Below are 144,179 nucleotides of genomic sequence, written 5' to 3' on the forward strand. Positions count from 1 at the left end.
TAATTGACCATAGGTGGCTGGGTCTACTTCGGGGCTCTCTTTCCTGTTCCATTGATCTATATTTCTGTTTTGTGCCAGTACCATGTTGTTTTCATGACTGTAACTTTGTAGTATGGTCTGAAGTCAGGAAGTCTGTTACCTCCAGCTCCGTTTTTCTTTCTTAAAGTTGGTGTGGCTAATAGGGGTCTTTGTGTTTTCATACAAATTAAAAAATTTGTTGTTCTAGTTCTGTGAAAAATGCCATTGGTCATTTGATAGGGATTGCGTCGAATCTGTGGATTGTCTTGGGTTATATGATCATTTTAACAATATTGATTCTTCCAGTCCAAGAACATGGTATATCATTCCAACTGTTTGTGTCATGTTTAATTTCTTTAATCAGCATCTTATGGTGTTCAGAGTACAGTTCTTTTGTCTCCTTAGGTAAGTTTGTTCTTAGGTATTTCATTTCTTTTGATGTGATGGTAAATAGGATTGTTTCCTTAATTTTTCTTTCTGATCTTTTGTTGGCTTTAAGTGGGCTTTAAGGCTTCAGTTCCCCCCTATACTCCTGGTCTAACCACACACCTGGGGGGGCCTTCAGGCAGATTTTTTTAAAGCTATTTGAATGTATATTCAAGGGCAGCAACAAATCTCTCATCCTTGGATTTAATACATCTTTTTATTGCATTATAGATGAATTTACTTTACAAGATAGTTACTTACCTTTGCTGTGATAGATTCACCAGTTCTTTTATAATAAGTTTGGTTCAGCTCAGCATCTAAATTCTACAAAATTAGTCTTGCTCATGTCCATTTAGATGAGCGCCTGATTAAAGTACAATGGCAGTCTGACTTCTTAATATAAACCTTTACATTTTTTTATAGGAAAGTTTTACACAGTTTAACACAATAAAATTTGATGCCATTCAAACACTATATATTTGTCTTAGTTTATGTTTTCATTATGATGTGCTTGAGTTCTAAGGTTTGTGTAAGTGTATAAAGATTTCTAGTAGCATTTTCCCCAGAATAGTATTTTAATTTTTATAAGGAACTTGAAAATTAATAGTTAGTATATGAGGAGAAACATGTGAAGAATAAAGAGGTGAATAAAGATGAAAAATTAAAAATTGAGGATAATAATGAGGATGTGAACTAAAACACTGGCTGCATTGTCTTCTATGAATAATTTTCCAGACTTTACTGAGTATATCCATGTTTTCTCATTCTTCTCAAACATTGGAAGGGCTTTCTTTCTTTTAAATCTCTCAGTAATTATTCTTGTTATCCTCTACTAGTGACTTATGAAAGAAATTTCTCCTGCCGTTACTTGATTTTCTCTGTTTCCTTAATCTCTTCCTGTGTATTGGATCATCACATCAACATTCAAATATGCTCTAGAATCTCTTACCTCAAATAGAAAAAAAAAAAAAAGACAGTAAAAATATTAGTTAGATCTCTGAAATAAATGTCTGGTCCAGAAAATAACTTAATGATATGAATTCTGGCACAGGCATCACCTTCTTAAGTCCAGGGAAATGTCTTTCTTTTATTTTTTCCTCCTCTAACACATTACTGTGCATTGTCTTATTGGGACAAGCTACTAAATCTCTCCAACCCTTCAACGTGTCATTGAATTCATATTCTGCAACTTCCTGTCCCAATAATGTTAATCTCACCATTTCTTTTATCCCTTGTTTGATTATCTAGAAAGTAAAGATAATATCTGTAGCAGACATAAGTGGTTGCCTACCTCACTTTCAATCTCCCTACTTGGTTATTTTGTTCATGTTTTTAATTCTCTCCCATAGGACTCACTGTTAAATCCTGCGTACTCTAAGCTGATCATTAAAATCTTATTCTCTTTGCCAGTGATAGATGTAGGGATGATTATGAAACTTTGATCCTACCCTAAAGATAAAAAATATATTTTAATCATGGTTAAATTTGTATTCATCTTCATTTACATTTGGAGAAGTCTGCTGGAAAGAGTCTGGGGAAAGTTTCCCCTTTAAAAAAGAAAACTCACGCAAGAAGAGTTACCCACATTTTCTACTACACGTTCTCATGCTTACACACAGAGTCATAACCATTTTACTCTCATGAAGGGAGGAAGGCTGAGAACAAAGGTGCTGAGGAGGGCAGGTCAGAAAATAACGAAAAGAGCTGGGTTCTTGATGACATCATTCAGCCATTGAATTAAACAACCCTGGGGGTGCCTGACCTTTAGAGTCTTTGCTATATGAGGTAATAAATTTTTCTTACTGAATTGGGATTTTCTATTTTTTTCAGGCAAAAGAATCTTATATAGTGCAGTACTTACCCACAAGTCTGGTGAGATGATTTAATAAGTTAATTCACATATACCACATAGCAGAGAGCTTGGGACATAAAATACTTAAAAATGGAAATTATTACAATTGAATTTTCCCCTCTTCCTCTCCTTCTTCTCCTTCTTCTTCTCATAGTATTAGTATTAGTAATAATTAGTACTGTTTTATTTTACGATTTCATGCGGTCTAAGTAAATTTAATTTCCCCAATAGCAGTACCATGCATCTTTATGAAAGAAAACAAGAAACACTATCAAGCAATTAGATAAACACATAACATTTTCTGTAGTTTAAGAATCATCTTTTGGCTTACAAGATTTTCAAATGTAGGGGATTTTAAATGCCTCCTCCGTTCTTCATTACCTGCTGAGTTATCCATGACCTAAATATATGCCTCATCCTTATATTTTTACCATTAGACTCATATGCCTCCTTCAGGGGTGATGCATTCTACTCAATAATGACAGATAATGATATAAAATTTAAGCAAATAGTAATGTTATAAATGGACCTTAATCATTTCAAATCTTATGTTTCTCACTCAGAAAGGACCAAGCTTTCCAAAATAGTAGTGGACCAGATGGAAGAAATGTAATATTCAAAGGCAAATCTATATACGTTACTTCAGATATATCAAGTAAAGGTAAAAATGGATATTTGTTTCTGAAGAGAGATGAAACACCTTGCTAATTTTCATTAAGTACTTAGTCTTAATGAATTTCACTTAAATCATACGTAATTTTTAAATAGATCTTTATTGGAGTATAATTGCTTCACAATACTGTGTTAGTTTCTGCTGTACAACAAAGTGAATCAGCCATATGCATACATATATCCCCATATCCCTCTTGAGCCTCCCTCCCATCCTCCCTATCCCACCCCTCTAGGTCATCGCAAAGCACCTAGCTGATCTCCCTGTGCTGTGCTGCTTCTTCCCACTAGCAAACTGTTTTACATTTGGTAGTGTATGTATGTCAATGCTACTCTCAGTTCGCCCCAGCTTTCCCTTCCACCCCAATATCCTCAAGTCCATTCTCTATGTCTACATCTTTATTCCTGCCCTGCCACTAGGTTCATCAGTACCATTTTTTTTTTTTTTTTAGATTGCATATATGGAATCTATTCCATATATGCGTTAGCATACGTATTTGTTTTTCTTTTTCTGACTTACTTCACTCTGTATGACAGACTCTAGGTCCATCCACCTCACTACAAATAACTCAGTTTCGTTTCTTTTTATGACTGAGTAATATTTCATTGTCTATAGGTGCCACATCTTCTTTATCCATCTAGGTTAGTTCTATGTCCTGGTTATTGTAAATAGTGCTGCAGTGAACACTGTGGTACATGTCTCTTTTTTGAATTATGCTTTTCTCAGGGTATATGCCCAGTAGTGGGATTGCTGGGTCATATGGTAGTTCTATTTTTAGTTTTTTAAGGAACCTCCACACTGTTCTCCATAGTTGTATCAACTTACATTCCCACCAACAGTGCAGGAGGGTTCCCTTTTCAGCACACCCTTTCCAGCATTTATTGTTTCTAGATTTTTTGATAATGGCCATTCTGACCGGTGTGAGGTATCACCTCACTGTAGTTTTGACTTGCATTTCTCTAATAATTAGTGATGTTGAGCATCTTTTCGTGTGCCTCTTGGCCATCTGTATGTCTTCTGGGACCTAATTAAACTTAAAAGCTTTTGCACAGCAAAGGAAACCATAAATAAGATGAAAAGACAACCCTCAGAATGGGAGAAAATATTTGCCAATGAAACAATAGATAAAGGATCAATCTCCTAAATATACAAACAGCCCGTGCAGCTCAATATCAAAAAAAACAAACAATCCAATTAAAAAATGGGCGGAAGACGTAAATAGACATTTCACCAAAGACATAAGTAATTTTTTGATTGACTTGAATGCCAGCTTTATATTCAGAGTGGTCAAGTTCAAATAATTTTTGGGAGAACTGAGCACACATGCAACAAAATGTGAGGACATTAATCGAAATTTAAGGACTATAAACTTTCCAAATAACTCTAACAGAAAATCAGTGAAAAAATTTAAGCAATATATAATAGTGACATAACTGTTGCTTCAGTCTTCTTGTAAATTAAATAGAAATAACACCGATAAGTAAATTTTCTTATATGGGTTTAATAAAAAATGGTTCTTGAAAACTAAAAAAGAGAAAAATTAAGTACATAATTACATTGGAGTCAAAGTACATTTTATTGTTGTTGTTGTGATAACAGTTGCTAATTTTCAACAATACAGGAATTGTTGCCTAACTATAGTTTTCTTTGTTCCAAATAGATTTTTCAAAGTAAAAATATGACATAAATTTTGCCCATAAGATGATTAGACAAAACTGGCATTGGGATGGAAAGTCATGTGTTTCAAGACCCTTCACACCAAGAGATATTTAGGCATTATTACTTAGATTAATTGAGCTTTTATTAAAGCTAATTTTCTAGTATTCACACTTCAAAATACAGATGGAAATAAAATATATAGTTCTCAATTTGGCAGGAGTGTACTATACAATTTATAATAAAGTTGATTTATATTAATTGCTAGAAAATTTATGGGCAACAGATTTATTTTAATGGAGTCATTTATGGTCCTAATTTGTTTTATTGATATTAGGATCCGGACATCTTGCTGTTTTAAAAAGATAGTCAAGCACAGGGAGATCAGCTCCGTGCTTTGTGACCACCTAGAGGGGTGGGATAGGGACGGGGGAAGGGAGAGGCAAGAGGGAGGGCATCTGGGGCTATATGTATATGTATAGCTGATTCACTTTGATATACAGCAGAAACTAACACAACACTGTAAAGGAATTATACTCCAATAAAGATGTTAAAAAAAAAAAGTTAACAAACAGCAAATTAAAAATGGATGATATTTTTAATCCATTTACAATTAATTAAATAGTACATTTTGTTTCCTTTTCTTTTTTCTCCTTATGATTGTTGTGTTTCATTGTCGCCCCTATGTCCTTATGCTAATAACTAAAGTTGGTTTCTGCTAAATACAGTATTGAAAATCAAGAAGGAAATACACTATTCTCTTATTCTCCTTTAATTTGAAAATATGTGTATTGGCACCACTATACTGCTTTCAGTTAACGTTAATTTGTGTGTACTTTACATTTTTTTATCAGTCTTGCTAAGGGTTTCTCTTAGTTTCCTGTTGCTGCTGTAACAAATTAACACAATCTTAGTGACTTAAAACACCACAAATTTATTATTTTACAGTTCTGGAGATCACAGTTCAAAATAGGTCTAACTAAGCTACAGTTAAAATGTTTACAGGACCCCATGCCTTCTGCACATTCTGGGAATCCAGTTTCTTGCCTTTCTCAGCTTCTAGAGGCTCTCCCCAATCCTCAGCTACTGGCCCCCTTCCATACTTACAGCCTGAAATGAAATCATTCTCACTTTGCTTCCACTGTCACATCTCCTTTTCTGACTCCGACACTTCTGCTTCCCTCGTCTACTCTTTTTCAAAATAAGGACCTTTGTGATTACACTGGCTCACCAGGGTAATTCAGGAAACGCTATGGAGATCCTGACTTAACTGCATCTGCAATGTCTCTTTGCCATGTAAGGGAACATATTCCCAGGTTCTGGGAAATAACACTTATACAGCTTGGGAGGGGGTATTATTCTACTACTACAGAGTTTATCAATTTTATTAAACTTTCAAAGATTAACGCTTATGGCTTTGTTATTTTTCTCTATTTTATATCTTTGATCTTTGTTCTCATCATTCTACTTTTTATCCTTCTTCTTCCTCTGGGTTTTAAATTTTCCCTTTTCCTTTTTAGAATCTTGAGATGGAGGCTTAGCTGATTGATTTTTTTAAACTTTCATATTTAAATGATAAAGTATATCCAAAGACTGTTTTGCCTCCATCATATAAGTTTTGATAAGGTACATTTCTATTTCCATACTGTCAATAATATATTTTAAATTCCCATTGCATTTTTTTAAACAAGTGTTCATTTAGACACGTACTGCTAATTCTCAAACACATAAGATTATCTCATTATTCTTCGTGAAAGCATTTATTCATTTATGTATGTTCACAGAACATATGATCCTTTGTGACTTATTGAGACTTGTTTTATAGCCCCAAAGACTATGTATTTTAGCTGCCAGATGTAGTATTCTATAAATTTCTGTTAGGTAAGTTAGATAATAATATAGTTTAAAACTTTTATATCTAGAAGAGATACAGCAGAGGAGAAGGGGTTGAGAGGTGGGCAAAATGGGTAAAAGGGATCGACTCTGTGGTGATGGATGATAACTACACTTTTGATGATGATCCCGTTGTGTATTGAATTACAGTGTTGCACACCGGAAACTTTTATAATGGTATACATCAATTTTACTTCAATAAAAAATAAAGCTTTTATAGCATTACTGATTTTTTTGTTTTTAATTATGAGAAAATCCTATTTGAAATAGCTGTGGTTCATTGTATATTTTTCTGTAACTCCTGTTAATTCTGTCAGTGTTTTAACTGTATGTTGCTTTGTGTTATTACTGGTTATTTTCTAAATTCAGCTTTTTAATCTTTAACTTTTCAAAGTGACTTAAATTATGCCAATTAGCCATTATTGTAAGTAAAATACCATGTATTGTTGTTTTGTCCTTTGTACTTTAGTTGTCACTCATTCTCCTTCTATTATGTGTTATGTATCCACAGTGTAGTTTTTTCTTTAAAGAGCCAGGGAAGGGAATGCTGTAACCTTGCCATGAGAGGAAAATGGGACCAGTCCCTCTCCCACACCATCCCACCCACCAGTCTTCCTTCCCACTCAGTGGGCCTTCGATATAAAGTGACAGGGAGGTCGTAGGACCCGTCCAGGTGGACTCCCCAGGATGTTTCCCGAGAAGCGGCGTTTGCATCCCAGCAGTAGCTTTCCCACCCCTGCCCCGCGGAGCACCAGCGGCTCTGCGCAGCCCGGGCTGGCGACCCAGAAGGCGCGGAGACCCCGCCCACCCTGCAAGGCCCGCCCGCTCGTCCCCGTCCCCGCCCCCGCCGCGGCCTCCCATTGGTGGCCCGGTGTGTCAGTTGACGAGCGGGCTCCCGGGGCGGGAGTGCAGGCTGCGGTCCCCTCCCGGCGCCTCTATCGCCCGCCAGCCGCAGGGAAGTGAGACCGGGCGGCGGCCGGCGGCCGCTGCCTCTGACAGACCCAGCGGTCGAGGCTCCGCGCCCATCAGCAGCCCGCGGCCGCCATGGCGGCGCGGAGGAGCCCCCCGCGGGAGCGGGAGCGGCAACGACCTCGCGACCCCGCCGCAGGTGGGCCCGGGGCCCGGTGGGGCGGGGCGGGGGCCGCGGGCGCCCGGGACGCGCTCGCCCCCGCCGGCCGTCGGCGCAGCCCTGGGTTGGAAGGTTCGGGGCCCGCCATCCCAGGGGTGGGAGGTCCGGGGCGCCCCTGCCCGGGGCGGGGAGGGGGACGGGCTGCAGGGTTTGGGGGGGCCGTCGGGGGCGGGGGTCGCCCCTAAGTGAGGAACTGCGCCGTCGGGCCGAGGCAGCGAGCGACCCTCCGAGGCAGAGCAGGCGGGTTCCTGGAAAGAGAAAGCGGGTCCTGCGGGCTGGGATGCGTTGCGGCGGGGTGGGGTGCCCCGGCAGCGGCTGGGGTCGGGCCCTGGCGCCCACGAGCGCCGGTGTCCCCTTCTCGGTGTCCCCTCCGAGCCCTTGATTGTTGTCGGAGGGAAGTTGACGGGTTTCGCGCTTTGCTGGCAGAGGATGTGGCCCACACCTTCGCAGCAGTCGAGACTCGATGAGCAACAGAGAAAACTCTGGCTTTTGAAACAAAAATCTCACCAGGGACAGGAGCGGCAGCCCAGTATGGCACAGGTGGCCGAGGTCGCCGCGTGCCACCTGTGTCGCGGCGTCTCTGCCCTCTGCGTGCGTAGCTGGGCCCTCACCGGACGAATGAAGGGTGCTTTCCTTGCCATGCTTCCAGCCCCAGGTCTGAGGAAGATGATCTGCTTCTCAGCTTGGAGCACATTCCCGATTGTGTATTTCCCTGGAGGCCACCCCGGGGGTGAGAGCCCACGAGTGAATTTGGGGAGCACGCCTGTTCCAGGTGCCGCAGCGTCAATGGGAAGTTACTGAGCAGTGCTTCTTAGTCCGGATTCTTGGTCCCAGCAGGAGCTTTTGATTCACACAGCAAAGTGTCGGGTGTGGTGAAAACAGCCCGGTTCTAGGAGACAAGACGTGAGTTCTAGACATCCTTTTGCCCAGGACTGCGGGCCTCGAAGCTTCTGGGTCCTGGTCCATAAAATGAGGGCACTAGGCTAGCTGATCCATAAAGCCCCTCCCAGTCTAGAATTCTGTGATTGACTTATATCCCACTCTCAGAAGTTTGGAGAATGAACTAATTTTCAACCTTTCTGCACCTTGGATTCTTATAGAATTAGCCAAATATTTCCTGGGGGTGTATCCATCTGAACTTTTTCATATGTGATTTTCTTCCCTTCTCCCTGTGTTGTTTCGGCAGAGCAAAGCTGGAAGCGGAGGTGGGGCACAGCTGGGAAAAGCTGGCTGGGGGGCGCCGAAGGGTATCTACTCTGGGCTTAATGTAATTGTCAGGAATTTTCCCTTCCAGTGCACCAAGTTCAAGGTGTGCCAGCACTGTGAGAGCAGAGAGAATTCTTTCCTCAGCTTCAGCCTAAAGGGAAACATTTTCCCTCCTTAAAAAGCAGTTTGAGGGCTTAGGAAAAGGAAAACCAACACTGCAATTGAAAACACATGCCCGCAACAGAGCCTACAAGAGAATGCTTACAACCAAGTGGTCCACAGTTGCTATTTTTTGCCAGCCTGTTTTGTCACTTTTATACTTCTACTCTTACGTTTCTGTGAGATGGATTAAATAGCAAATAAAGTGTAAATTTTGGCACCATGTGTTTTAGCTAAGTAGAAATTCTTGATTGGCACAATGACTGAATTTGAAAGTGACCTTTCACCTGGCTCCCCGGAGCGGGTGGGTGCTGTCCTATGTGTCTGCAGCCCCCAGCGTTGTCCCTGCCACAGTAACAGTGGGTACTGGAGCTCTCTTCACGGTGCTGGACACGGAGACACTGCCCATAGTCTTATGTAATCTCTACAACCACCGTCCTGTGATGCTCGGAATGGTCACGGAATTTCCTCAGAGTTTCCAGCTAGTAAGTGGTGCCGGGATTCAAGCCCTGGCAGCCCGGCTCCTCCCGCAGCATGTTCTTAACCATCGCCCGCTTCTGTCTCCTAAAACATTCAGGCTTATACCTGGGAGCACTCTAGGTTCCAAAGGTACCTCATCACAGTTAAGCTGTTCTAAAGCAAAGTTGGCTTATCAACTTAATACCATCGCTGTTGCTCAAGGGAACTCACAGGTCTGTGTGCGGGAGAAAAAGTCATCATTATCGAGTTAAAACTTCCTACACGTGTGTTTCTTTATACGTGGCTCTGAAGTCTTTATGTACCAGTTAAAGGAGTTAATGGACTATTGTATCTGACCTTTCTCTCCTGCCCACTTGAATCCTCTGGTCCATGTTCAGTTACTTAGGACAATCTGTTCTCAAGACGGAGGTTATATACACATTTATTGATTTGTAATTAATTGAATGGAAGAACACTTAAATGTCACGTTACAGTAAGTCAACAGGGAAAAGTTTTGGTTTATACACTCATTTTTCCAGTGATCTTTTGTTCTAGTCATACTCTATTTTTCTACTTTTTCATTTAATTGAGCCGGAATAGACAGAGGCCATCATGTTTAAAATAAGAGGATAATAAAATGTTTATGTTCATTTCTAAGGACCCTTGTCTGTTAGTACTGTTGCTGGGATTCCCAGGTAATAAACAACAATCCCAGAAACTGTAGCACGTAAGATGCTATGCTCAATAAACCTCTGAATTAAGAATTTAATAGTAAGTCTTTCATTGTTGATTTAACCAGGTGACTCTGACTTTGAGTTTATGTGGAACTGTTGGATGTTAGTTACATAGTAATTTAAAACACCGTATTAGCTCTTTCTCTGCTTGCCAGTGTTATTGATTTTTATTGACTATTAGTTAGGGTTAGTCTTCTGGCAGAGGGAGTAATAATGTATCGATAATTGGAAGTTAGCTTCTCAAGAGTCCTCTCCCAACTTAGAAGCAGAATCCCAGCCCTCTTCCCTGGGCACCAGCAGCTGCCCAGATACCTGGGTTTGGCCTCTTGGGTGGGGCCTGAGTGCCTGCGGCCCCCAGAGCCACAAGATGCCTTCCCGGCCTGGCCTGGCCTGTGGGGCACCCGTACTCCGGGTGGGCTCCGTGCCGTGGGCCCACCTCAGAGGTCAAGCTGGACGTCAGATGCTGAGGCCCAGGCGGCCAGAAGGGACCCAGAAGACCTGGGGGTACCGGTCTCGGCCTGTCAGACAGGCTGTCCTGGAGGCACTGCCCAGATCTGGGGGGGCCAGGAGCCCAGGACCACCCCTACCCCTTTTTGTAAATCTTGTTAAATGTAAATCAAATACAGCTGTCTTTTTCACTGAAAGAAAAAAAAGTATCCTGCCTTCTCATGTGCCCATTACAGTGGACCTGAGCTCCTGCTGCCCCCAGGCGTGGAGGACCTCGTGGGTACAGGCCAGTTCCCAAGTGGCTCAGGAGCGGAGGTGGGCAGGGGCGCGGGCTTTGAACCTTGTGTGTCTCTCCCCTCAGCCGGGGCAGAGAGGGTTCCCCGGAGCGTTGTGTCTCCCAAGCTGAAGTGGACTGAACTTCTTCCCTGTAAAGAGAGAACCTTTCCCTGGGTCTTAGAGTGAGTGACAGCAGGCACATCGTGGTTATATTTGTTGATCTGTGACAAGAAGACCTCAACTTTGCTGTGAGATCGCTAAAGTGACAGGAAAACTGAGTGCTCTGTGTCTTCCAAATCGCCTGCCAGGATAGGTTGAAATGCTGTGGAAGCAGCAGAATGGCTGAGAGGACAGGGGAAGTGGAAGAGATGGCCAGCCAGGCCGGCGTGGGCGAGGACAGTCAGTCACCACCCAGATGTGAAGGGCTGAGTGGCACTGAAGTCAGCGGACCCCATCAGCTCTGTGTCATTTTACTTGGTATTTAACAAATGAACTGGGAGTTCAGTTTGTAGCTAAGGCTGGCCTCGAACCGTGAAATGCAAACGTAGCCAATCGAATTATTAATATAAATGTTGGGTCCCTCAGTTTTGCACCTGAAGCAGTGCAAGACTCGGGTGCATCGATTCCTTCCTCTGAAATCTGAAATAAAGAGAAAAATCACTCAAACTGAGAGTTTATTAGATCAGTTTTATCCACGGTGTAGCCCTCTCTTGTTTCTTAAACATTTGTTAAACTCAGTTTGGGGTACTCAGCTGATTGTCATGACAGAGGACTGGTACGGCCACTGCTTATAGACCTACCTTGTACTGCACTGTTCCTCATGCTTGGATATTCCAGCATCTTCTCCCACATATACCTCACTGATTCATTCAAAGTTTGGAGCCTGTAACATGTGATGGTACAATTCTCCTTTCCCTTCCCGCTCCCCCAGGCTCCTCAACCTTCCTCTTTTATTTCTTGCTGTCATTTAGAAACTGGGGTCCCAGACAAGCCCTTGCGGAAAAGGCTCTTTATCAGAATTCTGCTTTCAGGTCAGCTGGTGTAATAGACCTGCAGATCTAAGCACGCATGTCTCGGGTGGAGTATTTGCTGGCATTTGTCAAGGTCTCATGTATCTTCTGTACACGCTCAGGCATCTTTCCTGTAGGGCAAGTTTTGAGTAATGTTTTGAGTTTAGTTGAACCTCAGTTGTTTCACAACTACTTAAAATCCTGTGCCTGTACCACAGCGTGACTATTCCACTAACATAACTCTGAAACATGTTAACATAAAGAGGCATTTGGAGGAGAACGGTGGTGAGTGGCCTGGCCTCCTTGTGTTTGTTTATAGGGGAGGAAGATGAGGTCCAAGTTGCTCGACTGTCTAGGACCAGACCTGGAGCTCAGTTCCTGACTCCCTGGGGCCTGCTCATTCCTCTACCCTGAAGCCATCCCACTAGGTGACCGCTTCACAGCCTCACTTCCTGCTTTATATTTACATGAGTGTATTTAAGGGAAGGGAAAACAGAGTGGTGGCTCACCATTTCTTTTTTTTCTTTTTTCTTTTCTTTATTGTTTTTTTGCCACACTGCATGGCTTATGGGATCTTAGTTTCCTGACCAGGGATTGAACCCGTGCCCCCTGCAGTGGGAGTGCGGAGTTCTAACCACTGGACCACCAGGGAATTCCCACACCATTTCTGACATGCATGTTAGAAGTCAGAAGGGACCAGCAAGAGAGAGGCTGTTAGGCAGGATTAGGTATGGTGGAGTAACAGAACAACCCCAAATAAGTGAATTAAGTTTATTTCTTTTATGGCAAAGCTCAGACATGGCTCCCCAGGGCTGGCATGGGCTCCATAGTGTCAGAGGCCCAGGCTCCTTCCACTTTGTTTCCACCCTGCAGGGGTTTCACGCCCACAGCTACCTCCTGATCCAAGATGGCTGCTGAATGTCAGTTATCACACCTACATTCCAGCTAGGAGGGAGGAGGGAGGGCAAGGAGTACACACCCCTTTCAATAGAACCTTTTGAAAACTGCACATAGCACTTCTTGGCCAGAATTCACTTACAGGGCTATACCCAGCACGTAGGGAAGGTGGAATGCCAGCCAAAGTCAGGATTGTATTCCTGTGGAAGAAGAGAGAAGAGATACTGGGGTTGGCTGGCAGTCTCTGTCGTGGAGACAGGTGGACTGGATTCTGACTACATCAGTTCATCTTCTTTATTCAACAAATATTTATTAACTGTCTACCGTGTTCCTAGGGACCGAGAAAGCAGAGAGAAAACAGACACAATCCCAGTCCTGAAGACATGCACCTACACAGGGAGACAGACACTAACCAAACACAAACACAGTTGTATAAACTGTGATGCGTGCTGTGAAGGAAGAGGACACCGTGTGCTGTGAGAGAGTGTAGCAGGGATGTGACCAAGCCTGGGGGTTGGGATCGGGTCAGAGAAGCTTGGCCCCAGGAAGTGACATTTGAGCTGAGAGCTGGAGAGTGAGTAAAGTGAAGAGTATTCCAGATGAGGGAAGAGCACGGGCAAAGGCAGGCCGGGAGGCAGGAGTGAGCCCTGATGGAGGAACTGAGGGCCGCCAGTCATCTTGGAGCAAGAGGAAGAGGTGGGAGAGTAGGGAAGAGTCAGGGTCAGACCAAGGGGGACCCTGGAGGCAGGGTGAGCACCTGTCCTGGTTTGCCTGAGACCAAGGATGTCCTCAGACGAGGAGCTTTTCAGCACTAAAACTGGGGGAGCCCCAGGCAAGCCAGGAGGAGTTGGTCAGCCTCCCCGGAGGTCACATTAGTAGTTGGGTTCCTTTATTATTAGTACTATTTTTTTTTTTAAATACCACAAACAGTGGTTTTTTAATTAACTTATTTATTTTATTATTTATTTTTGGCTGTGTTGGGTCTTTGTTTCTGTGCGAGGGCTTTCTCCAGTTGCGGCAAGCAGGGGCCTCTCTTCATCGCGGTGCGCGGGCCTCTCACTATCGCGGCCTCTCTTGTTGCGGAGCACAGGCTCCAGATGCGCAGGCTCAGTAGTTGTGGCTCACGGGCCTAGTTGCTCCACGGCATGTGGGATCTTCCCAGACCAGGGCTCGAACCCGTGTCCCCTGCATTAGCAGGCAGAGTCTCAACCACAGCACCACCAGGGAAGCCCTGGGTTCCTTTATTATTAATTTCAGCAAAATTCTTTTTTAGGTAGGCATAGATCCCAGCCTTGGAAAAATAGCAACTGACTAGTAAAAGTAGCCCCTCACCTTGGCCAAAGGGAAAGAGGCACAGAACACAGGCAGCACTTACTGGTAGTTGGATTACACGACCAGTGAGACTTTTCTTTATCTGTCACGATTTCCCCGAAGGGTAGTTTTGGAAATCAATAAACGTGTGATAGTATATTTGAGCTAACAGAAGCAGCCAAGGACGGAGGAAGCCCTGACTCCAGAGTAGTGCGTCTCATCGCCGGTGATACATTGGAATCACCTGGGAACTAAAGACAAGACTGGCGCCCAGCCAATAAATAGATTCTCCACAGGTGGAGCCAGGGCAAGCATGGTTCCGTCTCGGTGGCAGCGCCTCCCAGGCCTTGGTTGCGCTTGAATCGCTGGGGATCCTGTAGAACACAGATTCTGCTTCCATGGGGCCCGAGGGTCGTCCTTCTGAGAGCCCCGCTGGTCAGGATGTGGCGCATCCCTAGACTTCGAGTACGATGCTCTGTAATGTTTGGCCAGTTTGTTTTGAAGCCTCTGGTTTCTTTTCAGGAGAGCAGATCTGAAGGACTGCGTAAAGGTAGACAGGGCCGCGAGGGGTAGAGACTAGGGGAGGGGGACAGGGAGACCTCCGCCCTGGGCTCCCATCAGTGGTGGGCCCAGCCCGACCTCTCAGTTGGTTCCACCAGTGGCTGGGGTTACGTGGTGAGACCGGTTCCTGGTTATGGGAAGACCAGCTCTCCGAGGCCTCTGGCTGGGATGGTGCAATAGGCGATGCCCCATCACTCTCTCACTTGTTTAGAGGCCTTTCCAGATGACTCTACTGGCTGCCAGGATATGGGTCTTTCCTATAAGCAAGGAAAGCCAGAAAGATTTTTGCATAAGAGATGACACATCCATTGAATATAAAAAAAGATACAAAAAACAAACCAACAAAACACACACACCATTGGCTTCAGAGTGGAAAATGGCATTGGAGAAGGGAAGCCAATTAGAAGGATGAGTAACCAGTAGCGACAGAGGTCAAATGATTCTGGTTAACGGAAAAATCACTGTGTGGCGAAAGTGGCTTGTCTCAGGGTGTACCTTATTTCTCTCTTGGTCACGTGTTCATAAATGATCTATTTTGGGATGTGGAAGACAAGCTTAGTTTTTAAAGGTCTAAGAGTTGAGAGAGGGACCGAGCACCACGGAAGCCATGACAGGTCAGAGCAGTGAGCCAAGTCCAGTAACGTGAAATTTAGCAGGGATGTGTGTCAGCTCCTGGGTCTAAAATGCACAGAGCTTGCACACGCGATCTGGATAATCCCTTGCTTCCCTTCCCAGGTTCTGAACTAACTGAAAGGTACACACGGAAGTCAGGGAGTTTTTAAATATCGGCTCGGTGATAAAATCCCTGTGTCTTAGTCATATGGCCAGATGGGCTTGCAGGCAGTGCCTGAGCTGTACTCTCCCCTCAAAGGTCAGGCCTCTCCCCCAGAGAGACAGCAGCCCCAAGGGCACCTCTCGGCAGGCAGGCAGATCCTAGTGGAGAGGAGGGGGCTGAGCTGAGCAGAGGGTCTTACACCTGCCATCAGGTAAGTCTCCCTCCCTCAAGAAAGAGGGAGGGGAGAGGGTAGAGGGGTGGAGGCCAGTATCAGATCTCCAGGACAGTTCTTCCCCCTGGAGGTTTGAGGACAGTGGGATGAAAGCACCTTTTCTCTCTCCCCCTTCGGCAGATGGGGAGATGTGCTCCAGCAACAGGTCTAAACGGCTTTAGGTTGATGGCAGGCTGAATACTAATACAATCGCAGGCTGCATTAGTGTGAATGTATCATCTAGACAGAGTCTGGCCAACCACGGCCCACAGGCCAGATCTGTCCCACCCAGTTTTTATATGGCCTGTGACCTATGAATGGTTTTTACATTTTTTAATGGTTGGAAAAAAGATCAAAAGAAGAATACCATTTCCTGACATGTGAAACGTATATGAAATTCAAATTTCAGCGTCTTGTAAAAAAGTTTTCTTGGAACACCACCCCGCTGTGTACTGTCTGATGGCTGCTTCCCCTCTGTCGGGGACGATCTGAGTGGATGGGACGGAGACCAGATGGCTGGCAGTGCCTACAATACTCTCTGACCCTACACAGAAAACTTGCTGACTCCCGATGGAGCGTGAAGAAGTGGTCACGTGGTTGAATTCTCTCCCGCTTGGGTCACACTCAGGGCAGTGTGTTCTGACCTGCGGTCTCACTCTGAGTGTGGGGTGGGTCCCGAGAAGGGTGACCGGGATAATGAAGAGACTACCCCCCTGCCCCTCGCCACCAAATCATGTCGAGTGAGGCCTGGTGGAGAGAAGGGGGTGTGTCTGATCTAGAAGAGAAAAAGGCACAGTGGGAATGACAGCTGCCTTCTGAGTTCATGCTTGTTAATTGTTTTGCATTCTTGGAAGAGAATTACTCAGCAAGGGCAGTTGGGTAGTTAATTCAAAGGGCACTGACCTTGGGTCAGAACACGTGGGTTCAAGTTCAGGCTTCTGCTTGCTTTCTCTGGGCTTCAAAGATGAAGTGTGCGTGTGACATCTCATCAGGTGGCCAGGTCCGCAGTGAATGAAGCTTCAGCTTTCACCTCAGAAATGCTTTCCAGCCAGTGGGGGGCGCAGTCATGAATCCACTGAACCGGAACCCGCGTGCAGTGTGGACGGCGTGTGTGCGTGTGTGTGTGTGTGTGTGCGTGCGTGCAGGGGGGAACCGCGGGAGAGATTCATTCTGCTTGAGGGGCTGGTGTGACTCAGGCCTTGGAGAACCAGTGGGTTTCCAGCCCCTTCGGCCCAAGCATCCCGTGTTTCTGTCAAAGGTCTAAAAGGCTGTGGTGTGGAGGAAGAATCAGACACGTTCCTCGTGACCCCAAGCAGTAACGAGTCAAGTGGTGGTGACAGCTCTGGTCACACCAACCTCTTGCCTCTTTGTTGAGACAAAGTGATTCATCTGAGGTCCTGCAGCTGGAAAATGGCAGAATAAAGACTGGGTCCCAGGCTTGTTCCGCCAGCCCGCCGTCTCCACCAGACCAGGGACAGGGCGTCTGCCTGGCTGGGTACAGTGACCTGGAGTTCTGGGGTCCCCGGAGCCTATCCGCTTTTGTGCTTCTGTAGTTGGGTGGGTTTTAAACCTCTGCCACATGGTTAGAAAATTAAAGTGATGGGCGGAATTTTACACACCTAACGCTGTGCCCAGTACCTGAAAATACCCTGAGCTATGATGTTATTAAAAACACGCACCCAGTCCCCTCAGTGTTTGGCAAGGAGCATTTCCTCCTGTGTTTGCTGACTCTTGGTTGGCAGGAGCCTTGGGTGAAGCATGCCCAGTCCTATGGGATGTGGGATTGCGCGCGTAGCCTTGATAAGTTGGTTGCATGACAGGGCTACCCTTGTGTGTCTCGCTGGTCATGACTTTCGAGATAAAAACTTTCGCGTTGGTGGTTCTCTTCCTCAGTGATACTGATCTCGTAGTTGTTGGTTGTAGAACTCTACTAAGTGGGAGACCATGGTTTCTTAACTGAGCAGGATTAATACCTGAAGTTCAAAAGTGTAGAAAGTCTTTTGACCTCACCATTTCAAAGATTTATTAAGAGGATATTTGTCCTCTTTCCCACATAGGTGATACAAAAAAACCCCCAACTAACCTATGGTTTTGCATGAGCCAAGACCATTTAAACACAGCCTTTCACTCCACTGTGCTGACTTTTCTCTAGGAGTCTCCCATTTGCTCTAAATTATTCAGAAGCCTTGATGACCTAACAGGATTTGTTCTGTATGTTTATCGTTCTGTTTGCTTATTGCTTAGTTTATATGTTTGGACGAATGTACCGTATTTTGCTTTATTCTCGAGCCTCTGAGGTTCTCAGAACTCCGCTCTGAGAGAGATGACCCACCTGGGCATCCAGCATGAGGGCCTCGTGTTATTTTGTGTCTCGGCCGGACCCCGACACCAGGACGTGCTAACCTGTGGGCCTGGGCAAGCTGACCAGTAGCCTTTCCTGACAGCAGGGCATCTCCCACCAGACCAAGAGCTCCCTGGGGCCAGAGCATGTGTGTTTTCAGTTCACTGCCTGCCAGCGTGGCGCCCAGCCCAGGGTAGGAAGAAGTAGCATAACCGAAGGGCGAGGGGCAGGAGGGAGGGGGGCTTCCCGGGCCCCTCCCAGTCCACTGTGCCACGTGGCCTGTGTGTACTCCTCTCTGGGGCACCCCCCTCCCTTCACCACTCCTGCCACAGAGAAGGGGCACGGCCGTCCCGGGCCCTATTTGCTTCCCAACCCATCCATCTCTCTTGGCCACTCTTCCTACCATCTCCTGCTAATCAACCAGAATATGGCATTGAAGCTGATAGAAATATCTGTTGTATTTATTATATTAAATTTAGCATTTTTCACCTTAAAGTTTTTAACAAGGTGATTTTCCCATGTGATATGTCTCGCTGCCCCTGCTGTCTCCAATGTGGAAATTAGATCGCCTTTGCCGCCTGTTTAGCTCAGGCCTAGGCTCCGCCCCGCGAAGCCCGCTCGCTCGTAGCCCTTGATCCGCCTCCTCTGCCGCCGCCTCTGCTTCAGGAGAACGTCAGCGGGCCGGACCCGGGGGCAGAGGAGCCGAGCGTGGAGCGAGCTCCCTGTGCCGCTGCAGCCCCAGGGGCGGCCTGCGGGGAGGCGGGCGCGGCAGGGGCCGGGCTCCAGCCGGGGCACCACTGCAGGTGTCGCGGCGAGCCAGACCCCGGGGCTCTCCCTGCGAGCCAGCCTGAGGCTGGGGCACAGTGCTGTCAGCGTGATCACTCGGTTTCCGGCTCCTCTGGGTCTTTTAAGTTTTGTTTTCAGGTTTGTTTTTTTCTTTTTGGTTTCCTGTTTGAGTGTTTGAATTATTTCAGTTTTGGTACAGTTTAGAGAACGGAAAGAAAAAGGCTAAGTAGAGTTTTACCACAAAAAAACAGTGGCTTTTAATGTTTTCAGTTCCAGTCAGTGGTCTCATCTGCCACATGTAGTCTGAGTGATCACAGATCGGAGTTTAGTGTCGCATGGCCACACTGCTGGCTTCAGGAGGTTCTGGTGTCATTACCCAAAGGACATCGCAACTACCTAAGTGTTACCTCGGATTGTGTGGATTGAGGTCTCAGCAGGTGGCAATGGTGATGACTGGGGGGGTGTGTAAGACCTAGTTCATCCACTTTCCGCTGTCATAGGAATGCCTGGTGCCTCACGTATCACCTCATTTCAGCCACCACCCAAGCGGTCCAGCCCAAAAGGGTTAAAAAGAAATTTCGTTTTTATCTCTTGATGAGCATTCAAAAGGATCAAATCCATAATTCCTGGCAACGCTTGTTTTCCGCCTCTTCGTCGCCAAAGCCACCCCTCGTCCCCACTCCCCTTGTTTCTTGCCCTTGTTCTCGCTCCTCTGTTTATTATGTTGAAAGACTGACTCCATGGTGGTGGGACTTCTCTCTTTTCCTGTTAGTCCAGGGGGCGCCCCCCAAGGCCAGCTCCCCGTTAGGCAGGGCACCGGGTAGGGGAGGGGAAGTTGGGCGGGCTGGTGCTGACTTCTCCCTGGCCGGTTGGCCGAGGGGGACCCCGGGAAGATTCTGACATGGAAGATCTTATCCCGTCTCGGCTGCTTTGGGGGAAATGAGATTTGACTCAGGAGATCATCAAAGCTGTGATCATGATAGTATTTTGCTGGGTGCCTCATTTATGGCGTTCTCCTCCGTGTCTGTTGTTTTGAGTTGTAATCCAGTTATTGATACATGCAGGAGAGATTTTTTAAACTCTCTTTTTAAAGAGTCTGGATTCCACTTGCTGTAGCAGAGCTGGTTTGGGATTCACTCAGCTCCATCATTCAGAGGCAGGGTAGGCAAGTGGGACAGCGTCCAGCTTCCGCATCGCATTGCCCCGTGTGTTTGAATTCTAGCTCTGCGGCTTATTTCATCGTTCTCTCCCTCGCAGTGTCCTCAGGTGATAAAATAATAATGAACATGTTTTGGGTACTTGCCGTGTGCCCGGCCACGAGCTCGGCACTTTTCCCAACATTTCCTTAAACCATCCCGCAGCTCCAAGGGGGCCTCCGTGTTACCAGCGAGAGGAGCCCCTGAGCCGCCCTGCGTCCCCGGCGCTGGGCTGTCCTGCTGCCCTCGTTCCCGGGGTTAAGGGACAGGCACGTGGGGGCATGGAGTCACCCACCCCGTGTACTGCAGGACCAGGGCCTCCTTACGCCACTGCGTTTCTAGGAGCAAATGAGACAATTTCTGTAAAACGATTGCCACAGGGTATGGCACATAGCAAAAGCTCAAACTGTAGCTCTTTTGAACTGTCAAAGCCCCACTCCTGATAATATTTTCATACGAAGTTATGTGAACACCTCGGGGTTGTCTCTGAGCCGCAGCCCACTCCCCTGTGACCTCCTGAGTCCCGCCTCCAGGCCGCTCCCTGGTACCCACACCAGCCCCCATGATACGCTCCCTGGCCCTTCTTGGCTTGAGTCACTTGACCAGTACCTGTGGGTGCACTGAGTAGAGTGGATACAAGGAGTTTAGGCTCGTATTCTTGGTTTGCATGGGAAGGGGGTGTTGAGCCCTCACATGTTTTTTTCTGAGAAGTTGATCATATCGCCCTTTCTTGGGTTGGAGGTGGGTTTAATTTCAAGGATTAGGGCAGTAGGCTAGGGAAGTGCGTGTGTGTGTGTGTGTGTGTGTATGCGCGCGCGCGCGTGTGTAGGTGTGAGGAGAACATAATCTGCGGTGGGTCCCCATGGAGGCCCTGGCAGCTGTCGAGAGGCCTCACGCTCAGGAGAAGCCCCTATTTCAGGGGTCTCGAATCAAGTGCCCCGAGGGGCCGGGCAGTATCTTTTAAGAATGCAGCCCGTCGATTGGAGTCCGTGTGCGGCGGGTGAGAGCAGTGCCCCGTGGAGGGGCCAGCAGCCAGCCCCCAGCCCTCCAAGTGCACGCAAACACCAGGGTGAGCCGGTGGGGAGCAGGCAGATGCTCTAAAAGGCTCTTCACAGAGGAAGAGCTGTGAACGTGTTACTGCAGTGAGGAATCATAGCCGGTCCTGGGGTTTAGGGAAACGGAGGCTCGTACATGTGGCGGGAGTGTCAACTGTTTGAGGGGGGCACTTTGGCAACGTCTGTAACATCTGGAAATGTGCACACCCTTTGACCCAGAGTTTCCTCTTCTAGAAATTATCCTAAAAGATACCGTGAGTCCACGAGGACTGTTGGAGGAAAATGTTTGTAAAAGTGAAAAACTGGGAAACAATCCAAATGCTCGTCAACAAGGCAGTGATTATGTACACATATGATGCTCTCTCTTTATACTAAAATATTATACATTCTTTAAGAAGAATAATGTAGACTTTTTAATAAAAGTCTGAATTATAGATGCAAAGGCATTATAGCTTACGTTTTTAAGCAATTCATTAAAAACTTTGTACTAAATATCTAGTAGAAGTAAATACATAATTAACAGCTAATCAATTGTTTTAAACAGGTAAGTACCTGCTTTTGAAAATGTACTTTTCCAGTAAAGTGTACATGATGTCTCTCTGCCTCTTACAAGCTTATTTCTCAGAGCTGCATATGAATGTACAACAATCTAAAAATAAATAGTTTAATTGAATAATAAAAAAATGTACTTTTAAATAATTATAAACATGCATATTTTTATTTGTTGGTAACTTTATTTCTTTATTTGCTGGTAAATTCTTTCTTTATTGAGAGTATATATATTTCTTTATTGAGAATGTATAGCAACTTTACTGAGATACACATATCAAATATCCATACGATCAAAAATGCTAAAATTGTAGATTCCGAATCCAGGAGGCTTTTACTACAGTTAATCATTGGAATTTTACTAAACCAATGTGCCAGGGAGGGAACTGTTGCACAATGAACCCCAGGAGGTTTGGCCACCATTCAAAAGTTCTCTTCCTCATTTGTACTTCAGCATTTTACGTGTTCAAACATAATATAATTAGGAATCTGCTGCACATAGTAAAATATTGCAAGTACGTAGTTTGGGCTCTCCTGGCCTGTGAATTTTCTCTCCTGTCACATCAGGAATCGTAGTGTACCCTGTAAGCTGCACACCTAGCTCCATCCACGACTATTCTAAGTGGCCCACTTTCTGGAAACGATGTCTCTGTGCCTGCTGTCTGAGTCTCGTTCTGTGCGTTCAGATGATGGCATGTGTTACGGCCCGTAATGACCTAAGAGTATCGCCGTGGGCAAAAGTGGGTGGTGGCCACACGGCAGGAGACGCCCCTGGTGTGACTGACTCCTGTGGGCTCGGTGCTGAGCAGACTCCCTTGGTCATTCTTGGATTTAACAGATATTCTACACGGTGCAAGGCGCACTGTGCTGGTTCTTAAATGATTTCATTCCATCTTTCTCCAGCGAGGTCGGTATTTTCACTCCCATTTTACAGTCAAGAAAATTCAGGGTAAGAGAAATGAGGTGTCCCACAGTCAGACAGCTGAATAAGTAGGAGAAACGGGTTTTAAATTCAGGTCTGAGGGATTCCGAAACCCACGCTCTTTATGTGCCCTGTTCCTCTTGAATTCCGTAGAACAAAGATATCCTCATATGTGACACTGATTATAGGAGAACTAGGTGTTTCTTTAATTTTTAGATTGAATTTTCAAATGCTTTAAAAAATGTTTATATAAATCAATGATAGACTCTTTACAGGTAAAATTATCCAGTGTATCTTTTTTTCCCCCTTAAACAAAGCAGGCTTGTGTAATTGTGATGTATATTTATTTTATTTTTTATTGAAGTATAGTTGATTTACAATGTTAATTTCTGCCGTACAGCAAAGTGACTCAGTTAGACACATATATACATTCCTTTTTATATTCTTTTCCATTATGGTTTATCGAGTATATTAAATATAGTTCCCCATGCTATACAGTATTATTATTATTATTATTAAATTTTTGTAGGAAATGACCAAGTTCACTCCTGGACGCTCGTCACCAGCCAAGCCTTAGATGCCGCGTGGAGAGTAGCAAAGGGGTCAGTGACGTTGGCAGTTTCATTTCTGGTGGGCACCCTCTGCTACTTCAGAAGGCTACATTTATATTTAGGGAACTGGCTGAAAAGGTATGTGGCTATGTCATCTTTAATTTTCAAAAATGCCCTTGCTGTTTAAAATAGAATTTTGATATTATCGTTCCCTTATCTTTTAGGTGGATTGGATATCTGCAGAGGAGATTCAAAAGTCAATATTTTCATGCATATGTTTCCTTATTTTTAAAGTGCAGAGAGGGTTCAAGAAGGGAAAGGAAAGGGAAAATTCACCACCTTGTATCTTTGATTTGGTTCAGGGAACCTCAGCGTGGAGGCAGAAGTTGATATACTCAGTTATTGTGCAAGAGAATGGAAAGGAGAGACACCCCATGCCAAGCTGATGAGGAAGGTGTGTCTGTTTATACAGCTCGTGGTGGGTGGAGAATTTGTGTGTAAAAATCGGGAAACACGCATTCCATTCTGCTTTACCAAATGTGGCACCAGGAACAACCGTGGCTCTAATTAAAAGCCAAACAGCTGCTAGACATTGCGTTCAGGCCTTTCACCTAGAGCTAGTGCCTTCGAGGACTTAGGTAAATTAGGCCCGTAATTTCAGGACACTTGAGCGTTATACCCTTTTCAGCTCCCTCCTGGCCAGGCCTATGAACACATCTGCAAGGACTGTCCTTGAAGGGATTCAGGCACCTTGACATAAAACATTTTGAGGATTTTTAGAACTTTCCATCAGACCAATCTTGGTAAATATTCCCAGCAGTGCTGTCCAACCTTGTCACTAGCTAAAGCCAAAAAAAAAAAAAAGAGAGCGAGAGAGAGAAGGAAAAAGAAAAGTACATTTAAATGACACTTTAGCATGGGCTTAAAAGTATATATAGTATTTTTCACTGTGTTCAGGTTGTAGACATCATCTCCCCAGAATGACATTTCCCGGCTCTGGGCTTCCAGGAAGTTACCAGCTAAAATAGCACGACATGGACTCCATACACACAAAAGTCACTTGAAAATTACACGTGTTCGCATTCATAATTTATAATTGTTTTGTTTCTGTTGTCCGCTTTACTGGGGAGTAACACCTTGCTGAAGATGCAGTGGATTTGCTTTCTTTACTCTCTCGTCCAGTGGAATTAACGACAGCCTCTCCTCTCGTGCTCATAGGCTTACAAGGAGCTGTTTTGGCAGCGGCACATTAAATGTGTCCGACAAGTAAGGAGAGACAACTACGACGCACTAAGGTCGGTGCTCTTCCAAGTCTTCAGCCAGGGCCTCTCTTTCCCATCCTGGATGAAAGAGAAAGATATTGTGAAGGTACGTTCTCACACCGGAAGTTCGGGAAAGGCCGCACTGACGGGGACTGCAACACAGGTGCTCGGGGTCTTCTGTGGGTGGCTTTGTGCACAGGGCATCAGGAGACTGAAGGTCCTTTAGCCCAGTCCTCTGTCTCTCATGTCAGTTTGCAAACAAATCATCTCAGAAGGATAGTCGCACTCAACTGTGTTTGTTTTTAATGCCGGCATCTTTTCTTGAGAAGGGCATCTGTCCTTTATAAGTTAGGTGGTCTGCTAAAATTCACTTTTCTACTCTATGGTTATTTGAGTGTTGACAAGCACAGTGTGTAACCTCAACCCCAGAGAATCCCTCGTATCCCTTTTTGTCAGTCCTTCTCTCACCCCCAACCCCAGGCAACCACTGATATGTCTTCCATCCCTTTAGTTTTGCCTTTTCCAGAATGTCACATAAATGGAATTATTCGGTGTGTAGCCTTTTGAATCTGCCTCTTTCACTTAGCATAATGCATTTGTAGTTCATCCATGTTGTTCCATGGATTTGGAGTTCACTCCTTTTATTGCTGAATGGTGTTCCTTGATATGAATATAACATATTTTGTTTATGCATTCATGAGTTGAAGGACATCTGGATTGCTTCCAGTTTCTTTATTTATTTGGTTGCCCTGGGTCTTACTTGCGGCAGGCGGGCTCCTTAGTTGCAGCTCGCAGGCTTCTTAGTTGTGGCATGTGAACTCTTAGTTGTGGCACGCATGTGGAATCTAGTTCCCTGACCAGGGATCAAACCCGGGCCCGCTGCACTGGGAGCGCGGAGTCTTAACCACTGCGCCACCAGGGAGGTCCCCAGATTGCTTCCAGTTGTTGACAATTATGAATAAGGCTGTTATAAATATTCCCATACAGGATTCTGTATGAATGTAAGTTTTCATTCCTTTTGGGTAAATACCTAGGAGTGAGATAGCTGGGTCACATGATAGGTTTATGTTTAACTTTATAAGAACCTGGCAACTCTTTTCCAAACTGGCTCTGCCATTTTGCCACCAATAACGTATGAGTTCCAGTTGCTCCACGTTCTCAGGTTTATTGTTTTGTTTCTTAGCCATTCTAATAGGGGTGCATTTGTGTCATTGTTTTTTGTTTGCATTCCCCTAATGGGTAATGATATTGAGCATCTTTGCACGTGCTTATTTACCATCAACATTACCTCCTTGGAGAAGTCTCCATTCAGATCTTTTGCCCATTCTTTATTAGGTTGTTTGGGTTTTTTTAATATTGAGTTTTGAGAATTCTTTATATATTCTGAATACGAGTGCTTCATCAGCTATGTCATTTGCAAATATTTTCTCCCAGTCAGTACCTTGTTTTTTTTCATTTTCTTAACAGTGTAAAGCAGCACAGTCTTATGAATAACCTTAATTTTTATTTGAAAGTAGTATGCCTAACCACAGATGTACATTTAAGGATGGAGGAGCAAAGAAATATAAAGTATTTGCATATATGTAACTACACACGGTCTATTTCCTTAACATCTTCCGTTTGGAGCTGTTTTTATTGGTAGTTTGATTGCATCTAGCAGTTAAGTGTATGCTGTGTGCCAGCCCTGCTGCTAGTTGCTGAGGACAGAGAACTTAGCCGAGGCCCTGGGCTCCACAAGCTCGGCTGGGTGGGAAAATGTATCAGACACCCACAGTGGATCAGATTCCTACGTATTCTATAATCTTATTTAGTCCCAACAAGAGTCCTGCAAAATGGCTAGTACTTGCATTGATTTCTGACAAGCGTCATTGTCTCCATTACAGTGGAGATGAGGCTGAGAGGTTACATAACCAGTGCTGGTTGAGCAGTCTCTCAGCAGGCGAGTGACAGAGCCAGGTTTGAACCCCAAAGTGCATCCTTCTACAATCCACATTTCCCTGATGTACTGTGTCACTCTAACGGTGCTTGGTTAAAAATAATTTCTAAAGGGAGATACCTAGGAAGTTCGGGAAATGTTTTATCCAAAAAGATTGTTTCTGTAGACGTAATCTTCATTTAGGTTTTCATCAGTTGTGAAACTGTGAATTAAGATGATCCAAATCACTTAAATCCACAAATCTAAAACAAGACTATACGTTTTTACTTAACTGTTGTTACAGTCTTTTCAAATGAAGATTTCTGAATGAGATAAGATTATCTCCTGTGACATATTCCAAATTGTGTGTCAGACATGTTGAGATACTGATCACTGTTGGCATCTACTTCCTTTTCAAGCTTCCTGAAAAACTGCTCTTTTCACAAGGTTGTAATTGGATCCAGCAATACAGTTTTGGTCCTGAGAAGTATACAGGTTCGAATGTGTTTGGAAAATTACGTAAATGTGTGGAATTATTGAAAACACAGGTGAGTCTTTAGGGGGGAAAACTAGGAATGAAAGCATGCATCCCACACGCAGCCCCTTTTCTGCATGTCAGGCATGCCCCTTTATGTCCCGCAAGTAGGAAGTGCAGGCAGAAATAGTCTTCTAGTAACTGACCATTTCCTTTCCTGCTCTTCTTTCTCCTTCCAAGTGATGAACGAGAGCAGTGTTGTTCTACGTGATGATTAGACCTATTACGGGCTAAGAGGGCTTTTGTGGACTGGTCAGAAACCTTAACAATCACGTACCTTTGTTGTTTCCCCAGAAAAATGCGGTGCAAGGTCCAGACAAGGCACTGGGAAATGCCCTTCTGAAATGTGCCTATTAGTAACTTGGGGACTAATTTGACTAAGATTTTTTTCCCTGCACTTAATAAACACAGATTTTAGATCATTGAAATGAATCCTCCTTGGGAAATACCATTTTTGTGCCATGGTTTTCTGATCTGTAAAACTAAAATATGAATAGTCTCAACCCTGTACAGTTATTGTAAGGATTTAATGAGAGAATGCACGTAGATTGCTTTGTACCCCACCCTGGCACACAGTGAGTGGTAAAGAAAGAATACTAATTAGTACTGTTCTTCACTGGAATGTCCTTTGTGTAACCCAACACCCTTAGAGGCAGCTTTAGGAAACTGACTTGTTTAGTATTTTACCTAGTAGGTGGTGCTTTTTTGAAAAACTAGTTTAAATGAAATATTTTGTTATTGTAAAAGTAATAAGTACTTAGGGTTAAAAAAATCAGTGTCAAATGATATAAAATGAAAAGTTAAAGTTCGACTCCCCTCTATTAATCTCTGGTTTGTTTTATAAGTACTTTAAAAATTATGCAACAGTGTATGTATTCACCTTTGCCGTTTAAGTTTCACTTTACATCTGTGTTTGCTTTTAGTGGACTGAATTTAGTGGAATTAAAGATTATCACAAGCGAGGAAGCATGTGCAACGCCCTTTTTTCTGATGCTATCCTGGAGTGTAAACTTTACGAAGCTCTGAAGTTCATCATGCTCTATCAAGTCACTGAGGCTTATGAACAAATGAAGACCACAAATGTCATTCCCAGTCTTTTTCGACTCCTGTTTACCCGGGAAACCTCTTCCGACCCTTTGAGCTTCATGATGAATCACCTGAACTCTGTAGGTGACACGTGTGGACTAGAGCAGGTAAATGGGGCAGAAGAATCGTGTGTGTTTGATGAAGGACGGTGCTGGCAACACCTGAGCACATAGGTGTTTGTTTGTTTGTAGTTTGCTTTCAGCCATGATAAATCCAGCTGCAAAGAGGTGGCGGGTGGGTATGAGTGCCCTCAAATGAGGAAACGAAGAGTGATAAACCTTCCTGCCCGGTGCTGGCTGCTGCGTCTTTGCAGCCCTGTGGCTGGCGGGCGGCAGTGCTGGGAGCGTTCCTGACCTTCCCGCTGCCTCTCGGGCGGTAACAGGCTTTCCCACAACAGAGGTTACCCAGGAGCAAGTCCAGCTGCAAACTGAGGCAACATCTGGGAGAGCATTTGGCTACTTAGTGCAGACAAATAGAAGTTATTGAAATTTTAAAAGAAGTCCAGACAATGCTTTTATTTCCCCATAGAAAAGGGCTTTCGTTTTGCTTTGCTTTGCTTTCCTTTCCTTTCCTAGGAGGTGCTCAAAATCATCTGACATTTTAATAAAAATTGATTTAAAACGATAAAAAAAAAAAACCGTTCGAAAAACAAACAGTGTAACTTTTACTGTAAGCATTCCTTTATTAGTTTTTTTTTCCAGGCAGCTTTCCCTGTGATTTCTTCACGCTACTCCCCAGAGAGAGAAATTTCTCCGCTTGTCCCCTGCCCTCCGCACCGCGGACGTTCGTCCCCAGCCCCGTGCCCACTCCCTGGTCCATGTGTGGGTCTGTCAGCAAGTACATCGTCATCTCATGAGCTGCAGAAGAATACTCGCCCTCCGCTGGTGAGAGGTGGGAATTTGGAAATGTGTATCTGTGACCTCTCTTTCATCTCTTCCCCAGATTGATATGTTTGTACTTGGATACTCCCTGGAAGTAAAGATAAAAGTGTTCAGACTGTTCAGGTTTAACTCCAGAGACTTTGAAGTCTGCTACCCAGAGGAGTCGCTCAGGGAGTGGCCGGAGGTCTCCCTGCTGACTGAGAATGACCGCCACTATCACATTCCTGTCTTTTAAGTCTGCCTGGACCGGGCACCAGCTCTCGCCGGTGACAGTGGTCACACTTGCAAGTAATGTTTGTTTCTAGAAAAGCAAAGCTAGTATTGCTGCCACTGGAGGAATCGGGACCTCCCTTTCCAGGATTACAGGTACACTGGACGGAGACCCACGTGCCTTCCCTTTGTTTCCAGTGATTTCCTCCAGAGCCCCTGCACTAATGTATTTGTGGGTTGGTGGTTTGACCTTGTTTGTAAAGGCTCTGGTCATTTCACCCACAACAGAGCACAAGGACATTTAGTTTGGGAAGAACAACAACAGGAAGAAAGCGAGAAGAAAACAAGTAGGGGAAAAGGACTAAAGGGAAGGAATTTCTTTGTCTATAATCTTTATGTTCTTTGTTAAGAATCTTATCTTTGACTGATTTTGGATCTTCATAAACATGGCCTTATTTTATAAGCATTACCTTCCCAGGAATATCTATGGTATATTAATTTTCCAGAACCATTTGATTAACTTTAAAATTGTGTGTGTGTGTGTGTGTGTGTGTATTTACACTCACACACACATAAACATGTATAATTTTATATATATATATATCTAAACACATATGTACACATAGCCACTACTTTGTAATGTTGTACAATTTGTTTTACATCTTTTTTTTTTTTTTTACTATCGCATCTGGCTAGTTTAATATGTTTTATATAGATCAGAGATCAGTTCTGTAGATTAAGGCAGCTGAATGACAATCATTGTACTGTCACAAAAATATTAAACGGTGTATTTAATGTGTATTTACATGTGTATTTAATGTGTGTAGGGAGAATCCTGCCTCCTAATCCCCAGAACCTGTAAATATGTCGGGTCAAATGGCAAAGGAGAACAAGGCTGCAGGTGGAATTAAGGGACTAATCCACTGACCTTGAAATAGGGCGAGTAGTCTGGGTTCTGCAGGTGGGCCCAACATAATCACAAGGGTCCTTAAAGTGGAAGAGGGACTTGGGAGAGTGTCAGTCAGAGGGAAATGTGAGGTCTGGAAGGACAGTCAGAGACAGATGCAACACTGCTGGCGTTGGTTACTTACAGCAGATACAGGAAGGAAGTTACTGCAGTTTCAGGAAGGAGCCACAAGCCAAAGAATGTGGGTGGCCTCTGGAAGCTGGAAAAGGCGAGGGAACAGATTCTCCCCTAGAGCCTCCAGAGGGGAACGTGGCCCTGCCAACACTTTGATTGGAGCCCAGTGGAGCCCGTGTCAGGCCTCTAGCCTACAGACCTGTAAGACAATAGATGATATGCTGTTTAAGTCGCTAAGTTTCTGGTAATGTGTTACACAGCAGCAGTAGACAACTAATATACTCAGGCTAACTAGCTTTTGGTCATCTTTATTTTGGAAATACTTTTTCAGTTTATTTTGGTAATCTTTATTTTGGAGGTACTCTGCTCATCTGTTTTGAGTTTCAACAAATGTTGAATACAAAATAACCTTTAGAATCTTGGCTAATGATCCACTACTTCACGGTTACACACCCCTTCTAAGAACGTCTTAACGTGTTTGACGCTAACGTTTTCTCACATTTCCATATTTTACTGTAAATAAAAAAGAGGTATGTTAAATGCTGTGGTGTATGAAAATAACAATCAGATTCTTCTGTAATGGGGACGATCACCTGTATAAGCTGTACTGCATAAGCCAGTGCTGTGCCTGCCGTCGTTTTGTTCTCCGGGTGAAGAGCTGCAGAGTAGCGAGCTCAGCTCCAGGGGCTGTGCGTTACCTTGACAGGTGCGCGAAGCAGGAGTTCTCACGTGAGCTCTACAGCCCTTTCCTGCTTGGAGGCATCTATGGCTTTGCATCACCCCAGTCATTTAATTGACACTGTTGCAAGTTATCCCCTTGATGTGTTACTGTGACCAAGAAAAAATGAACTCTCCCCTCTGTGTTCACAAGCAGATATGATGACAGCCTGCAGCAGTTCTCCTGAGACTGACACACGTAGAATTGCTGCTCTGGACTCCTGGCTCCACCTGAGCCTGTCCAGGTATGTACCTGGCACGTGTGTGTTCCCACTGGCCTTGCATCTCCTTATCCAGTGCAATGATTTCCACATCAATCCAGGACTGAAAGGAAGAACTTTTTCACAGGGATGGGCAGCCTATAACTCTGTGACATATCAACCCATGATGTTTATCCTTAACTGTGTTGGGGGGATGGGGCAGGGTGGGAAAAGAATTCTTTAAAAAGAGGGGCAAGACCAGATTGTGAAGAACATTTTGATACAATGAAAGTAAAAAATAAAGATGACTTCTCAGTAATTGCTGTGTTTTGGGAAAGCATCAGAACAGAAGATTTTAAGGGAAGAGGTACTGGGTATTTTTATGTTTTTAATTCAGTTGTATAATCGAATGTAACAAACTAATTAAAAGGAACTGCATATAAATTAGCACCACTTTTAAATGCCAACAATAAATTGGAAGTGAATTTCCTGTGTGATGCCAACATTTAATGTCTCTCTAACCTTATAGGGTTCAAATGATGAGAGGAATTTTAGCAAAAATGAAAATGTATGCCCTTGTCCTTTTTTGATGTTAGCATAAGTTTCTCTCTTAAATTTTGGCCATGTGTGTCCACACTGAGGGGTTGTATGAATATTAGTACAAGACTGACTTTTTTATTGTGGTAAAATATACATAATATAAAATTTACCATTTTAACCATTTTTAAATGTTTAGTTCAGTGGCATTAAGTACATTCACATTGTGCAACTATTACCACCATCCATCCTTAGAACTTTTATCTTCAAGACTGACTTTTTTGATAAGCAAGTTTAATTCCCCTGCCTGGTACCTGGATTTCTTTTCCTTTTCACATTATCTTTCTATCGTGCCCTTCTAATCTCAGTATTTCCTCCAGCCTTAAAAGACCCTCAATGTAAAGTCCAACGTGAGGGAGGTTTAGGTGACCAAATGAGTCATGCAAATTATGTTTTGCTTTGTCTCCAAAGTAAAGAAATAACTACAGATGGCTTCTGGTTTCATCCTAGGAACACTATCATTTGAAAGGTCCCCAAGAAACTGTATTAGTTCAGGGCCACCTTAGTGACTTGAATTTCTTGGATGTGGGCCTTCACAGCCCTGAACCAAAGTCATTTCCACCCACGGGGGAGCCAGGGGAAAGCCCCAGGGCCTTCTCTGGTGTACGGGAGAGCCCCAGACAGAGCTAGCATAGGTTCAGCCCAGTCTCCAGGAGAGAAGAGCAGCTCAGATCAGGGGCATTCCTGTTAATTTTCCAGGGACTTTCTGCAGATGAATTTTGGATGGAAATATTTGTTTTTGTTATATATCAGATGATTTTCTCATATTTTAGTGAGATCTAAGAAAGACCATTTTAATTCTGTCCAGGCAGGCCTTGGGGAGGAAAAAAAAAATCTAATTTATGAGTACTCTGAAAATGTTGGGAATCCACATTAAAGAAGGTATATGTTTTTTAACTGATAACTGACTTGATATGTGAAAACCTATACAAATAGGAATAAAGGAATGACTAATTCAGAATTAGTTCTCTTAAATAGCAAGTTTCTAAAGCTGCATGATTCTTTGTATAAGAATGTGTTTCACACTGCTTAAGACTATGTAAATTGTTACTGTGTAAATTTTAAATATATATATTTTTATAGATCTAAAACTTTAATGGTCTATTGGGTTGCTTGTCATAAGTTGAATATTGTTTCATTACCTTAGTATTGACTATACTTAGGTATACTTTTCTCTATAGTCACTCAGTTTCCTTCAAATCCTGTTTGTCACAGTGTTTGTTTTATAGTCAGACACAAAATTAAGTGGGTCCAAATGGTACAATCACTTCTATATTATTTGCTGAAAACAGTTGAGTCGTCCCTCAATTCACTTTGGTTTTAATCCTGTCATACTCCTCTAGGCTAAGAAAATGAAAGCTTATCTGGACTACATTTATGCTTAATATCAACATGGTTTATAAGTGATAGAACAACTACTCACATATTCAATCAGCCCTGGACCAGAAGGCTGTGTAGAACCACCAGAAGTGCATGCTGTCTGTCTGCACTGGAAGACCATAGAATGCGCTTGAGGAAACAAGAGCTCAGCGTGGGATGAGTGTGATTCAAAGCCAGCGTGGATGAGTGGACCACATGTGGGACGATCAAGTTATATTCCTATCCGGTGTCTCTGGAGAAAATACCACTCTCTGTTTTAAAAACAAAAAAACCCAAGTTCTGAATATAATTGATCCATTGGTCCTCATAGTCAACGTCATCAGGTCTCAGATTATTTAAGTCATTTTGCTGCCACCAGTGTCACTTAGTCACTTGGAAAATTTAGTCAAGACAATTTCCTAAAATTTTTTTTAAATGCTCGCTTGAAGTATTTTCAACTTAGTCTAGATGGGTTGTAAAACCCATTTCTGTACAAGTAGTTTACTTAAATAAGGAATGTGTCCTAAGAAGCATTCCTGAGGTACAGAAATATTTTTTCCATTGAAATAGCCTATTCGTAAACAAAGAATATTTTCTTATTTCTAACTTATAAAACCTCAGACGGAACATCTAGACAGAACCATATAGAGGATGGTAGTTAAAACTATCAGCATAGCATTTTACTATTCTGTTTTACTCATCCTCGAGTTTGAAAAGGTGGGGTGAAGGTCAAATCAGTAATGCTAGAAGGCCTCATGGACAACGTATAACTTTACTCCATTGCTCCTTACCATACATCAGCACCTTTATAAGGACAAACACAAAAGCCTGAGACTTTCCTGGCCCCATGTCTTTTTATCACTGTCATCCCCAAAGACAGAATCTGGGAAACAACTTGGGATCTAGTTCACGTACCTTCAAGTCTCGGCTTTTGTCCACTGCTCAGTGTGTACATGGACTTCCTTTGGGTGCTGGCTTCTCTGTTGGACCGAGCTTCATGGGAAGGACACCAGGGCTAGGTGATGAGAAGCAGCTGGTGCAAACTGACAGTGGGGGCGAAGACCTGAAAAGCTGCATGAATGTTCTGGAACTTTCCGTATGTGATTCCAAGTAGACACATTTATGACTCCCTTAAATAAAAAAGGAGCAGAGATGAGGTGATAACCTGGTGAAAATGATGTTTATTATAAAATATTCGTATCATTATAGCTAAATAGGAAAGATAAATATATGTTTATATCTCTTATCAGAAGCTACCCTTAGCTATAATTAAGCATGCTGAATAGATTAAAAGAAAAACTCAGCACTGGTGTGTATTTGATCTATGTTTAAATTCATTAGTCAGAAAGTGGTAAATGAGAAATTAATTTTTCCACTTGGCTTATATTTCACAAGATAATAAGAGTGGACACTTCAGTCTGCTTGTGAGGCCAGTTGTATTACTGGTTGCATTTCAGCTGTCCCTCCTGTGTGTCTTTCAAGGTGCTAGCAGACTGGAAGATACTCCATATACTGTACAGGAAAAGGAAATGTCACAGGATTCTCTTTTTAAAGGAGGAAGTAGAGTGGCTTTTTCCCTTTGAAAACTGTGACAGAACAGTGCTTATAAAACTATCCGTGGTGAATCTGTGGTGATGGACCCGTTCTTAAAATTTCCAATTCTTTGCAGACTGGCACTTTTGTAAAATTAAATTAAAATGTTACACTGAGATCAAATTGCTGTAAAAGTTTCTAAACACTTGCTCTCAGTTTCTGTACACATTCTTGCAGATGGGCAGAAAGAGTTTGCTATGTGGCACTGGTCTGTAGAGCACCCTTTAGTAGCAGTGAAACATGAGTTTCAGGCAAGGATCAATAGCTTCTGTTGTTATCTGGGAGTTTGGGATTTTGCCCAGAATGGGAGGGCAGTGCTTTTGTTTTGTTGTTTTGCTATTGGTCCAACTTTTGTGTAGAATTGTCCAGTACGCGCCTTGCTCAGGGCACCTGACTGAGGAGGTGAATGGGGGCTGGGATCTCTCCTCTGAGTCGTACCCTCTGCTTGGCAGAGGTCCTTGGATCAGCCATCAGATAGTCCCAGTTACATTTGCTGCTTTTTTGAGACGCCTTCCATAGGTTTCTACATTCTCTTAGCGGAAATCAGCAAGAACCTCCTTTTGATTTCAGTTCGTTATGCTTAACAAAAATCTTCATCACATCTATTTCTTTACTGGATTTCAAGCTCCTGTGGGAAGGAGTGTGGGTCTTACATTGTTGTGACTAGAACAGTGCTCATACTAATATCAAATGAATTCCGAATCACAGGTTGATAGTGAAAGCCATGCTCAGCTGTTAACCTTCTTGAAGAAGCAAAGAATCTCATAGTGTGATGATTTTCTTCCTTCTTTTTTATTGATCCAGGACTTGAAGAGACCAAGTTTTTAGATGTAGTCCTGGGGAGAGAAGCTTCCTGAAGTTAATGATACCCCGACATATTCATCCAGTCAGAGAGACCTATGGAATGGCCACAATAGACATAAGAGGTCAAACCGAGTATTGTTAACATTTTATCTCTAGTGAGGTTAAAATTAACCAAGGACATTGAGTTCACCGAGAAACAGCTTCTTAAACAAATATAGCTCATGAAAAAACATTACTTATTGGGGTCACGGACTCCTAAGAATGAACAGAACCTTAATATGTCTGGGGAACACACGTGCCATGTTGCACTGCTGGTGGAAGAGGCCTGACCCCGGCCTGGACTCTGCAGAGCCTCCTGGCAGGTCGCAGGTAGGGTGTAGGGTGGGGCTGGTGTGGCAAACAGGGAAGCAAGGGCATAGCAGCCTGAGACCACCTCAAAGTCAGAAGCAGAAGGACACACCCCTTGGCGTGCGCAACTGACGTCAGGAAAAATGAAGGCCTGGAAGCTTATCACCAACACAGAGGAAATAACTTTGGTGGCAAATGGGACAGGAGAGAGTTCTTAAACAACAGGTGGCTTGTAATGGTCTCTTCTCCACCAGACGCATCCATCACGCCTTGGTTCCTGAGGGTCTTCACGCATCTGAAAGGCACACTGTGTTTGTTTGACCCTCACAGGCCGCGTCGATGGTGGCCTGAAGAGGGGGCACGGGCTCAACGTCTGTAATAAGGAAGAGTTTTGAGCAATTCCATGAATTCCAATTCTGTGTGGGATTTTAGTGTGAATGACAAATGTTTATGAGCCCAAGTTACTGTTTTATGATTAATATGAAATATTGCCTGAGCCTAAAAGCCAGTCTTGCCAGAAACGCAAGAAGTATGTTTCTAACATATTTTGGGTTCTGTTCAAGCAGTTAGTTTGTGAGGATAGAAAACCACTTAAGTCAGTTCCATAAGGAGCATCCCACAGACCGACAGGGCAGGAAGTACAGCCAGTCCTCCTGGAAGGCACCTGGGACCTAGAGAGCCAAGAAGTAAAGCTTCCAGCAGCATCTCTCATGATCCACAGAGAGATGGTCTCATCGCTCAAGATTTCCCCGCCTCACTCTGTACATGATCTCCCTTTCTTTCCCTTCCTCTCCTTGTCTCTCTCCACCTCCATCTCCCACTCTTCATCCTCTGGGCACACAAGGGTGCTCCTGCCACTGAAGGAAGCTGCATCTTAGTTCACCAGTCCGAAATCCTGAGAAGTAGAATCTGATTGGCTCAGCCGACCTACGGTCCTTGAACCACGTGCACAACTCTATCCAATCATCTGTGGCCAGGGCATGGGGCCCGGGTGCCTGCAGCACAGATTCAAAGTTTCTGGGAAGCAGGTGTGTTCAGGGCGTGCCTCAAACCATATCAAATACATGTGGAGTTTTCACAGCTCAGGTGCACACATGAGTGACCTTCAGCGAAGGAAGAAGAATCAGCGTAGTTCAGAGCACCTCGTAATTAAGGTTGGTAATCATCCAATTAGCATCCTCACCAATAGAAAATGTTAGAATTCATCAGAGAAGAACAAAGACAAATGCAGGTGACATCAGAGCTTTAGGGTAAGAGTCACACAAGGTTGCCCTCATGAGGCAGTTTTCTTAGTGGTCGGAGGGAAGATAGGAAGAAAAAAGAGTTACAGGTGTCCGGAGTAATTCCCTTCGTGTGCAGGTTTGTTGCTGTTGATCTGCTTAAATAGCCTAGAAGACACACATGTGCTGTTTCTAAAATGCAGACCGAAGTCCTGCGAGCTTTCCTGCAGCTTTTTGATGGAAAGGGGATTTACAGTTCTGTCCTCTAAACCTCAACTACGTGTGTTTTCAGCCCCATTTTTGGCCTGTGGTTGGCTAGCTCTGTAAAGTGCTCTGGCTCCAGTACTTGAACTTCATGTTGCAAAGGGTAAATTTGGCGTTATCTGCTTCCTCCAAGTTCCATGACGACTTCCTTAATTTGTTGTTCTCTTTGTGCCCTGGGTAGTAAATTCTTACCGACAGTGGAGATTGGCTCCTGCACTCTTAAGCCTAAGCACCAAGGTTGTCTGGAACCTTATGCACAGTATTCCCAACAGCTCTATCACAGGTTAGTTTAATGTTCACTGTAATGAGGTATTGTTTTCCCTATGCCTCTTATTCCTTCTACAGGATATTATATTTGTTGAGATACAGCCTGGAGCCAGGGAACAGAGCAGAGAACCCAGGCCCTTAGAAGGGTAAACCTGCTGGTTGTTCTCAGCCGTCAGGTTACATTTGTGGCTTTCTAGACACTAAGTAAATAAAAACAACGGGAAATCTTTGGAGAGCCTCATGGTGGATATCAGGAAAGATAGTTTGGTGTTGTATATGAATATTCACTAAATCTATTTCTGGGTCAGCCTGTGTTGGGGACATTAAAATTACCTACATTTCAAAGGTTAACAATGCAACTAAACTAAGCCAATGTAAGTTTAGGCTTAAACATACAGAGAAGAGGAACTATTTCCCACAAGCTAATGGTCGGCAAGACCTAATGGAATGAGTACATGTGTTGAACAATGCTGTAAAAATCACAATAACAAAAGCAGTCAGACTTAAAGCTTCATTTTACTAACCTCAGACACCAAGTTGAATATCCATGTGGGAAGAAGCAAACACCTTATAAATAGATATTGTTGGTGCTAAACCTATACTTACCCCAGCTCAGGGAAAAAGAAGTAAATAGATATGGTGAAATGATTTCAAATGGTTCCAAGCCATCTCCCTTACTTTACTCTTAAACCATCCCCAGATAATGAGATTTTCTAAGTCAGTTATTGTGTTGAACAAAGGACAGTGATGAAAAATAGTAACCAAAGGCATTTTCAAATGAGTGAAACAAGATATGCTTCTTCAAATATGAAGAAATCTCTCAACATAAAACCATTTAACAACTTTTATAAAGTTTAGGAATTAAGCAAAGACATGTGGTAAAGGACAACTGCTTCAAAATTGTAGCAATGCCTCAAAGTTCCTATTTGTAGGCTGATGGTCCTAAGGAGATACATTAGGACCTCGTAGATTAATGCAATCTTCAGTGCCATTTAATCCTAACAGGGACCAGGAAGTTTAGCATTATCTATGTAGCAGGCCAAAAAGCTGCCAAGTCCTTGTATACAGAGAGAATCAAGTATCACACTGAATTACTGACCTGGTAGTTAATGATCCACTATCCGCCAGCCACTTTTCTTTACAGGAGCATTCTAACTGTTTCTCAGCATCCACCCATACGTTTGGTCCCTCTATGCAACTGTAGGCAACCTCAATTCCATGTTCCCTCACAGCAACTCTTTGGTCTCAAGCTGTACCATGTGGAGAGAGGATTTTATGAATCTCTTGCCAAGGATCTTTCAGGTCAAGGTCAAGCCATGGATCTTTCACACTATGCCTTCAAGAGACCAGCATCCAAAGTGACTGTTCAAGAGACCCAGAGGGTCACACCTTAGTAGTAGAGCTAAACCAGCTCAGAATAGAGACTACTCCAGATATACCCTTAAACACTTCAAAAGAAGCCATGAAAGGATCAAACCAATCTGATCTTCCAGGACTTTAACTACCTTCCAGAACAAAACCAACATTCTTTAAAGGAGGATAGCTAAGTTCAGATACTCAATGACCTAACAACTCCATGTTCAGGATCCAAAAAAAATAACTAGACATGCCAAGAATCAGGAAATATGACCCATAACCAGGAGGAGAAAAAGAGTCAATAGAAAAAGACCCACCAATGACAGAGATGGTGGAATTAGTATTCAAAGACAATGAAATAGCTATTACAAACATGCTCAACATGTTTAAGGATCTTTAAATAATATGAATATAATCAGGAGAGATAGTGAAGACATAAAGAACCAATTGGAACTTCTAGAGATGAAAATTAAGATATCTGAAGTGAAAAAATACACTTGGTGGGACTAACTGCAGCTTAGACATGGAAAAAGACCAGTGAACCTGAAGATGTAGCAGTACAAACTATTCAATCTGAAACATTAACTAACTAACTAACTAAATCAGGCCTCAATGACCTGGGGATAATATAGAGTGGTTCATTATATGTTTGACTGGAGTCCCAGAAAAGTGTGTGTTGGCAGGAGGAGAGGAGAGGGAGACAGAAAGATATTTGAAGAAATAATGGCTGGAAAACTTCCAAATTTAATAAAAACTATGAACCCACAGATCTAAGAACCTTAAGGAACCTGAAGTAGCACAAATACACACACACACACACAGTAACATCAAAGCACATCAAAATCAAATTTCTGAAAGACAGTGATAAAGAGAAAATCTTAAAATCAGCCAGAGGAAAAAGGCACATGGTGAACAGAGGAATAAGGATAAGAATGAGGGCAGATTTCAGAAATGATGCAAGTCAGACGACAATGGACATCTTTAAATTGTAGAATGAAAAAAAAAATACTGTCAACATAGAATTCTATATCCAGCAAAAATCTTCTTTAAAATTTTTACCTTAAGGTGAAATAAACACTTATTAAGACAAACAAAAGCTGAGGGGCTTTGCCAGTTAAAATCACTATAAGTATTGTTAGAGGAAGTTCTTTAGATAGAAGAAAAATAAAACCAGATGGAAACTTGGATCTAACAAAGGAATGAGGAGTACAAGAAATGGTAAATATGTGGGTAAATATGAAAGTATTTTTTCATTTTTAAATTTCTTCTATGACTAATTAACTATACAAAGCAAAAATAACAAACATGTTGGGTTCATAACTTATGCAGAAATAAAATGTATGACAACAATAGCACAAAGGATGGAAGGGGAAAATGGAAGTATATTGTTATAAGGTTATTATACAATAGTCAAATATTATTATTTAAAGTAGACTTGGTAAGTTGAGGATATGTATTATAAACATTAGCACAACCACTAAAATCTAAAAGGTAGAGGTATAGCTAAGAAACCAATAGCAGGAAATAAAGGTAAAAAATAAACAGAGAACAGATGGGATAAATAGGGAACAAACATCCAGATGGTAGATTTAATCACAACCATTACATGTAAATGGTTACAAACACTCGAAATAAAAAGAATGAATTAGATCCAGCTGACTGGAGGGAATTCCTGATGCCCTGTGAAGTGGAAAAACAACATACAGAGTTGCTGTTAGCATTTGTTTATCTATGAGTAGTAGGAGGGAGAGGTGAGGGAAAAACAGAAGGAGACTGACAAAATGGAAACATATGCATGATAAAATAACAAGAAGTGTTAAATAGAATCTATGACAGTGTTGTTGATAATAAAAATGTGTTCTGAACATAGACCAGGACTAGAAGATGACACGAACAAGTGAAAACACTGAATTGACCTAGGATGTGATTGTGGTTAATTTCATTCTTAGATTCTCGACCTTCCGTATAGCTTTTATAACAAAATATTAAAATTTAAAAATAAATGTATGAAGTTTGAAGATACAGAAAATCATGACCCAAATTCCTTTTATAATGAGTGGTTCTTTGACTCTCTAGTTTCGTGGAAGGAAAGTGAGTGAAGACCTTTTGTGCAATAATTCTCCCAAGATAGTTCCAGCCCTGTAAATGCTTTAGCATCTTATCTGGTATTAGCACAGGGCACTGGCTGTTGTTGTAGGTAGTCATTAAACATGGCAAGAAACTCCACCTGAAGCGAGAGTCGGTCAGAGTTCTTTGGTTGCAGGAAGCAGGAACTGGCTTTGGCTGACTTAAAGAAAATCATTGGGAAGACCAGAAAATTAGTCTTGGAATTGAGGCAGCTCCAGAAGGAGGAAGCAGAATTCCAGGGACGGTACATAGCAGCCGCAGTCTGGTTGGGTTGCTTCCACTGGAACTAGTGAATTCCAGTCTTACTTCAAACTTACATCAGTGGCGCAAGTGTCAAAGTCCCAGAAAAAAGCACTGGACTCATCATGTGCTCACTCTCTAGATACACTAGGACCTACTAGGAGGTGCTCAGGACCCTTTAGGATCTTGGTAGCAGGAGGGCTGCTTCCTGTAATCACAGTTCTACCAAAATCACATGCACATAGAGAGGGAAGGCTGTTTCCCCAAAAGAATTCAGGGTGTTCTAAGGAAGGGCTCATGGACACTGGGTGACCAAAACATACCTTTCTTGGTACTGGAAAAAGGAAGAGGAATCATGGGGAAATTTTCACAGGGTTGAGCGTCATACCAAGAATGTGGAGTCTACCTGCAACACAAGATCCCACTGCATTCCTGAGTCTGGGGTCCAAACCGAGGAGGGCAAGGTTTGCAAATGCTTTTGTGCTATGAATCTGTGGGAATTGAATTTATGATCCAAAGCCCAATATAATAGACATGATAAGGCTTGCCTTTAGCCTGAAGGAATTTGATATAGTGGTTTGTGTTGGTGGCTTATTTATAAATATTATATGAATTTTTTCAATATAAATTTCAGTTTCAGTCTCCCATCTCAAGTGCTCCCATAAGTATGTATTAATTATTATGGGTTGGGTTTTTTTTCTGATGGGGCTCTAAAACTGACCGGAAAGAAACCACATTAATACATTTGGGGAAAAGATATTCTAAATATAATAAATGTTGCTGGGTGATATGAAATGATATGGCACGTTTAAATTAAACCTTGAAGAAGAGTATAGGCAGGTGGGCGAGTCAGGAAAATCATTAAGGAAACAAAGCAAACTGTTGAAATTCTGTGCACCACAAAAGAATAGCCATCTTGCAGATGGGCTTATAGTTGAAGAAAGCAATAAATAATCACTGAAGGAGAAAGTAAGGGTTAAATAAAGAATAAATGAAATGGAAATCGGAAATGTTTGCTTTTGAAAACATTTGGACTCAAGATCCATCCCCAGCTTCTCAGAATGATAGGGGCTCCTGTGTGTGCCTGCTCAGAGCGATGCACTTTTCCTCAGAAAGAGAAGTACTATTTACGACGTTTGTGTTAAGAAACTCCAGGGCTCCTACGGAAATGTACTCTGACCTCTTACACAACATTTTTACTTAAGCCAGAGCAAAGGAAATAATGGACGTTGAGAGATCAAATGACTGCCTTCCACTCTGTTCCCTTTAAAGATCAATAATTTTTATGAACTTCTTTTTCTTCTTAAGGAAGCAGCATCTGGCTTCATGGAATTTGGCAGAGTTAAGCATCCTGTTCTAGTTATGTTGATTTTTAAATACAAGTAAGATTGGTAAATGGCAGCTAAAGTTGAACCATCTGAGTAAGAATGAGAATAATGAAAGCCAGTGAGACTGAACCATACATTTTTAGTTAGGTCTTTGTAGGTCATCTTTTCCCTCTCCCACCCGCACTCATACAGATGAAAACATGACGTCACATGATTTGACACAATTTTTCTGTTCAAACATTTGTGGGACCTTTCCATATAATTTCATATTTTGAAGTGCTATTTTTTACACAATTCTTTTATAACAGTGTTGTATGAGGTTAGAATTAACATCTACCATACAGATAAAGTCTGTTATGACAGGACTGATCACATGCAAATATGTGTAGGGGACATGTAGCTGCAATTATGTGCTGAAGTTAATCTTTGGACTAAATTTAGAAAGGTGAAGGATTGGATACTTAGCTTTTAATCCTTTCCTCATCTTTAGAAAATGGGCCCATTTTGAGGCCAGGGCCAGGGTTATGTCTTAGAAATTTGCGCCCATGTGAAGCATGCTTAAGAAGATGATTCTTACCATGAAGGCTCTTAACAGAATTAATCTTAAGCCTGAGTATGACCCAGACATTAGTCTGGGCTTCTAGTGTCACAGGATATTACGTGCACCCAGAATAAAGTAAATTGCTTAATAATGCAATGGGATGATTTGCTCAACAATTCAGTAATAAAAATACCTTTCATGAATACAAGTCATATGACTTATTTCACAAATATTGTCTTAGTTTATCATTCATGTATAATTATTCACAAGGTTTAGATAAGAAAATGAAGCTAGTAGAGGCAAGTCACTTGTCTAAGATCTCATGCTGAGTGAGTGCCTGGCACATAATGATATATTTTGCTAAGTGGATTAATGTTGTAGCAGATCCTTTGTCTTCTGGTCAACTGCTTATGAAATGTACAAATGAAGGCAAGCATAGCTGCCATAATATACAGCAGTGTTGAAAAGAAGAAAAGCATAATAGAAATGTCACTTTTAGAAAAGTTTTGCAGGACTTTGGTAGCCTTTTGTAAGCTAGTTTTGAAAAGATGGCAGGCAGGGGAGCTGTCCTTGGTGCTGAACTTGCCATGAGGCGAATAGGTCAGAGGATGGCCTTAACCAGTTTTCCTACATATTTTCTTCTGGGCTTCTATTACCAATGACAATACTATCAATAAAAATTATATTTATAAAAAATTTTCCGTTTTAAATATTTTAAGGACTTTATAATATTTTTAATTATAGCTTTGTTGAGTTATTATTTAAAAAGGTAAATTTAATGCTATAATTCACTAGATTTTAGTATAGTCACAAAGTTGCGGAATTATCACCACTATGTAACTTCAGAATATTTTTATTACTGCCAAAAAAAAAAAAAAAAACCCACAGAAACCCCTCTCCTCAGCCTCTGGAACCAGGAATCTACTTCCTGTTTCTATAGATTTGCCTATTCTGGACTTTTCACATAAATGGAATCATACAATATGTGGCCATTTGTAACTTACTTCTTTCACATAGCATACTGTTTTTGAGGACTATCCATGTTGTGATATGTATCAATACTTCATTAAGTTTATTGACAAACAATAATCCATTGTATGAATATACCACATTCTATTCATCAGTTAATGAACATTTAAATTGCTTCTCCTTTTGGGCTATGCTGCTGTGAACATCTATGTACAAGTTTTTTTGTGTGGATATATGTTTTCAGTTCTCTTGTGTGTATACCTAGGAATGGAACTGCTGGGTTATATGATCATTTTAATATTTTGAGGATCTGTCAAACACTTTTCCAAAGCAGTTGCCACCAGCAATGTATGAGTATTCCAAATTTTCCACATCCTTATCAACAACTGTTATTGTCTGTTTTTTTAATATTAGTCATCCTAGTGGGTGTGAAATTGTATCTCATTGTGGTTGACTTGCATTTCTGTAATGACTAATGATGTTGAGCATCTTTTCATGTACTTATTGGACACCTGTCATCTTCTTTGGAGAAATGGCCATTCAAATCTTTTGCACATTTTTAAAAATTTGGGTGGTTTTTCTTTTTATTGTTAAGGTGAAAGAGTTTTTTATATATTCTGGATGCAAATCCTTTATCAAATATATCATTTAGAAATATTTTGCTCACACTGTGGGTTGTCTTTTCACTTTCTTGATAGTGTAAATGACTGTTTTCAACACAGTGATCCTTCTCTGATGAAATATTAGTCAGCCATAAAAAAGAATAAAATAATGCCATTTGTAGCAACATGGATGGACCTAGAGATTATCATACTAAGTGAAACAAGTCAGACAGAGAAAGACAAATATCATATGATGTCACTTATATGTGGAATCTAAAAAACAGTGCAAACAAACTTATTTACAAAACAGAAATGGACTCACTGACATAGAAAACAAACCTATGGTTACCAAAGGGGAAGGGGAGAGGGATAAATTGGGAGTACGGCATTTACAGATGCACACTACCACATATAAAATGGGTAAACAACAAGGATTTACTATATACAGGACAGGGAACTATATACAATATCTTGTAATAACCTATAATGGAAGAGAATTTTAAAAAAGGATATAGATATATATATACATATGTATAATCAAATCACTTTGCTGTACACCTGAAACTAATACAATATTATAAATCAACTATACTTCAATTTAAAAATTGTGGAAAAAGAACAACAGAAATACAAAAAAAAAAAAAAAGAAAAAAAAATTCCAGCATCTATGCTCTGAGTAGCTCATTATGAAGGAAGGAACTCATTTACAACATAATTGTTGGCAAATATTATATGAAAGAAAAATTTTAGTGGTTCTCTGGTAAAAGGCTTGCTTATAAAACTGGACGATGCAGAATGTGTGGCATCTGTTCCCTGCAGGAGAAGAGGTATGCCTTACTATAACACTGTACTTTTCTCATTGTGTGGAACCTACTCTCCTCTCAATAAAACAAACTCTGCTTGAAAATGATAGCCAGGGAAAAAAATAATGGAAGCATAGAACTGTTTTATATACTAATAAGTATTAAACTCCTGTTTTCAAATTTTATTCTTTGGCAATAAAATATATTCCTCTCACACAATCAGAGAAAGATTAAACTATTTTTTAATTAGAAAATATTTACATCGGCAAGAGCTTTTCCCCCTTATTGGAAAGCAGAATAAGAAAAAGAGTCTAGTGAGTTAACTGAGATCAATTTTATTCCTTTAAAAAGTTTCAAGGTTGAGAGATCAAGATGGTGTAATAGAAGGATGTAGGGCACACCTCCTCCCACAGACACATCAAAAATACATCTACATGTGGAACAATTCCCACAGAGTACCTACTGAATGCTGGCAGAAGATCTCATACAACTAAAACTACAAGAAAAATAACTATTTAACCAGATAGGGTGAAAGAAAAAAAAAAAAAGGAATTAGGATGGTACCTGTGCCCCTGGGAGGGAGCTGTGAAAGAAGGCTTCCCTCACCCTGGGAACTCCCTTCACCAGTTGGGAGATCATTTGGGACATATAGGGAGCTTCAGAGGCTCACAGGAGAGTGCAGCAACTGGCTTATGGCAGGCAGAACAGAGACAGACCAGGACAGACGGTCCTGGACACCTCACTGCTCTCCCCAGCCCGAGATGTGCATCTGCTGGTGTGTGCAGGATCTTGGTGCTGAAACTCAGGCTTCAGTGGACAGACCTGGGGAGAGGACTGGGGTTGGCTGCAGGGAGATGGCTCGAAGGAGCTGGAGTGTGGTCCAGGTCGCAACTGGGGGTGTGCTCAGGACAGAGCCCAGGTCTGCCATAGCAGCCCCATTGTTAACATGTGCAGGAAGTGAGGGGTAGGGCCCTGACAGAGCAGCCTCATTCTGTGTGTGCCTACAGCAGGCATGGCTCTGCCTATACAAGCTCTGGGAGCATGCAAGTGCCAGTGGGTTGCCAACACGCAGAGGTGGGGCTGAAGTCTGAGCTGATCCCTGGGTCCATGTGACTTTGAAGCAGGGCTAAAATCTGCAGAGCCATATCCCGACAGCTGTATGACATTGGTGATTTACACCGCCAGGGCCTTTGTAAACTTAGCACCTATTGGACATCCAAGTGGATTACTGGTGCTCCCATGGCTAGGGTGGGTCTAGTGTTAGCAGCTGCAGGCTTTGCAAGTCTAAGCATGCAGAGGTGCAGCTGGGGTATGGGCTGATTCCGTAGCACCAAGGGGTAGAACTATGGTGGGTTGCAGTGCCTGACCAACATATTTGTGCTGGTGGCTTTGTGAGCACGGAGCCTAAGGGACATCCAGGTTGGTTGCCAGAATTCCCACAGCTGAGGTGGGACCAAGGGCAGTATACTTTGTGAGCATGCATGGGTGATAGGCAACCCTAGAGAGCACACTTCCAGGTGGAAAGCTCTTATGAAGGAATACTCAGTGGCTCCTCTTGCAGTGGAAGTACTCCAGTACCACCGACCTCAAACTGCAGCTCAGAAACAGATCTGAGAGCTAATACTTCAACAAATAAGGAGCACACCCTGCCCCTGCTGTGACAACCACAGAGCAAAGAGGAGGCCCCACTCAACATCCAGTGCAGGCTGTCGTCACCACAACACCAATCAAGCCCCCTATGAAGGAGACAACACTCAGCACACACTGAGGAAAGATGTGGAAGGCATCCATACTAAAAACAGTCTTCACACCAAAAATATAAGACTCATGCAGGTTACACAGGGATGCTCCCACACCCTCAAGAACACAGTAGGTAAATTCAGAGTCAGAGAAATATAAGAAAAATGAAGAAGCAGAGGAACCAGTCTCAATTAAAAGAACAAGAGAAATCCCCAGAAAGAACAAACAGTGAAACAGACCTCTCCAGCCTACTGGATCACAAGTTCAAAATGGAGGTAATAAAAATACTGAAGGAATTAAGAAAGTCTATAGATAGAAATGCAGATCACGGTAACAAGGAGCTAGAAACTATAAAGAGGAGTCAAGAAAAATTAGAAAATTCATCTGCTGAGACAAAAGCCAAGCTAAAGGCAATAAATAGCAAACTAGATAATATAGAACAATGAATAAGTGATCTGGAAGATAAAATAATGGAAATCACCCAATGAGAACAGCTGACAGAAAGACAAATGAAAAAAAAAAATGAAAGCATTGTGAGACCTATGGGACAATATAAAGCAAGCCAATCTATGCATAATAGTGATCCCAGAAGGAGAAGAAAGAGAAAAGGGGATCAAAAATGTATTTGCAAAAATTATGGCTGAAAACTTCCCAAACCTAAAGAAGGAAACAGATATCCAGGTACAGGAAGCACAGAGGGTCCAAAACAAGATGAATCCAAACAAACCTACACCAAGACATATTATAATTAAAATGGCAAAAGTTGAAGGTAAAGAGAAGAGTCTAAAGGCAGCAAGAGAAAAACAAAGAGTTAGTCACAAGGGAATCCCCATAAGGCTATAAGCTGATTTCTCTACAGAACCATTGCAAGAGAGAAGTGGCAAGATATAGTCAAAGTCCTGAAAGGGAAAAACCTGCAACCTAGGATACTCTGCCCAGCAAGATTATCATTTAGAATAGAAGGAGAGATAAAGAATTTCTCAGACAAGCAAAAACTAAAAGAAGGGGAATGTAAAAAAACAATCCCTTTAAAAATCGTATCCAAAAAAATAAAATACTTATGAATAAGCCTGACTGAGGAGGTGAAAACTTATATGCTGAGAACTATAAAACATTAATAAAGGAAACTGAAGATGATTTAAAGAAATGGAAAGATATCCCATGCTCTTGGACTGGAAGAATTAAAATAGTTAAAATGACCATACTACCCAAAGCAATCTACAGATTTAATGCAATCCCTATCAAATTACCCATGACATTTTTCACAGAACTAGAACAAATAATCCTAAAATTTATATGGAACCATAAAAGACCCAGAATTGCCAAAGCAATCCTGAGGAAAAAGAATGAAGTAGGAGGCATAACCCTCCCAGACTTCAGACAATACTACAAAGCTCCAGTAATCAAAACACCATGTTACTGGCACAAAAACAGACATATGGATCAATGGAGCAGAATAGAGAGCCCAGAAATAAACCCACACACCTATGGTCAATTAATCTTCGATAAAGAAGGCAAGAATATACAGTGGAGAAAAGAGTCTCTTCAGTAAGTGGTGCTGGGAAAGCTGGACAGCCGCATGTAAATCAACGAAGTTAGAACACATCCTCACACCATAACAAAAATAAACTCAAAATGACTTAAAGACTTAAATATAAGACAGGGCACTATAAAACTCCTAGAAGAGAACATAGGCAAAACATTCTCTGACATAAATCATAGCAATGTTTTCTTGGTCAGTCTCCCAAGGCAACAGAAATAAAAGCAAAATTAAACAAATGGGACCTAATCAAACTTATAAGCTTTGCACAGCAAAGGAAACCATAAACAAAATGAAAAGTCAACCTACACACTGGCAGAAAATATATGCAAATGATGCAACTGACAAGGGATTAATTTCCAAACTATACAAGCAGATCATACAACTCAACAGAAAAACAAACAACGCAATCAAAAAATGGACAGAAGACCTAAACAGACATTTCTCCAAAGTAGACATATAGACGGCCAACAGCACATGAAAAGACGTTCAACATCACTAATTATTAGAGAAATGCAAATCAAAATTACGAGATCTTACCTCACACCAGTCAGAATGGCCATCATCTTAAAAGTCTACAAATAACAAATGCTGGAGAGGGTGTGGAGAAAAGGGAATCTTCCTACACTGTTGGTGGGAAAGTAAATTGGTGCAGCCACTATGGAGAACAGTATGGAGGTTCCTTAAAAAACTAAAAATAGAGTTACCATATGATCCAGCAATCCCACTACTAGGTATATATCCAGAAAAGATGAAAACACTAATGTGGAAAGATACACTCACCCCAGTGATCATAGCAGCACTATTTACAACAGCCAAGAAACGGAGGAAACGGAAGTGTCCACTGATGGATGAATGGATAAAGAAGATGTGGTATATATATATATATATATATATATATATATATATACACACATATATACACACACACATACACACACACACATACATACACACACACAGATACACAATGGAATATTACTCAGCCATTAAAAAGAATGAAATAATGCCATTTATAGCAACATGGATGGACCTAGAAATGATCATACTAAGTGAAGTAAGCCCAACAGAGAAATACAAATATCATATATCACTTATATGTGGAATCTAAAATATGATACAAATGAACTTATTTTCAAAACAGAAATGGACTCACTGACATAGAAAACAAACATATGGTTACCAAAGGGGAAAGGGGGTGGAAGAGGGATAAAGCAGGAGTTTGGGATTAGCAGATACAAACTACTATATATAAAATAGATAAACAACAAGGATTTATTGTATAGCACAGGGAACTATATCTTGTAATCACCTATAATGGAAAAGACTATGAAAAAGAATATATATATATATATATATATATATATATATATATATATATATATATATATATATATATATATATATATATATATATAACTGAATCACTTTGTTACACACCAGGAACTAACACAACATTGTAAATCAACTGTACATCATTAAAAATAAAATAAATTTAATTTTAAAAACTTTCAAATATAGCATTGATCCAATACCTACACTGAGTTGAAAAACATCTTCTACCTCTCATATCCCTGAGCTAAAAATATATTTTCCCTCCATGGGTAGTTTTCCATTATTTGTTTCAGTTAAGGGAATGTTCTTCCTCCTGCTAAAAATCAATATTTGCTATCAATATAATTGAAGAATCATTCAAACATTCAAAGTTTAATATGTTCATAAGGGTAAATGATATTTATTAATATTTATTTTTAAATGCTTATTTTGTTGGACAGAAATGAGAGTTATCTAATAGTTAAATTTACAAACATCTGAAATTCACTATTAATTTATTTAGCTTTCAAAGTGTTTTCCCCTAGTATCTTAAAGTCATTACAGGGCCATCTGAAGTACTTTTTACATTTTATCCAAATAATTCCTATGTACATTTACTTTAAAAAATAAATACATACTGGGAGTCAGAAGACCTGAGTTCTATTTTTGATGTCACTGTGATCTCTAGAAGATAGTAAACTGCTGGTTTAATTTTTCATCTTTTGAGGATGCTATATGAATGATTAAAATTGGCTTTGAACTTTTCTCTGCTGATGTCACCAGAATTACAGTAAAGCAAGAATTTTTTTTTTTTATTTTGCTTTGGGTTTTTTTGATTTTGGTTTTTGTCTTTAACCACTGTTCACTACTGGGTTATGGAGAAGACATAGTCTACAACAAAAATCCTCATATAAGAGTCTTCTCAGTCAAGTCACCACTTCAGTTATTACCCTGCCCTAGATAACGTCAGAAAGATGAGAGCTTTACAAAAACACGGGCTCTGTCAGCCTCCACCCTCTCCTTTGTCAAGAATTTCAGAGTGCATGCAGAACTGACAAGCTCACCTGGAGTTCACAAAGCTAAATTCTGGGAAGGACTCACTAGGAATTATTATGACACCTGGGGAACAAAATTTCCTATCACCTGGTGGTCTAGATAATATCACTCTGCTGGGATGTCTCCAAGGGCAACAGTTATAAAGCTCTGGATAATCAGGTAACAATTAGACACTCTGAAATTCTGCCAGAGCTAGCTTCTACTGGAAGAAGAAGAAAATTTAATTTCAATAGAAATTTTTTTTTGCACTTCAAACGAACCAAGCAAATATTTACTTGTTACTAACTCTGTGCCAGGAACCAGGCCAGGTGTGGGGACATAAAGAATGATGGTATAGTCTTTACCCAAAGGAGATCATATTATAATTGAGAGACTAATGGAAAACAAATATTGATAAAGCTGTTTTATTCCTATCTACATTTGGAACCAATATAGGTGGAGAAATTAATTCTCACAGGCAACTGAAGAGTGTAGATGTTATAGTTTAGAAGGTAGGATGGACCAAATCATGAAGAAAGTGGAACGTCACATCAATAATCGTCAATAGGAACAGTCATTTGAATTTTAAAAGAATGACTTGGATGGAAGCATGGAAAATGGAGTGAGATGGAGGAGAGACACCAGGGGCAGGGAGATCAATGGCAGGGCTTAATGACCAATTGGACACAGGAGGTGAAGAAGGGAGAGGAATTTAATAAAACTGGGACTTTTCTGATAACCTATATAAAATAGCATATTTTGTCATTCACTATCCCTTTACTCTGCTTTATTTTTTTTCCCATAGAGCTTGACACTAACACACACACATGCACACGTGCGTGCACACACACCCCCCTGTGTGTTTTACCTAGTGCCCATTTCACCAGTACAATATAAGATTCATAAGGAAAGGGATTTCGCTGTGTTTACTGTTATATCCCCAGTGCCGACCACCAAAACCTACTTATGAAAGGATGAATTAAATGGCTAACTTAAGAGAATAAGTGACTTGCAATATCATCAACTAGGATAGGAAATATAGAAGGAATGGCAGGTTTGTGAGACTTGTGACAGATTCAGTTTGAGGCATGATGATTTTGAGGTGGAACTTCGAGGTAGAATATATGGTCTGGAACTTGATAGAGAAGATGGGGCTACAGATTGATAGTTGGAGGTCATGGGTGCTCGGGTATCAGTAAAAGAACAAATTTCTAACTGAGGAGACGTGATGTACTGTGTGTGGATCTCAGAGTTTTGTGTGACTTCTGGCCGTCAGAACTATCATCTTAATTATCTGCCTCTGGTTCACAGAATTTGTAGGTATGCTTTACAGATGTTAAGGCCATTGGGAATGCTGTTCCTGTGGCCACACCTAACACATACCTGCCTGGCTATCCCTGTCTACTCTGTCATTGACTCCAGTTTACTTTGGAGGTGACAACTTATATATACATTTTCAATTCTTTGGACAGATTTAATATGGTTGGCTGAGCATGTCTGCTCTCTTCCCATAAGCCACTTGAAATAACTGCTCCATTCCCTAAACACAAAACACACACAAACACACACACATGCGTGTGATAAACCTAGAAACTAACAATGAATACAACAGGAATAAGTAATTTGAAAGCTCATAAAAGATGTAATGGCAATGAAGATGTTCTACAGTTCAGTATTTAAGACTATTTGGCAGGCAGTCATGACATTCCTTATTATTGAGTGTCAACTAGTAGAGGTCATATATTTTTGTTCTTTAAAACAGCAAGGGCATGATGGCCTGTAATAAGTATAACCCATGTCATCTCCCTTCTCATTTCCCAATGTCACTTTAATTAAAAATTACCTGGATGAGATAAGACAGCTCTCAATTTGACTGCCATTCTGCATGTATCTTGAGTTCTCACACTTTTCACAGCAATTTGATGTTTCACATGTTTCATGCGAAAAATAAACTATAGTATAATTTACTCCATTGGTTTTTAAGCAAATCTGAAGGATACAGTGTAGTAACAAGCATTAACAGTTGGATACAGAGTATATCAAATGTAATATTTGTTATAGGCTAAGACTCATCTGTCAAGGTTCAAATTGGATGAATTATATTATTCAGTTATTAAATACTTTCATTACATTTCATTTAAAATGTAATTATTGTTTCTATGACTTTCAAAATATACTTTCCCAATGACCTTCATTCAGGATTGTGCTCCTTTCAGGAAATGTTGTGACTTTAGGATAGCCACCTCTGTACTTAGATAGAACAGTAGTAGTTCTGAATCAGACACCTCTGACTGTCTTAACTGACTCCTTCCTTCAAAAGACATGGCTGAACTCCTAGACTGTGCCCCCTCCAGCACCACTTTTGCTGCATTTGTCAGACTGGCTGAAGTCTGGGTTAAAGGTCCAGGCTTGGAGTCTCACATGCTGTTTCCCTCCCTAACTTCTGGGTTTGGATGAAATGCTACACCATGCAGAATGGAATCTAGCCTCCTGAGTGGCCACTGAAAGGCTTGATGACACCACACGTGTAATATGGTGAGTTAGCTTTCCATGGGGGTGAACCTTGACTTACAGGAAATAGGAGGCGGGGATGGGGGGTGGCAAGTCAGGCAGGTAGCATCTTCCTACCATGGAATAGTCTGAGATGGAATTCTTTCTTGCAGCCCTTCTGGAAGAGTCCAATGTGCCAAGCAATGACCAGCCTTTTCTTTATCTTTTTTTGAAGTTTTGTATGAAGTGGTAGCCAGCCTGGTAACACATTATATCACTTTGCCTTGGTTATTTTTCCCCTCACACTCACTGTTTTCAATTTTCACCTCCTGTTATGTGCTGAATTGTGTCCCCTGCCCCAGTCTAAAATTCATAGGTTGAAGCCCTATGACCAATGTGACTGTATTTAGAGACAGGGCCTTTAGGGAGATAAGTAAGGTTAAATGAGATTATAAGGGTGGGTCCCTAATCCAATAAGGTTGGTGGCCTTTTATGATGAGGAAGAACAGAGCAGCCAAGATGGCAAAATAGAAAAACCCTGAGCTTACTTCCTCTCACAAGCACACAAAAATCACAACTATCTGCAGAACAATCATCGATGCAAAAGCCCACCAGAAAAGATCTTCTACAATTAAAGACATAAAGAAGGAACCACGGGACTTCCCTGGTGGTGCAGTGGTTAAGAATCCACCTGCCAGTGCAGGGGACACAGGTCCAAGCCCTGGTCCAGGAAGATCCCAGATGCCGTGGAGCAACTAAGCCCGTGCGCCACAACTACTGAGCCTGCGCTCTAGAGCCCATGAGCCACAACTACTGAAGCCCGCACACCTAGAGCCTGTGCTCCACAACAAGAGAAGCCACCGCAATGAGAAGCCCGCACACTGCAATGAAGAGTAGCCCCTGCTTGCTGTGACTAGAGGAAGCCCGTGCACAGCAACGAAGACCCAATGCAGCCAAAAATAAATACATAAAACAAAGAAATTTAAAAAAAAAGAAGAAGGAACCACAACGACACAGGTAGGAGGGGTGGACTCACGATATAATTAAATCTCATTCCCTCTGTGTGGGCAACTCACAAACTGGAGAATAATAATATTGCAGAGGTTCTTCAATGGAAGTGAGAGTTCTGAGCCCCATGTCAAGCTCCCCGTGTCAGGTTCAGCACCAGGAAGAGGAGCCCCCAGAGCATTTGGCTTTGAAGGCCAGGGGGGCTTAATTGCAGGAGCCCCACAGGACTGGGGGAAATAGAGACTTCACTCTTAAAGGGGGCATGCAAAATCCCATATGCACTGGGACCCTGGGCTAGGTAATTTGATAGAAGCCTGGGCCAGACCTACCTGCTGGTCTTGGAGAGTTTTCTAGAGAGGCAGGGAGCAGCTATGGCTCACCCTGGGGGCATAGACACTGGTGGCAGACATACTGGGGGACACTCAAACACCTGAACACTGCTGTTGGTGGCTACCATCTTGGTTCATTAATGCCAAGACCTGGCCCCACCCAACAGCCTATAGGCACAAGTGCTGGGACACCTCAGGCCAAATAACTAACTGGGTGGGGACACAGCACTAACCATCAGCAGATAGGCTGCCTAAAGACTTCCTGAGCCCACAGCCATCTCTAGAAATACCCTTAGACATGACCCTGCCCACCAGTGGGCCAAGATCCAACTCCACCCACCAGTGGGCAGGCACTGGCCTTCCTACCAGCAAGCCTGCACTAGCCTCTAGACCAGCTTCACTCAGAGGGCAGACACCAGCAGCAGAAAACTATGATCCCACAGCCTGCAGACTGAGCCTACCAGCAGCAAGCCAGAGCCTACCCTGGAACCAGCTGAACCCCGGCCCTGCCCATTAGCAGGTCAGTGCAATCTCTGGAACATCCTGGACCCCATACACAACTGTGTCAGGAAATTTCCCCCTCCCAACAATCTGAAACAAGCTCTGGGATCCCTAGGCCTGCAGCCAGATTCCAGGAACCAGATCTGCCTGCAAGTAGTTTGGCACTAACTGCAGGATCTGGCTTCACCTGCAAGTGGGTGGGCAACCACCCCAGTCTTTTGGACCCTGACTCTGCCCACCACTGAGCCAACACTAGCCCTGGGGCCACCTAGGGTTCTGCAACCAGCTGCCTTGTAACCAGGCACCACTAAACAGCAGCCAACAGCATCCACAGAAGGCAGGGCCTGGCAACCAACTGGACTAGGGGCCAACCAAACCTACCAGACCGCCCACATAGTCAGCCTAACACAACAGAAGGACCCATGCAGCCCTCTTAGGGGGAACCACCAAGCATATAGCTTGGGTAATGAGATGGGAGTGCACTGCTGGGATGCATAGGACATCTCCTATAAAAGGCCACTTCTCCAAGGTTGAGAAACGTGACTAATCTACCACATATATAAAATACAAATAGCAACTCAGAAAAAATGAGGTGACAGAGGACTATGTTTCAGACAAAGGAATAAGATAAAACCTCAGAAGAAGAACCAAGTGAAGTGGAGATAGGCAATCTACCTGAGAAAGAGTTCAGAGTAATGGGCCCACAGAGCCTACATAGGGAGCACTCCGAGAGCATATAGCTCTGGTGACCAGAGGGGAGTGCACTGCTGAAATGCATAGGACATCTCCTACAAATGGCCACTCATCAAGATTGGGAAAAGTAACCAACCTATAGAAATAAAAACAGAGAATTAGGCAAAATGAGGCAACAGAGAAATATGTTCCAAACAAAGGAATAAGATAAAACCCCAGAAGAAGAACTAAGAGAAATGGAGCTAGGTAATCAACACAATAAAAAGTTCAAAAGTACTGATCATAAAGATGTTCGAGGGACTTCCCTGGTGGTCCAGTGGTTAAAACTCCACACTTCCACTGCAAAGTGCGCATGTTCAATCCCTAGTCAGGGAACTAAGATCCCACATGCTGCATGGCATAGGCAAAAAAAAAAAAAAAAAAAAAAACAGAAAGATGCTCGAAGAACTTGGGAGAAGAATAAACAAATACAGTGAGAAGTTTAACAAAAAGGAAAAATAAAGAAAGATGAAATGGAGCTTAAGAATACAATAAGTGAAATAAAAACTACACTAGAAAGAATGAACAGTAGATTAGATGATACAGAGGAATGGATCAACAAACTAAAAGAGAGAGTAGTTGAAATCACTCGAACTGAACAGAAAAAAAGAAAAATGAATAAAAAGAGATGACGACAGCTTAAGAGACCTCTGGTACAATATCAGGCATACTAACATTCATATTATAGGGGTCCCAGAAGGAGAAGAGAGAGAAAGGGGCAGATAACATATTTGAAGACATAACAGCTGAAAACTTCCCTAACCTGGGAAAGGAAACAGACGTTCGGGTCCAGAAATCACAGAGTCCCAAACAGGATCAACTGACAGAGGACCATACTAAGATACATTGTAATTAAAACGGCAGAAATTAAAGAGAGAATATTAAAAATAGCAAGAGAAAAAACAACAAATTACATACAAGGGAACTCCCCTAAGACTATCAACTGACTTTTCAGCAGAAACTCTGCAGGCCAGAAGGGAGTGATATGATATATTTAAAGTGATGAAACAAAAAACCTATGACCAAGAATACGCTACCCCTCAAGGCTATCATTCAGATTTGAAAGGGAGATCAAAAGTTTTACAAACAAGCAAAAGCTAAAAGAGTTCATCACCTTGAAACAGCCTTACAAGAAATGTTAAAGGAACTTCTCTAAGCAGGAAAGAAAAGGCCACAACTAGAAACATGAAAATTATGAAAGGAAAAATCTCATTGGTAATGACAAATGTACAGTAGTGGTAGTAAATCAATTACTTATAAAGCTAGTAGGAACGTTAAAAGACAAAAGTAGTAAAATCATCTATATCCACAATAAGTAGTTAAGGAATACACAAAACAAAAGGATGTAAAACATGATGTCAAAAACAGTAAACATGAGGACTGGGAGTAAAAATCCCAGGTTTTAAAAATGTGTTTGAACTTGAGAGATTGGCAACTTAAAACAATCAGGTAAATATATAGATTGCTATATATAAACCTCATGGTAACCACAAATCAAAAATCTATAATAATACACACACCAAAAAAAGGGGAAGAAATCCAAACATAACTCTAAAGATAGTCATCAAATCACAAGGAAAGAGAGCAAAAGAAGAAGAAAGGAACAAAAAAGAACTACAAAAATAACCCCCGTACAATTAACAAAATTGCAATAAGTACATACCTATCAATAATCACTTTACATGTAAATGGACTAAATGCTCCAATCAAAAGACAGAGTGGGGCTTCCCTGGTGGCGCAGTGGTTGAGAATCTGCCTGCCAATGCAGGGGACACAGGTTCGAGCCCTGGTCTGGGAAGATCCCACATGCCGTGGAGCAACTAGGTCCATGAGCCACAATTACTGAGCCTGCGTGTCTGGAGCCTGTGCTCTGCAACAAGAGAGGCCGCGAAAGTGAGAGGCCTGCGCACCGCGATGAAGAGTGGCCCCCACTTGCCGTAACTAGAGAAAGCCCTCGCACAGAAACAAAGACCCAACACAGCCATAAATAAATAAATAAATTAATTAAATTTAAAAATAAAAGAGTGGCTGAATAGATACAAAACAAGACGCAAATATATGCTCTCTACAAGAGATCTAAAGACACACACGAACTGAAAGTGAGGGAATGAAAAAAGCTATTTCATGCAAATGGAAACAAAAAGGAAGCCAGGGTGTAGCAATACTTATTTCAGACAAGATAGATCATAACAAGAGACAAAGAAGGGCATTACAGAATGATAAGGGGATCAATCTAAGAAGAAAATATGATAATTTTAAATATATATGCACCCAACATAAGAGTACCTAAATACATAAACCAAATATTAACAGACATAAAAAGAGAAATTGACAATAACACAGTAATAATGGGGGAATTTAAAACCCTGCTTACATCAATGGACAGATCATCTAGATAAAAAATCAATAAGGAAACACTGACCTAAAACAGCACATTAGACAAAGTGAACTTAACAAGTATACATAGAACATTCCATCCAAAAGCAGCAGAATACACATTCTTTTCAAGTGTCCATGTAATGTTCTCCAGGATAGGTCATATTGTAGGCCACAAAACAAGTCTCAGTAAGTTTAAAAAGATTGACATCCTATCAAGCAACTTTTCTGACCACAACACTGTGAGACTAGAAATCAACTTCAAGAAAAAAGACTGCAAAAGACATAAACATGTGGAGGCTAAATAATACGCTACTAAACAACCAACTTGTCACTGAAGAAACTGAAGATGACACAAACTGATGGAAAGATATATCATGCTCATGGATTGGGAGAATTAATATTGTTAAAAATGACCATACTACCCAAGGCAATCTACAGATTCAATGCAATCCCTATCAAAATACTAATGGCATTTTTCACAGAACTAGAACAAATAATTTAAAAAAATTTCTGGAAACACAAAAGACTCCAAATAGCCAAAACAATATTGAGAAAGAAGAACAAAGCTGGAGAGATCACAATCTCTGGTTTTAAACTACACTACAAAGCTCCAGTAATCCAAACAGCATGGTACTGGCACAAAAACAGACATATAAATTAGTAGAAAAGAAAAGACAGCCCAGAAATGAACCCACAGTTATATGGGCAATTAATCTACAACAAAGGAGGAAAGAATATACAATGGGGAAAAGACAGTTTCTTCAATAAATGGTGTTGGGAAAATTGGTCAGTTACATGCAAAAGAAGCAAACTGGACAACTCACACCATGCACAAAAATAAACTCAAATGCATTAAAGATATAAATGTAAGACCTGTAACCATAAAACTTCTAAAAGTGGGCTTCCCTGGTGGCGCAGTGGTTGAGAGTCTGCCTGCCAATGCAGGGGACACGGGTTCGGGCCCTGGTCTGGGAAGATCCCACATGCCGCTGAGCGGCTGGGCCCGTGGGCCACAGCTACTGAGCCTGCGCGTCTGGAGCCTGTGCTCCGCAACAGGAGAGGCCGCAATAATGAGAGGCCCACGCACCGCGATGAAGAGTGGCCCCCACTTGCCGCAACTAGAGAAAGCCCTCGCACAGAAACGAAGACCCAACACAGCCATAAATAAATAAATAAATAAATAAAGTGTATAACTTTAAAAAAAAAAAAACTTCTAAAAGAAAAAGTAAGAAGTATACTCTTTGACATTGGTCTTAGTAATATTGTTTTTGAATATGTCTCCACAGGCAAGGGAAACAAAAGCAAAAATAAACAAATGGGACTACATCAAATTAAAAACTTTTCACATAAGGAAACTATCAACTAAATGAAAAGGCCGCCTACTAAATGGGAGAAGATACTTGCAAATGACATACAGTAAGTCCCCTACATACAAGCCTTCAAGTTTTGAACTTTCAAAGGTGTGAATGTGCGTTCCATCAACATCAGGCATGAGTGAAACTGCAGCTTGCCCTCAGTCTTCTACTGCTGACGATCCTTCAGCTCTACCCTCTCCCACCTCCTCCCCCTCTTCCAGTCAGTAACTCTTCTTGCCTGTTCCCTCGATGCCAGCTGTTGTACTGTACTACTGTACTTTTCAAGGAAACATACTGTAAGATTAAAAATGTTTTCTTTATTTTTTTTGTTTGTTTTTTATGTATTATTTGTGTGAAAGGTACTATAAACCTATTATAGTACAGTACTATATAGCCGATTGTGTTAGTTGGGTACCTAGGCTAATTTTGCTGGACTTACGAACAAATTGGGCTTATGAATGCACTCTCAGAAAGGAACTTGTTTGTAAGCAGGGGACTTACTGTAGCTGATAAGGGGTTGATATCCAAAATATACAAAGAATTCATACAACTCAACATCAAAAAAACAACCCAATTAAAAAATGGACAGAGGATCTGAATAGACATTTTTCCAAAGAAAATATGCAGATGGCCAACAGACACATGAAAAGATGCTCAACATCACTAATCATCAGGGAAATGCAAACCAAAATCACAATGAAATATCCCCTTTATATCTGTCAGAATGACTATTATCAGAAAGACAACAAGTAACAAGTATTGGCAAGGATTGGAAAAAAGAACCCTTGTGCACTGTTGGTAGGAATGTAAATTGGTGTAGCCACTATGGAAAACATTATGGAAATTGCTCAAAAAATTAAAAATAGAACTACCATATGATCCAGTAATTCCACTTCTGGATATTTATCCAAAGCAAATAAAAACAGTAATTAGAAAAGATATATGCAACCCTATGTTCATAGCAGCATCATTTACAATAGCTAAGATATGGAAGCAACCTAAGTGCCCATCAACAGATGAATGGATACACACATACACACACACACACACACACACACACACACACACACACACACAGTGGAATATTACTCAGCCATAAAAAGAATGAAACCTTGCCATTTGTGATAACATGGATGGTCTAGAGGGTATTATGCTAAGTGAAATAAGTCAGAGAAAGACAAATTATGATATCACTTACATGTGGAATCTAAAAAACAAAACAAATGAACAAACATAACAGAGTCATAGATACAGAGAACAAACATGTCATTGCCAAGGGGAGGAGTTGAGGGGGAGATAAGACATAGGTGAGGGGGACTGAGGTACACATTTCTAGTTACAAAATAAATGAGTCATGGGTATGAAATGTACAGTGTGGGGAAAATAGTAAACAATTATGTAATATCTTTGTATGGTGACAGATGGTAACTAGACTTATCGTGGTGATCAATTTGAAATGTATAGAAATATTGATTCACTATGTTATATATCAGGAATTAACATAGTGTTGTAGGTCAATTATACTTCAAAAGCAAACAAACAGACTCATGGAAAAAGAGATCAGATTTGTGGTTACTAGAGGCACGGGTGTGGGTGGGGTATTGGGTGAAGGCAGTCAAAAGTTACAAAACTTCCAGTCCTAAGATAAATAAGTACTAGAGATGTAATGTACAACGTGATAAAGATAATTAACACTGCTGTACTATACATATCAAAGTTGTTAAGAGAGTAATCCTAAGAGTTCTCATCATAAGGAAAAAAATGTTTTTTTCCCTATTTCTTTAATTTTGTGTTTATATGAGATGATGGATACTCATTAAACTTACCATGATAATCATTTCATGATGTATGTAAGTCAAATCACTATGCTGGACACCTAAACTTATACAGTACTCTATGTCATTTATATCTCAATACAACTGGAAAAAAATTAAATTCTAAAAAACTTGTTTGTATTAGTCAATATTGTGTAGGTTAGCATTCTCGAAGTGTGGTCTGGGGACATTTTCCGTGGGTCTATGAGGTCAGTTTCAAAATCAATGATTAAATGCTAAAATGTTATTTGCCTTTTTCATTCTCAATCTCTTATGAGTGTATTGTGGAGTTTTCCAGAATGTGATACTGCAGCTCTTTGAATGCAGAAGCAGACCCCAAAATCCAGCTTTATTCTGCTTAGCCAGACATTAAAGAGATTTGTAAAAACTGAAACAGTGCTACTCTTCTCACAGCTATTTTTTTGTTCTAGAAAATATATTTTTCATTAAGATATTACTATGCTAATGTATAATGGATTCATTTACATATTTTTAAAATTTCTCAGTTTTAATATCTAAAACAGTAAATATCAATATATAGAACCCACATAAACAAAAGCCCACTGAGGTCCTGTTTTAAAATGTTGGCTTTATTATTACTTAGGTATGGTTAGGTCAATAGACCAGGAGATGACTGTCACTAAAGGGAAGTCTGTTCCCAAGAGTAGGAGGCCTGCCATGTCACACAGGGCCGCACAGGGCCACCCGGGAAGCACTAGTCAGTCAGAAGGTTGAAGGAGTGAGGGGAAAGCATGGGTGAGAGCCTTATTGTGGTTTTCGCAGAAAGGAACAGGCAAGGCAGGGTAAGCAGGTTTAGGGTTGGCTAGTTTGAATAATTTCAGCAGGCTCTTAGGTGTAGGGGCTGTCCTAGGGTTTCCTGGATCTGGCCCTGAGGTGACCAGGACAGGTGAGCACAGGCATACCTCGGAGATACTGCTGGTTTGGTTCCAGACTATTGCAATAAAGCAAATGGGGCAATAAGGCAAGTCACACGAATTTTTTGGTTTCCAGTACATATAAACATTATGTTTACACTATGCTGTAGTCTATTAAGTGTACAATAGCATTATGTCTAAGAAAACAATGTACATATCTTAATTAAAAACTAATGCTGCTGGAAAAATGGCACCAATAGACTTGCTCAATGCAGGTTTTTCACAAGTCTTCAATCTGTAAAAAATGCAGTATCTGTGAAGTGCAGTAAAACAACATATCGCTGTATTGGCCCAAAGTATAAGAGCCCTGTGAGAGCTGGGTAAAGGGGGTGGTAATGGGGGCGGAGGGGTATGGTTTTGGATTGGTTAGCTTGCACATGAAAGGTATATTCACAAGGGGGGAGTTTGTCATCTCTAGGAATTAGCTAGTCCTCAAAGGAGCAGTCTCTCCTGCACTAGCAAGGTCCCAGCTGCCAGAGCATTGAGAAGACAGAAAGTAAAGAAACACAGTCAATACAGGTCCTTAATAGTTTTTAAGAGTGTAAAGAGTGTAGAGATGTTCAGAGACCAAAGAGTTTGAGGACTTCTTGGCTAGGTTATGCACAGTAAAAAAGAAGCCCCAAATCTCAACGTCTTACAGCAAAGAGGGTTGTTCGTTGCTCAAGTGAAGTCTTCACACTTCTGATAGGGGGCATACAGTCATCCCTGGGGATCCTTGGGGGATCTGTTCCAGGACCCCCAAAGGATATCAAGCTCTACGGGTGCTCAAGTCCCTTGTATTAAATGGTGTGGTACAGTCGGCCTTCTGTATCCGAGGACATGGAACCCACAGATGCAGAGGGCCTCCTATACAAAGAATAACAGAACATTTTAAAAAAAGTCATAATTTCAGAACAAAAAATCATTTAAATTGAATTACTTTAGTTTAATGAGAAACTCCCTATATTATCCTTATTTGCTCAACTTTTTATCATGAATTAGTGAGATTTCATCACTACTTAGGAAGAGTTCAGGGACTGGTGCTTGGAAATTTCTGACATCTAGGACAATTATGGATGGAAATGACATGAAGGAGAGGAAAGACCTTACCTTGTTTATATGCTGAAAGGACCCAGCAGAGAGGGGGAAGGCTGAACATACTGGAAAAAGAGACACCTGAGAGAACTCCTGGAGGGGGTGCAAGAGCAAAGGAGGGAGCGGTCTGAAAGAGGAGAGAGAGAGGAACCTCTCCTTCGAAAACTGGTTGGATAGGAGGAGAGGCTTCCCTTGAAGATAAGTTAGTTGAGGGAAGGAGGGAAGCTGCAAGAGTCCACCCCTAACGGCACTGATTTTGTCTATGAATCACAGGTGAGTTTACTGCTGGAGGTGAGCGGGGCAGGGAAGGTGGAGGGTTTAGGCCCATTGCAGGGCCTGGTGAAGGGAGCCGACGAAGCACAAACAACAGGAGATGAAGCAGAACCGAAGGCCCAGCTGAGTTTAGACCTTAAACCGTAACAGCATGAAACACACGGCAGCCTACCTTTCCTAACTCAGCTTCCTAACCCTGGCATTGAGTAGAGGTGGGGTTGGGGTGGGTGTAGGGAACTGATGTTTACTGAAAGGCTGTGTAGGGTGATGGTTAAGGGCACGGCCTTTGAAGTCAGCTGGCCTGAGTCAAAATCCTGTCACTTTCCTATTCAGTAAAATGGGGCCAATAATAGTCTTGTGGTGTTGTTTTACGTGGGTAACAGTGGTTTTGTGGAGTTGTTTCGAGGGCTAAATGACTATATATATGCTGTGGATTTTCTTTCCACATCCCTGCTTCTGGGGGTTAAGGGACCCACCTAGGTTTCCTGATTAGGTGAGTGTAGGACTCTTGAAAAGGGACTGTTGGGCTGCACCCCGCAGGCTTGTAAGCCCAGTGTTTGCCCAGCTTGAAGACCGTAGAAGGACCCCAGAATCAGTGACGGAGACATCAATGGTGTTCATGGATAGGAGGATCTTACCTGTGGGAAGCGAGGTCCGGGCGTGACTCCCCACCCTGTGGGGCAGACAGCGGCCGTCTTCACTACCACGGGGAGAGGGAGGTTACCAGTTACAGGGGGAATTGACGTCAGCGTGGCTCATCGGTTACCAGGGAAACCAGCATGGGAGCCTGCCCCTCACCGCCCCTTTGATGAGCCAGCAAGGTGCGGACGTTCTGATCTAATGAGCGTTCCCAGCTGGGCCGGGGCGAGCATGCAGCCATGTACTGAGGAGGGAAGGTCAGTCAGGTGAGTAGGGGTCGGTGAGGCAGGGACTGGTCAGGCAGGGGACGCACAGCGAGCAAGGGAGCCGCCATCGTGGGGGGCTGACCATACAGGGACAACCCAGCTCCTCCGCCCTCCCTGCCCGTTTCCTTTGAGGCCCCTCCTCCGTGGTCCCCATGATCCTTTCTGCTTGTGGTGGGGAACGGAAGGCAGGTATACCTGGTTCTCCCCTGTTTTGTTTCCAAAGTATACTTTGGCATAATCTCTAGGCCCTACTTTCTTCAGGCCTTTAGTTTTATATCTCAGTTACCTGTTTTAGAAGTAAACTACACCCTGCCTCTCATTTGTGTTTTACTCTAATAATCCTAGCCTACCTATTCATCCACTTGCCCTCCAGAGAAGGACCTCTGGATCGCAGGGGGAGGTCACATATGTGGAAGAGGCAAAAGATAAAGGCATAAAAATATGTTTTAGGACATCTCTTCTTACCTACTAACTCCCTTAATTCTCCTGTGGGTAGATGTCTTCATCCCCCGAAAATACCCACCGCCGATGCTCAGAGGGGTCAGTAATGTGGGCAGAGTTACTTACGCAGCTGTTTACTGTCAGAGCAATAAAACAATTCTACGCCTGTGCTCTTCCACTTGGCGCTCTGCCCTGCCTCAAACCAAGGGCTGCACTGGTCCCGTGGCGGCCTGAGGGCTGGAGGCCTCGGAGGACTGGGGTGAGGGAGGCGTAGGTGCTGGTGGGAGACTAAAGAGCCTAGGCGAGAAGAGAAAGAGGGGCTCTATGCGCAGAGAAGCGGGGGCTGATGAACAGGGAGAGAAGGAAGACGCGGAGGAGCTGGAATCGCAGTGAAAGGGATGAGCAGGTGGGGAGGGGAAAGGAGGGATGACTTGTGGAACAATGGGAGGTGAAGCTGACGGTTTTACGGGGTTCACTTCCAGGTGATGACGAGTAGCCACAGGACTACTGAAGAGAAGCTGAACACCACTGGTGTGGAGGACACGAAGAAGCGTGAGTTCCAGCTGCTTGAGTGAAAGTTGAAAAACAGATCTGATGTCAGAGTCCTTTACAGATGCTTGAGGAGTGAGCTTGTGGTTGAAAACAGAGCAGGCAGGGGCCCGGGTAGCAGAGGCCCGGAGCTGGTGCAAGGCACGAGCCTCCCGGGAAGAGGGGCTGCAGAGGTAGAAAGAACCCTGGTTTTTAACTGTAGCACGTGGCAGTTCTCATCCATGACTCTGCATGGTCCTCCCAGCAATCCCATGAGATGCATACGGGGCAGGAAATAGACCTTCTCCGCGAAAACCAGCTGCGAAGCATCGGCACTGGGACGCAGACCACGTCTCCTGACTTGATCCACGCTGTCTGTAGTTTCCCATGAGAGTCCTGATCCTCTGCGTACTATTCACAGTAGGAGATCAACCTCTTAGAGAGAAAACTTATAGTCTCTACATAGAAATGAAAGAACTTTTCTCTAAGTTTTCTTCACCCCAGACTCTATGTTAAAAATCTTCAGGCTGTAAATTGTGAGAAAGAGCTGTTGGACTGTCAGGAATTGGTGCAGGTGAGGTTCTTATGGTGCCATCTAGTGTCCGTGATTGGACTTACAAAACTTTGGCTATAAGTATTCTGAAAAATAATTTATTTAAGGAAATAGCAAGTAACTGATTAATTTTGCAAAAGAATAGACATTAAAACACCTAATATTTTCCTCTCCCTGCCGGGAAGATTTATTAACCTGCCCTCTTGATCACCCCGAGAGTTAGACCAATGCAGTGAATTACTTCATTGCATAACACAGAAATTATGACCTAGTGAAGTCCAAGGTTACCTTATTTTCTTTTCACTATACCAGTTCATCCAAGACCTTAAAGATCATGAAGCTTGGTGCTAGAAGTGTCTGAGGCATTCAGGTCTTCATTCAGTAGAATGAGGTATACAGCAGTGCTTCACAAACTATAAAATGTTAAGCAGAAGTATTATATAGAGCTATTATTTCACACATACGATTCCATACCCTTGACACACCTCCCTTCTAAGCCTCATAACATATTTATAAGATAAGAGTTGCTATCTAGACTTTACATCTGAAGAAGCTGAGGCTCAGAGATGTTATATGACTTGCCCAAGGTCATAGAGCTAGTTTTCTCTTTGCTGTACTACATTGCCACTATGACACTGATATAAGGAATTAATATGAATTTATTCAGCAGAAATTTATTAATGCTCACTAGTACCATCCGTTGGGTTAGGAACAAGGTATATAAAGATTTATGACTGTTGGGAACTGAATGTTTGTGTCCAACTAAAATTCGTATGTTGAAGCCCTAGCCCCTAATATGACATATTTGGAGGTAGGGGCTTTGTGGAAGTAAAGTTAAATGAGGTTATAAGGGTAGGGTCCTGATCCAATAGGATTACGTCCTTAAGGATAGGAAGAGAGACCAGATCCAGATCTTGCTTTCTCTCGGCAGGCACATGCAGCAAGAAGGCAGCTGTCTGCAAGCCAGGAACAGAACTCTCAACAGAACCTGACCATGCTGGCACCCTATCTCACTTTCAGCTCCAGAACTGGGAGAAAATTAATTTCTGTTGTTTAAACCACCCAGTGTATGGTATTTTGTTACGGCAGCCCAGCCCAAGCCAACTAAAACAATGAATATCTACTCCCCCTAAGCTGCTTCCAGCTTTGTTAGGGAAGTCAGTTGTTAGATAAATCACAACCCAACTTGCTGAGATAGATGTATGGACACCTCATATTTCTAAATGATTGCCTTAGAAAGAATCCTGATGAGACTGGTGGTGACAGGCTACCACAGATGTCAGACAGCTCTAAACTCAAATACATTTAAGAGATGACCTCTTACTTAGAGGTACCTTGTCATTAATAAACATGGACTTTCTCTCAGAACCCCGTGTGCCCTCTTTGCGTAGGAGATGGGATGGAGTTGCGGAGCCAGTGACTAAATGTGGCTTTGGGTTCTGGTTCAGGAACAGAACCTGTGGTCCTCAGCTGCTACATCTATCAGATGAGATGGTTTTGACTAGCTGCCATCTGAGGCAGTCATCTGAATCTTTTTGCTCACTTTGTCCCTAGAAGAGTTTTGAAAAACTGTGAAACTGTTTCCACTTTTGAAAGTTGACATCTAAAATTTTCCATTAGAAATGTAGTTTTAAAGAATGTCATTTCCATTATACTATAAATGTTGACATTTTAAAATAAAATCATCACATGACTCTTATGTTTCCAGTACCATCAAAATAACATATTTATTAGAAATTCACTATCATTCATAAAAAAGACTGCCTTTCACATCATTCCTTTTTCTCAATGAAATATTATTTTCACTCCATTCTCCATTCCCAGAATTTTATGTAATGCAGTGTATTTTTATGTTTGAAAGTCTTTTAAAATTAAAATTAAAAATTAAAATTACCTGAAAGTTTTATTATCATAATTATCAGTAGTTAAAATTTGAAACCATATATGATAAATTTTGATAATAATTACACATAATTAGTAAAATTTTATTGGATACATCTCTCAAAATCTATTGATGAATGTTATTTATTGTTAGAAAGAGATACAATTTAATCTAGATTCAATTCCTATTTTGGGGTTTTACAGATATAAGCACTCAGAGACACTGTTCTCATAAATAGATGAAAATAGTTTTATTATAGTAAAGTCATTCAATTATTTCAACTTCTGAATTGCATGCCAAAAGTATCTCACAGTAATCTCTCATTAAATGTTATTTTAAATCATCAACTTTAGGTTCTCCATCAAATTTGTTGAAAGCAAAGAATTAGAAACCCCCTGAATTACAAAAGGATTGATTATCCAGTCTTTACAGTCAATCTGGGACTACTATAGGACAATCATCTCACTTATAAACACTAATTCTAAGGAAGAGTGCTAAGTAAGGCAGAGAGCCTTGCATGTCACCTGGATGACCTAAGATGCTACCAATGTTTCTTACCTATACTCTGCTTGGTTCTCTCAACACTCTCCCTCAGGAGCAATGCTTTCTTTGAGTAAAATTATCATCACTCTTATAACCACACTCTACATTATATCTGAATGAACATATTGGCCAAACTGCTCCACTGAATACCAAAATACCCACTCTTAAAGAGAAGAAAAGGAAAGACACAAAGCCTGAATGCAAATTTTTGATGCCTTATTTTGGAGACTTCTCTGGAAGCAGAAGTGCCATCCATTAGAAATACAATGTGAGCCATATATGTAATTTAAAATTTGTTTGAAAAGCAAAAAGAAGCAGGTGAAATTAATGTTATATGTAATGCAATATTTCCAAAATATAATCATTTCAACATTCAGTCAATATAAAAAGTTAAAAATGAGGTAGTTTTACATTTTTTTTTTTTTGGTACTATTCCTTGTAGTATTTTATACAAGCAGCAAATCTTAATTCATACCAGCTACACTTCAGGTGCTCAATATCCACATGTGACTAGTGACTATTGTATTGGGCAACACAGCCCTTGAGAGACACACTGTAGTAAGATTTGGGATGGATAAGAGAGCAGTCTTTTGTTTTTGTAAAGTAAGAATATGGTGAACATAAGCGAAGTGGTCAGAAAGGAAAATAGTCCTATCCATGCCCTCGTACAGCTGTGAAAGGTATCTTTCACCCCAGGGCCTATGCTGCACAGCTGTATGAAGTGGCCCTGGTGTACCTCAAGAGATAGAGGTACCCCACTTTGAAGATCATTATTTTAAGGTGAATTCTAGCTGCCAGGGTCTTTGGAAAATGATGCAATGATAATGAAATTATGCCGCCTTATCTTCTGGAGAAGACCTAGTCAACTATCCTCTAAAATTCTGGAGCAAGTAAAAAGAAAAAATTCATGAGACAATGATTAGCAAAAGATCTAGAAAGCCCCTGTTACTTTGTCAGCAATATCCTGGTATGACTTTTTTAAGTCATACCAAGTATGGTTGACAACCTACCTTATTGCAAGTAGAGAGTTTTTGGTAATAGTAGGGTGATGTTTTCTCCTCTGACTTTGATGGAGACAAGATGAGGTTATATGAAAATCATCAACCTAACATCAGATTACTCTAGGAGGTGAAGATTTCCTATGTTAGGGCACAGAAATGACTAAGAATCTCTTCCTTACCTCTATTTTCTTAGGAAACTTCTACAATTTGTCCCTCTAGCTCTTTCTAAATTCCAGTGTACAGTATGAATGTTGGGCTTCCTTTCCAAAGGAACCCAGATGCTTGTCCTAAAAGGTAAGTATAAAGAAGTACTCTATGATACTGTCTTAGTTGGCTTGGGCTGCCATGACAAAATACCATAGACTGGGTGGCTTAAACAACAGAAATTTATTTTCTCACAGTTCCGGAGATTGGGAAGTACAAGATCAAGGTGCTACCTGATTTGGTTTCTGCTGAGAGCTTTCTTCCTGGCTCTCAGATGGCTGCCTTCTGTGTCCTCCATGGTAGAGAGAGAAGTCTGGTGTCTCTTCCTTTTCTTATAAGGACACCAACCCTGTCAGATTAGGGCCCCACCTTTATGACCTCATTTAACCTTCATCACCTCCTCACAGGTCCTATCTCTAAATGTCTTAGTGAATTCAAGCTGCTGTAACAAACTACCATACACTGGATGGCTTAAACAACAGAAATTTATTTCTTACAGTTCTGGAGACTGGAAGTTCAAGAGCAGGGTGCCAGTACGGTTGAGTTCTGGTAAGGAAAGTTTTCTGATTTGTAGACTGCTGACTTCTCCTTATATCTGCACCTGGCAGAGAGCAGAGAGGAAGAGCAAACTTACTTGTGACTCTTTTTTAAAAAATTAATAAATGTAATTTATTTTTGGTATTTATAATTTTTTACTGAAATATAATCAACTTACAATGTTTCAGGTGTACAGCAGTGATTCAGTTATATATATATATGTGTATATATATATATATTCTTTTTCAGATTATTTTCCATTATAGGTTACTACAAGATATTGAATATAGTTCCCTGTGCTATACAGTAGTCCTTGTTGTTTATGTATTCTATATATAGTAGTGTGTATCTTTTAATCCCAAATTCCTAATTTATCCATCCCCTCTCCTTTCCCCTTTGGTAAGTGTAAGTCTGTTCTCTGTGTCTGTGAATCCATTTCTGTTTTGTAAATAAGTTCAGTTGTATCATTTTTTAGATTCCATATATAAATGATATCATAGGATATTTGTCTTTCTCTCTCTGACTTACTTCACCTAGTATGATAATCTCTAGGTCCGTGTTGCTACAAACCATATTATTTCATTCTTTTTTATGGCTGAGTAGTATTCCATTGTATAAATATACTACCTCTTCTTCATCCATTCATCTGTCATTGGACATTTAGGTTGCTTCCATGTCTTGGCTATTGTAAATAGTGCTGCTATGAACATTGGGGTGAATGCATTTTTTTGATTTAGAGTTTTCATCTCTTCCAGATATATGCCCAGGAGTGGGATTGCTGGATCACATGGTAACTCTATTTTTAGTTTTTAAGGAACTTCCATACTGTTCTCCACAGTGGCTGCAGTAGTTTATTCCTACCAACAGTGCACAAGGGTTCCCTTTTGTCCACACCCTCTCCAGCATTTATTATTTGTAGACTTTTTGATGATGGCCATTCTGACTGGTGTGAGGTAATACCTCACTGCAGTTTTGATTTGCATTCCTCTAATTATTAGCGATGTTGAGCATCTTTTCATGTGCCTGCTGGCCATCTGTATGTCTTCTTTGGATAAATGTCTGTTTAGGTCTTCTGCCCATTTTTTAAAATAGATTTATTTATTTTTATTTATTTAGTTTTGGCTGTGTTGGGTCTTCGTTGCCGTGTGTGGGCTTTCTCTAGTTGAGGCGAGTGGGGGCTACTCTTCATTGCAGTGCATGTGCTCCTCATTGTGGTGGCTTCTCTTGTTGCAGAGCACGGCTCTAGGTGTGCAGGCTTCAGTATTTGTGGCACTCGGGTTCAGTAGTTGTGGCTCACAGGCTCTAGAGTACAGGTTCAGTAGTTGTGGTACATGGTCTTAGTTGCTCCGCGGCATGTGGGATCTTCCTGGACCAGGGCTTGAACCCATGTCCCCTGCACTGGCAGGCAGATTCTTAACCACTGCATCACTAGGGAAGTCCCTTCTGCCCATTTTTTGATTGGGTTGTTTGTTTTTTGATATTGAGCTGTATGAGCTGTTTGTATATTTTGGAGCTCAATCGCTTGTTGGTTGCATCATTTCCAAATATTTTCTCCCAGTCTGTAGGTTGTCTTTTCATTTTGTTTATGATTTCCTTTGCTGTGAAAAAGCTTTTAAGTTTAATTAGGTCCCATTTGTTTATTTTTGGTTTTGTTTCCATTACTCTAGGAGACAGACCCAAAAATATATTGCTGCGATTTATGTCAAAGAGTGTTATGCTTATATTTTCCTCTAGCAGTTCCTGTACTCCAAAAACTATACGATGAAGATGACACAAACAGATGGAAAGATATACCGTGTTCTTGGATTGGAAGAATCAATATTGTTGAAATGACCATACTACCCAAAGTAATCTAAAGGTTCAATGCAAACCCTATCAATTTACCAATGGCGTTTTTCACATAACTGGAACAAAAAAATTTTAACTGTGTGTGGAAACAGAAAAGAAACTAAAGAGCCAAAACAATCTTGAGAAAGAAGAACAGAGCTGGAGGAATCACGTGCCCTGACTTCAGACTATACTCTAAAGCTACAGTAATCAAAACAGTATGGTACAAAAAAACAGACACATAGATCAATGGAATAGGATAGAAAGCCCAGAAATAAATCCATGCACTTATGGTCAATTAATCTATGACAACGGAGGCAAGAATATACAATGGAGGAAAGACAGTCTCTTCAATAAATGGTGCTGGGAAAACTGGACAGCTACATGTAAAAGAATGAAATCAGAACATTCTCTAACACCATACACAAAAATAACTCAAAATGGATTAAAGACCTAAATGCAAGACCAGATACTCTTGTGACTCTTATAAGGTACTAATCTCATTCATGAGGACTCCACCCTCCTGACTCATTTGATCCTAATTACCTCCCAATGGCCCCACCTCCTAATACCACCGCATTTGAGTATAGGGTTTCAACACATGAATTTTGGGAGGACACAAATATTCAACTCATATCACCAAATATAGTTACATTGGGGGTTAGGGTTTCAACATATAAATTTGGAGGGGCCATGATTCAGTCCATAGCAGATATTAAGGCACTAAGGGTATGGAATTCCATTTTAGAAGCTCTTCAAATAATTTAAGATAATCAGCTGCCTGAATTATTTGTTTAGGATGAAATTCTGTTTAGCTGGAGGCAAAAGACTCATTTAATATTTTCCAGAATTCCAAGTCTTTTTATAACATCATCCTCTGTCGTCTCCTTATGTATGAAATGGTTTGAATTTCATGATAAAATTTCATTATGACACACTTCTCCCAAGAAAAACTCTTGTGGACAATTTTGGGGGTTTTTAGGTAAACTATTACTAGTGCAAGATATTTTTTAATGAACTATTTCTAATTTTTTCCCTGTAAAGTTATTTCTTCTAGTCTCAGAACTGCAAAGACATAGTAGCTCCCACCCCCAAAGTCCTATTTAAAAATAATGAGCATTCTACAATCAAGAGACATGCTGAAAAGGGGGGGGGGTGTCTTTCAAATAAATACACAGGTATTCCTAGAGTAGTTAATTTTTAAGTGAAACTAGTGATACTTCCTGCCAAGCATGAGTATAGTACATGAACCTGTGAAACTAGAATAAACTAAAAAGTACCTGTGACTACTTTAGAAACTGATGTACGGAATACACTTGTAGTCTATTTTTTATAGCTGTGACATTGGGAAATTCCATAGAGTAAAAATATAGGGTGTTTTAACTTTGCTGTAAAATACGAGTTTTTGGTATTGAAGAGGGAGATATGCATCCAACTTGTACTAAGTTCCTTATAGAGAATTTAAAAAATCAATCATTCCAACAAATAAAAACTGTAATGGCTCAGTAGTATTCTTCATGAACAGTTACTGTAAATAAGGGCTGAAGTATTCAAAGAAAAGGAGCTCAGAATCTTTCATGCATTAACTATTCTAGGCAAGACCATTGAAGAAGTAATATCAGTTTGAGATGGTTCAAAATATGTTACCAAGTCTAAGGACTTACACATTATTATATCACAATTTTACTTTTAGTTATCTAATTTAGGAATGTTTGATTCTAAGAAGAAGCTGGAAACTAACTGGAATTGTCTCTAGCAATGTTATTATATAGGCTTTTACTTAGGCTTATAGATTTTTCTGCTATTTTTTATTCATCTTGACATAACAATAGGCTAACTGTAATTATATCACAGTCCATGGGCTTATGTTTCACAACTCCCTCTTAGAAACTCTGATTTAGTTTGTGACTTATTTAGTTTACACACTTGTTCTCTAATAATTTAGTTCTGTAATGCTGGTTAAAAAATTTTTGGACATTCCCAATATGCACATATACATTAAAAATACACACACATACCTCTGTGTTTATGTACTATGTATACTATAAAACACATACACAATAGCAATTTTAAAGGATTAAGGATGAAATAATTAAATTTAAATCTTTCTATTGAAGTACAAAATAAGAACATGATTTGACATTCTTCCTTATTTTGGAAAGTCTTGGTTTATCATTTTGTGACATGGTGATTTGAGTTTGATTTCTTTCTAATATAATAGACTTTGGGGGGGAATAGTTTTAGATTTATAGAAAAATGGATATGATAGTACAGAGCTCCTATATACCCTGTACCCAATTTCTCCTATTACTAATATCTTACATTAGTATGGTATATTTATTACTTAATGAGCCAATTTTGATCCATTATTGTTAACTAAAGTCCATAGTTTATTCATACTTCTTTTGTTTAACCTAATGTCTTTTTCTGTTCCAGGACCCCATCCAGAATACCACATTACATTTAGCTGTCATGTCTCCTTAGGCTCCTCTTGAGTGATAGTTTCTCAGACTTTTCTTGTTTTTGGTGGCCTTGACAGTTTTGAAGAGAACTGGTGAAGTAATTTTTAGGATGCCCCTCTAATGGAGTTTGCAATTTGTCTGGTGTTCCTCTCATTAGACTGGGGTTATGGGTGTTTGGAAGATCACAGAGGTGCGGTGCCCTTTGCATCCGATCATATCAAGGTTACATACCATCAGTATGATTGATCACTGAGCTCAGGTCGCATTGTAACCTGGCCCATGGGTAAGTATTCATTTCTGCTAAGGTCCGTCAGCAAGCCAAAACTTGTTTCTCACAAGGAGAGTAGTTATCTTCACAGGATGGCAGGGCTTTGCTACAAAATCCTAAAGGTTTGCATTGTGATTCACTTATATGTACTTGCCAAAGACTCCAAATATCTCTATCTGCCACTTCAAGCATCACTGGGTCAACTGAATCATATGACCCAAGTGGAAAAGTAACTTGCACAGCAGCCTGGACCGTTGCAGAGACTTCTCTTCGCTCACTTGGTGTTATGCCTCTTTTTTTTTAACAGTAGGAGGGGCCAGATGTAACAACTTATCCTTCACTTAGAAGTGATATCTTGATATACTCAACTCCAAGGGACCCCTAGAAATTTCACTGAGGTAGAAGGCCTCTGAATTGGGGGGGATTTACTTCCCATCCTCTGACATGCAAATATCTTACCAATATGTGTACAGTAATTGGTACTTCCTGTCTACCAGGACTAATCAGCATATCATCATCAACGTAATAGACCAGTGTGATGTTCTGTGGAAGGGGAAGGGGATTTAGTCTCTGCAGACTAAATCATGACATAGGGCTGGAGGGTTGATATAACCTGTGGTGGGACAGTGAAGGTGTGCTGCTGACCTTGCCAGTTGACTCCTTCCGGTGGTCTTTTTCAACACATATAAAGGAAAAAGCATTTGCCAGATCAATAGCTGCACACCAGGTACTGGGAAATGTGTTGATTTGCTCAAGCAATGAAACCACATCTGGTTTAGCAGTGCAACAGGGATCATTACATAACCGGATTTACAAAAATCCAGTCATGCTCCAAGATCCATCTGTCTTCTGCACATGCCAAATAGGTGAGTTGAAAAGGGATGTGATGCATATCACAACCTTTGCAACTTTCAAGTTCTTGATAGTGGTACTAATCTTTGCAATCCCTCCAAAAATGTGGTATTGTTTTGGTTTACATTTTTATAGGTAGCAACAGTTCTAGTGGCTTCTATTTGTCCTTTCCTACAGTAACAGCCTTCACTCTACAGGTCAGGGGACCATTGTGGGGATCCTGCCAGCTGCTGAGCATGTCCATTTTTTATGCATTCTGGAACTGGGGAAATAACCACAGGATGTGTTCAGAGACCCACTGGGCCTAACATAAGATGAACCTGAGCTAAAATTCCACTGATAATTTGACCTTCACAAGCCCCTACTCTGATAGGTAGATACAGTGATATTTTGGGTTTCCATGAATTAGGTCAAACCCACTGTCTACTAAGCCCCAAAAGTCTGGTTATTTCCTTTCCCCCAATGCACAGTCACTCTTGTTGATGGCTATAGGACCCTGTGGGGTAGGCTGGGGAAAAAATTAACACTATACATTTTTGGCACTGAAGTAGGGTCCTTCCTCAAGAAGACCTGGCCTCCCCTTCATTCAGAGTTCTGGGTATGTAAATTGGCTCAAGCCTGGGAACTGATTGAGGGGCTGTGACTTTCTGTTTTGGTGACACAAGTTAGGGTTTCTGTTCATAGACCTGGAACTCTTCTGCTTATATATTTTTTGGCTGCGCTGTGCAGCTTGTGGGATTTTAGTTCCCTGACTAGGGATTAAACCAGGGCCCTCGGCAGTGAGAGCACTGAGTACCACCAGGGAGTTCCCAGAACTCTTCTGCTTATAAAGACCAAGTAAGAATTTAGTAATTATCCATCTATTTCTTTTCTAGGGACACCATGAGCAACTAGCCAATACCATAGGTCTTTGCGAGTCAGATAATTCTGATAACTGCTTTGGCTCAGCTGTCCGTTACAGCAACCACACTGGTCCCTACCTGCCACCCTGAGATCCCATCATCACCACTGCATTTAAGAATCTGTTTGATGATAACAGATTCCATTGTAAGATACATCTGAATACAGAGAGGAGCAATTGCAGATCTCTTCAAGGTGCTGGGACTCACTTCACAAATTACTTCTCATAGTCATGTTGAAGGGTAATGTCCTCTGGACCCTCCTGAGGTGGGTGAGAAAGTCTTACATGATAAATCAACTCTAAGATTCCCATCTTCCCAAGACTTTGGAGATCTTCCTCTACAGTATCCTAGGCAGTTCTGGCACTTCAACTTCATTTAGTGTAGACACTTTTGGGTGGAAGGAAGTCAGTGATCAATGGTGTTTTTGCCAGTTTCTTCTCACAGTGAGTCCACTGGGCTCTGAAAGCCATCTTGTGGTTATTTTCTTAGTTCCACAGGTACAACTGGAAGAGACATACTCAGCAAACAATCAAACAAACTTAATCTTTTTCTAACCCTTTGAGGTAAAATGTATCTGCTTTGTAGGCTCTTATCAATAAATTCAGCCTGATAGTATTTTACAAGCCTTCATCTTTATCCCTGTATTAGTTTCCTAGGGTGGTTACTGCAAAGTACTACAAACCGAGAGGCTTAAAACAACAGCAATTTATTCTCACAGTTCTTGAGAGGAGATATCTGAACTCAAGTTGTCAGCAGGGCCATGCTTCTCCTGAAGGCTCTTTGGAATAACCTTTGTCTTTTCCTAGCTACCAGCAGCTCCTGGCATTTCTTGGCTTCTAGCTACATCACCCCAATCTCTGCCTCCATCTTCACATATCCTAATTCCTTCTGTGTTTATATATGTCTGCATCCTCTCTTCTTAAATAAGGATACCAGACATTGGATTTAGGACCCACTCTAATCCAGCAGGACCTCATTTTACCTGATTACATCTTCAAAGATTATTTCCAAATAAGGTCACATTGCATTTCCAGTTGGAGAATGAATTTTAGGGGACACTAGTCATCCCACTATAATCCCACACCCTTAACATCCATACAAAATTTGACTGCATATTCTTTTGTATGCTCTGAATTTTTTTAGCATGTGTATTTTACTTTTTCAAATAAAATTAAAGTGGAAAACCCGCCACAGTTCTTTGCCATAAAATGCAAGTATTCCTTCCAGCCAGTTTCTCCCTTTGATGGCCATTACTACATAGTCTCCCTATATTGGTTTCCCTGTCCCTTTTCCAACCTTTTCTCTAACTGCAGACAAAATGACCTTTTAAAATAATCTCCTTCCGATCTTTCAAGGAGGATCAAACACAAGGTTTCCCGTTAGCTGAAGGAGGCTTTTCAAGATCTGGTCTCCAGTACCCTTCTTCCAGGTTCATCTTTCAATAAAACCCCATTATGAACCCATTTTACCCCAGAACCCCTTGTAGGTTTCCGAACTGCCCAAGCCATTCCCTTCCTCCATACTTTGGCCCTGTGCTCTTTGCCCCCTGCACCCATGACTGCTGCTCATCTTTAGCAGCTACTCTGCTATTCCCTCCCTGGACAGGAAACATTTTTGTCTTCTCATCTTTGAAGTCTGTTAATATTTTCCCTTTGCTCTTGCTCCTTCTCAATCAAATTTCCTATTTGGTTTTTTTTTAATAGATTTATTTAATTAATTAATTAATTAATTTTTGCTGCGTTGGGTCTTCGTTGCTGCAGACTTTCCCTAGCTGCGGTGAGCGGGGGCCACTCTTTGTTGTGGTGCATGGACTTCTCACTGCAGCAGCCTCTGTTGTTGCAGAGCATGGGCTCCGGACTTTGGTAGTTATGGCACGAGGGCTCAATAGTTGTGGCTCGCAGGCTCTAGGGCACAGCCTCAGCAGTTATGGCACGCGGGCTCAGTAGTTGTGGCACACGGGCTCAGTAGTTGTGGCTTGCGGGCTCTAGAGCGCAGCCTCAGCAGTTGTGGCATGCGGGCTCAGTAGTTGTGGCTCGTGGGCTCTAGAGTGCAGGCTCAGCAGTTGTGGCACGTGGGCTCAGTAGTTGTGGCCTGCAGGCTCTAGAGTGCAGGCTCAGTAGTTGTGGCATGTGGGCTCAGTAGTTGTGGCTTGCAGGCTCTTGAGCACAGGCTCAGTAGTTGTGGCTCGCGGGCTCTAGAGCGCAGGCTCAGTAGTTGTGGCTCGTGGGCTCTAGAGTGCAGGCTCAGCAGTTGTGGCAGGCAGCTCAGTAGTTGTGGAGCACGGGCTTAGTTCCTCAGCAGCATTTGGGATCTTCCCAGACCAGGGCTCTAACCCATGTCCCCCGCATTGGCAGACAGATTCCTAACCACTGCGCCACCAGGGAAGCCCCCCAAATTTCCTATTTGAAAGAATGTAGTCCAACAACACACACACAAGCAGCTACGCTGGCCCACCGGCTGGGTAGGACCGTGTCCCCCTTCTCACGGAGGGGATGGCTGTTAACTCAGCTCTGGAGCGACAAGCGCGGCACCACGCCGAAGGCCAGAGCCCGCCGGGCTCCAGGCTCGGGGCGGGTGGTGACGGCATCGCCCCTGGGAGGCCGGGGAAGCCGCACATCACCCACTCGGACCACATCCCTCGCTCTACAGCCGAGGAAACTCCTCCGGCGGAGGGCGAGGCTCCGAAGCCCAGAGCGACACTGTAAGGCGCCCAAACATGTTAGTGCCCTTCACGCCCCAGGCCGGCCCTCTTCCTCCTCACCGAGGCCGAGTCCCGCCACTTGTCCAGCGCTTTCTCTCTCTCACGCCCGGGTACGCGAGGACGAACAGCTACCGCGAGCCTGAGGTCAATGACCGCGCGCGGGGAACTCGGGGGCGGGCCGGCGGCGCGCGGGGGTGGAGCACTCGCCATAGCGCTTCGCGTGGGCGGTCCTCTCGGGCTGCTCGGCCCGCGCAGGCGCGTGCGCAGGCGGGTGCGCAGGCGCGTGCGCAGGCGCGTGCGCAGGCGGGTGCGCAGGCGGGTGCGCAGGCGCGTGCGCAGGCGCGTGCGCAGGCGGGTGCGCAGGCGCGTGCGCAGGCGCGTGCGCAGGCGCAGGCGCAGGCGCAGGCGCAGGCTCCGCGTCGCAGGACTCCCGGCCGTCGCGGGCCGCGCCCACTCGTCGCGGGTCAGAGGCCGCGGGGCGGGCGGTGGTGACGCGCGCGGAAGCGTCCTGTGCGCCGTCGGTAGCCGGCAGGCAGCAGCGCTGCAGTGGCGGCCACTGCCGGGTGCCCCGACGGGAGGGGCTCCGGATCGCTGGGAGGCGGCCGAACCCCTGCGGCCCCGCCGCCGGCGGAGGCCCCATGAGTCGGGGGACGATGCTTCAGCCCGGAGCGTGGCCGGGGGAGAGCTGTGCTGAGAAGCCGGCGGGGGAGGCGGGGGCCGCGGCGCTGGAGGGCGAGAAAGCGGTGGCCGGGAGGCAGCCGCGAGCCGTGGTGCGGTGCCCGGCTGAGCAGTGAGTGCGGGTCGCGGGGCGGGGACGGCGGGGCGGCGTGGGGCCCCAGGCTCGGCACCCACGGGCGGGCGTGGAGTGGGGTGGGGTGGGCGGAGCAGGAGCCGGCGGAGGGCCCTTCGCCCCCTTGCTTTTAAGTAAGGTCGTCGGTGAAGGCACTTTTGTATCCAATGTGTCCGATGACAAAAGTTTTTCCGGAAGGCGCGTTTTAAAATTTTGGTTATCCAGTACCCTCCCCCGCTTTTATGACATTTCCATAGCTCTAAAGCTAAAGAAATCTCCAGCAACTTGGGAAACAGACTCCAGAAGCATATTATCTTATAACTCACTCCATTAGCGCTTCCCCCCAACCTGTCGCGGGAAGGGACTAAGGTTGTCGCTGTCACAACCCCAGGAAAGCTGAGCCACGCGACCTGTTTGTTCTTGGAAGGCAAGTCTGCGCTTGATGAGCGTCCCACCTGTTGGACAGACTTTGGACGGAGTCTGCCCCAATTCTTTTGCCCGTTAGCTGCTTAACTCGATGTCCCCAACCGCCTTGATTTTCAAATGCGAAAGGCAGTGCTGCTTAGATCAATTCCTTATTGAACTGTAAAGGCGGCTGCGTACATCGGAAGAGTTTATAGTTTCTGCAAGGATTTGGGGGCAGGGGTGGAAGCAGAATATAAACTTGAAGGCTGAAACTTTTCTGCACTTTCAAGTTTTAGTCACATATAAATGCCTTTGGAATTCCAAAATTGACGAAAGTACTCAGGTAACCAGTTTGACAGAGATCTTAATTGGCCGGAAAGTGTGCTTCCCCCCCCCCCCCCATTTCCTAAAAAGGGGTCCTGGGGGAGCTGTTATTGCAGATAATGTATTATAATAATTCTCGCTTGCATGGCTCTTTATCGTGGGCTTTGACCTTCTCATTGAGCACCCAAGCCCCTTGGGATAGTGTTATCCACACTTAATGGGTTAAGATTTAGAGCAGGAGGTCTCAAACTCCTGCCCCCAGGAGCTAGGCAGGTGTCCCATGGGTTCCTGGAGAGCTGAGTCCTATGGGGACAGGGTCCACTAGGTTCCAGCCTATAGAAGATTCTAGATATTCTGACTTTTGTTTGAAATGTCCTGATTTTTATTTTATTTTCAAATTACATCCAGGTGTTTCACTTTTATTTTTTAAAATTTTTTGTCCGTGCCACACGGCTTGCGGGATCTTAGTTCCCCCGCCAGAGATCGTAACCACTGGACTTCCAGGGAATTCCCCTGATTTTTAAATAGTAACCTTTTATTTTATTTTTTAATTGAAACCACTGTGCACGCCCGTGTGTGTGCAGATGTGAGCCCATGTGAGCAGATGTGGCTGCAGTTTTGCTCCCTGGGTTTGAGCCCTACCTGAGACGCTGCAGCGGGTAAAGTTGGGGTGGGCATGGGGGTGGTCTTTGCCTCTGCCCCTTCCCAGCCCGTGCTGGTTCCTGCCTGCAGCTTCCAGGCTGACTGCTGCTACCTCACTTAGGCCCCGGTGGTCTGAGCTGTGCTCCCACCTAGCGGCCCTGGCCCTCAGATGCTGCTTCTCAGCCTCAGCTGTGTCGTGCCCTCCTGGGAGATGCAGAAACTTTGAAGTCCGAACCACGGTCCCCCAAATACACAGAGTTATTTGGCAAGCTTTTCTACTGGAGGTGGTTCCTGGAGTCTGAGCACCTGAGGAAATGGGTCATGGTGCAAAAGGAACACTCTTCCCTGGCGAAAAGGTTTTGTGGCACAGGTGCCTCTTCTCTCTACTGTCAGTAGAATTATGGGCGTGGAGCTGAAGGGAATGTAAACAACCCAGCCTAGGTTTGTCATTTTATCCATTAGGAAACTGAGTTGCAGATTTGATAGGTGCAGCTTGGCCAGGGAGGCACAGGGAGTAGGTTTCAGGGCCAGGTTCCCTGATGCCTGGGTGGGGACCTCCCCCCATGTCTTTCTGGCTTCCTCAGCAAAACTAGGTAGAGGAACATGACATATAATCATGCAGACTTCACTTTTTTTTTTTTTCTGGAGTAGATATTCCAATTTGCTGTTTATTTACTAGCTTAATTTCTTTTTCTTCCTATTTTTGTTGTCTCTGATGAGCTCATTCTCTTTTAACTCTCATAAGAGAACAAGGGGGAGCCAGGGAAAGGAGGTGAAGATAACTTCAAATATCAGCTTCTGAACATCATATCGTACGTTCTGGGCTTTCCTGTTTATTATATGGGCAGTGGGGCTACTTCTCATTGCACTCTGATATTTTCTTAAGGGCTAGAGAAACTGTACTGCAGCATATAAACATTGCCATTATATAGTTTGCAGTATAATGTGTGCACATCAGTTCTTACATGATGATATATGCAGCCTAATAGTTGAGTGTAGATATAAATAAATAGTGTAATGCCTGAACTAGGTCCTAAAATAGTTTTTGAATCTTGTGCTGTTCTGTCATTGGAGCCAAATCCCTTCTTCCCACCCAGAGAGTTAGGTTTGACGTGCACAGGAATTGAGTAAAATATTTGCATCTGGAAATATGAAACACCATAAAATGCAGATGTTTTGAGATACCCCGCAGAGTCATTTTAATTCATTCAGTGGATAGAAATTACGAATACAAATCACAGCCCAACTTTTGTAGCCATTATATTGTACATTCGGGCTGTGACTCTGAGAGGTGCAGTGAAGGGTAGGGGAAGGGATGGCTCATTTCCTACAGGCTGTACTGTAGGACACCAGTTCCTTGTGACTAAGCTCACTGTGTTTTGCAAGGGAGAGAAATAGTGGGGAAGAAAGATGTAAAAATCATATGGATAAGCTACTTCCTAAATCTCTTTCCTTCCTTTCCTTTCTTTCCTTTTTTTCTTAGTTCACTTGAGAGCTGTGGTTGGCTGACATCCCTTGGACAAGCCCTAAGGATGGCTCACAAGATGATTCAGGGTCCCTTTTGAGGAAGTATTAGGTCAGACCAGATTCAGTTGACTTTTTTGGAAATTTCCGCACTCCTCCTATCAGCAGGTCTCCTATACTCCATCCCCTGCTCACCTGACCCACACGGTTGAAACTTATGCTGTGTCACTTCTTCCTCTTAGCTAAGCTAATACTACAGTCCTTGAGGACCAGGATGGTTCTGGGACATGGTTGGTGCAGGCTAGACATGCTTAGGGAATTGAGAAGTGAGACTACTCCATGGTCCTTCTCTGTCTGCCTGACGGTGGGACAGGGTTTGAACCTGGGGTCCACAGGCTGGCTGCGTGTAGAGGGGAGCATGGTGTGTCTGTGTACCCCTCTGAAGTGGAAGGCAAAATTATGCGTGTATGTTTTTCTGGACTTAGGTTCTGAGGAGAGCTGTGGATTCTCAGAAGGGCTGTGAACAACAAGCTGTGAAGCCATTGTCCTCGGGTGTTGCTAAATGTGCTATTGTGCGAATGTGTTTTCCCACCCACCTTAGCAGCCCCGGGGAGCGGGGGGGGGGCTGTCTTTGATGGGGTAACAGCGACTCCCTCCTGCCCCTTCCCCCTCCTGGGTGTAGAACCTGCTTCAGAGCTGGGATGCCTGAGAAACCTCCTTGTTGAGGGTGTCTGGGTTGTCCCCAGACACCTCTGGGAGTCACGTGGAGTAGCCCGAGCCAGTCATGGAAAGTCCACTTGCAGATCGGAGGTGGAATTTCAGCCTGGGTGCCGGTACTTTCCTGCATTTGATGTGTTGTTCTCTCATCTCTACAACCGCTCAGAGGTGGAGAAAGGCTGGGTTGAGTGGTCTTTGCTTTTCCTGTGCCTGTGTGTTATGGCGCGTGGTGTCACAGTGGTTGACACTTTCAGCAACGCTGCCTGGGCCATTCGTCTTCTAGGACAGGCCAGGTTAAGCATGAACTGCCGCGTTCAAGTCCAGAGAGCTGAGCAGAGTCATACTCAGTTTAGCTTTTTTAGATAACTAAGGGAGGCTTGCTGCAAATGATCCGTACGGGGAGTGGTTAAAGTGCTGTCTGTTAGCTTTGCATCTATGTTAGAGTTCACTTTTTCGTATCATGTGTTTACTTGTATCAGAAATTGAAAAATTGGCTTCACAGAAATGTCTTCTGCTTCACTGAGCCCTGTGTTTTTAGCTTATAGCTTTTGTTTTGGGGAGTAGTGTAATTTTGTCTACATGTAGTAAGCATTTTAAAATTAAGTTTTCAAACATTTATTGTTATCCAGGTCTTTGAAAAGAGCAAGAGGAAGGTTATAATTTAGTAGACAATGTCATGTAACCTACTCAATGGTATATATTGCCTTAATATTGAGAGTAAAATAATTCATCTCTGAGACAAAATGGGAGCTTGAAAATACTTTAAAGTAACATTATGCTACTAAACTAATAATTTTCTAAGTAGGAATTATTAGCATTTTGGTTTTAAAATTTAACCTCCATATTGTTCTCCATAGTGGCTGTATCAATTTACATTCCCACCAACAGTGCAAGAGGGTTCCCTTTTCTCCACACCCTCTCCAGCATTTGTTGTTTGTAGATTTTCTGATGATGCCCATTCTAACAGGAGTGAGGTGATACCTCATTGTAGTTTTGATTTGCATTTCTCTAATAATTAGTGACGTTGAGCATCTTTTCATGTGCTTCGTGGCCGTCTGTATGTCTTCTTTGGAGAAATGTCTATTTAGGTCTTCTGCCCATTTTTGGATTGGGGTGTTTGTTTCTTTGATATTGAGCTGAATGAGCTGTTTATATATTTTGGAGATTAATCCTTTGTCCGTTGATGCATTTGCAAATATTTTCTCCCATTCTGAGGGTTGTCTTTTCGTCTTGTTTATGGTTTCCTTTGCTATGCAAAAGCTTTGAAGTTTCATTAGGTCCCACTTGTTTATTTTTGTTTTTATTTCCATTACTCTAGGAGGTGGATCAAAAAAGATCTTGCTGTGATTTATGTCAAAGAGTGTTCTTCCTATGTTTTCCTCTAAGAGTTTTATAGTGTCCAGTCTTACATTTAGGTCTCGAATCCATTTTGAGTTTATTTTTGTGTATGGTGTTAGGGAGTATTCTAATTTCATTCTTTTACATGTGGCTGTCCAGTTTTCCCAGCACCACTTATTGAAGAGACTGTCTTTTCTCCATTGTATATCTTTGCCTCCTTTGTCATAGATTAGTTGACCATAGGTGCGTGGGTTAATCTCTGGGCTTTCTATCTTGTTCCATTGATCTATGTTTCTGTTTTTGTGCCAGTACCATATTGTCTTGATTACTGTAGCTTTGTAGTATAGTCTGAAGTCAGGGAGTCTGATTCCTCCAGCTCCATTTTTTTGCCTCAAGACTGCTTTGGCTATTCGGGGTCTTTTGTGTCTCCATACAAATTTTAAGATGATTTGTTCTAGCTCCGTAAAAAATGCCATTGGTAATTTGATAGGGATTGCATTGAATCTGTAGATTGCTTTGGGTAGTATACTCATTTTCACAATGTTGATTCTTCCAATCCAAGAACATGGTATATCTCTCCATCTGTTGGTATCATCTTTAATTTCTTTCATCAGTGTCTTATAGTTTTCTGCATACAGGTCTTTTGTCTCCCTAGGTAGGTTTATTCCTAGGTATTTTATTCTTTTTGTTGCAATGGTAAATGGGAGTGTTTCCATAATTTCTCTTTCAGATTTGTCATCATTAGTGTATAGGAATGCAAGAGATTTCTGTGCATTAATTTTGTATCCTGCAACTTTACCATATTCATTAATTAGCTCTAGCAGTTTTCTGGTGGCAGTTTTAGGATTCTCTATGTATAGTATCATGTCATCCGCAAACAGTGACAGTTTTACTTCTTCTTTTCCAATTTGTATTCCTTTTATTTCTTTTTCTTCTCTGATTGCCGTGGCTAGGACTTCCAGAACTATGTTGAATAATAGTGGTGAGAGTGGACATCCTTGTCTCGTTCCTGATCTTAGAGGAAATGCTTTCAGTTTTTCACCATTGAGAATGATGTTTGCTGTGGGTTTGTCATATATGGCCTTTATTATGTTGAGGTAGGTTCCCTCTATGCCCACTTTCTGGAGAGTTTTTATCAGAAATGGGTGTTGAATTTTGTCAAAAGCTTTTTCTGCATCTATTGAGATGATCATATGGTTTTTATTCTTCAATTTGTTAATATGGTGTATCACATTGATTGATTTGCGTATATTGAAGAATCCTTGCATCCCTGGGATAAATCCCACTTGATCGTGGTGTATGATCCTTTTGATGTGTTGTTGGATTCTGTTTGCTAGTATTTTGTTGAGGATTTTTGCATCTATATTCATCAGTGATATTGGTCTGTAATTTTCTTTTTTTGTAGTGTCTTTGTCTGGTTTTGGTATCAGGGTGATGGTGGCCTCATAGAATGAGTTTGGGAGTGTTCCTTCCTCTGCAATTTTTTGGAAGAGTTTGAGAAGGATGGGTGTTAGCTCTTCTCTAAATGTTTGATAGAATTCACCTGTGAAGCCATCTGGTCCTGGACTTTTGTTTGTTGGAAGATTTTTAATCACAGTTTCAATTTCATTACTTGTGATTGGTCTGTTCATATTTTCTGTTTCTTCCTGATTCAGTCTTGGAAGGTTATACCTTTCTAAGAATTTGTCCATTTCTTCCAGGTTGTCCACTTTATTGGCATAAAGTTGCTTGTAGTAGTCTCTTAGGATGCTTTGTATTTCTGCAGTGTCTGTTGTAACTTCTCCTTTTTCATTTCTGATTTGATTGATTTGAGTCCTCTCCCTCTTTTTCTTGATGAGTCTGGCTAATGGCTTATCAATTTTGTTTATCTTCTCAAAGAACCAACTTTTAGTTTTATTGATCTTTGCTATTGTTTTCTTTGTTTCTATTTCATTTATTTCTGCTCTGATCTTTATGATTTCTTTCCTTCTGCTAACTTTGGGTTTTGTTTGTTCTTCTTTCTCTAGTTTCTTTAGGTGTAAGGTTAGATTGTTTACTTGAGATTTTTCTTGTTTCTTTAGGTAGGCTTGTATAGCTATAAACTTCCCTCTTAGAACCGCTTTTGCTGCATCCCATAGGTTTTGGGTGGTCGTGTTTTCATTGTCATTTGTCTCTAGGTATTTTTTGATTTCCTCTTTGATTTCTTCAGTGATCTCTTGGTTATTTAGTAACGTATTGTTTAGCCTCCATGTGTTTGTCTTTTTTACGTTTTTTTCCCTGTAATTCATTTCTAATCTCATAGCGTTGTGGTCAGAAAAGATGCTTGGTATGATTTCAATTTTCTTAAATTTACTGAGGCTTGATTTGTGACCCAAGATGTGATCTATCCTGGAGAATGTTCCGTGCGCACTTGAGAAGAACGTGTAATCTGCTGATTTTGGATGGAATGTCCTATGTATATATCAATTAAATCTATCTGGTCTATTGTGTCATTTAAAGCTTCTGTTTCCTTATTTATTTTCATTTTGGATGATCTGTCCATTGGTGTAAGTGAAGTGTTAAAGTCCCCCACTATTATTGTGTTACTGTCGATTTCCTCTTTTATAGCTGTTAGCAGTTGCCTTATGTATTGAGGTGCTCCTATGTTGGGTGCATATATGTTTATAATTGTTATATCTTCTTCTTGGATTGATCCCTGGATCATTATGTAGTGTCCTTCCTTGTCTCTTGTAACATTCTTTATTTTAAAGTCTATTTTATCTGATATGAGTATAGCTACTCCAGCTTTCTTTTGATTTCCATTTGCATGGAATATCTTTTTCCATCCCCTCACTTTCAGTCTGTATGTGTCCCTAGGTCTAAAGTGGGTCTCTTGTAGACAGCATATATATGGGTCTTGTTTTTGTATCCATTCAGCCAGTCTATGTCTTTTGGTTGGGGTGTTTAATCCATTCACGTTTAAGGTAATTATCGATATGTATGTTCCTATGACCATTTTCTTAATTGTTTTGGGTTTGTTTTTGTAGGTCCTTTTCTTCTCTTGTGTTTCCCACTCAGAGAAGTTCCTTTAGCATTTGTTGTAGAGCTGGTTTGGTGGTGCTGAATTCTCTTAGCTTTTGTTTGTCTGTAAAGCTTTTGATTCCTCCATCAAATCTAAATGAGATCCTTGCCGGGTAGAGTAATCTTGGTTGTAGGTTCTTCCCTTTCATCACTTTAAGTATATCATGCCACTCCCTTCTGGCTTGCAGAGTTTCTGCTGAGAAATCAGCTGTTAACCTTATTATGGGAGTTCCCTTGTATGTTATTTGTCGTTTTTCCCTTGCTGCTTTCAATAATTTTTCTTTGTCTTTAATTTTTGCCACTTTGATTACTATGTGTCTCGGCGTGTTTCTCCTTGGGTTTATTCTGTATGGGACTCTCTGCGCTTCCTGGACTTGGGTGGCTATTTCCTTTCCCATGTTAGGGAAGTTTTCGACTATAATCTCTTCAAATATTTTCTCTGGTCCTTTCTCTCTCTCTTCTCCTTCTGGGACCCCTATAATGCGAATGTTGTTGCGTTTAATGTTGTCCCAGAGATCTCTTAGGCTATCTTCATTTCTTTTCATTCTTTTTTCTTTAGTCTGTTCCGCAGCAGTGAATTCCACCATTCTGTCTTCCAGGTCACTTATCTGTTCTTCTGCCTCAGTTATTCTGCTATGGATTCCTTCTAGTGTAGTTTTCATTTCAGTTATTGTATTGGTCATCTCTGTTTGTTTGTTCTTTAATTCTTCTAGGTCTTTGTTAATCATTTCTTGCATCTTCTCAATCTTTGCCTCCATTCTTATTCCGAGGTCCTGGATCATCTTCACTATCATTATTCTGAATTCTTTCTCTGGAAGGTTGCCTATCTCTACTTCATTTAGTTGTTTTTCTGGGGTTTTTTCTTGTTCCTTCATCTGGTACATAGCCCTCTGCCTTTTCATCTTCTCTCTCTTTCTGTAACTGTGGTTTTTGGTCCACAGGCTGCAGGATTGTAGTTTTTCTTGCTTCTGTTGCCTGCCCTCTGGTGGTTGAGGCTATCTAAGAGGCTTGATGGGAGGCTCTGGTGGTGGGATAAGTCTTAAGACTTATTGATAGTCACTCTATCTCTGATTCCCAAACAACAATAGGAGGATTTCAAGATTTCATTTTGCAGCATGATTTTTGTATTTAGTTTCTGTAAACTCCAAAAATTTTATGCTTGAAGAAAAAATATTTTTTCTCCAGGGTCTGGTGGAGACTTGTGCAACTGGATAATGTCATGACAAATGACTGTTAAGTGGACTAGTTTCTGCAACCCTTTTTCATCTTCAAAGCACTCAGCAAAATCTGCTTTATTTTAGTGTTATTAAAGGACTTCAGAAAACATTTCAGAAGAGCTGAAAATAACACCTGTCAAGCTGAATTGGGGGATGGGGATATCTGGATAGATTCTCTAGACAGATGATCCTGAAGAAGTTGTCTGTGCTGGAGCCCTGGAATCCTCAGAGTTCACAGAGGTGACTCACCAGTCCTTCCTAGTGAAAGCTAACAGTTTATGCCTGACAGAGAGCACTGTAGTAGCCTCTCTCACAAGGGCAACAGGTGACCACCTTTCCTCGAGAGATTCATTTCTTCTCCTGTGGGTCACAGGCTGGGAATTAACATTAAATTGCAACCTAATCCAACTGGAATGTGTTGATAAGAAAGAGCATACACACTTATAGAGGAGATATAAGAATTAGCTTATATTAGCAGGAGTTGAAGGAATGACCCAGGGATTGCACTTTGGGGGTACTTGCTGAGTAGGCCAGAATATAAGACTGCATAAGCAAGAATTCTCAGGACATGAGGATTGAACACTCAGGCAAGGGCCCCAGAAAATAGAGCTATCTCAACACTCTAGAAGAATGAAGAAAGAAATGTCCCATGTTGAGCAACAGACATAGCTGAGTTGCCATGACAGAATAAAGAGGCTACAGGAAGAGAGAAAGCTGGATAGAATAAATTACGTGAGTCCAGAAAACCTACCAGAGGAGAGGTTTTCAGGAGGAGCCAGAATACATACCATTCGCCAGGGCCATCCAAACTGCATTGATGAGCGGCATCGGCAACACAACAGGTTAAGTGGTAGCGCTCTTGCGTAAGGCTGAGTTGATGACAAGGGAGGCAGTAACAAACTTGGAATTGTTAATCTATGGATCTCAAAATAACAGGAGTGACCTCCAATGTCAGAAAAGCAGCTAAGGTTCATGTGACCTAAAGGTGGTGGTAAAGATAGTGAGCATAGTGTTCCAAAGGGCAAAAGAGACAGGCAGCCAGCTTGGGTGCTGTTAACGTCTTACAGCAAGAAAATGGCACGCATGGCGGAGCAGAAAGAGAACAGTAGTCACTCCAGTAAAAAGTCATAATTCTCTACTCAGTTTCTGGAACTGTGTCTATTTGAAGATCCATAGCTCATTTATTGGTGAAGAGCCAGATAGCTAGAACAAAGGGTTTTTTGCAACAATGCAGTCAGTACATATGACAAGGATTTCTTCAGTTCTTCCGCAGAGAGACATATGGCCTTTTCCTTAGGTGACAGTAAATTAAGGAGAGAGCTACAGTTTGATTCTGAAGGCTGTCTGCTGGCAGAATTCCCTTAAGAGGCTAATTAGCTATGGCCCACCCATATTATAGAGGGTAATCCGTTTTACTCAAAGTTTACCGATTTAAAGGTTAATCTCATCTAAAAAATACCCTCAGAGAAACATCTAGAATAATATTTGACCAAATATCTGGTTGCCGTGGCCTAACTAAATTGATACAGAAAAGTAACTATTCCTTTATGTAATATTTTTTCTGTCTTCATTTTCTCCTTCCTCTTCTCTCTGTTCTCTTCTTTCTCCTTCTCCTTCTTCTTAATATCCTTATGCCTTTGTTTGTGTAGAAAGGAGATTAAGAGGTAATAACCAAGAAAGATACATGCAAACACTAATCAACTGCATTCTTATGGTAACCTATAAAGATCAAACTGTGAGAAATCATGATTATTATAAAATAGTGTTATTAATCATGACACAGAGGTTTTGTGTGAAATGAATATTTTGATTTTATATTTTTCACATGCTGATTCTTAATTTACTTCCCAATTAACTTACAAAGTTTTTCAGTTTTTGACGGCAACGATGATTTTTTTAAAAAAAAGTGTTACTCATAGTTTTCCTGACAGCAATATGCAAGAAAAATGCTAAGTTTGATAAGTCTGAAACTTACTTAAAAGATTGCAATCTTTACTTCTGTGTTCTCTGTTAAATGTCAGCTATGTTTGGCCATTTACTTAGAGCTAAAATGAGTAGTCAGTTAACCTGATAAGATATAATTCACAGTGCATTTTTCAAGATGATCTGAGGGAGAGTCAGGTGAGGTCCCCAAAGCAAGTTGTGCATTCCATCCTGTTGTTTCATATACTGAGAACTGTTGTTTCGTGAAGAAAAATTCAATCTACGCTTTTTATTATTTAGTTTTCTTGTTATGTAAAGACATGCAATAATATTTAGAAAGGGCTAATTTCTACTTCATGCACTTCTTTGGAAAAGAAGAAGTATGGAATGACAAAACCCTAAACTTTTAGCTAGTTGGCATAACTTACTGATGGGAAAATCTTGATACATTCATTTAACTAAGAAGTATTTTTTGTGTATACTAACTATATCAGGTCAGGCACTGTGCTATACAATGAAATTATTATGGTAAATATAAGGTACATTGTGTGCTTCCTCTTAAAGCTTGTAGACTATGGAAAAGAGATAGAAATAAAAATGTCAAAACCATTATTATAGAATGGGAAGTACGGGGTGTTATTCCCTGGGCCCCTAATTAAGAGTCAGGGAGCTTGATTTATTCAAGTATAGTGGAATATTTAGAAGACAGGAAGAAGTATTCCTGTATCAATTGGTAGAGCAGTCACTAGTATTTTTGTGTCTAGGAGAAAATGCAAACTATCTTTTGGATTACCATTTTTTTTCAGACTTTTCCATGGCCTGGCCCCTTCTCAGTGATGCTGACTGAAAGGGATTAGGGATCTTTTTGCCCCAGAAAAAGTTACAACAGTGGTGGCAATAGCTAGAACAGATAGTGTTGCATCCTGTTGCAGATACTCCTTGAGAGGAGGGGATGATGTTATCACAGATTATGAACCTGGTATCTTCTCTTTGGACGAAAAACATGATTAGAACCTCTTTCTAGATTGTCCAGAATGAAGTCCACTCACATTAAAGGCTCCAAAGACCTCAGAGGGGAACTCACCAGGAAGCAAGAGGGCCTCTTTATTTGAGATCCAGAAATATCTCCAGGACCTGTTGGTTTGTCTAGATTATTCCTCTGTGGTTATGTTTTGAGTCTTTGCAGCACCAGCCACCCAGGCACAGTGGCAGACCCCCAAAACAGAGACTGGATGTGACTGTGCATAAGAGTTCTAGCCTTGGACAATAAGCGTGAGCCTTTGTGGGACCCTAGAGAATCTTTCCAGGAATATGACTCACTAGATGAATCATCAAAATAGAGACCAAGATTCACTAGAGTGTGCTAGACATTTTTTTTCCAGTTAAGGTTTATTGGAACTCTGTGGTCTAATTTACAATGCTCCAATCTTCCAGCAGTCAAGGAAAATTTTTGCAACTGATATTTTTGTAATTTGGAGCTTCCGGCAAAGGGAGGCAGCTTCCATCCAGACGTGCCCCTTGGGGTTTTGGACTCCCTGGGGTTTTAATGACCCTGACATAACTAGTAGGTACGTTGCTTTTATTTTTTGTTTTGTTTCTGTTGTTTTGGTTGTTGTTTTGTTTTGAAGACAAGGTGTTAGAAACCACAAACACTTTTTTGTTTAATTTTTGTTGAAAGAGGGTAAGATTTAACTGGGTTGGAGATATACACTATCCATTGGGGTGGGAAAAATTACTTTAAAGTTTTTTAATATAATATATATAGATATATATGTATAGATATATAGACACATACATACTACTGTATTTGAGGGAGATCTGATTATTGTTATAGTAACCTCTAAATACCTGATCAAGTATTTCAAAATGATTTGCTCAGTGGTCTGTTTAAAATTGTAATTTGAGTTTTTCTTTATAATGAAAATTCCCTGTAAATATTTCCTCTATGTCTGTATTTAGAAAGTGTTATTTTTGAAAATTAATTATACACGAGTAGACCTGTATGTTTATGTTACCTGAAAGATTGATTATAGTAGGTCTATCTATACATTAGACTAAGCATTGAGGGGATGAATATCCTTGTCTGAAGTTTCCAAATCACATCAAAGAAATAGAGCAAAAAATATATATGTAATTAACAATGATACAAAAATATTGGTCACTTTTTACATTTCATAAAGAATCATGGCTACAGATGATTTTAAAGTATTATTACTATTTTTAATTTCAGGCAGTTTTTTTTTTTATTGGAGTATAGTTAATTTACAGTGTTGTGTGAGTTACAAGTGTAGCAAAGTAACATATTTTTTGTAATACAGTTTATTACAAAATATTGAGTATCGTTCTTTGTACTATACATAGGTCCTTGTTGTTTATCTATCTTATATATAGTAGTATGTATATGTTACTCCCAACTTCATAATTTATTCCTCCCCCCCACATTTCCCCTTTGGTAACCATAAGTTTGTTTTCCCCTTTGGTAACCATAAGTTTGTTTTCCCCTTTGGTAACCATAAGTTTGTTTTCCCCTTTGGTAACCATAAGTTTGTTTTCTTTATCTGTGAGTTGGTTTCTGTTTGGTAAATCAGTTCATGTGTATCATTTTTTCTTTTTTATTTCCACACTCTAGTAATATCATATGGTATTTGTCTTTCTCTGTCTGACTTAACTTCACTTAGTATGATTAACTCTACTTCCATCCATGTTGCTGAAAATGGCATTATTTCATCTTTTTCATGTCTGAGTAGTGTTCCGTTTTATATATATATATATATATATATATATATATATACATATATACATATATACGTATATATATATATATACACACATATATATATATACCACATCTTCTTTGTCCATTCATCTGTCGATAGATATTCAGGCTGCTTCCATGTCCTGGCTATTGTAAATAGTGCTGCAGTGAACACTGGGGTGCATGCATCTTTTTGAATTATGGTTTTCTCTAGATATGTGCTCAGAAGTGGGATTGCTGGATCATATGGTAGTTCTATTTTCAGTTGTTTAAGGAACCTCCATACTGTTCTGCATAGTGGCTGTACCATTTTACATTCCCACCAACTGTGTAAGACGGTTCCCTTTTCTCCACGCCCTCTCCAGCATTTATTGTTTGTAGACCTTTTGATTATGGCCATTCTCACTGGTGCGAGGTGGTTCCTCATTGTAGTTTTGATTTACCTTTCTCTAATAATTAGCGATTTGAGCATCCTTTCATGTGCCTGTTGGCCATCTCTATGTCTTCTTGGGAGAAATGTCTATTTAGATCTCCTGCAATTTTTTTCATTGAGTTTTTCTTTTTATATTGAGCTGTGTGAGCTGTTTGTATATTTTAGAGTTTAATCTCTCATGGGTTACATCGTTTGCAAATATTTTCTCCCATTCTGTAGGCTCTTTTCGTTTTGTTTATGGTTTCCTTTGCTGCGCAAAAGATTTTCAGTTTAACTAAGTCCCATTTGTTAATTTTTGTTTCCATTTTCATTGCTCTAGGAGGTGGTTCCAAAAAGATTTTGCTACAATTTATGTCAAAGTGTCTTCTGCCTATGTTTTCCTCTAGGAGTTTTATAGTATCCACTCTTACATTTAGGTCTTTAACTCATTTTAAGATTATTTTTGCGTATGATGTTAAAGAATGTTCAATTTCATTCTTTTACATGTAGCTGTCCAGTTTTCCCAGCACCAGTTATTGAAGAGGCTGTCTTTTCTCTACTGCGTATTCTTGCCTTTGTTGTCATAGATTAATTGACCATAGGTGGTTGGGTCTACTTCGGGGCTCTCTTTCCTGTTCCATTGATCTATATTTCTGTTTTGTGCCAGTACCATGTTGTTTTCATGACTGTAACTTTGTAGTATGGTCTGAAGTCAGGAAGTCTGTTACCTCCAGCTCCGTTTTTCTTTCTTAAAGTTGGTGTGGCTAATAGGGGTCTTTGTGTTTTCATACAAATTAAAAAATTTTTTGTTCTAGTTCTGTGAAAAATGCCATTGGTCATTTAATAGGGATTGCGTCGAATCTGTGGATTGTCTTGGGTTATATGATCATTTTAACAATATTGATTCTTCCAGTCCAAGAACATGGTATATCATCCAACTGTTTGTGTCATGTTTAATTTCTTTAATCAGCATCTTATGGTGTTCAGAGTACAGTTCTTTTGTCTCCTTAGGTAAGTTTGTTCTTAGGTATTTTATTTCTTTTGATGTGATGGTAAATAGGATTGTTTCCTTAATTTTTCTTTCTGATCTTTTGTTGGCTTTAAGTGGGCTTTAAGGCTTCAGTTCCCCCCTATACTCCTGGTCCAACCACACACCTGGGGGGGGCCTTCAGGCAGATTTTTTTAAAGCTATTTGAATGTATATTCAAGGGCAGCAACAAATCTCTCATCCTTGGATTTAATACATCTTTTTATTGCATTATAGATGAATTTACTTTACAAGATAGTTACTTACCTTTGCTGTGATAGATTCACCAGTTCTTTTATAATAAGTTTGGTTCAGCTCAGCATCTAAATTCTACAAAATTAGTCTTGCTCATTTCCATTTAGATGAGCGCCTGATTAAAGTACAATGGCACTCTGACTTCTTAATATAAACCTTTACATTTTTTTATAGGAAAGTTTTACACAGTTTAACACAATAAAATTTGATGCCATTCAAGCACTATATATTTGTCTTAGTTCATGTTTTCATTATGATGTGCTTGAGTTCTAAGGTTTGTGTAAGTGTATAAAGATTTCTAGTAACATTTTCCCCAGAATAGTATTTTAATTTTTATAAGGAACTTGAAAATTAATAGTTAGTATATGAGGAGAAACATGTGAAGAATAAAGAGGTGAATAAAGATGAAAAATTAAAAATTGAGGATAATAATGAGGATGTGAACTAAAACACTGGCTGCATTGTCTTCTATGAATAATTTTCCAGACTTTACTGAGTATATCCATGTTTTCTCATTCTTCTCAAACATTGGAAGGGCTTTCTTTCTTTTAAATCTCTCAATAATTATTCTTGTTATCCTCTACTAGTGACTTATGAAAGAAATTTCTCCTGCCGTTACTTGATTTTCTCTGTTTCCTTAATCTCTTCCTGTGTATTGGATCATCACATCAACATTCAAATATGCTCTAGAATCTCTTACCTCAAATAGAAAAAAAAAAAAAAAGACAGTAAAAATATTAGTTAGATCTCTGAAATAAATGTCTGGTCCAGAAAATAACTTAATGATATGAATTCTGGCACAGACATCACCTTCTTAAGTCCAGAGAAATGTCTTTCTTTTATTTTTTCCTCCTCTAACACATTACTGTGCATTGTCTTATTGGAACAAGCTACTAAATCTCTCCAACCCTTCAACGTGTCATTGAATTCATATTCTGCAACTTCCTGTCCCAATAATGTTAATCTCACCATTTCTTTTATCCCTTGTTTGATTATCTAGAAAGTAAAGATAATATCTGTAGCAGACATAAGTGGTTGCCTACCTCACTTTCAATCTCCCTACTTGGTTATTTTGTTCATGTTTTTAATTCTCTCCCATAGGACTCACTGTTAAATCCTGCGTACTCTAAGCTGATCATTAAAATCTTATTCTCTTTGCCAGTGATAGATGTAGGGATGATTATGAAACTTTGATCCTACCCTAAAGATAAAAAATATATTTTAATCATGGTTAAATTTGTATTCATCTTCATTTACATTTGGAGAAGTCTGCTGGAAAGAGTCTGGGGAAAGTTTCCCCTTTAAAAAAGAAAACTCACGCAAGAAGAGTTACCCACATTTTCTACTACACGTTCTCATGCTTACACACAGAGTCATAACCATTTTACTCTCATGAAGGGAGGAAGGCTGAGAACAAAGGTGCTGAGGAGGGCAGGTCAGAAAATAACGAAAAGAGCTGGGTTCTTGATGACATCATTCAGCCACTGAATTAAACAACCCTGGGGGTGCCTGACCTTTAGAGTCTTTGCTATATGAGGTAATAAATTTTTCTTACTGAATTGGGATTTTCTATTTTTTTCAGGCAAAAGAATCTTATATAGTGTAGTACTTACCCAGAAGTCTGGTGAGATGATTTAATAAGTTAATTCACATATACCACATAGCAGAGAGCTTGGGACATAAAATACTTAAAAATGGAAATTATTACAATTGAATTTTCCCCTCTTCCTCTCCTTCTTCTCCTTCTTCTTCTCATAGTATTAGTATTAGTAATAATTACTACTGTTTTATTTTACGATTTCATGCGGTCTAAGTAAATTTAATTTCCCCAATAGCAGTACCATGCATCTTTATGAAAGAAAACAAGAAACACTATCAAGCAATTAGATAAACACATAACATTTTCTGTAGTTTAAGAATCATCTTTTGGCTTACAAGATTTTCAAATGTAGGGGATTTTAAATGCCTCCTCCGTTCTTCATTACCTGCTGAGTTATCCATGACCTAAATATATGCCTCATCCTTATATTTTTACCATTAGACTCATATGCCTCCTTCAGGGGTGATGCATTCTACTCAATAATGACAGATAATGATATAAAATTTAAGCAAATAGTAATGTTATAAATGGACCTTAATCATTTCAAATCTTATGTTTCTCACTCAGAAAGGACCAAGCTTTCCAAAATAGTAGTGGACCAGATGGAAGAAATGTAATATTCAAAGGCAAATCTATATACGTTACTTCAGATATATCAAGTAAAGGTAAAAATGGATATTTGTTTCTGAAGAGAGATGAAACACCTTGCTAATTTTCATTAAGTACTTAGTCTTAATGAATTTCACTTAAATCATACGTAATTTTTAAATAGATCTTTATTGGAGTATAGTTGCTTCACAATGCTGTGTTAGTTTCTGCTGTACAACAAAGTGAATCAGCCATATGCATACATATGTCCCCATATCCCTCTTGAGCCTCCCTCCCATCCTCCCTATCCCACCCCTCTAGGTCATCGCAAAGCACCGAGCTGATCTCCCTGTGCTGTGCTGCTTCTTCCCACTAGCAAACTGTTTTACATTTGGTAGTGTATGTATGTCAATGCTACTCTCAGTTCGCCCCAGCTTTCCCTTCCACCCCAATATCCTCAAGTCCATTCTCTATGTCTACATCTTTATTCCTGCCCTGCCACTAGGTTCATCAGTACCATTTTTTTTTTTTTTAGATTGCATATATGGAATCTATTCCATATATGCGTTAGCATACGTATTTGTTTTTCTTTTTCTGACTTACTTCACTCTGTATGACAGACTCTAGGTCCAGCCACCTCACTACAAATAACTCAGTTTCGTTTCTTTTTATGACTGAGTAATATTCCATTGTCTGTAGGTGCCACATCTTCTTTATCCATCTAGGTTAGTTCTATGTCCTGGTTATTGTAAATAGTGCTGCAGTGAACACTGTGGTACATGTCTCTTTTTTGAATTATGCTTTTCTCAGGGTATATGCCCAGTAGTGGGATTGCTGGGTCATATGGTAGTTCTATTTTTAGTTTTTTAAGGAACCTCCACACTGTTCTCCATAGTTGTATCAACTTACATTCCCACCAACAGTGCAGGAGGGTTCCCTTTTCAGCACACCCTTTCCAGCATTTATTGTTTCTAGATTTTTTGATAATGGCCATTCTGACCGGTGTGAGGTATCACCTCACTGTAGTTTTGACTTGCATTTCTCTAATAATTAGTGATGTTGAGCATCTTTTCGTGTGCCTCTTGGCCATCTGTATGTCTTCTGGGACCTAATTAAACTTAAAAGCTTTTGCACAGCAAAGGAAACCATAAATAAGATGAAAAGACAACCCTCAGAATGGGAGAAAATATTTGCCAATGAAACAATAGATAAAGGATCAATCTCCTAAATATACAAACAGCTCGTGCAGCTCAATATCAAAAAAAACAAACAATCCAATTAAAAAATGGGCGGAAGACGTAAATAGACATTTCACCAAAGACATAAGTAATTTTTTGATTGACTTGAATGCCAGCTTTATATTCAGAGTGGTCAAGTTCAAATAATTTTTGGGAGAACTGAGCACACATGCAACAAAATGTGAGGACATTAATCGAAATTTAAGGACTATAAACTTTCCAAATAACTCTAACAGAAAATCAGTGAAAAAATTTAAGCAATATATAATAGTGACATAACTGTTGCTTCAGTCTTCTTGTAAATTAAATAGAAATAACACCGATAAGTAAATTTTCTTATATGGGTTTAATAAAAAATGGTTCTTGAAAACTAAAAAAGAGAAAAATTAAGTACATAATTACATTGGAGTCAAAGTACATTTTATTGTTGTTGTTGTGATAACAGTTGCTAATTTGCAACAATACAGGAATTGTTGCCTAACTATAGTTTTCTTTGTTCCAAATAGATTTTTCAAAGTAAAAATATGACATAAATTTTGCCCATAAGATGATTAGACAAAACTGGCATTGGGATGGAAAGTCATGTGTTTCAAGACCCTTCACACCAAGAGATATTTAGGCATTATTACTTAGATTAATTGAGCTTTTATTAAAGCTAATTTTCTAGTATTCACACTTCAAAATACAGATGGAAATAAAATATATAGTTCTCAGTTTGGCAGGAGTGTACTATACAATTTATAATAAAGTTGATTTATATTAATTGCTAGAAAATTTATGGGCAACAGATTTATTTTAATGGAGTCATTTATGGTCCTAATTTGTTTTAGTGATATTAGGATCCGGACATCTTGCTGTTTTAAAAAGATACTCAAGCACAGGGAGATCAGCTCCGTGCTTTGTGACCACCTAGAGGGGTGGGATAGGGACGGGGGAAGGGAGAGGCAAGAGGGAGGGCATCTGGGGCTATATGTATATGTATAGCTGATTCACTTTGATATACAGCAGAAACTAACACAACACTGTAAAGGAATTATACTCCAATAAAGATGTTAAAAAAAAAAGTTAACAAACAGCAAATTAAAAATGGATGATTTTTTTAATCCATTTACAATTAATTAAATAGTACATTTTGTTTTCTTTTCTTTTTTCTCCTTATGATTGTTGTTTTTCATTGTCGCCCCTATGTCCTTATGCTAATAAATAAAGTTGGTTTCTGCTAAATACAGTATTGAAAATCAAGAAGGAAATACACTATTCTCTTATTCTCCTTTAATTTGAAAATATGTGTATTGGCACCACTATACTGCTTTCAGTTAACGTTAATTTGTGTGTACTTTACATTTTTTTATCAGTCTTGCTAAGGGTTTCTCTTAGTTTCCTGTTGCTGCTGTAACAAATTAACACAATCTTAGTGACTTAAAACACCACAAATTTATTATTTTACAGTTCTGGAGATCACAGTTCAAAATAGGTCTAACTAAGCTACAGTTAAAATGTTTACAGGACCCCATTCCTTCTGCACATTCTGGGAATCCAGTTTCTTGCCTTTCTCAGCTTCTAGAGGCTCTCCCCAATCCTCAGCTACTGGCCCCCTTCCATACTTACAGCCTGAAATGAAATCATTCTCACTTTGCTTCCACTGTCACATCTCCTTTTCTGACTCCGACACTTCTGCTTCCCTCGTCTACTCTTTTTCAAAATAAGGACCTTTGTGATTACACTGGCTCACCAGGGTAATTCAGGAAACGCTATGGAGATCCTGACTTAACTGCATCAGCAATGTCTCTTTGCCATGTAAGGGAACATATTCCCAGGTTCTGGGAAATAACACTTATACAACTTGGGAGGGGGTATTATTCTACTACTACAGAGTTTATCAATTTTATTAAACTTTGAAAGATTAACGCTTTTATGGCTTTGTTATTTTTCTCTATTTTATATCTTTGATCTTTGTTCTCATCATTCTACTTTTTATCCTTCTTCTTCCTCTGGGTTTTAAATTTCCCCTTTTCCTTTTTAGAATCTTGAGATGGAGGCTTAGCTGATTGATTTTTTAAACTTTCATATTTAAATGATAAAGTATAGCCAAAGACTTTTGCCTCAATCATATAAGTTTTGATAAGGTACATTTCTATTTCCATACTGTCAATAATTTAAATTCCCATTGCATTTTTTTAAACAAGTGTTCATTTAGACACGTACTGCTAATTCTCAAACACATAAGATTATCTCATTATTCTTCGCGAAAGCATTTATTCATTTATGTATGTTCACAGAACATATGATCCTTTGTGACTTATTGAGACTTGTTTTATAGCCCCAAAGACTATGTATTTTAGCTGCCAGATGTAGTATTCTATAAATTTCTGTTAGGTAAGTTAGATAATAATATAGTTTAAAACTTTTATATCTAGAAGAGATACAGCAGAGGAGAAGGGGTTGAGAGGTGGGCAAAATGGGTAAAAGGGATCGACTCTGTGGTGATGGATGATAACTACACTTTTGATGATGATCCCGTTGTGTATTGAATTACAGTGTTGCACACCGGAAACTTTTATAATGGTATACATCAATTTTACTTCAATAAAAAATAAAGCTTTTATAGCATTACTGATTTTTTTGTTTTTAATTATGAGAAAATCCTATTTGAAATAGCTGTGGTTCATTGTATATTTTTCTGTAACTCCTGTTAATTCTGTCAGTGTTTTAAATGTATGTTGCTTTGTGTTATTACTGGTTATTTTCTAAATTCAGCTTTTTAATCTTTACCTTTTCAAAGTGACTTAAATTATGCCAGTTAGCCATTATTGTAAGTAAAATACCATGTATTGTTGTTTTGTCCTTTGTACTTTAGTTGTCACTCATTCTCCTTCTATTATGTGTTATGTATCCACAGTGTAGTTTTTTCTTTAAAGAGTTAGTAACTATTTAATATATTTTATAAATATTATTTTATAGTTAAATTCACAATTTCCCTTTCCGGTGCTCTTCGTTTCTTCCTGCAGATACGTACATCAGTAAATTTGTGCTGATTTTTGTTTGTTTGTTTTGGTTTGGTTTGGTTTTCTTTGTCTTATCTGAAGAGCTATCAACAGTATTCCTTGCAGTCTGGTTCAGCTAGCAACAAATTCTGCCTGTTCTTGTTTATTTGAAAATTTCATTATTTAACCTTAATTTTGGGACAAAATTATTAGTAGAGATAAAATTTGGGGGTTACACATTTTTCCTATAATTTCATTAAATATATGATTTTATTATCTCTGGCTTCACTTGTTTCTGATGATGTTAGCTCTCATTCTTCTTATTGTTGTGCCAGAATATAATGTATCTTTTTATTTTCTGGTTAAATATTATTTTCATTTATGATGTTTGACTATGATGTGACTTTCTTTGAATGTATTCTATTTGTGTCTTGCAGAATTTTTTAAAAATAAGTTTTTGTTTTTAGAAAACATTTTAGATTTATAGAAAAATTGAAAGGGTAATACAGACAGTTCCCATATACCCAGCCCCGAGTTACATTCTGCACCCATCCTGGATTCCCCTGACCTCTTAAATGATTTTTTAAAATTTGTTTATATTAATATTTACTATTTGAGCTGTAAAGCTCTATGGAATTTTACAAATGCTTAGTGTCATGTATCTGCAATGAAAGTATACAGCATTGTTTTGAAACTCTGAACATATTCCCTGTGTTTCATCATCATTTCTAGCCCTTCTTTAATCTACTGGCCATTACTGATTTACCATGCCTATAGGTTCTGTCATTTCCAGATGTCATATAAGTGGAATAATTCAGTATGTAGACTTTTGCTACTGGCTTCTTTCATTTTACCCTATACATTTAATATTCATCCATATCCTTTCATGGCATTTTAGTTCATTTATTTTTCTTCATTGAAGAATATTGCACTGTTTGAATGTACCACACTTTGTTTATCCATTCATCTATTTCTCTCTTGATTGTCTTTGTCCCTTGTGAAATACCAGTTGACTGCATTTCTGTGCCTCTCCTTCTGGGCTGTTTCTATGGTTTAATTGATCTATGTGTCTATTCTTGAGCCAATATCATGCTCTCTTGATTACTGTAGCTTTATAGTAATTCTTGAAATCAGGAATTGTTAGCACTACAGCTATGCTGTTAATCTTCTATTATTGTTTTGGCTGTTTTAGGTCTTTCTCCTTTCCACATTAACTTGATATTAGTGTGTCAATATCAAGAAAATAGCTCACTGGAATTTTGATTGGAATTGCATGGAATATATAGATACCGTTAAGAAGAATAAACATCTTAATAATATTGATTTTTCCAGTCAGTATACACAGAATAACTCTTGATTTATTTAATCTTTGGTTTCTTTTATCAGCATTTTATAGTTTTGCACATGTAGTTCCTATACATATTTTGTTAGATTTATATTTAAGTACTTCATTTTTATGGTACAATATACATGGTATGTTTTTTTTTGTTTTTAATATTAACTAGCAATTTATTTTATTTATTTATTTTATTTATTTTTGGCTGTGGTGGGTTTTTGTTTCTGTGCGAGGGCTTTCTCTAGCTGCGGCAAGCGGGGGCCACTCTTCATCGCGGTGCGCGGGCCTCTCACTGTCGCGGCCTCTCTTGTTGCAGGGCACAGGCTCCAGACGCGCAGGCTCAGTAGTTGTGGCTCACGGGCCCAGTTGCTCCGCGGCACGTGGGATCTTCCCAGACCAGGGCTCGAACCCGTGTCCCCTGCATTGGCAGGCAGATTCTCAACCACTGCACCACCAGGGAAGCCCAACATGGTATGTTTTAATTTCAAATATCATTGACGTATTAAATGTATGTGTGTTTATATTTATATGTACGGTATATATACAAAATACATATATATGTATGTATAGCATATACACAAAAATATATACTAAACCATGAATCCTGTGACCTTGTTATGGTCCTTTATTATTTCTATAATTTTCCAAAATTATATTTTTCTGCAGAGACAATCATGTCATCTGCAAGTATAGACAGCTTTATTTAATCCTTTCCAAGCCAAATACTTTCTCTTTTTTTTTTTTTTTCTTGTTTTAATGTACTAGCTAACAATCTCAGTAAAACGGAGAGTAGGAAGAGTAAAAGAGAATATCTTTCCTTTTTTCTGGATTTTAGTGAGAAAGTTTTCAACTTCTTAACATGATATATAAATATTTTTATTTCACGTAATGCTTGTGTCTGGTTTTGGTATTATGGTAATGCTGACCTCATAGAATGAGTTTCCTCAGCTTCTGTTTTCTGGAAGAGATTGTGGTAATTGGCACCCTTTCTTTTGATTTGGTAAAATTCACCGGTGACTATCTGAACTGAAGGTGTCTTTTTTGGAAGGTTTTTGATTATTGATACAATTTTTTTTTTAATAGATATGGGCCTGATCAGATTACCTGTCTCTCCTTGTGTAAGTTTTAAGCATTTGTGTCTGTGAAGAAATCATTCTGTTTCATCTAAATTATAGAGTTCTGCTTTTTGTTCTTTACTGCCTTTTTAACATTCATGAAACAGGTCAGGATGACGTCTCTTTAATTTCTGATACTGGTAATTATTTTTTCTTTTCTTTTCTTTTTCTGTTAACCTGGCTAGAGGTTTATCAGTTTTGCTGGTCTTTTCAAAGAAGTTTTTGGTTTCATTGATTTTCTCTACTAAAGTTTTCAGTTTCAATAACTTATGCTCACATATGTATTATTTCTTTTTACTTTCTGCTTACACTAATATTAAATTGTTCTTCATTCTCTAGTTTCCTGAGGTGGAGCTCAGATTACTGATTATAGATCTTTCTTCTTTCTGAATATATGCACTTAATTTTCCTCTCAGCACTGCTTTCTCTGTATCTACAATTTTTTTTAAATTTTTAATTCTATATAATTGCTTTTTAAAATTCCTCTTGAGACTTTTCTCTGTGATCCGCATGAGCTTGAGAAAAATGTATCTTTTATTGTTGTTGAGTGGAGTAGTCTATAAATGCCAATTATATTAGTTTGATTGCTATTACTGTCCAGGTCAAGTCTATCCTTACTGATTCTGTACCTACTTGATCTATCAGTTTTTGCTTCACATATATTGAAAGCTTGATGTCAGATTCCACAACTTTAGGAGTTTTATGTCTTTTTGGAGAATTGATACTTTTATTAATATGTAATGTCCCACCTTTTCCTTGGTATTTTTAATTAAAAAAAAATTTTTTTTAACATCTTTATTGGAGTATAATTGCTCTACAATGTTGTGTTAGTTTCTGCTGTATAACAAAGTGAATCAGCTATATGTATACATATATCCCCATATCTCCTCCCTCTTGCATCTCCCTCCCACCCTCCCTATCCCACCCCTCTAGGTGGTCACAAAGCACCGAGCTGATCTCCCTGAGCTGATCTCCCTGTGCTATGCGGCTGCTTCCCACCAGCTATCTATTTTACATTTGGTAGTGTATGTATGTCCATGACACTCTCTCACTTCGTCTCAGCTTACCCCCACTGGAATGGTTTTGACCCAGAAAGAATGTCACCAATAAACAGTCTCAGTATGAAACAAGGTAGAGAACAACCCCTCAGGGAGCTGACTGTAAGGCTGGAGGCAAGGCCCCTCCTACACTTTTCTTCACTCCCACATGGGGCAAAAGACTCAGTTATGTGTTTATTCCAAATCTTGTAAAGCAGCACTGGCTGTAGGGGCTAACCCTGCCCTTTGTTTCCAGGTGTCCCAAGCTGATTCTTAAATCAGCTTTGTTGAAATTAATATGCCTACTCCAAAGTTTTTAGTTTAGTATTAACTTCATATGCCTTTCTTATTCCCTTTCCATTGTTTGAATTATTGGAATTTATTTTTAGAATAGTTTTGAGCTTGCAGAAAAATTGAGCAGAATGTTCAGAGTTCCCATATACTCCCCCTCCCACTCCTTCCCTTGCCCTCATTATTAACATCTTGCCTTGGTGTGGTAAGCATGTTAAAATTGAACCTACATTGATACATTGTTATAAAATAAAGTCAGTTATTTTAAGGGCTCACATTCTTTGTGATCTACAGTTCTGTGGGTTTTGTCAAAGGCATGATGTTATGTACCCACCATTACCACCACATCATGTGGAATAGTTTTACTGCCCTAAAAATCCTGTCTGCTCTAGCTGTTCATCCTTCCCTCCTCCCCTCCCCAATCCCTGGCAGATTGTTCTTTTTTTCACTGTGAATGTGATAAATTCCAGATTTTCTCCAAATATATTATGGCAGATTATACTCCAACACATGGAAGGGAAGTATTATCACAGTAGTTTTTTTTCAAATATAATCAGACTGGGTTTATGCCTCTCCTACAAAGATTGATCATAATAAAGTATATTGTCTCTAACACTTGTTCACCTGAGTTTGGATTATATAAGAACTACTGAAATAGGCCACCAATCTTCCAACTCTTGTGCTAGAAAGAGCCTCTTTTTTTTTTTTTTGTCTAAACCATACTAGCCTCTAATGAATTCAGCCAATTAAAGGAACTAAAGGTTTCTTTTCTCATTGTTCCTATGATCTATATACTCTGTGTGCCTACAAGATGCCAGTATTAAGAGTTCATTCCTTGCATATTCTCTGTCCATCACCACTGCCCTATGCTATGAGGAACTGCTTCTTCTCCACCCCTCACTTGGGTTACAGAAGGATTAGTCTGTATAACCACTTACTCTAGGCTAAGTGAGGTCTTTGAGTGCCTCATAAGGTCTCTTTAGCCATAGTTCTTGATGCTCTGGACTTATTGGCATGTTCATAGGAGTTTTTGTGGAAATGTAGTTACCTGGAAGTGCTGAGGTGTCTGTTCGCTTGTTTGAAACTTGAGTAACGTAAACACCTTGTTCTTCTGCTTAATCCCCAAGGATTGACATGGGGATGGTTCAATTTCACCTTTTAGTATATTCAGTAGACTAACGCAGCAATGTGCTGTGTTCTCCTTCAATAGTCCTTGTTGCTCCCATTTACTACCCACATGGTAAGAAAGCTGTCCTACATGTTTATCTCAAACTTACATGGAGAAATTTGAGAAGAGTCAATTAGTAGATCCATCCCTAATGTCAACTATTAGTAAGGGTCTGTAGAGGCAAACATAGATACATATATCCTTATCTGTCTGTCTGTCTGTCTGTCTATCTATCTATCTATCTATCTATCTATCTATCTATCTATATCTCCTCTGGAAATTTTTTTCCGTGATACATTAGTTGGTGGGAACGAATTTTTCATAGAATATGTAAAGGCCATTCTGTGTGTACATGTTTGTATATATTTCATAATTTTCCATGTATATGTAGATAGAAATCTACACACCAAAGTTCTACTTCATTTATGTAATTATTAAGGTTATTTTTATAATGAAATGTTAAGATTTCAAAGAATTTTTATCTCCTAATTTTCTCCCAAATATTAATTTAATTACATAGGGGAACATGTCATCTAAATTCCTAAATAGTTATATCAATATTGATGCTAATTTTCAACGCTTTTTTCATCAAGTGTATATATTAATAAGATGTGTGAAATTTTTTAATTCTAGGAATAGCTTTAGGTATAAATTTTTGTTTTGATTTCTATGTGTGTGGTGTGTTTTGTTATATATTAGTCTCTTAAATCAAATAGAAAACAAAAAGTGGAGCTACAAACCAAAGTTACAACAGTATTAGCTTTTCTCATCGCCCGTCTATCTACTTTTGCCAGAGGTCTTTATTTCTTCATAAGGCTTTGAGCTACTGTGCAGGGTCCTTGACTCCAACCTGAAGAACTCCCTGTGGCAGGCGGGTCTGGTGGTTAAGAACTCTCTCAACTCTTGATTAACTGGGAATGTCTTGATTTCTCCCTCATTTTCGAAGGAAAGTTTTGCTAGATATAGGATTCTTGGTTGACGGTTTCTTTCCTTCAACACTTGAAGTACATTGAGCCATGCCATCTGGCCTCCGAGGCTCCTGATGAGAAATCTGCTCATGACCTTCCTGGCAAATCTTCTCTCAGCTTCATAGAACTTTCATAATGTACCTTATCGTGTCTTATGCGGCAGAACATTTTGTATAGTATCGTGAAGTCAGTTAAGTTGTAACATTATTTTGAGACCAGAATTTAAGGAAAAGGAATTGAATATTTCAAGTGTAGACATTATGAGGTCTTTAAAATTATTACAGATTTTCAAACGAGAAATAAAAAGGCCACTGAAGTATCCTACAGATTTTAATTTATAACAAAGTGAATACCAATGTCTAATAACACACGTAAAGAAAAATTTCTTTGGGATCCTTTTTCCTAAGTGTAAAGGGGCCTTGAACTCAAGAAGTGAGAAAACCCCTGTGGTTTACCCCCAGCTGTGATGCGTCCATTTCTTGCTCTGACCTCAGAGTGCACCACTGTGATGTACTTCACAGAGCCCTGTAAAAGGGGCAGCTGGGCCCAGGTTTTTGGTCCTTAGAGCCCAGGAAGCTGCTTTTGGTGACCTGACGGCCTTGGACCTACAGTTAGCTTGTTTTTTCCTTGTTTCTGCCATTTTGTTGATTTGTTTTTCTCTTTTCTCTACTCTTTTTTATTTTTCTCATTTTTCTTTCTTCTTTGCCTTCTTCTCATTTTTCTCTCTTTATCATTTCTTTTAGTTTTAAATTTTTTCTTCTCCATTTTTTGGTGTTTCTTTTCCATTTCTTCTGCTTTCTTTTCTTCCTTTGTTCTTTTTCTCATTTGTATCTTAATTTTAGTTAGTATTGCTAGATTAGTACAGTTAGCATAGTCAGTACTGTTGGTATAGTTAGCATAGCTGGTGTAGTTAATACTTGATTAGCATAGTTAGTGTAGTTAGTGCTAGTTAGCGCCGTTGGTACAGTTAGCGTAGTTAGCGTTGTTAGTAGAGACAGCACACTTAGCACTGTTAGTACAGTTAGCATTGTTAGTTAGCGTAGTTAGCGTTGCTAGGTAGTGCTGTCAGTCAGTGTAGTTAGCAGGTCACCACGATGCAGGGCCTCACAGCCAACTCTGCTGACAAGGAGGCTCATATTGATGGCTTTGAGATCCTCCGCACCATTGGTGAAGGCACCTTCGGTAAAGTGAAGTTGGCGCGGCACATTCTGACCGGGACACAGGTGGCTCTCAAGGTGGTTAAGAAAAGGCGTCAGAGCGTCGCAAGTGTCCAGGCACTTTTCCGGGAAGTGTGTGGTATGAAGCTCCTGAATCACCCCAATATTGTAAAACTGCTGGGGGCGATTAACACAGAGGAGGCATTTATTCTGGTGATGGAGTACCTCAGTGGGGGGGACATGTACCACTATTTGAAGATCCATGGCCGTATGACAGAGGCGGAGGCCCGAGGCCCGTTCCAGCAGCTGCTCTCCGCCCTGCAGCACTGCCACCAGAGGGGCATCGTGCATCGGGACCTGAAGCCACTGAACCTCCTCTTTGATTCGAACATGAATATCAAACTTACAGACTTTGGCCTCAGCAACAAGTGTGATGACTCTGGACAAATGGACACAATCTGCGGCACACCCCTTTACTGTGCCCCGGAAATCTTCCTGGGGCAGAGCTACAGCGGCCCTGCGGTGGACGTGTGGAGCCTGGGAGTAGTGCTCTACGCCATGGTAACTGGGTGCCATCCCTTTTGGGGAAAAGACTTCCAGGAGCTGCGGAAGCAAGTCCTACAAGGGAAATACCACATCCCACCTTATCTGTCTTTGGAGATAAGGGATCTGTTACAAAAAATGATTGCCCTCAACCCCAGTGACAGAGGCACCTTACCCGACCTCATGAGGCATGCTTGGTTAAACATGGGCCAGAAGGAGCCACTGCAGCCACCCTGTGAAGAGGACCTGAAGGTGACAACGGTGACGACTCCGGGCTTGACTTGCGACCAGATCCAGGATGCTGGAACAGGCAGTGTGAGCGCCAAGAAACCCCAGGTAGGGGCCTCCATCGTAACTGTGAGGCCCTTCTGTCGCGGGGACCTCAGCGGCAGTGAACTCGAGCCTTCTCCAAGCCCTGTGGTGTCCCCCCTGAAAAGCAGGTGGCTCTACCAGGGAGAAAACGTGCAGCTGCAGGAAGACCAGCAGGCGGGGCAGAAGACCGGTGAGTCTGCCTGTCCCCCACCCAGCCTGCAGTCGAGGACTGCCACCCCCAGCCCAGCCCCCCAGTGTGGCACTGGGACATCCCCCTCCACCAGCAGCAGGATTGGAGCCCCAGAGGGAACCAGCTGCCCCCCGGGTGTGTCCAACACTGGAGGGTCCTCCCACACTGGGCAGCCTGAGAGTGTGTCCTCATCCATTCCCTCTGGCCACAGCCAGAAAAAGCAAGGGGTGGCTAGGAGAATCTGGAACTTTGTTTTGAAACATCTTTGTTGCAAGCTGCCCAGCATGCGGCGTCATAATAAAGTGAGCCCATGTGAACCCCATGCATGACCGAGGCAGGAAGGTCAGGCCGCCGCGCTCCCTGGGGCCCGGTGCAGGGGAAGATGAGGGTGTTCTCTGCGCGGCCTTCAGAAGCATCGTATCCAAGACCCTGGCCAGCTCAGAGGATGGTCCGGAGCAGCCCGGGCGACCGAAGGCGAGGCCACCGTGGCTGCAGGTCTGCCCCTCAACCCCCACCTGGGTGAAACTTCAGAGACTGGACTGTCATTCCTGGGTCACGTCTCCCCTCCCCCACTCTTCTGTCTTCCGTGTTGGTGGGGGAGGGGGATAGTTCTTGTTCCAAGGACTCCTTGGTTCTTCCAATTCTAGTTAATAAACTTGATGCTCGGGCTTCCCTGGTGGCGCAGTGGTTGAGAATCTGCCCGCCAATGCAGGGGACACGGGTTCGAGCCCTGGTCTGGGAAGATCCCATGTGCCGCGGAGCAGCTGGGCCCGTGAGCCACAATTACTGAGCCTGTGCATCTGGAGCCTGTGCTCCGCAACAAGAGAGGCCGCGACAGTGAGAGGCCCGCGCACCGCGATGAAGAGTGGCCCCCGCTTGCCACAAGTAGAGAAAGCCCTAGCACAGAAACTAAGACCCAACACAGCCATAAATAAATAAATAAATACTTTTAAAAAACAAAAAACAAAAAAAACTTGATGCTCCAGAAAGATGTATCACACCCTGCTTTGCATCTGCTGTGATGTATAGTGCTCAGGGAGACACCTAGAAAGACAGAAGCTGAGAGATTGGAGTGTGGATGCAAAAATAGAGTTACTAGGAATGGGAGAAGTACAATTTAAACTCAATTAGTGGGGCGCACACTTCCACTCCAGCACAACGCAGTGCTTTACATGTTTACATGGCCCCAAGGTATTATAGGACACATTCCCATTAGCTCTGTTGCTTCTGGGCCGTGCTCAGGAACTAGGTCAATACAGATGCTCCTGGGTGGGGATCCAGCGTCCACGTTGCTCAGTTCCATCCTTTTCCACAAGCCCGAGCTCACCCCCAGCCTCCTCCCCACAAACAGGTGGAGGTCAGCTCACGACTGTCACAATCCTCAGGTTCTTCCAACCTGCTTTCATCCTTGGGGAAAACCAGCCCGTCGTTGGCTTGTCTTTCCCAAAGTTATCATCCTCTTTATTTCTAACGTGGAACACCTACCTCTTTATTCAATTTCAGATTTTATAAAATACTGGAAAAGTCTTTGGCTTTAAGCTGCTTTTTTCTGCTTTCCTACAACAAATGTCCATTGAGAAAGAAAACAGAAAATCATTACCTAATTGAAATTGTAGGAGCAAATATATGTAGAAAAAATATATATACCTTAATACTGTCCCATTTGTATAGGTATTTCTGATCAGTGCCATTTGTATAGCTTCACTATTAATTGTCAATTCCTTTGGGGTAACCTGGAGTCCCTACTGAAATGCAAACATTCTCTGAGAAAACAACACTGCTATTACCACTTAACTATGCTTTAAGGTACATTAATTTGTCAGCTTTGTTGGTATGACCACTGACAGTCACTAGACTGCAGCTCGTTAAGATTGGTTATAAAATGTGTTTTGCTGGAGGGCGGGGGAGAGGAAGTTTCTGAGCCCAGTTGATATTCTCAGACGAATTCACAGTGTGGTCTTGGGGGCTGTTCCTGTCTCTGGAATAGAAGCGGCCAGAGAGTGAAGAATTACAAGAACATTTACTTCCTTCATTTCCTCTTTAGTTCTAAATATATCTCAATTTCCAAAAATAAAAGGCTATGTAATATATTTCCAGTTTTTCTTTATTAATAGGATCAGTAAATAATTAATAAAAGCAAATTAAAAGTGAACTTGTCACAAAGGGAACAATCCTTTGTCTGACATTAGTGAACAGCCTGGTTTTTAATATAAAATATTTTATAAAGGCAAATTATGCTGAGTTGCACTCAGGGTAATTAACTTTTCAGATGCAGTAGCTTTAAACTATTTATGTTGCTTGAAAATAATCACTTGTAAGCAATTTGTTTCAATTTTATAAACTAGGGCCAGTTATTATAGGTATTACAGAAGCAGTAATTGCTATTCAGCAGGGTGACGCTTTGCTCTGTCCTCTCAGCGACTCCTGGTTGGAGATACGGGGGCCCAGGACGACGGTAGGGAATTTGTAGCTGCTTTGCTTTTAACATCATTGTGTGAAGGCTGCAAGAGACTAGCTTATAAACTATGAGAGTCAGGCAAAGAGTTTGAACCTACACTATAAAATCCTGTAGTTCTACCCTCTTTACAATATCTGGCAAATCATTCATTTCACTAGGTTTATAGAGAGCCATTTAGTAAAATGAAATGGGTATCCTATGGGTAAAGATTTAATGTCTAGTGCAATCTAGGGCATTATAGTGCTACCTTCCAGCTCTTCTCTCCCAGTGTCTTATACTGGAGTTAGTGATGTGCACATATCTATTCATAGTTCCTCATTCCAATGAACTGTAAGGTCTTGAAATTGAAGGCATGACTTAGCAAAACTTTTTTCAAGGAGCAGGCACACAGCATATGAGTGCTGATTACATTTCATAATTAAATTCGTTTTTTTTCTAATATAAACATTGAATTTCTCCTTAGCTTTCATACTAAGAAGACCTTGCAACTCACAAGATTTGACAAATAACTCACCTCTTTGATTACATGTTTATTTGCGTATTACTTTTTACCTGATATGAGAAAGAACACAGCTAAATACAGTTGTACTGGGAGTTTTGTACACATGTGGAGGGATGAAAGAGAAAGGGTGTCGCTAACAATGGATTCTGACAGCAAGAGGGAGGCAGGAGGTCCTTAAGGACAATCCCTATTATTAGTTAGTGGTGGAGCTGAGGGGGGTCTGTATTCCAGTGATGTTTGTTTCTGTTCTGTTTTTATCCTCATAATTGTGTATCTGAGCAGCAACCCCCTGATTGGTTTTGTATTGGTTATTAATTATTTACTAATTACTAATTATTAATACAACCTCTGTATATATTTTGTAAAATTTATCTATATTTTATAAAACATATTTTATGTTATTTATTAGATAAAACTTTTTGTAATCTTGTAAAAAACATTAGCAAGGGTTAAAATGATCATCCAATTTTTTTTCTCTATAGTAAATATAACAGGGACTTTTGGAAGAAAGAACCATTTTAATGTGTGTAATCTTCCTAAACTGTATATGTGGGAATCCATATGAAAATGCCAGGCTGGCCAAACTTACTAGATACATAAATACATACTCGTTAAAATGTTGAATGATGGTTCAAAATCATGGCTCAGTTTGGAACCATGACTAGAAAGAGCTAGGAGAATGGCAGTTAGATAAATACTTAGTATTTCTAAAGGGATGTGGGACACAGTACCTCTTAAACATGGCATGCCCAAGAGTCACATGAAAAGGAATTGTAGTAAAGGGGTTTTGACTTTTCAGTTCTCATTCAAGATTATAAACCAACTCTGGAATCATATGTGAACCATACCTAATCCTTGCTTGTTGCTCAACCTATTGTGTCTAACTCTGAGAAGCAGATTTCAGAGGGACAAAGGGAAAGAAGTTTGCAACACTAGGCCTATGAATTAAGCCCTGCTTAGTTCTCCTCTTTGATTTTACTGTGTACTGATATAGTATACGTCAAAGCATTTTATATAATCTGCACACCAAATAATTCACACTGAAATGTAGTTATGGCACTAAAAATGTCTTGCCAAAAGCCATTCTCCACAGAAGAGGAGTGAATGTGTGTTCCCAAACTTAACTTAAAGTGATAACCTTATAAAATCCTTTGAATATCGGATGTGACTGGTGTGTAAACTAGATAGTGTCCTATTCAAAGATGCTTCAGGGTGTTTCCTGAAATAGATGTACTTATTTGGATTGGCTGTATTTTCTGTCACTCCCTGTCTGAATTACAGGAAGCGCTTCATCGTTAGGTGACCTGATTTGACCCCAGTTCCTCTCCCACAACTTCTCTATATGGTAGCCAGAATTGTCATTAACAAACAGAAGTTCAGTCTTTCTAAATTAGCTCCCATTTCACTCTGAATATAAACCAAACTCTTCAAAATGACTTAAAAGCCCCACATGATTACCCCTCCCTTAGTTCTCAGACATCTCACATCACTGAGATGCAGCGGGAGCTCCGGTTCACCTTCTGCTTCTCTGGTGACGCTAGCTTCATAGCTTTCTCCAAACATACCAGACAAGTTCCACATTTAGGATTTTGCTCTGACTCTGAATGGGTCAGTTTTCCCCAGATATCTTCATGGGTGAAGTCCCTCACTTCTTCAAATTTTTGGCTCAACTATCACCAAAAGGAGGTCTACCCATACCAGCCTAAGTAAAAGTATAATCCACCCCCAGGCCCCGCCTACAATTGAAAACCCTTTCCTTGTTCTTTCATTCCATAAGGCTCATTGCCTTTTAATGTAAAATATCATTTATGTGTCCATGTTTATCATTATCTGCTGCCCCGTCGCTTCTAGAATATAAGCTCCACAAAGGCAGGCATCTTTGTTTGATTCACTAAAGTATCTTTGGAAAGTGAAATAAAACCTGGCTTATTGTGGGCCATCAATACAGTTTTTTTTTTAAGTTGAATTAAATGAAAAAGAGACAGGAACAAATCATGTTTTGGCCTACATGTAAATGATAGCATTAAATTGTCAATTGTCCTTGGAAACAATTGGAGAAAAGTTAGAAAATCTTTTTTTTTCCCCCCTTTAAAAATCAGCAAATTGTATAGAATTGAGAATTGACCTTGGAGCAATTTAGAATCCATGTGTTGTTTGAATTTTGACTAAGCAATGTCTTTAAGTTCACCAGATTAATCAAGCAAACAAACCTGAGTCTAAATGCAGATTTCCTTACGAAGTAGATATTAAATGATCTTACAAGTATAGGAGGGAACTGCTCCCAGGAGTGGGGTTGACCGGTGTCAGAAGCTAATAAAGGTTTGAATATTAAAATAAATAGAATTAAATTAAATTCAGCATTAATGATCATGAACAATGAAGTAAGTTTCCAATGCTATATATCAGAAAGACCTTCATAAGAAAAAATGTCATTTGATTAGTTTCAATAAGCTTTATTATGCTCAACAAATCAAGGGATGATCTGCTTAATTTTTCATATTAAAAGTTTGTAATTTTCATCTAGTTTAATGTTCACAGGCTTTCAGAATTTTTGTTCACTTGATATTTTTTAATTAAATCCTTAGGTTGTGAAGTTTTTCCCTTAAAGTAAAATCTTCCTTGCATTTTACAAATAAAAGTTACCTGTTGCAATATTCAAATAACATATATTATGCCTCTGCTCCATCAGCATATTGACAGATTTGCTGCTGAGACATAATGGGTTGTTCTCTTGGTTAAGTCTTAAACTATACTGAGTATTACATATGAAAAACTGCAAGTAGTGATTTGATAGAATGTCCTCACCTTCTTTTTCCTGTCCTTTCTTTATGTTTCATTATGAGGAATTGAAATATAACCCTAAGCAAGACCCCGTTGCAAAATCATTCCTTTCCCTTTTGAGTAATGATTTTCTGGTAGTGAAAATGTGAAATAATGAAAAGGTTAGAATATGCTTTAATTCATTCTTGCAAAGGTTATGATTACATCATTATTTGGGTCAAAATCAAATCATTGCTTCCATTCTTCATATGTTAGACAGATTAGTGTCAGATAAATACAGCGTAGTATTTGTGTCAACACTTAAGGATAATATGTTATTGTAAACCTTTATTAATCTTAATGACTTTCAAATGTACCTCGTGCTTGAATATTTATTTCTTTAAATGTCAACTCACCTTTTAAGCTATTGCTCATGTAAAACAAAAAGCAATCTACCTAGACTCAGGAAGTGTTTCTCATGTGGCTGTTTAAACATAGCAACCAGGATGTAAAGAGTTTGAAAATCAATTACATGCTTTCAGAATCTAATCAGCAACACTTGATTGGAAGTATCAACCCACAAGTACAGAAAAAGGAAATCGCTTCAATAAACGTCACTGATATTTCCTAGCATTTTGTACTTCGGTACCAACAGGAAACTAAGAAATGTTGCTAGGATGTTAGCGTCAAATGTTTCAGCCTTCATGACCATTCATTTTCAATATATTTAATTCATTCAAACAAGTAAGGATTAGCGTCATAGTAAACTGTCACCAGTCTATGAATAAGCAAGTACACCTATGTCTCTTACCCCCCTGGGACAATTACACCCTCTACATGGGCCTGTATTATTATCTCTGAAACTTTCCAGTTGCATTACTGTCACCCATGTGCTTGAAAATCCAGGTTTACTGTCAAACCATAATAATACAAAGAGATTTAATCTTTTGAACTGTAAACTATATTAAATCTAATAATAGGCATGAAGAAAAAAATCCACACCACATGTCAATTAAAACTTCCTAATTTGAACATATGTATGGTACATTTCTATTAAATTTTTGTTTGTTTTCTCAAAGGATTATTATGTTCTGTATACTTAAATCTAAAATGTTGCTATCTCACAGTCTTAATAAATAATACTCAATGGCTCCTTATTAACTTTAAATGATTTTTAAATTTTAAAACTGATTAAATGTTTAATTTTATTTTTATTACTATTTTTTATCCTGGAGGGACACTTGAGAAACTGGTCAAGTCTCAGAAAATCTCTATGTTAAAAAAAAAAATCTCTATAGAACACTATACATAAGAATGATTAGTAATTGTAGATATCATAGCCTGCAAATAATTTTCAGTGATCTTTTAATTAGACAACATTTTCCTCTAGGTCTGTGTATTTTGGCCAATGCATAAATTCTAGTTTTATATTTAGTTTTCTCTTCTCTTCCCACAAAGAACACCGACTCTAATGAAAATTATTAATGTAGGAATAGGAAATTGCAGCTTCTTCCTCCCTTTTTTCGTTAAAAAAGCTCTGCTCGATACTGTTTCTTTATCTAACTAGGCCTAAATATAACAAATTACTACTATACGATATTCTAGTGAGGTATGTTTTCTGGCATATAACATGTAAAATAGTAGGGCTTTTTGGCTTGATGTAGTTCAGTGATTTAAGTTGAATAAAGAAAAGGTGGATATATTTTCTGGAAAAATAAATATATAAAAAGCAGATACTAGAGGGGAGTTAACACTTCGAAACAGAGAAAACCACAGGGTAAAAGGTGAGTTTCTCATTTGTTTTGCTTTTAGCCTGAGACTACTCCAGAGTTACATCTGACAGGGAGGCTAAAGCTTCAATAGAAATCAGCCTCATTCTTGTGGAGAACTAGAAGACAGAGTTCAGGGCAGTCATAGCTTCTGGAATCTGAAGGTGAAAATGGCAGAAAGTACAGAGTTAGGGAGGAGAAGCCCCAAACTCTGTGTATAAATTTTACCCAAATATCTGACTGACCCCTGAACCAGACAAGCATGGGACTGACTTCAAAAAAGCCAGCTACAGCTCAAAGAAGAGAACGTAAATTTAGCTGCCTCCCATTTCAAAGCAACCATTCAAAGCAAATGGATTTCAAAGCAACCATTTTAACTACTCATCACAATATTCTTCTTCTTCTCTCAAAGTCACATTTTGAGGCTGAGAAGATTCAGAGAAAGGAACCCTTCTTAATCATATACTTGTATTTAAAGGAAGGGGGAAAAAACTGCACAATTTTGTTGGTCAGATCTTCCAGTTGGCTTACAAGTCGTCTTTTTTTTTTTTTTTTTCACACACACACAGTATATTTTATTTTTACAAGAGATAAATAGACTGACACCAAGCATTGTACATGGATGACCACAACAAAAGCAACAATGATTGCAATTACCCTACATGAAACACACTCATACTATGTTATAATATTGACGTTCAGTCCAGTAATCCTCCACTGTAACAGCTCCTTTACTTTGCAGTGAAAATTGATTTGTATATTCTTTGCCTCTGAGTCCTTGTGGGATTTTTTTTTTTTTTTTAAATTCAGACAGAAAGTCACAAAAATTATACTCATCCTCATCAGTTCACTCAGTCCCATGTAATTAATTGTTTTTTTTCATCTTGATCTTTTGTTAGCACTTTTATGTGTTCATCAGTTTTTCATCAGAGTTCTGAAAATGCTTATTCATTCAGTTCAGCAGTACAGTCAGTGACCAGAAACCTGTACTTGTCAGAGTCTTTTCCATGAATTTCTTGAAGATGAAACCCTTTTATAGGAACATATTTGCAAAATCATCAGAGTACACCCAGAACTGTCTGTAAATGACAAAAGACTTAAAAATGACCACAGTAAAAGATTTGATGAAAGTTCATAATAATGCAGTTGACAAGAAAATTAGTTATTTCTGAGATATACATTTTAAAGTAATAACTAGGATTATGACTTACAACATTATACCAGAACATATAAGATTTTTAGAAATTTCATGTAGTGTCTGGAACATTTATATTAACATATTTCCATACATATTTCCATACAAATACAAATATAAGATTTTTAGAAATTTCATGTAATGTCTGGAACATTTATATTAACATATTTCCATACATATTTCCATACAAATACAAATATAAGATTTTTAGAAATTTCATGTAATGTCTGAAACATTTATATTAACATATTTCCATACAAATAACCCAATGAAAGTTTAGTATTAGTTGTATTGTTTGTTTTTTTATACTGCAGGTTCTTATTAGGCATCAATTTTATACACATCAGTGTATACATGTCAATCCCAATCGCCCAATTCAGCACACCACCATCCCCACCTCACCGCAGTTTTCCCCCCTTGGCGTCCATATGTCCATTCTCTACATCTGTGTCTCAACTTCTGCCCTGCAAACTGGCTCATCTGTACCATTTTTCTAGGTTCCACATACATGCATTAATATATGATATTTGTTTTTCTCTTTTTGACTTACTTCACTCTGTATGACAGTCTCTAGATCCATCCACGTCTCAACAAATGACTCAATTTTGTTCCTTTTTATGGCTGAGTAATATTCCATTGTATATATGTACCACAACTTCTTTATCCATTCGTCTGTTGATGGGCATTTAGGTTGCTTCCATGACCTGGCTATTGTAAATAGTGCTGCAATGAACATTCGGGTGCATGTGTCTTTTTGAATTACGGTTTTCTCTGGGTATATGCCCAGTAGTGGGATTGCTGGGTCATATGGTAATTCTATGTTTAGCTTTTTAAGGAACCTCCATATTGTTCTCCATAGTGGCTGTATCACTTTACATTCCCACCAACAGTGCAAGAGGGTTCCCTTTTCTCCACACCCTCTCCAGCATTTGTTGTTTGTAGATTTTCTGATGATGCCCATTCTAACAGGAGTGAGGTGATACCTCATTGTAGTTTTGATTTGCATTTCTCTAATAATTAGTGACGTTGAGCATCTTTTCATGTGCTTCGTGGCCGTCTGTATGTCTTCTTTGGAGAAATGTCTATTTAGGTCTTCTGCCCATTTTTGGATTGGGGTGTTTGTTTCTTTGATATTGAGCTGAATGAGCTGTTTATATATTTTGGAGATTAATCCTTTGTCCGTTGATGCATTTGCAAATATTTTCTCCCATTCTGAGGGTTGTCTTTTCGTCTTGTTTTATGGTTTCCTTTGCTGTGCAAAAGCTTTGAAGTTTCATTAGGTCCCACTTGTTTATTTTTGTTTTTATTTCCATTACTCTAGGAGGTGGATCAAAAAAGATCTTGCTGTGATTTATGTCAAAGAGTGTTCTTCCTATGTTTTCCTCTAAGAGTTTTATAGTGTCCAGTCTTACATTTAGGTCTCGAATCCATTTTGAGTTTATTTTTGTGTATGGTGTTAGGGAGTATTCTAATTTCATTCTTTTACATGTGGCTGTCCAGTTTTCCCAGCACCACTTATTGAAGAGACTGTCTTTTCTCCATTGTATATCTTTGCCTCCTTTGTCATAGATTAGTTGACCATAGGTGCGTGGGTTAATCTCTGGGCTTTCTATCTTGTTCCATTGATCTATGTTTCTGTTTTTGTGCCAGTACCATATTGTCTTGATTACTGTAGCTTTGTAGTATAGTCTGAAGTCAGGGAGTCTGATTCCTCCAGCTCCATTTTTTTGCCTCAAGACTGCTTTGGCTATTCGGGGTCTTTTGTGTCTCCATACAAATTTTAAGATGATTTGTTCTAGCTCCGTAAAAAATGCCATTGGTAATTTGATAGGGATTGCATTGAATCTGTAGATTGCTTTGGGTAGTATACTCATTTTCACAATGTTGATTCTTCCAATCCAAGAACATGGTATATCTCTCCATCTGTTGGTATCATCTTTAATTTCTTTCATCAGTGTCTTATAGTTTTCTGCATACAGGTCTTTTGTCTCCCTAGGTAGGTTTATTCCTAGGTATTTTATTCTTTTTGTTGCAATGGTAAATGGGAGTGTTTCCATAATTTCTCTTTCAGATTTGTCATCATTAGTGTATAGGAATGCAAGAGATTTCTGTGCATTAATTTTGTATCCTGCAACTTTACCATATTCATTAATTAGCTCTAGCAGTTTTCTGGTGGCAGTTTTAGGATTCTCTATGTATAGTATCATGTCATCCGCAAACAGTGACAGTTTTACTTCTTCTTTTCCAATTTGTATTCCTTTTATTTCTTTTTCTTCTCTGATTGCCGTGGCTAGGACTTCCAGAACTATGTTGAATAATAGTGGTGAGAGTGGACATCCTTGTCTCGTTCCTGATCTTAGAGGAAATGCTTTCAGTCTTTCACCATTGAGAATGATGTTTGCTGTGGGTTTGTCATATATGGCCTTTATTATGTTGAGGTAGGTTCCCTCTATGCCCACTTTCTGGAGAGTTTTTATCAGAAATGGGTGTTGAATTTTGTCAAAAGCTTTTTCTGCATCTATTGAGATGATCATATGGTTTTTATTCTTCAATTTGTTAATATGGTGTATCACATTGATTGATTTGCGTATATTGAAGAATCCTTGCATCCCTGGGATAAATCCCACTTGATCGTGGTGTATGATCCTTTTAATGTGTTGTTGGATTCTGTTTGCTAGTATTTTGTTGAGGATTTTTGCATCTGTATTCATCAGTGATATTGGTCTGTAATTTTCTTTTTTTGTAGTGTCTTTGTCTGGTTTTGGTATCAGGGTGATGGTGGCCTCATAGAATGAGTTTGGGAGTGTTCCTTCCTCTGCAATTTTTTGGAAGAGTTTGAGAAGGATGGGTGTTAGCTCTTCTCTAAATGTTTGATAGAATTCACCTGTGAAGCCATCTGGTCCTGGACTTTTGTTTGTTGGAAGATTTTTAATCACAGTTTCAATTTCATTACTTGTGATTGGTCTGTTCATATTTTCTGTTTCTTCCTGATTCAGTCTTGGAAGGTTATACCTTTCTAAGAATTTGTCCATTTCTTCCAGGTTGTCCATTTTATTGGCATAAAGTTGCTTATAGTAGTCTCTTAGGATGTTTTGTATTTCTGCAGTGTCTGTTGTAACTTCTCCTTTTTCATTTCTGATTTGATTGATTTGAGTCCTCTCCCTCTTTTTCTTGATGAGTCTGGCTAATGGCTTATCAATTTTGTTTATCTTCTCAAAGAACCAACTTTTAGTTTTATTGATCTTTGCTATTGTTTTCTTTGTTTCTATTTCATTTATTTCTGCTCTGATCTTTATGATTTCTTTCCTTCTGCTAACTTTGGGTTTTGTTTGTTCTTCTTTCTCTAGTTTCTTTAGGTGTAAGGTTAGATTGTTTACTTGAGATTTTTCTTGTTTCTTTAGGTAGGCTTGTATAGCTATAAACTTCCCTCTTAGAACCGCTTTTGCTGCATCCCATAGGTTTTGGGTGGTCGTGTTTTCATTGTCATTTGTCTCTAGGTATGTTTTTATTTCCTCTTTGATTTCTTCAGTGATCTCTTGGTTATCTAGTAACGTATTGTTTAGCCTCCATGTGTTTGTCTTTTTTACGTTTTTTTCCCTGTAATTCATTTCTAATCTCATAGCGTTGTGGTCAGAAAAGATGCTTGGTATGATTTCAATTTTCTTAAATTTACTGAGGCTTGATTTGTGACCCAAGATGTGATCTATCCTGGAGAATGTTCCGTGCGCACTTGAGAAGAACGTGTAATCTGCTGATTTTGGATGGAATGTCCTATATATATCAATTAAATCTATCTGGTCTATTGTGTCATTTAAAGCTTCTGTTTCCTTATTTATTTTCATTTTGGATGATCTGTCCATTGGTGTAAGTGAAGTGTTAAAGTCCCCCACTATTATTGTGTTACTGTCGATTTCCTCTTTTATAGCTGTTAGCAGTTGCCTTATGTATTGAGGTGCTCCTATGTTGGGTGCATATATATTTATAATTGTTATATCTTCTTCTTGGATTGATCCCTGGATCATTATGTAGTGTCCTTCCTTGTCTCTTGTAACATTCTTTATTTTAAAGTCTATTTTATCTGATATGAGTATAGCTACTCCAGCTTTCTTTTGATTTCCATTTGCATGGAATATCTTTTTCCATCCCCTCACTTTCAGTCTGTATGTGTCCCTAGGTCTAAAGTGGGTCTCTTGTAGACAGCATATATATGGGTCTTGTTTTTGTATCCATTCAGCCAGTCTATGTCTTTTGGTTGGGGTGTTTAATCCATTCACGTTTAAGGTAATTATCGATATGTATGTTCCTATGACCATTTTCTTAATTGTTTTGGGTTTGTTTTTGTAGGTCCTTTTCTTCTCTTGTGTTTCCCACTCAGAGAAGTTCCTTTAGCATTTGTTGTAGAGCTGGTTTGGTGGTGCTGAATTCTCTTAGCTTTTGTTTGTCTGTAAAGCTTTTGATTTCTCCATCAAATCTAAATGAGATCCTTGCCGGGTAGAGTAATCTTGGTTGTAGGTTCTTCCCTTTCATCACTTTAAGTATATCATGCCACTCCCTTCTGGCTTGCAGAGTTTCTGCTGAGAAATCAGCTGTTAACCTTATGGGAGTTCCCTTGTATGTTATTTGTCGTTTTTCCCTTGCTGCTTTCAATAATTTTTCTTTGTCTTTAATTTTTGCCACTTTGATTACTATGTGTCTCGGCGTGTTTCTCCTTGGGTTTATTCTGTATGGGACTCTCTGCGCTTCCTGGACTTGGGTGGCTATTTCCTTTCCCATGTTAGGGAAGTTTTCGACTATAATCTCTTCAAATATTTTCTCTGGTCCTTTCTCTCTCTCTTCTCCTTCTGGGACCCCTATAATGCGAATGTTGTTGCGTTTAATGTTGTCCCAGAGGTCTCTTAGGCTGTCTTCATTTCTTTTCATTCTTTTTTCTTTAGTCTGTTCCGCAGCAGTGAATTCCACCATTCTGTCTTCCAGGTCACTTATCCGTTCTTCTGCCTCAGTTATTCTGCTATGGATTCCTTCTAGTGTAGTTTTCATTTCAGTTATTGTATTGGTCATCTCTGTTTGTTTGTTCTTTAATTCTTCTAGGTCTTTGTTAATCATTTCTTGCATCTTCTCAATCTTTGCCTCCATTCTTATTCCGAGGTCCTGGATCATCTTCACTATCATTATTCTGAATTCTTTCTCTGGAAGGTTGCCTATCTCTACTTCATTTAGTTGTTTTTCTGGGGTTTTTTCTTGTTCCTTCATCTGGTACATAGCCCTCTGCCTTTTCATCTTCTCTCTCTTTCTGTAACTGTGGTTTTTGGTCCACAGGCTGCAGGATTGTAGTTTTTCTTGCTTCTGTTGCCTGCCCTCTGGTGGTTGAGGCTATCTAAGAGGCTTGATGGGAGGCTCTGGTGGTGGGATAAGTCTTAAGACTTATTGATATTCACTGTATCTCTGATTCCCAAACAACAATAGGAGGATTTCAAGATTTCATTTTGCAGCATGATTTTTGTATTTAGTTTCTGTAAACTCCAAAAATCTTATGCTTGAAGAAAAAATATTTTCTCCAGGGTCTGGTGGAGACTTGTGCAACTGGATAATGTCATGACAAATGACTGTTAAGTGGACTAGTTTCTGCAACCCTTTTTCATCTTCAAAGCACTCAGCAAAATCTGCTTTATTTTAGTGTTATTAAAGGACTTCAGAAAACATTTCAGAAGAGCTGAAAATAACACCTGTCAAGCTGAATTGGGGGATGGGGATATCTGGATAGATTCTCTAGACAGATGATCCTGAAGAAGTTGTCTGTGCTGGAGCCCTGGAATCCTCAGAGTTCACAGAGGTGACTCACCAGTCCTTCCTAGTGAAAGCTAACAGTTTATGCCTGACAGAGAACACTGTAGTAGCCTCTCTCACAAGGGCAACAGGTGACCACCTTTCCTCGAGAGATTCATTTCTTCTCCCGTGGGTCACAGGCTGGGAATTAACATTAAATTGCAACCTAATCCAACTGGAATGTGTTGATAAGAAAGAGCATACACACTTATAGAGGAGATATAAGAATTAGCTTATATTAGCAGGAGTTGAAGGAATGACCCAGGGATTGCACTTTGGGGGTACTTGCTGAGTAGGCCAGAATATAAGACTGCATAAGCAAGAATTCTCAGGACATGAGGATTGAACACTCAGGCAAGGGCCCCAGAAAATAGAGCTATCTCAACACTCTAGAAGAATGAAGAAAGAAATGTCCCATGTTGAGCAACAGACATAGCTGAGTTGCCATGACAGAATAAAGAGGCTACAGGAAGAGAGAAAGCTGGATAGAATAAATTACGTGAGTCCAGAAAACCTACCAGAGGAGAGGTTTTCAGGAGGAGCCAGAATACATACCATTCGCCAGGGCCATCCAAACTGCATTGATGAGCGGCATCGGCAACACAACAGGTTAAGTGGTAGCGCTCTTGCTTAAGGCTGAGTTGATGACAAGGGAGGCAGTAACAAACTTGGAATTGTTAATCTATGGATCTCAAAATAACAGGAGTGACCTCCAATGTCAGAAAAGCAGCTAAGGTTCATGTGACCTAAAGGTGGTGGTAAAGATAGTGAGCATCGTGTTCCAAAGGGCAAAAGAGACAGGCAGCCAGCTTGGGTGCTGTTAACGTCTGCAGCAAGAAAATGGCACGCATGGCGGAGCAGAAAGAGAACAGTAGTCACTCCAGGAAAAAGTCATAATTCTCTACTCAGTTTCTGGAACTGTGTCTATTTGAAGATCCATAGCTCATATATTGGTGAAGAGCCAGATAGCTAGAACAAAGGGTTTTTTGCAACAATGCAGTCAGTACATATGACAAGGATTTCTTCAGTTCTTCCGCAGAGAGACATATGGCCTTTTCCTTAGGTGACAGTAAATTAAGGAGAGAGCTACAGTTTGATTCTGAAGGCTGTCTGCTGGCAGAATTCCCTTAAGAGGCTAATTAGCTATGGCCCACCCATATTATAGAGGGTAATCCGTTTTACTCAAAGTTTACCGATTTAAAGGTTAATCTCATCTAAAAAATACCCTCAGAGAAACATCTAGAATAATATTTGACCAAATATCTGGTTGCCGTGGCCTAACTAAATTGATACAGAAAAGTAACTATTCCTTTATGTAATATTTTTTCTGTCTTCATTTTCTCCTTCCTCTTCTCTCTGTTCTCTTCTTTCTCCTTCTCCTTCTTCTTAATATCCTTATGCCTTTGTTTGTGTAGAAAGGAGATTAAGAGGTAATAACCAAGAAAGATACATGCAAACACTAATCAACTGCATTCTTATGGTAACCTATAAAGATCAAACTGTGAGAAATCATGATTATTATAAAATAGTGTTATTAATCATGACACAGAGGTTTTGTGTGAAATGAATATTTTGATTTTATATTTTTCACATGCTGATTCTTAATTTACTTCCCAATTAACTTACAAAGTTTTTCAGTTTTTGACGGCAACGATGATTTTTTTTTAAAAAAGTGTTACTCATAGTTTTCCTGACAGCAATATGCAAGAAAAATGCTAAGTTTGATAAGTCTGAAACTTACTTAAAAGATTGCAATCTTTACTTCTGTGTTCTCTGTTAAATGTCAGCTATGTTTGGCCATTTACTTAGAGCTAAAATGAGTAGTCAGTTAACCTGATAAGATATAATTCACAGTGCATTTTTCAAGATGATCTGAGGGAGAGTCAGGTGAGGTCCCCAAAGCAAGTTGTGCATTCCATCCTGTTGTTTCATATACTGAGAACTGTTGTTTCATGAAGAAAAATTCAATCTACGCTTTTTATTATTTAGTTTTCTTGTTATGTAAAGACATGCAATAATATTTAGAAAGGGCTAATTTCTACTTCATGCACTTCTTTGGAAAAGAAGAAGTATGGAATGACAAAACCCTAAACTTTTAGCTAGTTGGCATGACTTACTGATGGGAAAATTTTGATACATTCATTTAACTAAGAAGTATTTTTTGTGTATACTATATCAGGTCAGGCACTGTGCTATACAATGAAATTATGGTAAATATAAGGTACATTGTGTGCTTCCTCTTAAAGCTTGTAGACTATGGAAAAGAGATAGAAATAAAAATGTCAAAACCATTATTATAGAATGGGAAGTACGGGGTGTTATTCCCTGGGCCCCTAATTAAGAGTCAGGGAGCTTGATTTATTCAAGTATAATGGAATATTTAGAAGACAGGAAAAAATATTCCTGTATCAATTGGTAGAGAAGTCACTAGTATTTTTGTGTCTAGGAGAAAATGCAAACTATCTTTTGGATTACCATTCTTTTTCAGACTTTTCCATGGCCTGGCCCCTTCTCAGTGATGCTGACTGAAAGGGATTAGGGATCTTTTTGCCCCAGAAAAAGTTACAACAGTGGTGGCAATAGCTAGAACAGATAGTGTTGCATCCTGTTGCAGATACTCCTTGAGAGGAGGGGATGATGTTATCACAGATTATGAACCTGGTATCTTCTCTTTGGACGAAAAACATGATTAGAACCTCTTTCTAGATTGTCCAGAATGAAGTCCACTCACATTAAAGGCTCCAAAGACCTCAGAGGGGAACTCACGAGGAAGCAAGAGGGCCTCTTTATTTGAGATCCAGAAATATCTCCAGGACCTGTTGGTTTGTCTAGATTATTCCTCTGTGGTTATGTTTTGAGTCTTTGCAGCACCAGCCACCCAGGCACAGTGGCAGACCCCCAAAACAGAGACTGGATGTGACTGTGCATAAGAGTTCTAGCCTTGGACAATAAGCATGAGCCTTTGTGGGACCCTAGAGAATCTTTCCAGGAATATGACTCACTAGATGAATCATCAAAATAGAGACCAAGATTCACTAGAGTGTGCTAGACATTTTTTTTCCAGTTAAGGTTTATTGGAACTCTGTGGTCTAATTTACAATGCTCCAATCTTCCAGCAGTCAAGGAAAATTTTTGCAACTGATATTTTTGTAATTTGGAGCTTCCGGCAAAGGGAGGCAGCTTCCATCCAGACGTGCCCCTTGGGGTTTTGGACTCCCTGGGGTTTTAATGACCCTGACATAACTAGTAGGTACGCTGCTTTTATTTTTTGTTTTGTTTCTGTTGTTTTGGTTGTTGTTTTGTTTTGAAGACAAGGTGTTAGAAACCACAAACACTTTTTTGTTTAATTTTTGTTGAAAGAGGGTAAGATTTAACTGGGTTGGAGATATACACTATCCATTGGGGTGGGAAAAATTACTTTAAAGTTTTTTAACACAATATATATATATATGTATAGATATATAGACACATACATACTACTGTATTTGAGGGAGATCTGATTATTGTTATAGTAACCTCTAAATACCTGATCAAGTATTTCAAAATGATTTGCTCAGTGGTCTGTTTAAAATTGTAATTTGAGTTTTTCTTTATAATGAAAATTCCCTGTAAATATTTCCCCTATGTCTGTATTTAGAAAGTGTTATTTTTGAAAATTAATTATACACGAGTAGACCTGTATGTTTATGTTACCTGAAAGATTGATTATAGTAGGTCTATCTATACATTAGACTAAGCATTGAGGGGATGAATATCCTTGTGTGAAGCTTCCAAATCACATCAAAGAAATAGAGCAAAAAATATATATGTAATTAACAATGATACAAAAATATTGGTCACTTTTTACATTTCATAAAGAATCATGGCTACAGATGATTTTAAAGTATTATTACTATTTTTAATTTCAGGCAGTTTTTTTTTTATTGGAGTATAGTTAATTTACAGTGTTGTGTGAGTTACAAGTGTAGCAAAGTAACATTTTTTTTGTAATACAGTTTATTACAAAATATTGAGTATCGTTCTTTGTACTATACATAGGTCCTTGTTGTTTATCTATCTTATATATAGTAGTATGTATATGTTACTCCCAACTTCATAATTTATTCCTCCCCCCCACATTTCCCCTTTGGTAACCATAAGTTTGTTTTCCCCTTTGGTAACCATAAGTTTGTTTTCTTTATCTGTGAGTTGGTTTCTGTTTGGTAAATAAGTTCATGTGTATCATTTTTTCTTTTTTTAAGTTCCACACTCTAGTAATATCATATGGTATTTGTCTTTCTCTGTCTGACTTAACTTCACTTAGTATGATTAACTCTAGTTCCATCCATGTTGCTGAAAATGGCATTATTTCATCTTTTTCATGTCTGAGTAGTGTTCCGTTTTATATATATATATATATATATATACACATATATACGTATATACATATACATATATATATATACATATATACACACATATATATATATATACACACATATATATATATACCACATCTTCTTTGTCCATTCATCTGTCGATAGATATTCAGGCTGCTTCCATGTCCTGGCTATTGTAAATAGTGCTGAAGTGAACACTGGGGTGCATGCATCTTTTTGAATTATGGTTTTCTCTAGATATGTGCTCAGAAGTGGGATTGCTGGATCATATGGTAGTTCTGTTTTTAGTTGTTTAAGGAACCTCCATACTGTTCTGCATAGTGGCTGTACCATTTTACATTCCCACCAACCGTGTAAGAGGGTTCCCTTTTCTCCACGCCCTCTCCAGCATTTATTGTTTGTAGACCTTTTGATTATGGCCATTCTCACTGGTGCGAGGTGGTTCCTCATTGTAGTTTTGATTTACCTTTCTCTAATAATTAGCGATTTGAGCATCCTTTCATGTGCCTGTTGGCCATCTCTATGTCTTCTTGGGAGAAATGTCTATTTAGATCTTCTGCAATTTTTTTCATTGAGTTTTTCTTTTTATATTGAGCTGTGTGAGCTGTTTGTATATTTTAGAGTTTAATCCCTCATGGGTTACATCGTTTGCAAATATTTTCTCCCATTCTGTAGGCTCTTTTCGTTTTGTTTATGGTTTCCTTTGCTGCGCAAAAGATTTTCAGTTTAACTAAGTCCCATTTGTTAATTTTTGTTTCCATTTTCATTGCTCTAGGAGGTGGTTCCAAAAAGATTTTGCTACAATTTATGTCAAAGTGTCTTCTGCCTATGTTTTCCTCTAGGAGTTTTATAGTATCCACTCTTACATTTAGGTCTTTAACTCATTTTAAGATTATTTTTGCGTATGATGTTAAAGAATGTTCAATTTCATTCTTTTACATGTAGCTGTCCAGTTTTCCCAGCACCAGTTATTGAAGAGGCTGTCTTTTCTCTACTGCGTATTCTTGCCTTTGTTGTCATAGATTAATTGACCATAGGTGGTTGGGTCTACTTCGGGGCTCTCTTTCCTGTTCCATTGATCTATATTTCTGTTTTGTGCCAGTACCATGTTGTTTTCATGACTGTAACTTTGTAGTATGGTCTGAAGTCAGGAAGTCTGTTACCTCCAGGTCTGTTTTTCTTTCTTAAAGTTGGTGTGGCTAATAGGGGTCTTTGTGTTTTCATACAAATTAAAAAATTTTTTGTTCTAGTTCTGTGAAAAATGCCATCGGTCATTTGATAGGGATTGCGTCGAATCTGTGGATTGTCTTGGGTTATATGATCATTTTAACAATATTGATTCTTCCAGTCCAAGAACATGGTATATCATCCAACTGTTTGTGTCATGTTTAATTTCTTTAATCAGCATCTTATGGTGTTCAGAGTACAGTTCTTTTGTCTCCTTAGGTAAGTTTGTTCTTAGGTATTTTATTTCTTTTGATGTGATGGTAAATAGGATTGTTTCCTTAATTTTTCTTTCTGATCTTTTGTTGGCTTTAAGTGGGCTTTAAGGCTTCAGTTCCCCCCTATACTCCTGGTCCAACCACACACCTGGGGGGGCCTTCAGGCAGATTTTTTTAAAGCTATTTGAATGTATATTCAAGGGCAGCAACAAATCTCTCATCCTTGGATTTAATACATCTTTTTATTGCATTATAGATGAATTTACTTTACAAGATAGTTACTTACCTTTGCTGTGATAGATTCACCAGTTCTTTTATAATAAGTTTGGTTCAGCTCAGCATCTAAATTCTACAAAATTAGTCTTGCTCATTTCCATTTAGATGAGCGCCTGATTAAAGTACAATGGCACTCTGACTTCTTAATATAAACCTTTACATTTTTTTATAGGAAAGTTTTACACAGTTTAACACAATAAAATTTGATGCCGTTCAAGCACTATATATTTGTCTTAGTTCATGTTTTCATTATGATGTGCTTGAGTTCTAAGGTTTGTGTAAGTATATAAAGATTTCTAGTAACATTTTCCCCAGAATAGTATTTTAATTTTTATAAGGAACATGAAAATTAATAGTTAGTATATGAGGAGAAACATGTGAAGAATAAAGAGGTGAATAAAGATGAAAAATTGAAAATTGAGGATAATAATGAGGATGTGAACTAAAACACTGGCTGCATTGTCTTCTATGAATAATTTTCCAGACTTTACTGAGTATATCCATGTTTTCTCATTCTTCTCAAACATTGTAAGGGATTTCTTTCTTTTAAATCTCTCAGTAATTATTCTTGTTATCCTCTACTAGTGACTTATGAAAGAAATTTCTCCTGCCGTTACTTGATTTTCTCTGTTTCCTTAATCTCTTCCTGTGTATTGGATCATCACATCAACATTCAAATATGCTCTAGAATCTCTTACCTCAAATAGAAAAAAAAAAAAAGACAGTAAAAATATTAGTTAGATCTCTGAAATAAATGTCTGGTCCAGAAAATAACTTAATGATAGGAATTCTGGCACAGACATCACCTTCTTAAGTCCAGAGAAATGTCTTTCTTTTATTTTTTCCTCCTCTAACACATTACTGTGCATTGTCTTATTGGAACAAGCTACTAAATCTCTCCAACCCTTCAACGTGTCATTGAATTCATATTCTGCAACTTCTTGTCCCAATAATGTTAATCTCACCATTTCTTTTATCCCTTGTTTGATTATCTAGAAAGTAAAGATAATATCTGTAGCAGACATAAGTGGTTGCCTACCTCACTTTCAATCTCCCTACTTGGTTATTTTGTTCATGTTTTTAATTCTCTCCCATAGGACTCACTGTTAAATCCTGCGTACTCTAAGCTGATCATTAAAATCTTATTCTCTTTGCCAGTGATAGATGTAGGGATGATTATGAAACTTTGATCCTACCCTAAAGATAAAAAATATATTTAATCATGGTTAAATTTGTATTCATCTTCATTTACATTTGGAGAAGTCTGTTGGAAAGAGTCTGGGGAAAGTTTCCCCTTTAAAAAAGAAAACTCACGCAAGAAGAGTTACCCACATTTTCTACTACACGTTCTCATGCTTACACACAGAGTCATAACCATTTTACTCTCATGAAGGGAGGAAGGCTGAGAACAAAGGTGCTGAGGAGGGCAGGTCAGAAAATAACGAAAAGAGCTGGGTTCTTGATGACATCATTCAGCCACTGAATTAAACAACCCTGGGGGTGCCTGACCTTTAGAGTCTTTGCTGTATGAGGTAATAAATTTTTCTTACTGAATTGGGATTTTCTATTTTTTTCAGGCAAAAGAATCTTATATAGTGTAGTACTTACCCACAAGTCTGGTGAGATGATTTAATAAGTTAATTCACATATACCACATAGCAGAGAGCTTGGGACATAAAATACTTAAAAATGGAAATTATTACAATTGAATTTTCCCCTCTTCCTCTCCTTCTTCTCCTTCTTTTTCTCATAGTATTAGTATTAGTAATAATTACTACTGTTTTATTTTACGATTTCATGCGGTCTAAGTAAATTTAATTTCCCCAATAGCAATACCATGCATCTTTATGAAAGAAAACAAGAAACACTATCAAGCAATTAGATAAACACATAACATTTTCTGTAGTTTAAGAATCATGTTTTGGCTTACAAGATTTTCAAATGTAGGGGATTTTAAATGCCTCCTCCGTTCTTCATTACCTGCTGAGTTATCCATGACCTAAATATATGCCTCATCCTTATATTTTTACCATTAGACTCATATGCCTCCTTCAGAGGTAATGCATTCTACTCAATAATGACAGATAATGATATAAAATTTAAGCAAATAGTAATGTTATAAATGGACCTTAATCATTTCAAATCTTATGTTTCTCACTCAGAAAGGACCAAGCTTTCCAAAATAGTAGTGGACCAGATGGAAGAAATGTAATATTCAAAGGCAAATCTATATACGTTACTTCAGATATATCAAGTAAAGGTAAAAATGGATATTTGTTTCTGAAGAGAGATGAAACACCTTGCTAATTTTCATTAAGTACTTAGTCTTAATGAATTTCACTTAAATCATACGTAATTTTTAAATAGATCTTTTTTTTTTTTTTTTTTTTTTTTTTTTTATTGCTGGAAGTACATAGATTTTATTTAGCTTTTAAAATGGTCATTAATTTTTTTAAAAAAGGCAGCGGAATTCATAGAAGATACAAGGTTTAAGGAGAAACAAAATTATCCAGACTTTTACCACCTAGAGAAGATTGCTATTCATATTTTTATGGAATCCCTCCTAATCACTAAAAAAGTCAGCTTTGTATGCTAATGTCTCATTTGATGATGATATCAAATGTGCTTAATTTTTCCTTACTTATTGTGCATTTAAGTTTTTTCCAATTTTTTCACAACGTAAATAATGTTGCAAGGAGCATTCTTTTCCACATATCACTGCCCACATCTTTGATCATTGCCTTAGATTAAATTCTAGAATCAGTTTGAGTATATGTTTAATTTCCTCTTTAACCATAGTCTTTTAGAAGTTTTAAGATTTACAGTTTTGGGGGGAGGGGAGTATTGGGGATTTAAACTTTGGTTATTAAGTTTTTTACATTGGGTAGGAAAATACAACGTTCAGACTGCCGTTATTGGTAAATAATTCTACTTCATGGTGTATTTTTTAATTGTGAATATCAATATTTCTAATCTTAAAAACACAATATGATATAAAACAAATAATATAAATATTCAAAATCTTGGTGTCTGTATTCTTCTTTATTAAAGCCTGAGTTGCTAGTTTTCCACAAATATTGTATTTCTATAAAATTCTCCTTGTTTATAAATAGATTTCACTACCTATATTTTGATGTTACATTATTTGATGCACAGAAGCTTACTAATCACAGCTTCACTGCATATTTAACTTTCATAAACTTAAAACTACCCTAATGCGGTTAAATGCCGTTTATAAGAATTTTACTTTGTTTAAAATTAATATTCTTCTTGCTTTCCTTTTGTTTGTATTTCTCTTACCTATTTCTGTGTTTTTAATTTGAGGTATGTGTCTTTAATTTAGCTATAGGTAATCTGTAATGTAACTGAGAGACCTTATTTTATAATAAGGGTTTTTTCCTTATTTACATTTAATTTTACAACTGTCAACTATCTTTTATAGTTCTTTGCTGTTTTCCTTGATGTCTGGTTCAGGTATTTAGACCATGTGTTGTTGTCTTTTATCTTCTTCAGGGATTTGGCAAGATATGCTCTTTTAATACTTAACTAATAATAACTTTAAGGCTGTGTAAGGCTTATAATTGAATACTCTTTTAAATAGATCTTTATTGGAGTATAATTGCTTCACAATACTGTGTTAGTTTCTGCTGTACAACAAAGTGAATCAGCCATATGCATACATATATCCCCATATCCCTCTTGAGCCTCCCTCCCATCCTCCCTATCCCACCCCTCTAGGTCATCGCGAAGCACCGAGCTGATCTCCCTGTGCTGTGCTGCTTCTTCCCACTAGCAAACTGTTTTACATTTGGTAGTGTATGTATGTCAATGCTACTCTCAGTTCGCCCCAGCTTTCCCTTCCACCCCAATATCCTCAAGTCCATTCTCTATGTCTACATCTTTATTCCTGCCCTGCCACTAGGTTCATCAGTACCATTTTTTTTTTTTTTTAGATTGCATATATGGAATCTATTCCATATATGCGTTAGCATACGTATTTTTTTCCTTTTTCTGACTTACTTCACTCTGTATGACAGACTCTAGGTCCATCCACCTCACTACAAATAACTCAGTTTCGTTTCTTTTTATGACTGAGTAATATTCCATTGTCTATAGGTGCCACATCTTCTTTATCCATCTAGGTTAGTTCTATGTCCTGGTTATTGTAAATAGTGCTGCAGTGAACACTGTGGTACATGTCTCTTTTTTGAATTATGCTTTTCTCAGGGTATATGCCCAGTAGTGGGATTGCTGGGTCATATGGTAGTTCTATTTTTAGTTTTTTAAGGAACCTCCACACTGTTCTCCATAGTTGTATCAACTTACATTCCCACCAACAGTTCAGGAGGGTTCCCTTTTCACCACACCCTTTCCAGCATTTATTGTTTCTAGATTTTTTGATAATGGCCATTCTGACCGGTGTGAGGTATCACCTCACTGTAGTTTTGACTTGCATTTCTCTAATAATTAGTGATGTTGAGCATCTTTTCGTGTGCCTCTTGGCCATCTGTATGTCTTCTGGGACCTAATTAAACTTAAAAGCTTTTGCACAGCAAAGGAAACCATAAATAAGATGAAAAGACAACCCTCAGAATGGGAGAAAATATTTGCCAATGAAACAATAGATAAAGGATCAATCTCCTAAATATACAAACAGCCCGTGCAGCTCAATATCAAAAAAAACAAACAATCCAATTAAAAAATGGGCGGAAGACGTAAATAGACATTTCACCAAAGACATAAGTAATTTTTTGATTGACTTGAATGCCAGCTTTATATTCAGAGTGGTCAAGTTCAAATAATTTTTGGGAGAACTGAGCACACATGCAACAAAATGTGAGGACATTAATCGAAATTTAAGGACTATAAACTTTCCAAATAACTCTAACAGAAAATCAGTGAAAAAATTTAAGCAATATATAATAGTGACATAACTGTTGCTTCAGTCTTCTTGTAAATTAAATAGAAATAACACCGATAAGTAAATTTTCTTATATGGGTTTAATAAAAAATGGTTCTTGAAAACTAAAAAAGAGAAAAATTAAGTACATAATTACATTGGAGTCAAAGTACATTTTATTGTTGTTGTTGTGATAACAGTTGCTAATTTGCAACAATACAGGAATTGTTGCCTAACTATAGTTTTCTTTGTTCCAAATAGATTTTTCAAAGTAAAAATATGACATAAATTTTGCCCATAAGATGATTAGACAAAACTGGCATTGGGATGGAAAGTCATGTGTTTCAAGACCCTTCACACCAAGAGATATTTAGGCATTATTACTTAGATTAATTGAGCTTTTATTAAAGCTAATTTTCTAGTATTCACACTTCAAAATACAGATGGAAATAAAATATATAGTTCTCAATTTGGCAGGAGTGTACTATACAATTTATAATAAAGTTGATTTATATTAATTGCTAGAAAATTTATGGGCAACAGATTTATTTTAATGGAGTCATTTATGGTCCTAATTTGTTTTATTGATATTAGGATCCGGACATCTTGCTGTTTTAAAAAGATACTCAAGCACAGGGAGATCAGCTCCGTGCTTTGTGACCACCTAGAGGGGTGGGATAGGGACGGGGGAAGGGAGAGGCAAGAGGGAGGGCATCTGGGGCTATATGTATATGTATAGCTGATTCACTTTGATATACAGCAGAAACTAACACAACACTGTAAAGGAATTATACTCCAATAAAGATGTTAAAAAAAAAAAGTTAACAAACAGCAAATTAAAAATGGATGATTTTTTTAATCCATTTACAATTAATTAAATAGTACATTTTGTTTTCTTTTCTTTTTTCTCCTTATGATTGTTGTTTTTCATTGTCGCCCCTATGTCCTTATGCTAATAACTAAAGTTGGTTTCTGCTAAATACAGTATTGAAAATCAAGAAGGAAATACACTATTCTCTTATTCTCCTTTAATTTGAAAATATGTGTATTGGCACCACTATACTGCTTTCAGTTAACGTTAATTTGTGTGTACTTTACATTTTTTTATCAGTCTTGCTAAGGGTTTCTCTTAGTTTCCTGTTGCTGCTGTAACAAATTAACACAATCTTAGTGACTTAAAACACCACAAATTTATTATTTTACAGTTCTGGAGATCACAGTTCAAAATAGGTCTAACTAAGCTACAGTTAAAATGTTTACAGGACCCCATGCCTTCTGCACATTCTGGGAATCCAGTTTCTTGCCTTTCTCAGCTTCTAGAGGCTCTCCCCAATCCTCAGCTACTGGCCCCCTTCCATACTTACAGCCTGAAATGAAATCATTCTCACTTTGCTTCCACTGTCACATCTCCTTTTCTGACTCCGACACTTCTGCTTCCCTCGTCTACTCTTTTTCAAAATAAGGACCTTTGTGATTACACTGGCTCACCAGGGTAATTCAGGAAACGCTATGGAGATCCTGACTTAACTGCATCTGCAATGTCTCTTTGCCATGTAAGGGAACATATTCCCAGGTTCTGGGAAATAACACTTATACAGCTTGGGAGGGGGTATTATTCTACTACTACAGAGTTTATCAATTTTATTAAACTTTCAAAGATTAACGCTTATGGCTTTGTTATTTTTCTCTATTTTATATCTTTGATCTTTGTTCTCATCATTCTACTTTTTATCCTTCTTCTTCCTCTGGGTTTTAAATTTTCCCTTTTCCTTTTTAGAATCTTGAGATGGAGGCTTAGCTGATTGATTTTTTAAACTTTCATATTTAAATGATAAAGTATATCCAAAGACTGTTTTGCCTCCATCATATAAGTTTTGATAAGGTACATTTCTATTTCCATACTGTCAATAATATATTTTAAATTCCCATTGCATTTTTTTAAACAAGTGTTCATTTAGACACGTACTGCTAATTCTCAAACACATAAGATTATCTCATTATTCTTCGCGAAAGCATTTATTCATTTATGTATGTTCACAGAACATATGATCCTTTGTGACTTATTGAGACTTGTTTTATAGCCCCAAAGACTATGTATTTTAGCTGCCAGATGTAGTATTCTATAAATTTCTGTTAGGTAAGTTAGATAATAATATAGTTTAAAACTTTTATATCTAGAAGAGATATAGCAGAGGAGAAGGGGTTGAGAGGTGGGCAAAATGGGTAAAAGGGATCGACTCTGTGGTGATGGATGATAACTACACTTTTGATGATGATCCCGTTGTGTATTGAATTACAGTGTTGCACACCGGAAACTTTTATAATGGTATACATCAATTTTACTTCAATAAAAAATAAAGCTTTTATAGCATTACTGATTTTTTTGTTTTTAATTATGAGAAAATCCTATTTGAAATAGCTGTGGTTCATTGTATATTTTTCTGTAACTCCTGTTAATTCTGTCAGTGTTTTAAATGTATGTTGCTTTGTGTTATTACTGGTTATTTTCTAAATTCAGCTTTTTAATCTTTAACTTTTCAAAGTGACTTAAATTATGCCAATTAGCCATTATTGTAAGTAAAATACCATGTATTGTTGTTTTGTCCTTTGTACTTTAGTTGTCACTCATTCTCCTTCTATTATGTGTTATGTATCCACAGTGTAGTTTTTTCTTTAAAGAGTTAGTAACTATTTAATATATTTTATAAATATTATTTTATATTTAAATTCACAATTTCCCTTTCCGGTGCTCTTCGTTTCTTCCTGCAGATACGTACATCAGTAAATTTGTGCTGATTTTTGTTTGTTTGTTTTGGTTTGGTTTGGTTTTCTTTGTCTTATCTGAAGAGCTATCAACAGTATTCCTTGCAGTCTGGTTCAGCTAGCAACAAATTCTGCCTGTTCTTGTTTATTTGAAAATTTCATTATTTAACCTTAATTTTGGGACAAAATTATTAGTAGAGATAAAATTTGGGGGTTACACATTTTTCCTATAATTTCATTAAATATATGATTTTATTATCTCTGGCTTCACTTGTTTCTGATGATGTTAGCTCTCATTCTTCTTATTGTTGTGCCAGAATATAATGTATCTTTTTATTTTCTGGTTAAATATTATTTTCATTTATGATGTTTGACTATGATGTGACTTTCTTTGAATGTATTCTATTTGTGTCTTGCAGAATTTTTTAAAAGTAAGTTTTTGTTTTTAGAAAACATTTTAGATTTATAGAAAAATTGAAAGGGTAATACAGACAGTTCCCATATACCCAGCCCCGAGTTACATTCTGCACCCATCCTGGATTCCCCTGACCTCTTAAATGATTTTTTAAAATTTGTTTATATTAATATTTACTATTTGAGCTGTAAAGCTCTATGGAATTTTACAAATGCTTAGTGTCATGTATCTGCAATGAAAGTATACAGCATTGTTTTGAAACTCTGAACATATTCCCTGTGTTTCATCATCATTTCTAGCCCTTCTTTAATCTACTGGCCATTACTGATTTACCATGCCTATAGGTTCTGTCATTTCCAGATGTCATATAAGTGGAATAATTCAGTATGTAGACTTTTGCTACTGGCTTCTTTCATTTTACCCTATACGTTTAATATTCATCCATATCCTTTCATGGCATTTTAGTTCATTTATTTTTCTTCATTGAATAATATTGCACTGTTTGAATGTACCACACTTTGTTTATCCATTCATCTATTTCTCTCTTGATTGTCTTTGTCCCTTGTGAAATACCAGTTGACTGCATTTCTGTGCCTCTCCTTCCGGGCTGTTTCTATGGTTTAATTGATCTATGTGTCTATTCTTGAGCCAATATCATGCTCTCTTGATTACTGTAGCTTTATAGTAATTCTTGAAATCAGGAATTGTTAGCACTACAGCTATGCTGTTAATCTTCTATTATTGTTTTGGCTGTTTTAGGTCTTTCTCCTTTCCACATTAACTTGATATTAGTGTGTCAATATCAAGAAAATAGCTCACTGGAATTTTGATTGGAATTGCATGGAATATATAGATACCGTTAAGAAGAATAAACATCTTAATAATATTGATTTTTCCAGTCAGTATACACAGAATAACTCTTGATTTATTTAATCTTTGGTTTCTTTTATCAGCATTTTATAGTTTTGCACATATAGTTCCTATACATATTTTGTTAGATTTATATTTAAGTACTTCATTTTTATGGTACAATATAAATGGTATGTTTTTTTTTGTTTTTAATATTAACTAGCAATTTATTTTATTTATTTATTTTATTTATTTTTGGCTGTGGTGGGTTTTTGTTTCTGTGCGAGGGCTTTCTCTAGCTGCGGCAAGCGGGGGCCACTCTTCATCGCGGTGCGCGGGCCTCTCACTGTCGCGGCCTCTCTTGTTGCAGGGCACAGGCTCCAGACGCGCAGGCTCAGTAGTTGTGGCTCACGGGCCCAGTTGCTCCGCGGCACGTGGGATCTTCCCAGACCAGGGCTCGAACCCGTGTCCCCTGCATTGGCAGGCAGATTCTCAACCACTGCACCACCAGGGAAGCCCAACATGGTATGTTTTAATTTCAAATTTCATTGACGTATTAAATGTATGTGTGTTTATATTTATATGTACGGTATATATACAAAATACACATATATGTATGTATAGCATATACACAAAAATATATACTAAACCATGAATCCTGTGACCTTGTTATGGTCCTTTATTATTTCCATAATTTTCCAAAATTATATTTTTCTGCAGAGACAATCATGTCATCTGCAAGTATAGACAGCTTTATTTAATCCTTTCCAAGCCAAATACTTTCTCTTTTTTTTTTTCTTGTTTTAATGTACTAGCTAACAATCTCAGTAAAACGGAGAGTAGGAAGAGTAAAAGAGAATATCTTTCCTTTTTTCTGGATTTTAGTGAGAAAGTTTTCAACTTCTTAACATGATATATAAATATTTTTATTTCACGTAATGCTTGTGTCTGGTTTTGGTATTATGGTAATGCTGACCTCATAGAATGAGTTTCCTCAGCTTCTGTTTTCTGGAAGAGATTGTGGTAATTGGCACCCTTTCTTTTGATTTGGTAAAATTCACCGGTGACTATCTGAACTGAAGGTGTCTTTTTTGGAAGGTTTTTGATTATTGATACAATTTTTTTTTTAATAGATATGGGCCTGATCAGATTACCTGTCTCTCCTTGTGTAAGTTTTAAGCATTTGTCTCTGTGAAGAAATCATTCTGTTTCATCTAAATTATAGAGTTCTGCTTGTTGTTCTTTACTGCCTTTTTAACATTCATGAAACAGGTCAGGATGACGTCTCTTTAATTTCTGATACTGGTAATTATTTTTTCTTTTCTTTTCTTTTTCTGTTAACCTGGCTAGAGGTTTATCAGTTTTGCTGGTCTTTTCAAAGAAGTTTTTGGTTTCATTGATTTTCTCTACTAAAGTTTTCAGTTTCAATAACTTATGCTCACATATGTATTATTTTTTTTTACTTTCTGCTTACACTAATATTAAATTGTTCTTCATTCTCTAGTTTCCTGAGGTGGAGCTCAGATTACTGATTATAGATCTTTCTTCTTTCTGAATATATGCACTTAATTTTCCTCTCAGCACTGCTTTCTCTGTATCTACAATTTTTTTTAAATTTTTAATTCTATATAATTGCTTTTTAAAATTCCTCTTGAGACTTTTCTCTGTGATCCGCATGAGCTTGAGAAAAATGTATATTTTATTGTTGTTGAGTGGAGTAGTCTATAAATGCCAATTATATTAGTTTGATTGCTATTACTGTCCAGGTCAAGTCTATCCTTACTGATTCTGTGCCTACTTGATCTATCAGTTTTTGCTTCACATATATTGAAAGCTTGATGTCAGATTCCACAACTTTAGGAGTTTTATGTCTTTTTGGAGAATTGATACTTTTATTAATATGTAATGTCCCACCTTTTCCTTGGTATTTTTAATTAAAAAAAAAATTTTTTTTAACATCTTTATTGGAGTATAATTGCTCTACAATGTTGTGTTAGTTTCTGCTGTATAACAAAGTGAATCAGCTATATGTATACATATATCCCCATATCTCCTCCCTCTTGCATCTCCCTCCCACCCTCCCTATCCCACCCCTCTAGGTGGTCACAAAGCACCGAGCTGATCTCCCTGAGCTGATCTCCCTGTGCTATGCGGCTGCTTCCCACCAGCTATCTATTTTACATTTGGTAGTGTATGTATGTCCATGACACTCTCTCACTTCGTCTCAGCTTACCCCCACTGGAATGGTTTTGACCCAGAAAGAATGTCACCAATAAACAGTCTCAGTATGAAACAAGATAGAGAACAACCCCTCAGGGAGCTGACTGTTAAGGCTGGAGGCAAGGCCCCTCCTACACTTTTCTTCACTCCCACATGGAGCAAAAGACTCAGTTATGTGTTTATTCCAAATCTTGTAAAGCAGCACTGGCTGTAGGGGCTAACCCTGCCCTTTGTTTCCAGGTGTCCCAAGCTGATTCTTAAATCAGCTTTGTTGAAATTAATATGCCTACTCCAAAGTTTTTAGTTTAGTATTAACTTCATATGCCTTTCTTATTCCCTTTCCATTGTTTGAATTATTGGAATTTGTTTTTAGAATAGTTTTGAGCTTGCAGAAAAATTGAGCAGAATGTTCAGAGTTCCCATATACTCCCCCTCCCACTCCTTCCCTTGCCCTCATTATTAGCATCTTGCCTTGGTGTGGTAAGCATGTTAAAATTGAACCTACATTGATACATTGTTATAAAATAAAGTCAGTTATTTTAAGGGCTCACATTCTTTGTGATCTACAGTTCTGTGGGTTTTGTCAAAGGCATGATGTTATGTACCCACCATTACCACCACATCATGTGGAATAGTTTTACTGCCCTAAAAATCCTGTCTGCTCTAGCTGTTCATCCTTCCCTCCTCCCCTCCCCAATCCCTGGCAGATTGTTCTTTTTTTCACTGTGAATGTGATAAATTCCAGATTTTCTCCAAATATATTATGGCAGATTATACTCCAACACGTGGAAGGGAAGTATTATCACAGTAGTTTTTTTTCAAATATAATCAGACTGGGTTTATGCCTCTCCTACAAAGATTGATCATAATAAAGTATATTGTCTCTAACACTTGTTCACCTGAGTTTGGATTATATAAGAACTACTGAAATAGGCCACCAATCTTCCAACTCTTGTGCTAGAAAGAGCCTCTTTTTTTTTTTTTTTTTTTGTCGAAACCATACTAGCCTCTAATGAATTCAGCCAATTAAAGGAACTAAAGGTTTCTTTTCTCATTGTTCCTATGATCTATATACTCTGTGTGCCTACAGGATGCCAGTATTAAGAGTTCATTCCTTGCATATTCTCTGTCCATCACCACTGCCCTATGCTATGAGGAAGTGCTTCTTCTCCACCCCTCACTTGGGTTACAGAAGGATTAGTCTGTATAACCACTTACTCTAGGCTAAGTGAGGTCTTTGAGTGCCTCATAAGGCCTCTTTAGCCATAGTTCTTGATGCTCTGGACTTATTGGCATGTTCATAGGAGTTTTTGTGGAAATGTAGTTACCTGGAAGTGCTGAGGTGTCTGTTCGCTTGTTTGAAACTTGAGTAACGTAAACACCTTGTTCTTCTGCTTAATCCCCAAGGATTGACATGGGGATGGTTCAATTTCTCCTTTTAGTATATTCAGTAGACTAACGCAGCAATGTGCTGTGTTCTCCTTCAATAGTCCTTGTTGCTCCCATTTACTACCCACATGGTAAGAAAGCTGTCCTACATGTTTATCTCAAACTTACATGGAGAAATTTGAGAAGAGTCAATTAGTAGAACCATCCATAATGTCAACTACTAGTAAGGGTCTATAGAGGCAAACATAGATACATATATCCATATCTGTCTGTCTGTCTATCTATCTATCTATCTATCTATCTATATCTCCTCTGGAAATTTTTTTCCGTGATACATTAGTTGGTGGGAACGAATTTTTCATAGAATATGTAAAGGCCATTCTGTGTGTACATGTTTGTATATATTTCATAATTTTCCATGTATATGTAGATAGAAATCTACACACCAAAGTTCTACTTCATTTATGTAATTATTAAGGTTATTTTTATAATGAAATGTTAAAATTTCAAAGAATTTTTATCTCCTAATTTTCTCCCAAATATTAATTTAATTACATAGAGGAACATGTCATCTAAATTCCTAAATAGTTATATCAATATTGATGCTAATTTTCAACGCTTTTTTCATCAAGTGTATATATTAATAAGATGTGTGAAATTTTTTAATTCTAGGAATAGCTTTAG

At 39.7% G+C, this 144,179-nt stretch overlaps 1 protein-coding gene and 2 long non-coding RNA genes across 6 annotated transcripts; 2 read left to right on the forward strand and 1 right to left on the reverse strand.

The window, feature by feature from the left end:
* Positions 1-7,460: 7,460 nt before the first annotated feature.
* On the forward strand, positions 7,461-31,462 carry LOC309653657 (inactive ubiquitin thioesterase OTULINL-like). Of its 2 annotated transcripts, none has more exons than XM_082478520.1 (8): positions 7,461-7,623; positions 23,069-23,228; positions 23,315-23,346; positions 23,453-23,544; positions 24,309-24,458; positions 26,687-26,815; positions 27,726-27,995; positions 28,831-31,462. In XM_082478520.1, exons 1-8 carry the CDS (start codon positions 7,560-7,562, stop codon positions 29,002-29,004), a joined length of 1,071 nt encoding a protein of 356 aa, XP_082334646.1. In that variant the 5' UTR covers positions 7,461-7,559; the 3' UTR covers positions 29,005-31,462. The 2 variants fall into 2 exon arrangements, with proteins under 2 accessions (XP_082334646.1, XP_082334645.1); XM_082478519.1 differs by having other exon boundaries at positions 28,590-28,913.
* LOC309653659 lies at positions 8,213-9,234 on the forward strand. Its single transcript, XR_014259345.1, has 2 exons — positions 8,213-8,374; positions 8,831-9,234. It is a non-coding gene; the product is annotated as an uncharacterized lncRNA (long non-coding RNA).
* Positions 28,724-79,759, reverse strand: LOC309653658. Of its 3 annotated transcripts, none has more exons than XR_014259342.1 (8): positions 79,581-79,755; positions 70,469-70,572; positions 64,553-66,427; positions 38,529-38,679; positions 33,849-34,063; positions 32,998-33,205; positions 30,071-30,259; positions 28,724-28,857 (listed from the first exon to the last, which is right to left on the reverse strand). It is a non-coding gene; the product is annotated as an uncharacterized lncRNA (long non-coding RNA). The 3 variants fall into 3 exon arrangements; XR_014259343.1 differs by lacking the exon at positions 28,724-28,857 and adding an exon at positions 41,476-41,558 and having other exon boundaries at positions 30,146-30,259; positions 79,581-79,759; XR_014259344.1 differs by lacking the exon at positions 28,724-28,857 and having other exon boundaries at positions 30,146-30,259; positions 64,553-64,797; positions 65,285-66,427; positions 79,581-79,757.
* Positions 79,760-144,179: the final 64,420 nt, after the last annotated feature.

Source organism: Balaenoptera physalus, assembly GCF_965194825.1.
Source record: "Balaenoptera physalus genome assembly, contig: HAP1_SCAFFOLD_784, whole genome shotgun sequence".
Taxonomy (NCBI): Eukaryota; Metazoa; Chordata; class Mammalia; order Artiodactyla; family Balaenopteridae; genus Balaenoptera; species Balaenoptera physalus.

What these genes read in the sequence shown, in the direction of transcription:
- LOC309653657 (XM_082478519.1), top strand. Translation starts at nt 7,560, where the DNA reads ATGGCGGCGCGGAGGAGCCCCCCGCGGGAGCGGGAGCGGCAACGACCT. An exon ending in TTAGGGAACTGGCTGAAAAG is followed by an intron (nt 23,229 to 23,314) that starts GTATGTGGCTAT and finishes CTTATCTTTTAG; the next exon opens with GTGGATTGGATATCTGCAGA. An exon ending in ACACGTGTGGACTAGAGCAG is followed by an intron (nt 27,996 to 28,589) that starts GTAAATGGGGCA and finishes TTTTTTTTCCAG; the next exon opens with GCAGCTTTCCCTGTGATTTC.